This window comes from Monodon monoceros, unplaced genomic scaffold, assembly GCF_005190385.1.
Source record: "Monodon monoceros isolate NGI ecotype Baffin Bay Population unplaced genomic scaffold, NGI_Narwhal_1 Super_Scaffold_21, whole genome shotgun sequence".
Lineage (NCBI taxonomy): Eukaryota > Metazoa > Chordata > Mammalia > Artiodactyla > Monodontidae > Monodon > Monodon monoceros.
Genome location: NW_021703778.1, coordinates 146,654,960 through 146,763,409, shown reverse-complemented (window position 1 = coordinate 146,763,409; position 108,450 = coordinate 146,654,960). Strand labels below are relative to the sequence as shown.

The 108,450-nt window shown below is 39.9% G+C and overlaps 2 protein-coding genes across 5 annotated transcripts; one reads left to right on the top strand and one right to left on the bottom strand.

Annotated features, from left to right (window-relative positions):
- The first annotated feature begins 10,481 nt into the window (after window positions 1–10,481).
- On the top strand, window positions 10,482–23,618 carry PROX2 (prospero homeobox 2). 2 transcript variants are annotated; one of them, XM_029239545.1, is made up of 4 exons: window positions 10,482–11,799; window positions 15,926–16,035; window positions 17,085–17,279; window positions 18,801–23,618. In XM_029239545.1, the coding sequence occupies exons 1-4, from the start codon at window positions 10,482–10,484 to the stop codon at window positions 18,984–18,986; spliced, it is 1,809 nt and encodes a 602-aa protein (XP_029095378.1). In that variant the 3' UTR covers window positions 18,987–23,618. The 2 variants fall into 2 exon arrangements, with proteins under 2 accessions (XP_029095378.1, XP_029095379.1); XM_029239546.1 differs by lacking the exon at window positions 15,926–16,035 and having other exon boundaries at window positions 10,482–11,231.
- Window positions 23,619–39,147: 15,529 nt separating this feature from the next.
- YLPM1 (YLP motif containing 1) lies at window positions 39,148–105,676 on the bottom strand. Of its 3 annotated transcripts, none has more exons than XM_029237747.1 (21): window positions 104,630–105,676; window positions 95,036–95,272; window positions 93,897–94,076; window positions 91,689–92,683; window positions 72,561–74,672; window positions 69,843–69,963; window positions 64,029–64,449; window positions 63,823–63,915; window positions 62,424–62,619; window positions 61,827–61,945; window positions 60,767–60,921; window positions 57,454–57,516; window positions 57,050–57,169; window positions 56,656–56,832; window positions 56,485–56,568; window positions 56,113–56,196; window positions 53,733–53,813; window positions 50,503–50,554; window positions 45,298–45,428; window positions 39,874–40,056; window positions 39,148–39,540 (listed from the first exon to the last, which is right to left on the bottom strand). In XM_029237747.1, exons 1-20 carry the CDS (start codon window positions 105,500–105,502, stop codon window positions 39,910–39,912), a joined length of 6,441 nt encoding a protein of 2,146 aa, XP_029093580.1. In that variant the 5' UTR covers window positions 105,503–105,676; the 3' UTR covers window positions 39,148–39,540; window positions 39,874–39,909. The 3 variants fall into 3 exon arrangements, 2 of the variants coding, with proteins under 2 accessions (XP_029093580.1, XP_029093581.1); XM_029237748.1 differs by having other exon boundaries at window positions 62,424–62,538; window positions 104,630–105,626; XR_003795890.1 differs by lacking the exons at window positions 39,148–39,540; window positions 50,503–50,554 and having other exon boundaries at window positions 39,890–40,056; window positions 104,630–105,626.
- Between the last annotated feature and the right edge of the window lie 2,774 nt (window positions 105,677–108,450).

Sequence of the window (108,450 nt, the reverse complement as noted above, 5' to 3'; positions counted from 1 at the left end):
TTTCATTTTATTAATGATTGAAATCTAAAAGTCTGGAAACCACCCACTGTACTACCAGGTGATCCCTAAGCCCATTCCAGTGCTAAAGTTCCATGGCTATGGGGCCTTCCAAATCTGCCCTACGGGGAAAGGGACCTGCAATTTAAGGAGCACCTATTATCAGTGCTGGAGAGTGCAAGCACTGGACATGTGTTAACACCTGTGATCCTCACCGAACCCCTAGTAAATGGCATTGTTATCAACCCCATTTTACAGACAAAGAAACTGAGGGAGGGAAGAGGCAAAGTTAACTTGTATGAGATCACCTAAGAGCTGGTGAGTCTGACCCAGATCCAACACCAGTAGATGATTCTATAATTCATGGGCACTAGTCACGCAGACCACCAGGGCTTCCGACTTGGTTGTATCTATGTCTGTCGATGGTCAGGGCTGTGCACATTGGGCCGTCAGTCTGACCTCCCCTCACCATTTCCATCATCAGCCAGTGCAGCGGGGAGAGCTACTCAGGGCTGGACCAGAGATGAATGGGTGCCCCCGCTCCCACCCACAGCCATGCGGGGATGGATGATGCAGGGGACCCTCAGAAAATGAAGCAGAGGTGAGGTCGTATATGAAAACACCTTAGTAAAGCATGGAAATGCTGTATGTCCTTGAGATGTGCCACCTTGAACAAGTCTTAGGTGGCAGCTAAAGTTTGCTGAGCCTGCTAAGTACAAGGATGGGAGGCTGTTCAGAAATACTATGGGTCAGGCAAAAATGTATTCGTATATAAATGTGTGATTAAGTGATCGTTATTATGAATCACCCGTGGTGGACCCTTAGATCCCATGACATCTGTATAGAAGAGGCTGTTTCAGGATAAGGCATTTTCCTCCGTATTTCTCCAACCATATTGGAGTGGTGATCTACTAGGCTGGTCCAATCGGAATCCAACTGAGTCTAGGAAATGAAAGAACAAAATCCTGCAAAGATAAACACTAAAATTTCCCAACAAAAACCTTGCAGGAACATTATCAAGGAAGTAACAATAAACCTCATATAAATCTGGTCTGAGCGTCAGTCATAGGGATGAGGATGACCCAGCATCTCTTGGGCTTCACATGGTGCCTCTTATCTAAGGACTCCTCATAAGCCCACCTTGTTTTATTGATTGGTTCTTAGTGGCCCTGCTGGAGTTTGTCAGAAGTGTTTGCTGTTCCCTAAATGTGGACACACCGCAGAAGGGGAAACACAGCCTGTGAGCTGCTAGTCTCACCCCAGCTGGCCCTGTGGGCAGCTCTTCCCATTTGCCCTCTTGGGCAGAGCTTTTGGGAGATCTCAAGGGAGATCCCATGGAAGGGCACAGACTCGCAGGGAGAAAGGCTCTCATGTCAGGAGGTGATCTGTGCAGTTGAGCTGTCCTTTCAGCTCGTACCCATGGTTTCAAATACTTCAGCTGAAAAGAGATGACACACAGCTTCTTTCTTATGTCTATTATTTACCTGAAATTCAACCTCGCCCTCATTTTACACTTCCTAGCTATAAAATCCTACATACCTTTGGAGTGAACTTATAAGCCCTGTGCTCTGTGCTTGTGTTTGTAGCTGAATTTTCTTCTCCAGTGAGGTTCTTCCTGTCTGGTGCCCAGAAATGTATGTCTGGGAAAGAGTCAATAAGAGAAAAATGCCAGTTTTGTTTGTTTGTTTTAATAGACTTTATTTTTTAGAACAGTTTTAGGTTCATGACAAAATTAAGCAGAAAGTACAGAGATTTCCCATGTATATTCTGACCCCAAACGTGCGTAGGCTACCCTATAAATGCAAGTTTTATTAAATTATCCAAGGCAAGGGATGCCTTTTTTTTTTTTTTAATTACGACAGTGAGAACATACCCACTATGGAAAATACAGAAAAGTAAAAAGAAGAAATAGAGAAAAAAATTACCTATGGTTCTATCACCCATGAAGAACTATTGCTAACATTTTAATGTATTTCTTTCTCATCCTTTTCTTCTTTGTATTTTTAATATGTGATTTTTCTCTCCCCTCTAATTACTATAAAATAATGTTTGACAAACTCTTCTCAAACATGATTTTTTTAAATGGCTGCATAGTATAGCATCACATAGATGATATCATACTTTATAATTTGTTTAACCACTCTCTAGTCTTATAAATAATATTAAGATAATCATTCTTTATATAAATCTGTGGGTATCAGATCATTTTTTAATTTTTTTTTAATTTTTATTTTTAAAAATTTAAAAATTTATTTTTGGCTGCATTGGGTCTTCGTTGCTGTGCGTGGACTCTTTCTAGTTGCAGCTAGCGGGGTCGACTCTTCGCTGCGGTGCACAGGCTTCTCATTGCGGTGGCTTCTCCCGTTGCGAAACATGGGTTCCAGGCGCACGGGCTTCAGTAGCTGTGTCTCGCGGGCTCTAGGTCACAGGCTCAGCAGTTGTGGCGCATGGGCTTAGTTGCTCCGTGGCATATGGGATCTTCCCGGACCAGGGCTCGAAACCGTGTCCCCTGCATTGGCAGGCGGATTCTTAACCACTGCACCACCAGAGAAGCCCTCACTTTCTTTTTTTAATTTTTAAAAATGTATTTTATTTCTTAATAGCATCTTGATTTTACTTCGTAGATGTAGAGTCATTGACTCAAATGATATAAACATGTTTAAGTTTTGTAATATACACAACAGAACTATTTCTCCCAAAATATATGAAAAATGAGCAAGAAATACAAATGATGAGATAACGTTTTCACCCATCATATTGGCAAAGATTTAAAAGACTGACTCTGACGAAAGACTGACATGCTCAGTGTTGCTGAGGATGAGAGGATATGTGTTCTTTTAAAGATATGTTGGTGAGAGAGCAAACTGGCTATTTAAAGTGTATATACAAGTAATGCATGAGTACTTTCTTATGAAAATTCAATTAATGCAGAAATATACAGTCAAAATTGAAAGTTCTCCTTCAGACCCTCATCTTTACTCCCGATCAGCTGGATGTAAACTGGAGGGCAGCTGTGTGACAAGTATGAAAGTTTAACATATGCCTAGTTTTTGACCCAGAATTTCCACTTCTAGAAATGTAACCTAAGAAAATAATAGGATACGTTGCCAAGGATATAGATAGGAGTGTTCAACCCAATACTACTCATAATAACAATAGCTAACACATCAGCAATTTACTGTGTGCCAGGAGCTGCTCTAAAAATGTGACATATGTTAACTCATTGGATCCTCACAACACCCCTATGATAACAGTAGGTACTATGGTTATTCCCATTTTTTTGACGGGAAGGCTCAGTACAGAGAGGTCACAAAGCTAGTAAGTGGCTCTAGGGATCCAAATCTAGGCAGTCAGGGGCTTTCCTCGTGGCACAGTGGTTAAGAATACACCTGCCAATGCAGGGGACCTGGGTTCAAGCCCTAGTTCAGGAAGATCCCACATGCCGCGGAGCAACTAAGCCCGTGCGCCACAACTACTGAGCCTGTGCTCTAGAGCCCACAAGCCACAACTACTGAGCCCACGTGCCTAGAGCCCGTGCTCCACGACAAGAGAAGCCACTGCAATGAGAAGCCCGCACACCGCAACGAAGAGTAGCCCCTGCTCGACAAACTAGAGAAAAGCTCACGGGCAGCAACGAAGACCCAATGCAGCCAAAAATTAATTAATTAATTAAAAAAAAAATCTAGGCAGTCAGACTCCAAGGTCCATGCTACGGCTATAATGGTGAAAACATAAGAATGAACTAACTGTCCCTAGAAAGGGAATTTATTAAATAAGTTCTGGTGCATCCATACAGTGGACTACCTGGCTTTCACAGTGCTGCTGTAGATTAATATTCATTGACACGAAAGAGGCAAAAAAATTGGAAGCTATAGAACTACGCATTTATGATTCCATTGTTGGTTTTTTAATGAAAGTAATTATGGAAATTTATCTGTACACAGAGAAAAACACTGGAAAAAATGATGAACACCAAAATGTTAGCTGTGATTTTTTTTCTAGGAGGAAGCATTATAAGTGTCTTTCTTCTCCTATTAATACGTTTCTATATTTGGGGTAAAATGATTCTGTATTACTTTCATAATCTAAGAAAGGCAGTAAACCTATTTTTAAAGGGTTGTGACAATGGCTACTTCGATCAGTGAATGTGAGAGTGCTGCTAGTTAATTTTCAGACAGAAAGCATTGTTGCTTCAGGCCACACCCAGATCAAGGGCTCTGGGCAGCAGGCTGGCCCCAGCACAGAGGTTTCCTGTTTCTCAGCTGCCCAGACGCAGAGTTTCCATGATTGTCCTACAGAGACGGGCGTAAACGTCTCTGGGCACCCAACCACAGCAGAGTCTGGCTGGACTTCCAGTTTCTGACCTCAAGGCATTCTTGCTGATTTTTGCTTCATTGAACACACTGAGTCCTGTCTTTTACTCTAGCAGTTGTGCCTTCCGGGGCACAAAGACTACATGGAACACTGGCAACAATACCGTCAATAACCCACAAGGGAGATTTGGCAGTTGGTGGTTCTATGCTCATCTATCTGTCCGTCTGTCTCTCGGTCTGTCTGTGTTGATTTTGTTTCATGCACAAGGCTCTGTGCTAGGAGCTAGAGAGATCTGAAATAATGTACCTCTAATGAGGAGACAAAAGTCAGTCTAAAGCGCTGAGAGAATAATTTATTTAACTGAGTCACCACAAATCTGGTGACAATTCATGGTCAGGCACTACTTGGGGACACAAGGCGGGAGCTCAGAGTCTGAAGGGGAGATGCACTGATAGCTTCAGAAAGGAGCTGATATTTCAGTTGGATTTTGAAAGAGGAGTAGAGGTTTCTCAGGTAGAAAAGCAGGAGAAGGGCCTTCCAGGTGGAGGGAACAGTAGGTGCAAAGACCCAGAGGCATGAAGGGGTTTGGTGAGCTCAGGAAACACAGCCCAGGACAGTGCGATGCAGGTAACTGTTTTTTGTTTTCTTTTTTACAAATTATTATTGTTTATTTATTTATTTATTTATGGCTGTGTTGGGTCTTCGTTGCTGCGTGCGGGCTTTCTCTAGTTGTGGCGAGCAGGGGCTACTCTTCGTTGCGGCACGTGGGCTTCTCATTGTGGTGGCTTCTCTTGTTGAGAAGCACGGGCTCTAGGCGCCTGGGCTTCAGTAGTTGTGGCATGCGGGCTCTAGAGCGCAGGCTCAGTAGTTGTGGCACACGGGCTTAGTTGCTCCGCGGCATGTGGGTTCTTCCTGGACCACAGATCAAACCCGCGTCCCCTGCATTGGCAGGCAGATTCTTAACCACTCAGTGCAGGTAACTGTTGAGGGTAGTGGCTCCAGAGGAGTTAGAATAGGACCATGTTATGAGGAGCTGAAATATCTGAACCTTACGGTTGATAGGAAGTTAGCAAAGGCTTTGATTCCATGGATGGGCAATAAGCAGACCTACAGTTCAGAAAATTCATGCCAATGACAATGTTGCTGAGAAAACTGAAACAATCAAAAGGGACTTCCCCCAGCTCCCATCACCGCATCTACCCACATGCCAGCACCTGCCCACGTACCTGCCTTTCTACTGCCACCACCGATAAACTGAGGGTTCTCCTCTCTAAAATCAGCCCTCCTCGTGTGCACCACATCACACCCCCTCCTTCCTACCCAAGGACAAGGCTCCAGAAATTCTCCCCCTCTTGCCTATATTAACAAATACTATCTTTCTACAACATCATTGCTATCAGCCTGCAAATATCCTGTTATTCCTCCTGTCTTGAGAAATCCTCTCTCTCTTTTTTTTTTTTCGCGGTACACAGGCCTCTCACTGTTGTGGCCTCTCCCGTTGCGGAGCACGGGCTCCGGATGTGCAGGCTCAGCGGCCATGGCTCACGGGCCCAGCCGCTCTGCGGCATGTGGGATCTTCCTGGACTGGGGCACGAACCCGTGTCCCCTGCATCGGCAGGCGGGCTCTCAACCACTGCGCCACCAGGGAAGCCCTCTCTTTTTTTAAAATTTATTTTTTATTGAAGTATAGTTGATTTACAATGTTGTATTAGTTTCGGGTGTACAGTTATACATATATACTCTTTTTCAGGTTCTTTTCCATTATAAGATATTGAATATAGTTCCCTGTGCTATACAGTAGGTCCTTTGTTTATCTGTTGTTTATCTGTTTCATATATAGTAGTGTGTATATGTTAATTCCAAACTCCTAATTTATCCCTCCCCCCCATCTCCCCTTTGGTAATCATAAATTTGTTCTCTATGTCTGTGGGTCTACTTCTGTTTTGTAAATAAGTTCATTTGTATCACTTTTTTTAGATTCCGCATATAAGTGATGTCATATGATATTCGTCTTTGTCTGACTTACTTCACTTAGTGTGATAATCTCTAGGTCCATCCATGTTGCTGAAAATGGCATTATTTCATTTTTTTAATGGTTGATTAGTATTCCACTGTCTCTATGTACCACATCTTCTTTATCCATTCATCTGTTGATGGACATTCGGGTTGCTTCCACGTCTTGGCTATTGTTAATAGCACTGCTATGAACACTGGGGTGCACGTATCTATTTTTTTATTCTTTTCCACCCGGCATGCGGGATCTTAGTTCCCTGACCAGGGATCGAACCCATGCCCCCTGCAGTGGAAACACGGAGGCCTAACCACTGGACTGCCAGGGAATTCCCAACATGTATCTTTTTGAATTAGAGTTTTCTCCTGACATATGTGCAGGAGTGGGATTCCTGGATCATACGGTAGCTCTATTTTTAGTTTTTTAGGAACCTCCATTCTGTTCTCCACATTGGCTGCGCTGGTTTGCATTCCCACCAAAAGTGTGGGAGGGTTCCTTTGAGAAACCCTCTCTTGACCCACTTCTCCTTCCAGCTACTGTCCCATTTCTCTCTTCTTTACAAAACACCTTGAAAAAGTTGTCATGGTTAATGTCACCAATTCCTCTTCTTGTCCTCTCCCTAAAATTCAATCCAACCAGGCTTTCCCCCCCTCCACTCCACCAAAACTGCTCTGATCAAGATCCCAAATGACTCTGATTAACATCTGGAATTACTAACTTGAACGGTCAATTCACAATCCTTATGTGACTTGACCTCTCCCCACTCCTAGAAACACTTTCTTCACTTGGCTCCCAGGACCTCACACACTCCTAGACTAGACTAGATTTCTTCCTAGGACTGATTGGTCCTTGTGTTTCCTGTTTGGGTCCCCTCTTGCCCCAGCCTCTTCATGCTGTTAAGTCCTAGGACTCAGACCTCAGCCCCGTCTCTATCTACATTGACTCCTTGATGAGTTCACCCATCTACACACCAGCAACTCTCAATTTTATATTTCTAGCCCAGATCTCCCCACTGAACCTGAGGCTTAGTTATCCGACTGCTTTCTCAACACCCTCATTTAGATGTCTAATAATTACCTCAAATTTATCGTGTCCAAAACTGGGTTCCTGGTATTCCTCCCCAAGCCCGCGCCTTCTGCAGCCCTCCCCAGCTCAGTTCATGCAACTCCATCCTTCCAGGCCAGACACTTCAGAGTCACCATCAGTAATACTTCTTTTTCTCTTGAGCCTCACATCTCATCTGCTAGTAAATCCCATTGGCTCCAACTTCAACATATATCCAAGATCTGACACAAGTTCCCACTTCCATTACTGCCACCCTGGTCCAAGCCATCTCATCTGGATTATTATCATCTAGATTATCACAAGAGCCTCCTAAGTAGTCTCCCTGTTTCAACCCTTGCTCCCCACCCCCTAGTTTATTCCCCACCCAGTAAAGAATGAGCCTTTTAAAACTAAGTCAGGTCACATTGCTCATAACCTTCCAGTGGGTCTTCGTTTGTCTCAGAGTAAAGCCCAACGTTTTTACAAATGACCAACAAGGCCCTATATAATGGCCTTCCATTACTCAGCATGTTATTACATCTGCCTCCCTTTGCATGGATGTTAGGTTCACACGGGCAGAGGATTTTGTCTGTTGTCAGCACTCAATCCATGTTTGTTGAATGAATAAATGAATGAATGTAGAAGAAGGACCAGAGTAAGGAGAGGCTAGAGGATGGGGACCAGTCATGAGGTATTGGAATTGTCCACGTGAAAAGTTATGAGAAAACATAATGGGAAAAGCACAGCAGAACGTAGTTCAGAGACATTTTTGCCCAAAAATTTACCAGCCATGGTGACCAAATCAATGTTGAGGATAAGGAGGTGGGCAGGGGTCAAAGAGACTCTCCAGCTTCTGGCTTGAACAATAAGATAGGTAGCAGAGAGGTAAGGCAGAGGGGCAGCTCTAGAGTTTGGGTTTGAAAATGTTGAGTTTAGGAAATATTCACTAAGTAGTTAGAATAACTATAACCAAACCCCTCTTCTTTTTGGAAGCGACTTAACTGAAAATATACATGGTTTATACTATTGTTGTATAGTTCCTCTTGGTTAAAATATCAATTCTTCCCGTGTAGTGATCATTATTAGTTAGAAAGCAGCTAAGGCATGCTCAATGGCCCAGCTATGCTTATTAGGTGATATGATTTTAAAATAATTTTTTCATATGATACAAATAATATATATTCATTGCCAAATGGTCACAGGAAGTTAAATGTTTCTCTCTCCAAGAGGTGGTAAGCCATCCAAACTGTTGGTAAAACTTGGTGATAACAAATTCTTTAATTTATATTAATTTGGTGAGTCACATTTTTTTTAGTAATTTACAAATGTATGACTTACTCAAAGCCAGAATCTTCTAATTACTCTGACCTGAGAACCTAGCCTTCTTTCAGTGGCACTTCCCCCATGACGGCACGGCAGATGCCACCACCTCCCACCCTCCGCCCTGGCACTTGGTATGACGCTGCTCATAGAAAGCTTGTGTTGTGCGGCTGCCAGTCACCTGCCGGCTCCAGGTGGAGGCTGTGGTCAAGTCTACTGACTAGAACCCACTGGATGCAGAAGAGCTGAGATTTCCTGGAGCAGAGAATTCCAAGTAAGCTTCAGGATGAAAGTGGGAAGAAGAAAACAAGCTCTCTCCCGCCATCATTTGGACTAGAGCAGCAATCGACAGTGAGAATTGTAGAGAAAAAAGAAATTCACTTACCTTTTCTAGGAAAGGATGAAACTTTTTAACAGGCAGAGAAGTTGGTCTCTTATGCAGGTCTTTTCATCTTCAGGGAGGGAGCTGAAGTGTGGCTGCATCAGAAGACTTGGAATCTTGTAACTGAGAGCCACTCAGCCTCACTGAGCCTCAGTTTCCTCATCTATAAAATGGGAGAATCACACTGACTCTCAGGGTTGGTGTGAGATGCAATGACGTTACATGAACGAATGTTTCGTAAACTCAAAGTGCCTTATACCTGCTACCGGAAGCCTCCTGGTTCAAGTGCAGTGTACTTTGATACTCATGGGAATAGAACAGCTTTACTCGGTCTTTTCTAACATAGCTCTCTCCTTCTCCCCACACCTTCATCCCAATTTCCAGTCCCTTATTGTGCTTTTTCTTCATAGCAGTTAGCACGACCTGAAAATGTACTTATTTATTCTCTCTTCCCGTTACACGCCCAGCTCTGTGAGAGCAAGACTCTGCTGTCTTGTTCACCACCGACTCTCCAAGTGCCCAGAAGGCCTGGTGCATAGTAGATGCTTAAAAAGTAGCTGTGAAACGTTGAAAGATAGATGCATACCCTGACACTTCCAGGAGCAAGATAGCATAGCGGTCAAACAGCGGCTTCTCAAAATTTAGTTTGCTTGTTTCAAAGGCAGGTGCCCTGCCCCAGCACCAAGAGACGCTGATTAATTAGGACTGGCAGGCCTGCTGAATGTGCTTGTTCTAACAGGCGCCCAGGGTGATCCTGCTGTAGATAGTCACTCTGAATCAAGACAAATATTGTTCTGACTCCAGCCTGACACTTACTAGCTGTATGACCTTAGGGAGGTAACTTCTTAACTCCTCTGAGCCTGTTTCCTTATCTGTACAACAGGACTGACAACATTCCCACGGAGCTGTTATGAGAAATAAATTAGGTAATGGATGTAAAGTTCTTGGCCCAATGCCAGTTATGCAGTTAGCTGCCATTATCATTATCATTACAGATTATTTTATTGTTATGCCCTGGCAGGAGAAGAACCTTCTTGGAGAATTGCTCTTCAGAATCTCCTCCAAGTGTGGTCTGGACCAACGGCATCACCTGGGAGCTGGTTAGGGATGCAGAATCTCTGCCCCACTCCAGACCTGCAGACTCAGAATCTGCATTTTAACAAGATTCCAAGGTGATTTGTTTGCACGTACAAGTTTGAAAAGCACCGCTCAAAGTCACACGTACTGTTTTCTCCTGTCTCTAATTTCAGAGTCTGACCGGGAGGTGAGTACGCCCCGGCATCGTAGAGTCTGAATCCTTCCTCTTAGTGAAGAGAAGCCCCCAGCTCACTGTAGGTGCACCTCCAGCTGAGGACCTGAGGGGGAGGAATTCTCTCACGGAACCCTGACTAACAGCCTCTGTGGAGCCAAGGGATGAATCCAAACTTCAGCTTGCTTTCTCAACCATCCCGGGCCTGCTCATACCTGGCAGAACCTTGTACCAAAGATGGAAGAAGCCTGTCCCCCAGAGAACAGGGCAGAGACTCCCCGTTTCCCTGGAGCCAGGTCCCCAGCTCCAGCCTCGCTGACCCTGACTGGTTTTGGGATGAGCACATCCAGGCAAAGAGAGCCAGAGTAGAGACCATCGTCCAAGGCATGTGCCTCTCCCCTAACCCTCCGGTGCCAGGCAATGCCCCAGCCAGGGACAGCCTGTGCTGCCCAGAGAAGGCCCGGGAGCGGAAGAGGAAGCAGAATCTTCCCGTGCAGCAAGGCCCCCTGAAGCCAGGCCCTGCCGGGGACCGGGGAAGCAGGAAGGGGGGCCCTCGGGTGAGAGAACAGCTTCACCTGCTGAAGCAACAGCTGAAACACCTGCAGGAGCACATCCTGCAGGCTGCCGAGCCCAAGGCCCCAGCTCAGGGCCCGGGAGGCTCAGAGACAGGGAAGGACCCTCTGAGTGTAAAGCAGAGGGATGGCTCTGGGTCTACGTCCTGGGCTGTGCACAGTGACCACCGCCAGGGTTCCAGCGGGGACCTCTCCAGGGTGGAGAAACACAGAGTGTCTGAGGTCAAACACCAGCCTGAGGAACCCAGGCTCCTTCCTTCTGGAGCGCGAGCTTTGCTGGAGATTCTGAAGAAAGAATTGACGGGGGCCATATCCCAGGCTGTGGACTCAGTATTACAGAAGGTGCTACTGGATCCATCGGGCCACCTGACTCACCTGTGCAGAAGCTTCCCGGGGCTGGTGCCAGATGGTAGAAGCGAGCCCTCGCCTCCTGAGGGAGGTGCCTGTAAAGATCCCCTTCCTCTGGCTGCCTTGCCCTGGAGGGCCCAGCCACAGACAGGGGCTCCACTGGGAAACTTATCTCTGGCCAAGCCTCTAGATTCTCCCAGGTACCCTGTCTCTCCGAGAATGATCCCCAAACCCTGTCAGGGTCCCCCAGCAAACTGTCCCTTGACTGTGCCTGCCCACATCCAGGAAGATCAGATTCTCAGCCAGCTACTGGGCCATAGGCCCAGTGGCCACTGGAGGGGCAATCTTCCGCAGGACTCATCTCCCCAGAGCCACCCCTCCTCAGAGGCGGCCCTGCGACCTTGGCGAGCTGCCAAAGTGCGACCACTGGCTTTGAGCCAGCAACAGTGCCCCTGGCTCTTCAAGTCCACCTGTTTGGAAAGACTGCCCCTCGTTCCCTCAGTGAAAATGGAGCAAGGTGGCCTGCAGGCCGTCACGGACGCACTTCCTTTCTCTTCAGCCCTTTACATATCCTTTTACTAGTAATCGAAGTTCTCGTTGTCACAGCCCAGAGAGACAGGAAGTCTGGACGATGAGGGGAGGGGGGGGGACAAATAAGTACCCAGCGCAGGGAACAGCTCTTCTTTCCCGGTGGTCTTCTTAACGTTGCTTCTGGGCCTCCCTCCCCTGTGGCTCGTATTTGTTAGGCTCCTGAGAAAGTGGTGACCACAGCCTGGGATTTAAGGATGCTTGGAGGGGTCCGTCACCTTCCTCTGTGACACATCAGATTCTACCACTACTGACTGAGTCCTTTGGGTCTGAAAGGGTTTTGTCTGTTTTGAAACCCAAATTGGCTCCCAAAATACCCTGTGGAAGGAAAAACCCCATCATTTAGTTGTCAGCTGCCCGTAGACCTTGGCACAGCGGGTCAAAGGAATGGCCTCACCTGAGGCATGGCTCCTGGAGCCTCTTGGCTCTACAGGCAAAAAGCCTGCTCTGACCAGATAATTCACGGGGAAGAGGCGAGGGACCAGAAACTTCTGGAGCAGATGGGAAAGGGGAAGTTTTCTGCAGGGACTAGACCTGAGGGGTAAGCTGAAAGGGGTAAGAAGATTTCAGTTTAAGGACTAGCTTCTAAGGTGCAGCTGAGGAGAGAGCCTAGGGCTGCACACATGTGGAGGAAGAGGAGGCCCCCATGGGGAAGGCTGCGGGGCCCAGGCTGGTCTGAGAGGGTCCGAATCTTTTTTTTTTTTAATTTTTATTTATCTATGTATTTTTGGCTGCGTTGGGTCTTTGTTGCTGCGCGCGGGCTTTCTCTATTGGCGTTGAGTGAGGGCTACTCTTCGTTGCGGTGCACGAGCTTCTCATTGCGGTGGCTTCTCTTGTTGCGGAGCACGGGCTCTAGGTGCGTGGGCTTCAGTAGTTGTGGCACTCAGGTTCAGTAGTTGTGGCTCACGGGCTTAGTTGCTCCGCGGCATGTGGGATCTTCCCGGACCAGGGCTCGAAGCCGTGTCCCCTGCATTGGCAGGCGGCTTCTCAACCACTGCACCACCAGAGAAATCCCAAGGGTCTGAATCTTATTGCATCATCTTTGCAACCCTTAGGCAGACCCCACTCTTAAACAGTTTTTTCTTCAGAGTAACTCTCCCTCAGGATGTTAACAGTTGTTGAAGTAGGAGAAAAAGTAGCTTGGGTAAATAAACACTGGGTTAGTTCCATTACTGCGGGACTTCTCAGAGCCATGCTTAAGTCCAATGAAAAGCTCTAAGAGGAGAATGTATGCAGCCCCAAACTCATATGACCAAAGGGCCCTTTTCCAACAGGCAACTGCAGGACTCAAGTTCCTGAGAACATATTCTGGATGTTGCTTTTTTAGGGAGCCAAGCTCACGCTGCTGCTTCTCAGGGACAGCCTTAAGTCGGATCTCCTTGTGCCTGTGGAGTCACACAAGCAGATGTGAACAGTCGTGCCCTCTACCTGGCAAGCAGTGGTGAGGACGCAGGATGGGATGGGGCCAGCTCACTACCACGCCAGGCCCGCCCTTGTGTCCTAAATGCTATGAGCACCCCCTGCTGGTCACAGGTGTTAGAAACACTCCCGAAGCTCTGGCACCGCTGGCTGCTTTCCTGGCAGGCAGAGAGCAGCTACAAAACCAACGCTGAGAGCAACTCACCAGCCACCAGTAGGCATAGAGATATCAACATAGGCAGAATTTCTCGTCAGGTGATAGCCCTCTGTGAGGAAAGCTATCTGTCGGGCCTTTGATAAGAGGCTACTGGTTAAGACTCTCTGTCAAAGTCAGGTGGTGGAAGAACCTCAAGGGCTCAGTCCCCAAAGATTCTCTGCTGTCCTTCCCCTGTGAGGGGTGTGCTGTGCTATTTCTAAGGCACCTGGCCCTGAGAAATACACACACAGGGGCATGCCTGGCCCTGCCTTATGACATGAGGATTGGGCTCCAAGAGCTTCAGGAGGTTTCGGGGGGCACCCACGGAGCCTGGCTGCCCGGGTCAGGTACTTGGCTACATTTGGAATGATTGGGGGCCCCCAGGCAGCATCCTGACCCCAATTATTCCCTCATTCCAGCATTAGAGATTTATTCCTCTGGGCCATGAAAGCCACCTAAGAGCAAGTTCTTCACGTGGCACGTGGAATACAAAGTTGAATGGATAAGGTTCTTGCTCTCAAGGACCTTCACATTCACATGATACCCCTGTGAAACAGGTAGAGCAGGCATGATGATGAGACAATGATGATTTACCGCACACCTTCTCTGCGGCGGGCACTGCGACTCGCAGTTTCCCTGCTCACCCCCTTAGCCACAATTCTGAGACACAAAACGCTCTGAAAATCTCTATGATTTCTTTCCCCTAAGGTTGATGGGAACTCACCTGGTTGCAAAACCTGACCTGCACTGATAGGAGGCTATTTATAGACTATCTCACTTAACATAATTAGTCATTGATTTTGCTGTGGGAATATTAAATGGATTAGACTCCTGCCACAGACCCTGCTGGGGGCGTTAACTAACACATCGTACATGCACCGTATTACCTTTATAAAATAACAGGGATTCTGAAGTCTGGCCTCCATTTGGCCCAGCGTTTCAGATAACGGATTGTGGGCCTGTGTTATCTTACCCTCCTCAATCATCCACTCTAGATCAGTATCAGGGAGGCAGGGACAGAGAAGCAAAATAACTTGCCCAAAGTCAAAGACAGACACATGCAGAGACAGGATTCAAACCCAGCATCTGACTGCCAAGCACAAGCTTCAACCACTATACTCCACAGTTTAGAAATGAGGCCCAGAGAACATAAGTAGCTTGCCCAAGGTCACACAGGGTCTTGGTGGCAAAATCTGTATCTGAAACTGGGTCTTTGGACTCAATCCAGGATTCTGTCCACAGCATTTATGAAGGATAAGAAGTAGGGCCAATGAGGCAGGGAGCGGGGGCCTCCTGGACAGCAGCTGGGTGCCTGGCCAGCTACAATTATCATCAGTTGCTTGGTTTCCTTCGGGTAAACTGACATATCCTACTGAGAAGTCTTTATTGTCCTAAGGCTACAGCTCAGGTCTGAGCTCCAGGGTAGCTCTGTATGCTTGTCACTCAGCCCTAGGATTGTTCCTGGGAATGCTAAGTGTTCTTGTGTAAGAATCTTTTATTTCCCTCTCACCCTGGTGCTAGTTTTCACACCACAGCCCCCTACTCTTATTAAAGGGGAAGGACTCTGTTCCCAGAGTGAGGAATGAGTTGGAACAGAATTGCCATATTTGTGTATGGATTAAAGTTGACCATTTAATCACTCCCTCATTCCTTCATCCAACGAACATTTATTGAGCACCTACTATGTTCCTAGCACCGGGCTAGGCACGTGGAATACAAAGATGAAAGGATAAGGTCTCTGCTCTCAAGGAGCTAACAGTCTAAATAGGGAGACAAACATGCAATAAAATTCCAATAATGTCATCGTTACAAAAAAAGGTTTATACAAAGAGTGTTGGTAGCCCAGGGTAAGGAAGGCCTACTTTGGCAAGAAAAGGTTTCACAGCAGAGGGAACATCTGATTTGAGATGGGAAGGATGAGGGAAAATTCTGCCAGGCAAATGGAGAGCAGTTGCAGCCCAGCAATTCAAGCTTCTTGAGCCAAAGTTAACTGTGATCTGGTACTCAGTCTGGTTAGATGCTCGTTGGTGTCAACACTGCAAAGGCAATGATGAGAGCCAGAATGGGGACCATCTAGTCGACTCCTCTCATTTTACAGATGAGGAAACTGAGGCAGAGAGAAGTAAATCTCTACCTGAGGTTTTGAAATGGTTTATCTGGGAGAGAGTTGCCGTCTCTTCCCATCGTATTGTGAAAGCACACACACAGTACACCAAACTGTATTTGATATCACATGTGCCATAGAACTTTTACACATCAAAATGCTTTGTAAATTCTGCGACTTTACTGTACATATATGGTATTCAGCATCTGGAAAGAAAAAGCTTATCTGATCATACTTGCTAGAGGCAGAAAAACAGAGCAAATACATCATTCAACCAGAAAAAAATAAAATAGAAACCATAAGGAACAGGGCAATTTACTATTTGGATAATTTGACAAAATTATTTGATAAACTGGTATTAGTTTTCCTTGACCCTGGGATAAATCCAGGAGGGCCTCAACCCTGGTCACTTGAAGAAGGCCAAACTAATGTTTTTCTTCACACGCTATCCCAGTTCCAACCTCCTGAAGGCTTATTTTCCTGATGTTCAGGTAAACTCCTTCAACTGAGTTTCAGCCTCTGCAAAACTCCCAAGTGGCAGCGGGTTTTTCCCATGTGAGGCAAGTCCTAGGTCATCATACGTGCACTTTAGCTCCCTTTCATGTTGTGGATGGAATTGGTGGCATTTTTGGTCTGGGCTGAGAAACTGCCTGAATCGTCAGGGGTAACTTTGAGGGTAGGAAAGTTGGGTGTCTGAATTTAAGCTTTTGAACTGTAGGTATACCCAGAAACATATGGGGAGAGAGGCAGGGTTAGAAAGAACCACTAGGAAATGGCGTCTTTGGCCTAGTGTTCGGTCTTTGCTGGGGACGCTATGAAAAAAAGAAAGAGCGTATCAAGAGTTGGACACTGTCCCTGTCAACTACATTCAACCTGCTGTGTTTCAAAATCGACTGAAGGTGCATACAGATCAATGTGACAATAAGAAAAATCAAGGTCTGATGGTTGGAACCAGGCCTTGCCTGTTTCCATAAAGTTTCTGAGGGCCTCCTTTACCCTGGGTATTGGGTTAGGGGCTGTTAATACTTTGTATCTATATCATCCCTTTGCTGTTTTTGAGCTCTTTCCCTCATATCCAATTGCTCGGTTGATCCCTGCACCAAGCTCTCATTCTGATTCATTCCGCAACTCCGAGTTGCCAGTAAATGGCTCTCTGATCTACACCTTTACCCCTTTCCTTGGCTCTTTACCTGGCAGAGGGCTCTGGGGCTGCCGTGCAGTCTACCTGGGTGCAGCAGAAGCTGGGACCACACTAGTCTTGACCCTGGACCCTCCCAAAGTCACACTTCAAGAGTGAAAAACCTTTATAAATCTAGGCTATAAAATACATTTTCTAATGGGCATTATGGCCTAATTCAGATTTTTCTGTGTATAACTGTATAGGCTTAGAAAACAGCTGTGGCTTCTTTTTTAAAGAAAGCCCTTTTTAGCGTTGCTTGAAGCCATTCTTGTTAACCCCTGTGTTGAACTGGAAGCTGACAGTTCTGACCGAGCACCTCATGGCAAACGTCTGAGTTCATGGACCCTGTTGTTTGTACAGTTCAACCGCTGCATTACCTCCCAGATGATCAAGTGGTTCAGCAACTTCCGTGAGTTTTATTATATCCAGATGGAGAAATTTGCCCGGCAAGCAATTTCAGATGGTGTCACAAATCCCAAAATGCTGGTGGTTCTCCGCAACTCGGAGCTTTTTCGAGCTCTCAATATGCACTATAACAAGGGAAACGACTTTGAGGTAAGATCATGTGCTTGGGTCCCAGAAGGACTGATGAGTGCCTTCCCTTTGTGATTGGGGTTTTAGAAAAGATCCCCTTCCGTGTCTGTCCTTACATCACTGAGAGCAGGGCAGCCGGGGGCCAATCTCTGTACCATCCACAAAGATTACAGCCTGCACATCTTCTCTTAGGCAACTGACGGATGCTGCAAACTGAATGTACAGCCTGTCTTTATTCATAAACTTGGCCAGAGGTCAGCTGTTATGCCATTTTAGACAATACTCTGTAATGACCGAGTTACACAGCCTGTCGACCTTCTCACCTTAGCGCCAGGAGGCCCAGGACTGAATGCAGGGCTCAGCTGCATGCCTAGTCTTGGCCTAGGGTTTCTTTACAACAGTCTCTGTTCTTTCAATCATTTGATTCTTATCTTCATTCTCCCTTGAACAGTTTTATCTGTGGGTCTCCCATGGCAAGTCACCTCAAATCCTTTCCGGAAATAATAAACAATACTCAAGCTTCTCAGTCCTTTGGGGATCTCTGTGAAGGCACGCTGGTGGCACCGTAGAGGTAAAGCATCAGTAAAGGGTGAGCAGGTGGCCTAAGTGTCGCTGGTGAGAACTCGTAATCTTCCTTGTGTGTGGCTGACAGCTCGGTTAGGCTGACATCTTGTTCTGCAGGCGCTGGGTGTGTCTGGTCACTGACTACACTTCCCTCTTCTCGCATTTCTCACTTGACTGTGATCACAAAGCAGTGTATTGACACCTCCAAAAAAAGAGAAGAACTGCTGGCATCCACTGGTTAGATGATCCATCAGAATATGTTTGGAAACCTAAGCCAACCTGTGGGGAAAATGGACCATGCCTCCTTTGTGAGGCTCGTGGGGGGTCAAGGCATGTGGATGGGAGGCAGCGCTGCCACGTCTTTCCACGTGCGGGTGTCATCTGGCACGCAGTGGTGGCAAGCCCCAGGCCAGGCTGGATCTGGAGGCCCTGTAGGATGTCCCATCATTAACGGTGCCAGTCTGGGTGAGGTCCTGGAACATCTTCTTGAGGCCCCCCACACCCCCGCAAGCCTCCTGGTTGGCTTTGGGAGCAGGAATGATTCCAAGTCCTTCGAACCCTGTCCCAAAAGATGGCAGAATGAGGTACGACAGTCGTAAGCTTGGGGGCAGTTCTTTCCACATGAGGCACTAAGGAAAAGAATACGAAAAACCTCTTCTAAACCACAGATTTAACTTCAATCAGAGTCAGTTTCCCGCTTACTAAAAACGCCACTCATTAGTGGAATCAGCTACTCCTACAAAGGGAGTGTCCCTAATACGCTTTCTCCCAGGGCTGTCTCATCAGTACCATCATTTTAAGGTATGTATTTGATGAGGGAGGAAGAGATTCCACAAAAGTCAGGGGCCAGTAGAGCAGGGAAGCTCTGATCAGCCCACAACCCTAGGAACAGGCAGCATCAGGCAGTGAGGTCTGTATGGTGCCAGTGCTTCACAGCCTCACGTCTTTTCTTCCTTGTGGGTCTCTTTGGGAGTGCAGGTCCCAGACTGCTTCTTGGAAATCGCCAGCTTGACATTACAGGAGTTCTTCAGGGCTGTCTCCGCAGGCAAAGACTCAGATCCTTCCTGGAAGAAACCCATTTACAAAATTATTTCGAAACTGGACAGTGACATCCCAGAGATATTCAAATCTTCCAGCTATCCCCAGGAGCTGTTTCGGAATTAAGGCCCCACAAAGTGAGGGGCGACTGGCCTGGGTTTATCTTAAATGGCAGTCAGTACAGCTGTAGTCATATAAAAAGAGCATAAGGAGAAACCCCTCAAATAGGTACCATTACCATTTTTGATCATTTATTTCCTTTTCCAGAATTACCAGAGGTTTAACATTAACTATAAAATATTGTAAAAGGAACACAACAGTTTGGAACCAGAAGTATCTCCACGCCACTGTTTCCAGGTATCATGACCCTGGGAACTTGCAGGTGTCTCTGCATCTGTAACATGAGGTTGTATGGATAAAAAGACATGTCCTAAAGTGCTCTGTGAAATGTTTCTCACTACACAAATGTTATTTTTTTTTCTCCTTCATCTTTCAGATAAGGCCATCTTATTTGGGGTTTTTATAAATTGCTGTTTCGAGTTACCTATTTATCAAACTCCACTTATTTGCAAGACACTTTCAAATACATTACCTTTAAGCTTTTTACCCTGAAACATTTTTAAAGCAACCAAACAGAAGTTTTAGAACTGTAAGATAAGTCGCCAAAGGCTATGAGGCTAGGGCCTTTGGGTTGGTAGGGGCAGTCAGGAGTGTGGAGGAACCCATGGCCTTCTGATGCCAGGCTGCATGTGGACCACCTCATGCTGCCGCCCAAGCTCTCACACAGGCCACCATCCCCGGTGAGCATCCAGCACTGATGCAGCACCATCTTGTGACAACCCCTGCCTGGCACTTAGGAGTGCTTCCTCACCGGATGTCCACCGATCGTTCCAGCAAAGCTGACACAAACTTTCTGCAGGACCTGAGTGTTGCTGTACATTCACATTTATCTGCTGGAAGAGTTTATCAGCTGAATAACCCAGTCTCTAGGTGACCAATGCAATTAATGCCCCAACTTCCCATGTGCAGAAGAAACTGAACTTCAGACCACGAAAGCTAGAAGGGCCTTAGGGGCTCATCTGGCCTACCCTGCTTAAAAGAGGAAGGAGGAATGAAGCCCAGATGCGAGGCTTTGCACAGACCGTGGACAGCTTAAGTGGGACAAATACAGCATCACACAGCAATGGAAATTCTCTTGCTCCATAAGGACATTACAGCCCATGGTCACTCTTTCACAGATAAAGGAATTCATGAAATCAACATTCCTTTCACCTACTGCTCCAACACAAATTGTGCCTTGCTCTGAGCATACAGGCAAGACATCTGCAAAGCTGAGTAACTGTATCTAGCTTCCCAGCTAGTCAGAGTCAAGTCTTTGAAAGGATGCCAAAGGTGCGCAGGCCAGGATAGGCCTCACAGAGCTTGAGCTCTGTGCTCTGATTAAGGGGTGTCTGTGACTTCGTTAGTTTACTTCTCTTCCCTCTGTGCAAAACAAGTTCCCACATTTAATTACTCCACTTCCTTGACTTTTCAGGTCAACTGGATCAGATAAGATGAAATCCCTAAATTACTGCTAGATGTATCAACATAAAAAGGTAGGAAAGACGACTTTCTTTTGAATTTTCTCTTACTCCAAATAGCTAAGAGGAAAAACAAAACAAACATACTCAGCCCAAACCAGTCTTTTTGGGCTGCTTTAAGGCTATTTGTAAGTGTCCTTCATCACATCCAACTGCACTCAGATGATCTTTGCCCTATTTTCTCCCACAATGTTCTCTTTACAAAAATGAAGGACTCCGCCAAACCTCAGTTTTAAAAGCAAGCAAGCACTGAGTATCCTGAGCAAGGGCAATCAGGCATCTGTGTTTGGGGACAGAAGAACCTGCTGTCCAGAGTGACATTACATAGTTATTTAAGACATTCATGGGAAACAATTCCAAGTTCACATGATTGTCCAATATGAACAGCCACTTTCTGTCCCAAACCCGAAATTCATTAGCTTTAAACACTGAGCCAAGCCACCTCCAGGGCAGTGAACCTTGTCCCAGGGACCAATTAGATGAAATGTACAAGCTCAAATTGAAAACATTTGGGTACTGCAGTCTTTCCAGGAAGTGTTCTCTAACCACTGAGCTAAACACACAAGAATGCATAAATATACATGCTCTGCCAACAGAAGAATTCTAGTTTACTATATTTTTCTGTCTCTACCAGGTATGGTGGGAACACATTCGAGCATAAGCTGAGATGGTTATTGTGTTCTTTTAGCCGTCATAATATTGCCAAAGGTCTGCTTATTCTTTCCATCAAGGTGTTATGTGGATATACCCAAATTAGACATGCTCAGTGTCTGGTCAAATACTGCATAACTGTCCAATCCTTCTTTGTTGGACAGCAGGGGCTGGACTGTGGTTTAAGATGATGGCACTACTGAGGACTTAATGTCCAATGATCAATTGAAAGCAGGCAGTTAACTGGCATTCCATGCAGAAAAATGTTAATTAGGACCATTTATTTCAAACATGGTTGTATATAGTATACACAGCTCCAGACCAGATTCATATGGTGAAGAGGCGAAAGGCATCTCCTAGGTATATAAGGGGGTACCCGAGCCATTTTCTTTCCATCAGAGGAAGGGCATACCTGGCAGCGATAGCACAGCACTCTTTAATAAAGTTCTGCACTCCAGACCCAGGGAGGTACATAGGTCCACTTTTAAAAATTGTCTTTGTTTTCAATGACGTAATATAGAATCCTCAGAAAAAATAGTTTAAAATAAGGCTTCCATAACATAATTTTACATGTGCCTTTAAGAAAATATTTCTTTTAAAATCTTTATAAAATTTGCTGAAATTTTGGTAACCAGTTTCCTGGATGAAGTATATATTCTAAATGTTCATAATCTTTATTTTATTTTTATTTTTTGGTGGTACGCGGGCCTCTCACTGTTGTGGCCTCTCCCGTCGCGGAGCACAGGCTCCGGACGCGCAGGCTCAGCGGCCATGGCTCACAGGCCCAGCCGCTCCGCGGCATGTGGGGTCTTCCCGGACTGGGGCACGAACCCGCGTCCCCTGCATCGGCAGGCGGACTCTCAACCACTGCGCCACCAGGGAAGCCCTTTTTTTTTTTTTTTTTTTTAAGTGAAGTTGATGTGTTAGTTTCTGGTGTACAGCAAAGTGTAAATGTTCATAATCTTTGATTCTATCTTTTTTCTTTTTATAGTTTTGAACCTTTGCTCTGTAAAGCAGATCAAACATAGTTTGATGATGCATGCATTCAAAACAAAACAGAAATTTTAAAAATCCATTGATTTTTTACACAAACTCTATTAGGTAATTTGTTATTTCACATAATACATGTGTATTTGTATTTCATACAATGTAAGATCATTTTCTCAGGACTGAGAAAATCAGAAAAGATAATGAGATAAAGTGATGAGGGGGAGAGCTAAAGTTATAGTTCTGTCAGGCTGATGCTTGTGACAATATGGCAAATACAATACTTCTCATGAAAGTATAAACATATTCTTGGTCAGATTTAAGTATATACAACACACACTGTAAAGACTGAGCTCTGGTTACATATTTGAGAGCATTAATAATGCATGCTGTATCTCTGAGGTAGATCATGGTACCTACACTTAAAACTGTGTACTAAGTGCTCACCCATGGAAAAAGATAATTCTTGAAAAGGGTATTTTTCAGGGGTAGACAATTTCTATAGACCAGAAGAAGCTCTTTCAGACTATATAAACCTAAAGAGTATAACCAAGTGTCCAGGAGTTGAATGCTCAATCATATTCTTTTAGAAAACCAGATGCTAGGCCCCAGAGGAAGAAGGGAATGTCTGATGAAACGTTGAGGGCAGGTACAGACAACGAAAACAGTATAGGAACACCCACTCCAAACCCCACCAGTTTCACATGTCCATCTACTCACACTGAGGAGTCTGCCTTCTCTTTCACCAAGGGTCTCTCGGGGTTATTTGTTTCTAACAATCTTACCCTTCACACTGACAAACTCTTGTTTTGCCATTTCCGAATTCTCCAGCAACACCCCTCAAGCAAACGTCAGGTCCTAGAGGCTTCCCTTAGAAAACCCTTTTTCTCCCCATATTTACTGATTTCTGTGGCTCAGACTCCTTATCTCCTTGACAACTGCTTCTCCTTAACTAAGTCTGAAAAGTAAGCAAGCACTGAGTACCTCAAGCAAGAATGTCGTCTCTCCCCTTCCCTTTCCCCCACTTTATCCTCAGCTATCTGATCTGCTGCCCCCGCTCCACCTTCACTTTCCCCCTCAACCAATACCTTTCCTAAGTAGAGTTCTGTGGTTAGGTGCATGAGTTCTGGAGTGTCTTGTCATTCTGGCTCAAGTACCTACCAGCTCTGATCTCTGCAAGTTACTTATTCCCTTGGCCTCAGCTTTTCCATTTGTAAAACAGAGATAATAAAATAGTACCTACCTCATAGTACTGATCTAAGTTTTAGGTAAAATCATACATGAAATTCTCAGCACACTCCTAGCGTACAGTAGGTGCTCAGTAAATATTATTAGCTACATTATTACTCAGCAGTCATAAACTGTTAGCAAGATCATGAACTTGTACTCCTAACAGTGAAGAATTATTTCTTAAGAACGGCACTGATGTGTGACATTACTGATATAAAACATATTCTGAATTTCATTTTTACTATAACCATGTAGTAACATGTACTAGTATCTGTAAAGATAGCAAAAAACTTAGCTTTAAAGTGGTATGTTAACGTTTTCTGAGAGGTAAACAAAACCCAGCCTAAAAAAAAAGCCATGTGCCATAAACTCTATATGCTTCCCTCACTCTTTGTAACAATCCTATGTTGATGTGCTGTTTACTTGACACATGACATAGCTATTATTGCTATTTGCTAGTTGGTTGCTAAGTCATCAACCTGCTTTTCTGTAGGCCAATACATTGCCTTTCTGACACCCTTTTAATTATAAGCTTTGTGACTGATGTAGTATTTCTAAAATTATTCAACTTGCTGTCTTCAGCAACTGCTTTTTGAGGCTGTATCAGTATCCAATGGATAGACTGTTTTTGGCTTGAGTATTTTCTGAATTAACTTCTGCCATTTATTCAAAACATCTTTGTAGTTGTTCCACTTGTTAAAGAGGCTGTTTCATTGTTTTCTTGATTGAGTGGGTGGGTGGGTAGGGGGAGCATGTACTGACACAACCCTGATTTTCCTCTCTTAACCTTTAAAATCTATTTACATTTCCACACAGATAAGCTTGCTTTCTTATTGAAAATAACCTGACCTCTTTTCTGGTTTTTTCATTTAATAGTCATTAAAGTTGATTATTTTCTTCCTCTGCTCTTTCATGAATATGGGTCGGTGATTACCTTTTCCAGAAAATTTAAGACTCTAAATGTTTTTTTGGCTACTGTTTCTAAATAAACTGACTTTTTCAAATCAAGCTTTATGAGACAATAGGATTATCAGTTTGATGCTTTGCTGAATTCTCACTCTATTGAATCCCTAACAAAAAAAAACACAATTACATTTGGTAGAATACATTCTTTATAAATACCCCAAAGCTGCTTTTATTCAAGATTACTATCTTGGTGTTTAGATCCTTTATTCCTCATCATATATCCCCTTACTTCATCAGGGCTGAGCTTACTGACTCTGGACCAACCAGAACAAACTCCAGAACTCCCCTCCTATGGAACTCTTGCCAAAAATAGTGTCAGAAGTAAGAGTTTCTAGAGAAGAGAATGGGGTGCAGGTATTAGAACAGAACACACATATGAACAGTTTTTGCTAGACTGTAGATTTGTCAGCAAATCCTGGGAACAGAAAGCTTAAAATCACTGGACTTACATTCCTAAACACCTTAGTTTTGCTATACTAGATGCAAAGATAATTAAAATCCTCACACCATGTGAATGGTAGTTATGATAATGTATCCTTTGTCTCTTGAGTGAGGCAGAGTTTAATATGTTGACAATGCTGAGAATATGCTATTAAGTGACAGTTTTCACTTCTTCACTATAGAATCGTGCCTATTCACTTCAAATGTATCAGGGCATTTCTCTGGCAGACGGACAGTCTTCTCACTGTTTCAGGAACTAGAAAAATGCACTATTTATTGAGCAAATCTCAAATGTTCTAAAACTTGGCAGAAAAAGAAGTCCCAAGCATTCGGTCCATTGCTGTTGTACCAGAACTGGTGAATTTGCCCCCAAAATGAAGATCAATAACAGATTTTTTGGCTTTGGGGTATATACTTAACAGTTCACTTCCTTTAAATAAAGTGACCACAATTTACCTTTTCAAAGCATAGTTACTGAGAAACACACTTGTATTGATGATCCCATGAAAAAAAGACCAAAAGCCACTTGAGGTTGCAAAAGCTATGTGGCACCTCCCAGCAATACAAAGTCCTGAACTCAAGTTGGGGATGGGACTACGAGCAAAGTGACTCATTCCATATCTTTTAACAGTTCTTCAAAATCCCATGTGAAGTACTGTATCATGATTATGGTAGTGGTTACACAAAGCCACACGTGATAAAACAGCATAGAATTACACACACATACACACTTGAGTGCTTGTAAAACTGGTGAAATCTGAACAAGCTCTGTGGAGTATACCAATGCTAATTTCTTGGTTCTTATGTAAGATGCTAACATAGGGGAGGCTGGGAGAAGGATGCATGAGGACTTCCCTGTACATTTTTTTTTAAAACTTCCCATGAATCTATAATTATTTCAAAATAAAAAGTTAAAGAAAAAAACATAACCCACATAGAATCAGAATCTTTAAGAAAGGGTTCTATTGAAGGAGAGATGTACTCTAAGGAAGAAGCATATAAAGGCCCACACCAGCACAGACTGGAGTGCTTCTATAAGGACACAATTTTCATTCTGTTAGGGTCTGTTTGGTTTTGTTCTGAGTACAGAGATAATCGAACTATCAGCTAGTTCTGCTCTTTGGGATCAGAAAGAAGTCATGGAAAAACAACCTGTCCTGCGTGCTCACCACACTCCTCATCTACCTACAACCTCCCCACAAATCACATTTCCCCTCTAAACTTCCAAGTTTAAGTAACATTGTACAGCAATTCATTTCTTTGTATTGTTAGGAATCTTCACCACAACTGTGAACGTCTTGGCTTGTTTTCAGGCCCAGGGGCCCATATGTGTTTTAGATTAAAAGACATTTTAAATCTTGGCTTTATTTGCTCCCAATAAGCCAGATTCTTCCTGTGCCTAAGCTGTTCCTTGGCTATCAAGGACCTTTGGAAACTACACTAACTCTTTCAGGCTAGGTGGATTTTATTTTTCACTTTAGGAGTTTCCTATTAACAAATAGCCTTCCTACACCTCCAATTTCTTCCACACTTGCAAAGTTACTGACAGACCAGGGCCTTTGGAAATTGTGATCAATGAACCTACCTTCAGACGGAGATAAAATAAAATTTAAAATCTCCTTTAGCCTACCAGTTCTCAAACTTGGCTACACATTGGAAGTACCCAGTGGACTTTAAAAATTACCAGTGTCTGAGTCCCACCTCTAGATTCTGATTTAATTGCTATGAGGTGTAGCCTGAACTTTGGGAGTTTTAACAGGTCCCTAGATAATTCTTATATGCAAAGTTTGATAACTACTGCTTTAGCACACAACTCTTCACATGGAACACTTTTCACATTTCATCACTCTTCCAAACATGCATAAAGAAAAGAGTAATCATATGCTTTAGTGCTCACGAAATATAAGCAATTATTCAACTTGAAACATATCAATTCTTGGATTAGGGCCTCCACTGTCAATACCCTTCCCTGACCATACAACTTTGGGAATGCCTTGTAGAGGCCCTACTGACACGCTCAGGTTCATATCCAATGAAAGTGGAAGGCTCATATGAAAAACAAGAGATCCTCTCTTTTCCTCTCTCTCCCCCTCCCTCTCTGTCTCTGTCCTTCTATATGTATTTTTTTAAAAACACACTTTATTTTTTAGAGCCATTTTGGGTTCACAGCAAAATGGAGCAGAAGGTACAGAGATTTCCCATATATACTCCCTGCCTCCATTCAAGCACAGCCTTCTCCATTATCAACATCCCCACCAGAGTGGTACATTACAAATGATGAATCTACATTGATATATCGGCATCACGCAAAGTCCATAGTCTTCATTAGAGTTCTCTCGGTGTTGTACATCCTATGGGTTTGAACAAGTGTGTAATGACATGTATCCACCATTACTGTATCATACAAAATAGTTTCACTGCCCTAAAAATCCCTCCTTTTCCATTAACCCCTAGCAATCACACTAATCTTTACTGTCTCCATAGTTTTGCCTTTTCCAGAATGTCATAGAGTTGGACTCATGTAGCATTTTAGACTGGCTTCTTTCATTTAGTAATATGCATTTAAATTTCCTCCATCTCTTTTGATGGCTTGATAGTTCAATTCTTTTTAGCGCTGAATAATATTCTATTGTCTGGATGTACCACAGTTTATTTATCCCCTCACCTACTGGAGGATATCTTGGTTGCTTCCAAATTTTGACAATTATAGAATAGAGCTGCTGTAAACATCCATGTGCAGGTTATTGTGTGCCCATAGTTTTCAGCTCCTTTGGGTAAACACCAAGGAGTGTGACTGCTAGACTGTATGATAAGAACACGTCTACTTTTGTAAGAAACTGCCAAACTGTCTTCCAAAGTGGCTGCACCATTTTGCGTTAATACCAGCAATGAATGAGAGTTCCTGCTGCTCCACATCCTCACCAACATTTGACACTGTCCACGTTCTCGATTTTGGCCATTATATCAGGTGTGTAGTTGTACCTCATTGTTTTAATTTGCATTTCCCTAAAGACATATGACGTGAAGCAACTTTTCATATGCTCATCATCTGTATACCTTCTTTGGTGAGGTGTCAAGGTCTATGGCCCATTTTTAAATTGGGTTGTTCTCTTACTGTTGAGCTTTAAGACTTCTTTTTGATTTTGGATAATAGTCCTTTATCAGATATGTGGTTTGCAAATATTTTCTCCCAGCCTGTGGCCTGTATTTTTATTCTCCTGAATGTGTCTTTAGCAGAGCAGAAATTTGAATTTGAATGAAGTCCAACTTATCAATTCTTGCTTTCCTGGGTTATGCCAAGATCATCCAGATTTTCTCCTATGTTCTCTTCTAGGAGTTTTACAGTTTTGTGTTTTACATTTAGGTCTGTGATCCACTTGGAGTTAATTTTTGTGAAGGGTGTAAGTCTGCATCTAGATTCACTTATTTGCATGTCAATGTCCAGTTGTTCCAGCCCCATCTGTTGAAAATACTATCTTTGCTCCATTATATTGCCTTTGATCCTTTGTCAAAGATCAGTTGATCATATTCGTGTGCATCTATTTTGAGCTCTCAATTCTATTCCATTTAATTATTTTTGTCTGTTCTTTCACAAATACCACACTGTCCTGATTACTATAGTTGTATAGTAAGTCTTGAAGTCCAACTTCAAGTAAGTAGTACCAGTCCTTCAATTCTGTTCTTCAATATTGTGTTAGCTATTCCAGGTCTTTTGCCTCTCCATATAAACTTTAGAATCAGTTTGTTGACACCCACAGAAAATTTTGCTGAATTTTGATTGGGATTACATTGAATCTATAGATCAATTTGGGAAGAACTGACATCTTGATGATATTGAGTCTTCCTATCCATGAACATGGAATATCTGTATTTAATTTCTTGCATCAGAGTTTTGTACTTTTTCCTCATATAGATCTTGTACATGCCTTGTTAGATTTATACCTAAGTACTTGATTTTGGGGGGTGATAATGTAAATGGTATTGTTTTAAATTTCAAATTCCACTTGTTTATTGCTGGTACATAGGAAAGCAACTGACTTTTATCAATTAATCTTGTGTATCCTGCAACCTTGCTATAATTGCTCCTTAGTTCCAGGAGTTTGTTGATTCTTTCAGATTTTCTACATAGACAACCACATCTTCTGTGAACAGCTTTATTTCTTCCTTCCCAATCCATATACATTTTGTTTCCTTTGTCTTACTGCATTAACTAGGACATCTGATACAATGTTGAAAAGCACTGGTCTGAGGGGACATCCTTGCCTTGTTCCTGATCTTAGGGGGAAAGCTTCAAGTCTCTCACCATTAAGTATGATGAAGTATGTTAGCTGTAGGGTTTTCATAGATAGTCTGTATCAAGTTAAGGAAGTTCCCCTATATCCCTAGTTAACTGAGAGTTTTACCAGGAATAGGTTGGATTCTGTTAAACACTTCTTCTACATCTATTGATATGATGTGGTTTTCCTTCTTTGGTCTGCTGATATGATGGATTATATTAACAGATTTTTGAATGTTGAACCAGCCTTGCATACCTGGTATATTTCCCACTTGGTTGTGATATATAATTCTTTTTCTACACAACTGGATTTGATTTTTTTTTTTTTTTTTTTTTTGTGGTACACAGGCCTCTCACTGTTGTGGCCTCTCCTGTTGCGGAGCACAGGCTCCAGACGCGCAGGCTCAGCGGCCATGGCTCACGGGCCCAGCCGCTCCGCAGTATGTGGGATCCTCCCAGACCGGGGCACAAACCCACGTCCCCTGCATCGGCAGGTGGACTCTCAACCACTGCGCCACCAGGGAAGCCCTGATTTGCTAATATTTTGTTGATGATTTCTGCGTTTCATGAGAGAAATCTGTAGTCTGTAGTTTTCTTGTAATGTCGCTGGTTTTGATAATAAGATAATGCTGGCATCATAGTATGTTAGAAAGTATTTCCTCTGTTTCTATCTTCTGGAAGAGATCATAAGGAGTCGGTATAATTTCTTTCTTAAGTGTTTGATAGAATTCCCAGTGAACCCATCTGGGCCTGGTGTTTCCTGCTTTGAAAGGTTAATAATTATTGATTTATTTAATAGAAATAGGCCTATTTAAATTGTCTGTTTCTTCTTGTGTGAGTTTTGGCTGATTGTATCTTTCAAGTAATTGGTCTGTTTCATCTAGGTTATCCAATTTGTGGTCAAAGAGTTGTTCATAGTATTCCTTTGTTATCCTTTTAATTTCCATGGAATCTGTAGTGACATCTTCATTTTCAACATTAGTCATTTGTGTAAGGAATATTCTTTTTTTTTTTTGCGGTACGCGGTCCTCTAACTGTTGTGGCCTCTCCCGTTGCGGAGCACAGGCTCTGGACGCGCAGGCTCAGCGGCCATGGCTCAAGGGCCCAGCTGCTCCGCGGCATGTGGGATCTTCCCGGACCTGGGCACGAACCCGTGTCCCCTGCATCGGCAGGCGGACTCTCAACCACTGCGTCACCAGGGAAGCCCAGGAGTATTCTTTTAATAAAAGTTTTAATACCTAAATAAATGAACTAGATTCTCTTAAGAAAACTGACCTTCACTAAAACAATATATATTTTTTTTTCCTGAAAAGGACACAGTATCAAAACCTACACTTTCCAGGATTATTCAAACTAGTATTTTAAAAAATGTGTGATGTGAGAAAATATTTTCATGGTTCCTGTGGATTCAGCTGTTATAATTCCAAAGGGAGCAGAGAAAGACTTGGAAAAAAGAACTTCATGATTAAGGGAGATTATCTTCTCAATTGGAAATTTAATTTCCCCACCACTGTAACACATCATCCAAAAACTTACTAATTTTGAACCATGGCTAGAACTCAGAACCTATTTTGCTTACCCATATCAATTCCAAATTAACTGAAAAGGCAGAATTCAAATGACAGCAGCACAGAAAACTAGAATTCTATAATACCAGAAAAAAGCATTTCTTTTGAAACCCTGGACATTAAGTTCGGACTCTCTCTAAAACACATGGATAGATAATTATTAGGAGGACATAAAAAATTGTTTCCCTGTGGCCCAGTAATTTAGTTCTGTATTTTCCCTGGAAGATTTGAAGATATACCCCAAAAGGGGCATTTACAAGGATGTTCAAAGCAACATTGTTATGACAGTGAAAAATTATCACAAATAAGGGAATATAATCTATGTTATATACCTATAATAGAATATACACATACACCTATGTATATGTGTACATGTATATGACACAGTGGGTCTGCAAAACAACGTGTAAAGAATATCACTCATGGAAAAAAACAATAAAACTATATCCTTATAGATACATGTATATGTATACAAACGCACAGAAAATGGTTTGGAAAGCCACACTCCAAAATGATAACAGTAACTACCTCTAAGACTTTAAGGTGTCTGTTGCTCAATGGGGGGTTTTAGTATTATATGTCATATGTTTTTTTAAATAATGAGTTCATATTTTATGGCTGAAATGAATTTGAAAAAGATAATGCCTCAAAACATACTTTAAGAAATCAAACATATCAAAAGTATACCCACCTTGACACTGATAGGTGCCAACAAAGAAGCCGAATGACACGCATCCTCTTCCCCCAGAGGAAATAGTAGAAAACAATGGAGAGTTACGAGAACATTCTGGTCAAATTTGCATCCAGGTATGGCTGCTTAGCTGTTCCACTTAACCAAAGGGAATTCTTGCTGTCTTCTTTCTGTGGGGCAGGTGTGTGCCCACTATTTAATTGTGCACACATAAGGTGCTTACCTGCATCTTGATAAATGGAAGCACTGGAAGGATGTTAGCCAAGGAGGGGGGCAATACACATGCTTCCATGTCAAAGCAAGCAATGGACAAAAATCAACCCACTGCAAATTCAGCATCAGTACATTATGTATGTATTACCATCTGGCTCAATGAAAACAGAACTGCTCACTCCAAGACATCAGTTAAAAGGTGCTGGTCAAAATATTTTTATACCATCTATGTGATATAACCTGATGTTTCCTTTCCTATAGAATATCTTCTTTGCAATAACTGTCTTTCAAGATTCACCATCCCTTATGGTATATGTCAGAAGTCCCAAAATGATGGCTGAAATATGTGACTTTCAGATGTGATTTGTTTTCTCTCTACTGTATTGTCCCCATGGTACTTTTGAGAAGACTATTCAAACAAAAATCCAGATTTCTACTTTATCTTCATCTGGTAACACTGGGTCTACCTTGCTTCATGGCAACCACCGGCTGGAGAAGAACTGTCTCACTGAGATAGGGCAAGCACTCTGCAACAGCCCAGTCCCCACCATGCCTTACTGCCTCCCCAGTACTGAGGCTGAGAGTCAGTTGCCAATATCATTCTGTTTCCACTGCTGTTTTTCTCACAGGAGAGTTAGGAATAAAATTAATACTTGTACTTACATTTCTACCGAAAGTGGAAAAGCTAAAGAAACAGGGTGTCAGATGTTTTAAGAAAAATGGAAAAGAGGATATTTTTCTATGAGAATGAAGAATATTTCTACATGTCCAATTGCAAAAAAGTATGTTTCTGCTGAAGTAACGTAACTTAACAAGCCATTGTGAAACTACTGGCCAATTCTCTCACTTATGATATCTTCCTGTCCATATTAGGCATTTGAATTTCTAATGCCTGATTTATATAACATTTATGGATATGCCACCAACCAAAAGATACAGAGGCAGTGAAGAAGCAAACAAAAATGGGAGTTCTGTAAATTACTACATTTTTACCTATATGAATTAACTTCACATTTAAATATACCATGCCATCAATTCTAAATATGCTTGTTGAAAAAAACCAAAAAACAACAAAAAAGGAAAGCATAAATAAATAAATAAATATGCTTGCTGAGCGCCAGCTATACATAACAGGTACTGCATATTCAGTATTACAAGGATGAAGATGAACAAAACAGTTCTTACTCTCTAGGAGCTTGCATTTGGGAGTGGGAAGGGATGGGGAAGAAGGAATAGAGAGGTATGTAAGTTACTCTCCTAGAAAGGCAAATTAAGACAGTTACAATTTCTAAAGGATAAGATAAAAAGGAGACAGTAAACCAAGAAATTTTAGGGAGTGTTGTGGGAACAGTAAGTCACACAGCGTACCTGCAGTATAGTGTACATATGGTAAGAAAGGTAGAAGAGAAAGCTGTAGTAGTTGGGATCATGTTATTGACAGACTTCACTGCTAAGTTGATGCGTTTGTCTTTAACAAAGTGGGTATTAGGGAAGTTCCAAGTGAAGTAGGAATAACACTTGTCATTGGAGCCAAAGCAAATAGGCTGGTTACATTACATAAGAAATAATAAATTACAGAAAACAAAATTACTCCTATAAGCTATCTGAGCTTATAGCTCAGATATAAGCTTCTACATAAGGTAGATAAGCTAGCTGCTTCTATAAGCATAGATACATGAGTGGTTTTCTAGAGAAAACCCCACTGCTCTTGTACAATAATCGATTCAATACTCTTGTCAATTTTTTTTTTTTTTTTTTTGTGGTACGCGGGCCTCTCACTGTTTTGGCCTCTCCCATTGCAGAGCACAGGCTCAGTGGCCATGGCTCACGGGCCTAGCCGCTCCGCGGCATGTGGGATCTTCCCGGACCGGGGCACAAACCCCTGTCCCCTGCATCGGCAGGCGGACTCTCAACCACTGCGCCACCAGGGAAGCCCTCTTGTCAAATTTTTAAGCTTCTGTGATTAAACAGAAATGTCAACCAATCTAATAAGTAATAAATGAGAGCCCATGTGTATAGCTACTCTTTGCTTCTTGAGAGGTCAAGATAGTTTCAGAGGTGATCAAATGAGTCACATTGTTCCAGGACCACAGAATTTAGTAAACACACACCTCTGCACATGCACACACAACATACTCAATAACGGAGGATATGCCATCCTAGAACTTATGAGGGCCTTCATAAAGGGGGTGTTGTAGTTAAGGAAAAAGAAAGTGCCAGGTTACAGACTTGGAAAACCAAGTTTTAGCCTTGTTCTGCCATCAAGTAAGTGAGCAAGTCATTTCTCTTCTTTCAGCCTCAGAAACTTCACCTGTAAAATGAAGGGACTCAACAGGAATGAGCTCTATGGTCTCTTCAACCTCTTGCCTAATATCAAGAATTTCAATTCGCAGCCTTCAAGTGTGAAATGACAGGCAGCCTGTGTGCGCTGAAGCATTTACAAAAAGAACAAACCAAATAAAAAAGTTCCTGGTGCTGAAATATTGAAGATCTCACATAAAAATCCAGTTTTCTCACTTCTCTTGAAACCCCAGAAAATCTGGCAACACAAGATCCAAATCCCCAGATGGCCAGTCTGCTGTGGTTGAGCAGGTGCCGCCTCCCCTTTAACAGGACCTACCTTGTTTTCCAGTTTGCCACAGTCTCCACCCTCTGCCTCACACATGTGTCACCTGTCCGACTCTGAGTGACCACTGCCATACACATAGGAGGCATCCCCTCTATTTATTCACTCTACAGATATATGAGCCATGCACTGAACTAGATGCTGTAAAAGAAAAAAAAAAATTAGACATGCCTAGTCAAGAAATAGGAAGTCACTATCAGAAACAATAGATCTGAGAGTGGGATTTCAAGTCATGGTGGAAGAAATTATTTTAATTCTTCAAATACCAAAGGAAAGGGATCTATAATCTAGATCAATATTGTCAAAAACAAGAATATGAATATTTGGTAAAAAATTCAAGCTTCTTAAGTAGAAGATTCAAAGTCAGGTTTTTCCCTACATAATAAACCATTAAGTCTACAGGTTCTTCGTAGGATCACAAATGCAGATTCCTGCTAGCAGGCTGAGGGCTGTCCATAACTGCAGAAGCTCAGCCTCAGTCACGAGGATGCTCCTTGACTACAGTCTGATGTGAAAGCAATAGAGCCTGAGATCAGATCGGTCACTGAGGTGCAAAAGCATAAATACCTAGGTACAGAGGAGGACAGTGGACTAAGGTCTTAACTCTTAGTCATGTGTGGACCATGAACCATCAGTCTGGCCACTCTAGCTCTCCAAGACACACCACAGTTCTTTACTCTGTCCGAATTCTATCATGCAGGATTTTCCAGGAAACAAGATTTGCCTTTTTCATTTCATTTGTCATCTCCCTTGACAGTTCACCACTGTGATGTGTCGTGTTGGCTCTTAAGCACCTGTCACCCTCTGAGGATGTCTATGTAAAGGATGCCATTAGTAGTGTTCCTTCATTGTTAGAAATTAGGCAAGGATAGAAGTGGCAGAATGATGACAATATATGAAAGTCACAATTTATAACAGCAAAAGACAGCCTAAATACCCATCAACAGAGACCTGGTAAGTTAAATTATGGTAAAGACATAAAATAAAACATTCTACAGCTATAAAAGAGGATGGGATGGAATGCTATTGAGGAATAAAAAGGGAACAAACTATCGATACACATACCAACTTGGATAAATGTCAAGGGAATGACACCAAGTGAAAAAAGCCAAAACACCAGTCCCCAAAGGTTACATACTATATGACTTCATTTATATAGCATTCTTTAAATGATAAAATTACAGAGATGGAGAACAGATTAGTGGTTGCCTAGGGTTAGAGATGGGGCGGTGGGAGGGGGAGGAAGATGGGGGTGGATACGCAAACCTACACACGTGATAAACTGTACAGAAACAGACCCACACAGTATATATTCCATGCCATCAAAAGAACAGAAATACAGATAAATTTCTAAAAATTATCAGTAAAGCTTCTTACAATAAGAAGGTACCTTTGGAAAACTAAAGAGGAGGAAAGAGAAGAGGGGGAGAAGAGGGAGAGGGGAGTAGGGGTGGGGGGATGAGAATGGGAATGTTCTATGTGACCAGAATGACCTCTAAGACATACTACAAAGCAAAAAACAAAAAACACCATAGTAGTGTGTGTAGCACTCTACCATTTGGGTAAACTGAAACAAAAATGTTAATGCTTATCCACAGAATTTTTCTGAAAGGACACAAAAGAAACAGTCAACACTGGTTGCCTCTACAGATGGGATAGTAGGAGGCTGAGGACTTGGATGGAAGGGAGGAGATGTTACTATACATACTCTTGAACCTTCTGAATTTCATACCATATGAATGTATTACTTGTTCATAAAAATTACTATTTTCTTTTTGAATATATGACAAGGCAAATCAATGCTTCAGTGCCTTTGTTCATACATGTGGTCTGGCAACAGCTTTCCATTACTACTCATCCCCTCCTGGGTACTTATTAATGAGCCTTTCTACCTAAGTGATTCTCTTAAGCCTCCATACTAGTTCTGAAGATCAGTTTCACTGGTTACCTGAAAATGCTTCTAAATTATTACTCTTCCAACCTACACTCACTGCACTATTTCATATGGTCTAGCTCAGTTATAGTAGCTGACTATAAAAGGTGACAATTATCTTCAAGCCAAGTGAAAATTTTTAATTTTAAAAGCTTATATGAGAACAAGTGACAGCTACCAATTTTTGAGCTTGATACTGTGCCAAGCAGCTTTACAAGCATTATCTCAATTTACTCCTCACAGAAATCTTTAATAGGTGAGTTTTGTTATTTTTATTTTATAGATGAGGAAACTGGAGCTCAGATAGGGTAAATAATTTGATTAACGTCACATAGGTTCTAAGAAAGGAACCTGAACCTGTATTAGGGTCTGTCAATACTAGAAATGAGGAATCATTCTTCTATAGCCTAGTAAAATGCATCTCAGTTTTGGTAACTCTAAACTCCATCTGAAACAGCTGTATGGTCTCTTTGTAGCTGACAACCTGCTGCTTTTACAGTGCTAGCAGTAAGCTGGCTCTAGACGTCTATTATTACCAAAATACCTGCACCTTGTGTAGTTAGGAAGATAAAACACTAAACAAAAAGCTGAGGTGCCTCCAAAGTAATAAATTTTTAGACAATTCAATTCAGAATTTAATACGTGGTCTCCAGATGAGATGGCACTTACTCTGATCTGTACAATCAACAATCAAATTATTTCACAAGACATGAATCCAACCAGAAAATTTAAGGTTTTATCTTTATCCAAAAAAACTTCTGAATTAACTATTGATATCTTAATCAAATTTGAACTTCTGGAAAATTATGTGAATCAAGTAAGTGTCAACAAGCAGACTACCGTGTATTATTAATGGCTTTTGATCTCTGTTTCAGTCACAACACATTTTGAATACGCCAGCTTAACCCTAAATAAAAGATTCCCAAATAGAAAAATTTCTGCATCTCATCTACCACATTACTTGCACGGGAGTTTATAAGTAGAGTTGAATTGCTGAAGTGAGAGGTTTTACATTTAGTTTAAAAGATCTGAAACATTAAAGATAACTGGAACTTTCCCCAACATCGGACTATTTTGTATTAAGACACAGATACCACAAAAGATTTTAAACTTAATATGTTTAAAATAAAAATTAAAAAACACGTACCAAGCAGCTTTCTGAGATAAGGAAAACAATGTTAATAAATAACAGTAAAATGCTACCAAATAAATGCAACCCAAGTTTGGTCCTCTGTATTCCAAGGACATCTCTTAATAAACTTAAAGTATTTGTGTTATCAAGGCAATTTCTAACCACACCAAATTTCTCCAAGATATTCCTGATCTTTTTCTTCTATTCTGCTTCTAGCAATAATGTAAATTTAAGAATTTCTTAACAGCAAAGTCAAATATCAACTGACTATTACTTTCTTTTTGGTGCCTGATCTTTTTTTCATTAATCTCCTTTCATCGAGGTTATGTGTTATACCAAGTAGGCAACATTCTATGTTCATCGCCTAAGGTCATGTTAATCTGTATCTTCTAAAAATCAGCAGAGGCTATTTCTGACCCTGTTCATTTTCCCTCCCCCCTCTTGGCATAAGATCGCAGACACAAAGCCATGGCTGCAAGGCAAAGCATGACAGATTTAAAGGGATTCCTGGGTGATTAACACTTCTCATTTCGTTGGCATTCTGAATACTGTCAGTCAGAACATAAAAAGGTTAAGAAAACTGAAGTAAAACACTCTCTCTAAGAACATATATACCTCCTGAACTAAAGAACACATTCTGGAAATTTTGTTTTTTGATGAGAATGGACATTTGGTAGATTCAGTAATTAGTAAGTTGGTCTTTGTATAAATGATAATTCTATTGACCATCCTGTGATGTACCTTAATTCAACATAGGAGAGGCGGCTGAGAAAGGTCACTATATAGAAATGTCTTGTCGGCCAATAAGTGATCAAAGTAGCTTGTTAAACACTACAATCACCAGAAGTTACTTAATGTAGCAAATTATACATTCAGTATTGACTTGTTAATAACATAAAGCCTCTTACATGTAAACATTCAGAATTGCAGCAAAGATAAAAAAAAGTACAGAGTCATCAGAATTTCCCATTAGTCTTCAGCACTATAATTTCAAGCTCTTGAACCCAAAACTGATACTATTTGAATGGTAATAAATATAATAAACAATAAATATTATCTCTATTCACACAGTATTTCATGTAGGTCATAAAACTAAAAGGTTTTTATTTGTAGCCCAAAAGTAAACGTTTCAAAATATTCAAGCCTTTTGTAAACAAATTTACAGCTTACTGAGTTAAATTACATAGTGGGAATGATGTTTGAGAAAGAAGTCTCTTCTCTGTCTTCTCTCATGCTGGAAATAACTTTTTTTTTCTTTGCAGAATGAAAAAGGGAAAAGAGCTCCTTTTCTGTTTTTAAACAGGAACGATATTTGGGTTTTAGCTCTGCATATTTCTAGGCTCCACCTGGTACCATTCACAAGAGAGGAAATTCTATGCAGAAGGCCATGCTTCTGGCAAGAACCTGAAAACTTGACAGGCTTAAAGGCTGCCTACCAGAGCACTCTGCATCGCCATACTCCTGCCCTGCAATCTTGACTTAAAAAATCAACAATTCAAGGTTAGCAGTGAGGCAACAAGCTCCCAAGCTTCATGGAGTACATCAGTTTTGTCTACCAGGAGTCAAAGCCAGATCAGGGAAAAATCAAAACATAACAGAACGTGAAGGGAGAAAGTAAGAAGAGGAAGGAAAGAAAAGAGGGAGGAGCAGAGAAAGGATCCAAAAAATAAAGAAAACAAATAAAACATCATGATACAGAACAGATGTGCTCCAGGGAACTGAGGAATATTTGAAATTGTCTCTACTAGTCTTCAAGACACCAAGATAGAGAAAGAAATCAGCTATAAAACAAAGGTAAGTGTTGTGAACATCACTGAGCCTTGTGTTTACAACATGAATTATGGAATCATTGAGCTACATAATATTGAATGGAAAAGAGGTTTTGGGATGTTCAATTAGCATGTAATTAGAACACACCATATTAAAAAAGCAATAAAAATAAAATTAAGAAAACAAGAGAAAGGGGCTCATGCTGTACAGCCCATGAATCTCATTGGCTTTATCATGAAAGTTTATTTTTTTTAATCCTAGTACAATCAACTACCAGTTACATACAGTAAAAAAACAAAAACAGCCACAAAGCAATGATGATAGAGATAGTCTGCGACACTGTACAGTGGAGGAAACGTTGTCTGTTGGAGTCCTCCGGCAGATCTCCACCTGGCTTCGGCAGTTAAGCTATCAATCCCTCCCTCCCCAAAGTAGTTAAAAAGAAAAATTAATGTCTTGCTTGGGTAGAGCAAGATCCTAATACCTCTTGGGGACACTGGAGAACTTTAAAAAACTAAAGCAGTAGAAACAAAACAAAAACTGAAATGTGGAAGCAAGGTGACACACAACGAAGCTCCATGAGGCGTTGGCTTCAGACCACCTCAAAGCGAACCACCTGGAAAGAAAAGAAAAGGCTGTCACAGCAAGAAGGAACAGACAGAAAATTCAGCAGACCTTAGTCTCTCTCATCACTCCACTCCTTACCAAATCTATAGAATCCAAGCTTTTCTTAAGTCTTATATTTTTATAAGTAAGCCAGGTTGCAGAAAATTGCTTCCTTTTCTAATACCCTGTATTGCAAATGCTGGCAACTAGCACATACTTACTCTTTTAGAACCAGAAAACAATACAAGAAGAGAAGCATTTTTAGCAAAGCATGCTGTCTTCTTTATCTCAAACTCTTCAAAACAACAAACAGTAGGCTATTTATATGACTGTGTACCCTTACCTTAGAGGAGTAATGACTCCATTCAAAAACTAAGTCTCATATATATTTGGTTCGATTGAGGGCTTTTTCAGCCAGGTGACCACTTTCATCTGTGATCTTCTCCCAATCAGTCTGTCCGACCACAAAACCTATGGCCCTTTTCCTATCTGCATCCTTCTTTTCTTCCAGGTCTGCCCATCTCACCTAAAAAGAACACAGCATTAGGCTGGGCTTTAGAAAAAATAAGTACGCAAAGAGCCTCTTAGCTTTCTGAATAGTCTAATGGGTAGGATAACTAATTTAAAGCCAGGAGGTTAAAAAATTAGAAGTTAACTGTGGAGAATTGAAGAAAGCCATATACCATAAGTTACAGAAAGAAAACTCTCTAGTCAATCACCAAGTCCTAACCACTCCAGCTCCTGAACAGTTCAGCCCTCAGTTCAGTCCTATCCCCTTCCCCCTCCTGTCACTCCTTTTCAGTTCACTGGCCTCATTTTTTTTACCTAAGGAAAAGCACTAACCTCTACCTAGTCTTCCTATCTTCATTCACACTCCCTCCGATCCACTCTGCCAGAGGAATAGTCCTAAAATACACACAGCTTTAAATCTGTGCCCTACCTACAGAATAAAATCCAAGCACACAGGTCCCTCTGGATCTGGCCCTGTCTATTCTCCTGCAGCATCTCTGGGCAGTACCTACGGCACTTTATACAGCAACACAAAATTACTTCCAGCTCTCAGAGCACACTGGGCCATTTCTCATCTCCGTAAGGCTGCACAAACTAGTCTCTCTTCCTGAAACGTCTTTGTTCTAACCTGGTCCACCTGGCATGAGTCTAGTCATCAACCCTTGCTTTATCCCTCTTGTCCTTTGCCAATCAAATAATTAATCATTGCTTCCCTGGAGTTACTTCTGGATTTTGACATGTCTAGTTTTGAACTTCCATACTATATTGCAATTATCCACTTACAGATCTCTCTTCCCTAACAGACTATATACACCCTAGATCAAAGACTAAGTTGTTGTTTTTTTCTTTTTTTAAAAACTTATTTATTTTTGGCTGCATTGGGTCTTCGTTGCTACGCGCGGGCTTTCTCTAGTTGCGGCGAGCAGGGGCTACTCTTCATTGCAGCGCGTGGGCTTCTCACTACAGTGGCTTCTCTTGTTGCAGAGCACGGGCTCTAGGCACCCGGGCTTCAGTCGTCTCAGCACCTGGGCTCAGTTGTTGTGGCTCACAGGCTTAGTTGCTCCGGCATGTGGGATCTTCCCAGACCAGGGATCGAAACCATGTCCCCTGCATTGGCAGGCGGATTCTTAACCACTGCGCCACCAGGGAAGTCCCGAAAGACTAAGTTTTATTTGTCTCCACATAATAAATTTTTTTGAAATTTATCCTTAGATTACTTTCATTTATGAGATGAACAGACCAAGAGACAGGCTCAGTTGATAGCATTTATGGCAAGATTATAACTACAAATATATAGATCAGGGATATTTTCTATTGGTATTCTGATAATTTTAAAATATGGATTCTTACATGTTATAGTAGTAATTTAAAAAATATAAGCAGATATACCCTCTAAAACATGAAATACTTAAAAGAGACTATGAAACTGTGGTTTGCAATACCTAGTACCAAAGTCTGCAGAGATTGTATTTTAAATATGGCTTGTGATTTATTGTGATTGTGATCTGTGACAAGGAAAGGGAACCAGAGCATGCTCAACCATGCTGCACCTGGAAATGTGTAATTGCTCTTAGAGGTACACTGACCCTCCCTATTATCATTTAGAGGAATGGTAATCAAATGACTAGGCTTCTTCTCCCCCCCACCCCCCACTGTTTTTAGCAACCAGTTAGCCAAAGATAAGATACACAGTAACAGCTGTGGGGGAAAACTGATAACACCTGACTCTTTTTAAAGTAGATTTTTTTTGTGGGTAGAAAACCTATGACTCAATTTCTTTCATGGGCCTCAGTAAAAAGTTATTTTAATAAACAATGTGGGCTTCTGTGTACCAAGATCTCTGGGCCTTCTGCCCATTAATGCTGATGTATTTATTTTGACAGATTCATGCACCCCTCTCTCAGCTCTCCCTGGGATCAAGGGTATACATTTTAGCAAAAGATGACTGTGGTTAAGGGGAATGAAGAACGGATGGATGGATGGACAGATGGATTGTGGCCACTGAACAAAAAAAAGGTAACCAGTCCACAGTACTTCCTTAGCACAGAGTTAAACACACTAATCAATCTTGCCCTGAGTAAACTAACAGCTAATTTTTAAATCTGTAGTTTAAATTCTAAGTCTTTAAAACCGATGCTATATCAACATTATTTATTTACATGTCAGGCTCCTCCAGTGGAGGTCCACTCCTTAAGTGGGCCTCCAATTGCACAGACCTGACACACAGACATACAACGCTGCAGAAGGAATGAATAATTACCCAAAACACTAAAAATATATGGAGCAAAATAATGACTTTCAACTAGAAATAGCTTCTTAAATGTCAGTGTCCCTCCTAATCTTCCTAGAGATACTTTTACTGAGATTTACAATCTCAATTTTTTGCCATTTATCTTAACTGTAAAAAGAAAAAAAAGTTATAATAAAGAAAACTCTTGACCAATACGCAAAAGTTTCAGATACATGTATTTTATCCGTTGTCACCAAAAATATTTCTGAAATGTACGAGTTCAGCAAACAAGAGAAATGTTCACTTTTCCACAGTTATCAAAGAAACACAAATTAAAGTCCATTTTATACCCAACTAAGCAAGTGGAAATTTAAAAAAATAAATTATATTTTAAAACCTAGACATTTTGGTAAAATTCTAATATCAACTCTACAGAACTACCTTTGTGTTACAGTGTAAATTAATCCCAGAAGCCTGCCCAATATTTATAAAAAGCTGAATTATAGAAATCAAGAGATCCCAGGAGGGCTTCCCTGGTGGTGCAGTGGTTGAGAGTCCACCTGCTGATGCAGGGGACACTGGTTCGTGCCCCGGTCCAGGAGGATCCCACATGCCGCGGAGCGGCTGGGCCCGTGAGCCATGGCCGCTGAGCCTGCGCGTCCGGAGCCTGTGCTCCGCAACGGGAGAGGCCACAACAGTGAGAGGCCCACGTAACGCAAAAAAAAAAAAAAAAAAGAGAGAGACCCCCCCAGGAAAGGAATGAGTAATGAGTCCTGCATTCCTGGCTACCTGTAGGATTTCCTTGTGCTCTGATGTTGATTTTGGTAAATGGTTTGAGTGTTAAAAACTATTTGAAGCTGATTCACTTTGATATAAAGTAGAAACTAACACACCATTGTAAAGCAATTATACTCCAATAAAAATGTTAAAAAAAATTACTATCTCCTCAAGAAAAAAAAAGCTATTTGAAATGAGGGTGGGAGGCAGGGAGGAGAGTGAAAAGAGGAGCCACAAGAATTAGGATGTGAACCGCTCATGCTCTTTGTCCACCCAGCTTACAAAGTAAATTACATGGGATCACATACTCCTGATTGAAGAGAGTAACAGTTACCTGACTAAAAATGAACTAGAGAAAAATATTTCTCATTTGGAATTATTCACTGTTACACCAAATTATTATGCCCAAGGAAGAGCTGTTTCTACTTTTCTGTTGCCCCAACCTTAAAACTGGAATAAGAGGTATCAAGACAAGTAGTCCCTGCGTGGAGCTGGGCACACACAGAAGGCCACTAACTAGGTCTCAAGACACAGACATGGGCAGGTCTAGGGACTGTCTGCAGTATTTGAAAGAGCTTTGAAACCTGGAGTCCTTTGTAATGGTATCCACTGTAATGAAGTTTTACTGGCATTTTTATTCTCTTAATAAATATCCTTTTAATACTGAATTACTAAGAGAATTCATAAAAAAGAAATGATGTGTAATGATGATGAAATTATTATTAACTTCATTCTTACTTAGAGAAATGAAAAATGAGATACCATTTTTTTTTCACCGATTAGATTGTCAAAAGTTAAAAAGTTCAATAACAGCACTGCTGGTGCAAGTGTGGAAAAACAGGCATTTCCTTACATGTGGGTGTATAAATAGATGCAACCTTTTTGGAAAACAATCTCACAATATCTGTCAGAATGATAAATCATATTCTATGAGCTTGCAGCTTTAAGACTAAAAATATTCCCTAGAGAGATACTGTCAAAAAGATGCCAAGATGTATGCATATGACTTTCACCAGAGTATTATATTAGCAATAAAATGAAAACAGCATAAGCATCCACTGATAAGGGACTGGATAAATAACTGATTATTCAGCCAAACAATGGCACACTAGGCAGGCATTTAAAAAGAACGGTAGGGAATTCCCTGGCAGTCCAGTAGTTAGGACTCTGCTTTCACTGCCAAGGACCGGGGTTCAATCCCTGGTCAGGAAACTAAGATCTTGTAAGCTGCGTGGCACAGACAAAAAAATAAATAAATAAAAAGAACTGTAGGTTTGTATATACTTAAATAGAAAGATCAAGACAGACTAGCTGGAAAAGGTTTATGTAAATCATATGTAATATGATCCCTCTTACTTTATTTTGTTTTAAAGGATATATACAATTATCACTTTTATTGAATTTGACATCTACGTGGAAGACTTATCCAACATCCTGGCTTCATTACTCTGCTCCCTATCACAGCAAAGCTTCTTCAAAAAGTTATCTACATTTGCTGTTCTGCACTTCCTCATTTCCTATTCTTCTACCATCTGCTCCAAATTGGCTTCTGTCCTTCAACTCTCTAAGAAAGCTTGACTTTCTTTGATCAAACATCAACAATCTCCATGTTGCCAAATCCAATGGCTATTTCTCTTTTCTCAATTTACTTGTCTTCCCTGTATCATTTAACAATGGAGTATTCTTTACTTCTTAAAACATTTACCTCTATCTGAACTTCTAAATTTTGGAGACCTGAGTCCTATTATCACTTCTAACTTAACTGGTACCTCCCTGAACTTCTGATTTTTCACTCCCAAGCTTACATCTCCCCTACTTTTCACTAACTCAGTAAATGGCACCACATATATGGAATGCTTATGGCCAGAACCCTGAAGAGTCACCTTTGATTTCATCCATCCTGGACCCTCTACATCTAATCCATTAAGAAGTCCCATAGATTCTCTTTAATACTCTACTTTGCACCTGGCTCTTTTGCCCCATGACAAAATGGCACAAGCAGCCATTCCAAACTCCTTTAAGGTGGACAACATGCTAGCCACGTGAGGTTCTGTTCTCCATTTTTTAAGTTACTTGTACATTTTGATCTGATCATTTGTAAGGACTCTTTTTCTTAATGTGTAATATGATACAGTATAAACCAAACCACTCTAAAAAAACAGCATTCATATGATTATCTGACTATAACTTTCTAAAACCAGATGCCTAAACGGGCCCTTTATCTGTTGGTAGTTATTGACAGTCTCTTACCCTCTTCTTCCCAGGCTCAGAAGCACGAGTGTCATAATCATCAGGGAGCTGAAGATAATCCTCCATTCTGCTGGCAATAGCCTCCCAGTCACGTTTCCTTTTAGTACCAGTTCTCAAGCCATCCAACTTGTCTGAGGGACAAACACAGAGCCGCAGCATTAAGGAAGAGTGTGAGCTGGCACACGACACAAAAACAAGGGAAAAGAAGGCTGGAACACTGTCAGAGGGCACATCCGCATTTGTGAGAGCAGCATCACTTGTAGATCCAAACTATCTTCTTGGCTGAGATAATATCGAGTTCTGTGCAATTTCCATTGTTTATCTGGTGTTCATACTGGCAGCCTTTATATTACTATGTTGGTTTAAGTAACAAATATGGGCAGAACAAGAGAAGGCACTTGTTTCCTGGCCTCCTTATCCTCCCACCCCACCTAAAATCACAACACTTCAGCTCTCATGTTCTGATGAAAATGCAACATTGGGTTTTTCTAAGAGCAATTTCTTCCATTCTTTTTTTTCTTTAACACAATATTAACACCACCCATTAGATGTGCAGTCATGTGTGTATCGTATTATATGAAAAGCAGGTAGTACAAGAACTTAATGAGCCAAGCTAACGTTCAGAAAGGTTTTAGATTAACAGTTTCTTGGGATTTTGACCACTGTGAGACGATTCGTCATGAGAATGTTTATGAGTAAGTTGATTATACAAATCACCACTTTCTTTGGTTATACTGTGAAGTGCTGTTGACCATCCTGAGGCTAAGGGCTAGTCAGCCAAAGTGGCTGGACCTGAATTTCCTTTCTGAATCCTCAATCTGAGAGGCTTTCCAAAAGCCCCAAACTGTAATCAATTAAATGAACAGGGATTGCTGATTCAGAAATTATTAGATATGAGTTTAGGTGTCTTCAAGAACACACGATGAAAATGTGTGGGTTTTTTTATTGGTTAATTCTGATTTTGAATTCTACATGTGAAATATTATGAGTTATACATATACATATATATAATATATATATATTATATATACATATATATGCACTACATTGAAGCACTAAATTTTTGGATCATCTGCAGTTATAAACACACTATTATTACGTAGACCAATAAAGGAAAACCTAAACACTTCAGAAACACACAATAACCACACTTCATTTAAGTCCATAAAGGGTGCAGAGTGTATATATAATAGAAACCTTTTAGGCATCAAGGTGGAGAGAACTTGACATGAAAAGAAAAGTACAATGGAAGCAGGAGGGAAGGTGAGTTTATGCTTCAAATGTAAAAGTTATACACACAACTAACTGTGCATACCATACAGGCCTCAAAAACCAGGAAGATATTGCATACTTGGCAAAGCTTTTATTTCCTACGTTCCTCCCCCCATAAAAGCAATATTATTGAAATATCAGCAAGGCAAACTACAACACTTTACAAAACCCAAGAAATTTTTATCATATCACTTTGGAAAATTTTTAACACGGATTGAGTTCAACAGAAACAGTCTTCTAATCTCCTCTGTAAATCACATGCTTACCAAATGGCTCTAACCTACATGTATATGACAGGCCATACTATACAAGATCTTAAAGAAGTGACACCTTGATTGCACAGGGACATAAAATATGGTATTAGAAAACCAACAAAGTCCCACAAACAGTAAAACTGTTCTCAGTTCAACAGTGTACAGTATTAGCAGAAGAGTAAGCAGCTCCAATACACTTATTGAATAAACCTCAAAGGATTTCCAAACTTAATAAGATCAACTTCCACATTAACATACTTCAAAGGAAAATTTCGTATTTCAACTCTAAGAATAGAACATGGCCAGGCAGCAATACAGAAGGGCAGTGAGAAAACTGCAAGAACTTTTCCTCATACACTGGGTGTATGACAGGAGTTACACACCAGGAGTCCCATATTTGCAACATGGAAGTTCAGAAGAGCAAGTATTTCTAGTCTGAACACCCTTGTTTGTAATGTTTAATTTGAAATTTTATTGTGCACATGTTTAAAGTTTCCTTCTTGGGGCTGAAGAAAGGTTCATACCTCTTCCACATGGCATCCTGGAAACCCAAACACACAGATGTATGGCATAAGGTGAAGGAAGAGGAATCTGGGGTATTTGTTAGTTACAGAAGACGACTGGTGTCCAACACACTCATACTAATGATTTTCAGAGGTTTGAATTTCAAAAGGTGAAGTTTTAAGATGAAGATGAAAGTATAAATATCCAACTTGGCAGGTCACAGAATTTTACCACGTCTTCAAAACAGTATATATTATTATTACAGCACAACAGAAAAAAAATTTTAGATATATCTATGTATTTTCTAAACATAAATGATAGTTCTGAAAATTTGATCACAGTGAACACACAAGGGTTACGTGCCTATACAAATAATAATTGCATTCCAACTGTGAAGAGATGAAACCGCCTGACATGTAGAAGGCCAGTACACAATAACTCATGAGCAGAGACAAATGACACTGAGATGAGAAAAGCAAAAGTACTCGATATGAAGAAGCCTAAATTAGGATGACAACAGTCTCAAATATTCTTTTGGTTTTTCAGTTTGAGAAACCAAAATCATGTCAGTGGAATTTAAGTAGCTTGAATGCTGAATCCCAGCATTTGATGTGGCATGTAACACCCACCCTTGCATTAGGGTGCCTGTGTCCCAGCTGGAAAGGAGCCATTCAGGTGCTACTGAAGGTGGGCCACAGGCAGTCTTCAACAACTCCATGACACCCATGCCAGATGAAGCTCAGGCCAGTTCTGAATTTTTCTAAAATTACACCACTTCCAATTTAACACTCACACATAGGCTGAACTGTATACTGTACTTAATGAACACAGATCGAGACTCTACAATGAGATTTAACAGCTCTTTGAAAGATTATAGGTAAGTATTTTCTCACTGGCAGACTCATTTGTAAATCAAAATTCCTCAGTTACAGATTCAGCTTGTCTAGCTCAACGTATGACACTGCTAAAGCTTAGTATGTTTCCACCCAGCATAATCATGTTACCAAGAGTAATTTAAGAAATGTTGGTAAAATACTCAGAAAAATAAATTGTACCTGCTAATCAAATCTACTGAATTTGCTATGACAGGAAGGCAACATAAATAGGCTAATTCTCAAATGAAGAGCCTCATGTTTCAGGCTCTTCTTCTTTTTCTCAATTGGCTCCATGGGCCAATCTCAAAGAAGCAAGCACTTTCAGGAATGCTCACACTCCACCTGCCTTTCTCTAAAGATGATATAGCTCTCAAGATAACACAGTGGTGCAAGAGGCAAGTCATTATAGGAAACATCACTGTCACAAACAAAAACCCAACTGCAAACATTTAAGAATTTATTTCCTAGATTCATTACTAGATCTTCAGTGCCTTTAATTGAAATGGTTTATTTAACAGTTCTATTTCTGGATCACCGTCTAACATTCTGCCTTTAAAATGGACTGAATTTATATAAAATGTATTTTCTGAGAAGCAAATAGTAGATAGGCCAGAATTTTTTCCAGAAATTGATACCAAGATTAATGTCATATTATCTTGAATAATCATCATAACTAAATTCCATTTTCCTTTCTCTTTAGAAATTAGAAAGGAAAATAGAAAGTGGACTAGCTCAAGTTAAAAAAAAAAGCATTATCCTAGATAATATATTACATAAGGCCTCTAAAGATTATATGCTTAGCTAAAATATTTTACAATCCCCTTGTCTCTTTAATTACCATTTCTCTTTGCCTCAAAAGATAATCACTACTTAGAGAACCAGAAAATAGGGAAATGATCTTATAGTCTTATAGGTTATTCTATAAGTACAGAACTTCAGGTTTAATCTAATCTTAAAATAAACATATCTAAAGCATTATTATTAAAAAAGTAACTTGTGATTGTTATTTTCCTACATATTTAATGGCATTTAAACACTTATGAATACTTTAAAAGTTTAGGGAAGGAGATGGTTTATTATTAAGATTTCCCACAGAGGGAGGACGAATGCAAGAATATGTCAGAAACCACATATCATTTTCACATGCCATACACTAGAAAAAAATCCTAGACTTTGCAACAAAGCACCTATCGCAACAATATGGTAATACTACAGTTTACGGAATTATCTTTTCACATAGGACCTGGTCGTCATCAATGGCTCACACGATCAGCTGGGCAAAATAAAAAGCATAGCCTATGCAATTGTGTGTAAAGTGCATCCATCTGATGTCAGAAACACAGATAATATGCCCCAAACAGTGAAGTAGCTAAATGACTCAAATCTGTTCTATAAATTTAAGATATATTTCTATGGTTACTTCAGCTTTGGAGTTCCAGCATAATTCCAGGAGGAGAAATGCAGAGACCAATAGTCATACTTCATATATTAGTAAGGTCCATCTTTTCAAAAAATCTTATACCATTATCTTAAATTATTTACTAATACATCTTAATCAACATGTTAAATGGTTCTCTTTAGGTGAGGTAAAAAAAAAATTGTTCTGCAATATTACCGTGAAATATTGGGGTAAAATCCATTGGATATGTATGATTTTCTGCTTGACAAAGAACCCCATGTTAAGCAACTCCAATTTTTGATTTAGACAATTTTCACCAGTCTACCTTGTAATCTGGCACTAAAGACAAGCTGGAGGAAAATTTAAACGGAATCTTACAAAGCGGGCTCCTCAAAGACCTGAATTATATATCTACCTCCCCAACTCAGAAACTCTAATTTATTATACAAGGAAAATAACTGCCTTTTAATTAATTTTTAAACTTCAATATTTATTATTATTACTACCACTATTACCCAAAGTATTCATAATCAGGTTAAACTTTGGACTGCAGTTAAATATTTTTTTTAAAAAAGTAGAAACCTCACCTACACCAACATTTCTGATTAATATAAATGAATGGATTTTAGAAGTGACAGTGTTTTATTACTAAATTTATCACATATTTCCATTTACTTTAAAAACTTTAAGTGGTACCGAAGGCAGTTCTTTTAAAATACTCTTCTTTCACTCTGTCACAAGACATAAATGAAAGCCAACAAAACAGACTGAGGATGTAAGGTAGGCCAAAAATCTTCATTTAAGCAGAAACTTTGGGAAATTTGTTCTTCTTATAGCAGAAAGATCTATGACCATTACCATCAGGTATCACATATAAAAACAGGAAAAAGGAAATACCCACCTAGCTTTGCCTCAGATGTGTCCATCTCCCATTTGCTTTTCGGAATGTAACCCTAAATCGTACACAGAGAGAAGCTCGAAGGGTTAGAAAGAGACACATACATGCACATCACTTTTGAATTGGAAAAGCATTAAAACTGGGAATGGATTCAGTTTCCACTCACTATTTATAAATATATCCTGAGGGAAAACACAGTCTCATTATCTTTGAAGAAACTGAATTACCAAATTCACCAAACTTCACTGCCCAGATTTCAGAATAGTCACTTTAGAGTGGTATCATGAAGGCGCTTGGCGGCAACTACAGTTCAGGACACACAACTGTAGTCTGAACAACAGCTATATAGCCAATATGGTAAGAATGTATGGTAGTTACTGTGCTCAATTAATATTATTCAGAGTAGCAGAGAATTTATAATACTAGCTAGGTTATTTTCTAAATACAACTGCTATCATCAAGTGATAGTAGCCATGAGGTCCAAAGAGTGTTCTTCAAGACAGTTACTTTATATTCCAGTGTACTTTTAGATACTCAAAAGAAGGGAGAAAACTTGGTATCACTGAACACAATTATGAAGTTCAACTTCATTTTAAAATGACTCAATCCATTTACCAGTTAGATCTTACAAAGACTAATTTTACTGAATCAATTTCAGAGCATTACTTTTTCATCAGTTGGAAACTAGATTATTATTTCTGATGTCTTTTAAAAAATTACATCTTTCTATTATATGAAAACCCAGAAATCTCCACAGGCAATTTATATCTTATTTAATAAAATAACTGGGTGGTTTATTTCAAACGAAGCCCTACATAAGATTTTCAAATTTCACAATGTACCTATTTAGCTATGTAGTAAGCCTTTCAGTTTATTCACCTAGCAAGTGTATGCTTTTTCCACATAATTCACTGATTCCCCCTTTCCTTCATTTGGACTCTGTTCTCTATTAGGTCTTAACATACAGAACTTTAATATTAGGTTAGGACTTATTATATAGGACAGATTCATCAAAGGTGTCAGCATCTTCTTTTAAGAATCCATATATCTTTCTACTATTGGGAATGTTCGAGTTCATAGAATAGACTGACACACAGGTAAAGCTGGAAAGTATGTTGAACATTTCATGACAATAGCTTCTGTGTTAAGAGTGTACTAGAGCATCATCATTCTTCCAGGAAATCTACACGTTTTATACATTTCTAGTCTTTAAGCCAGACTAATAATTCAATTTCAACTAATTAGGTAGTATTTCAGATTATAAATTATACCATCCTTTCCAAATACATGTTTAGAACAAACCAAGACAAAGGCTGAAATGATGGTGCTAAAAGTTTAGTACTGATGGAATTTGTACAGTTGTATCTCAAAAACTCATCTGAAAACCTTAAACATCACTAGAATAATATATTTATAAATTCTGAGTCAGATCTATGAGGTTCACTGAAGCACTAAAGAAGACAAAATATCATACCAATGATCCCCCCAAAGGAGTCTCTTAACCAAGAAAAGTTTGGATTTCACCCAGCTATAGTAATCAGTACAGAGTAGAAAATGTAAAGTTCAGTGAAAATTCCATTAAAATGGTCTGAATGACACAAGACTTGCTCTTAACCCTTTCCAAGGGTCAATTCTCCAAGAATCTTTTACTCTTGGAATAGAACCCAACAGTAGAAGATCTCGATTCTGCATTTTGAAAAAAGGTTAAGAGAAGGTTTATAACATAAAGATAAGCAAAATGAGTACATTAATTTCCCCCTGCTGGAACCACCTTTTTCTTCCTTAAAACTTAAAATTATTTTCTCACTGTTTGAAATATTAGGCTACTTGGAAATAAAAGAGATAGTTCAGCAGGGTAGAATTCTAAGGCTTCATTGCCATGTTTCTGATGAAAAAATATAGTATTACAATGTGTTTCACTTTTAAAAATAATAGTACATTCAATTAAAAGTTCCAAGTTTTGACCTACACCTAAGCAAGTCAGATGTTATGAACCATATGCTGAACGGAAATCTCCACAAAAGGAAGACAGAGCTTCAGAAAGCTAACATTAGAGACTTCTCACATGATCGATTGCTAGTACACACGCTGCAAGTAGCTAAACTGGTCATTAGCCATATTCCAGGACAGCGTGGACCTTTAAGTGAATTTCCTGCCTACATCTTAGATCATGTATGTCAAAATACAACCTAATTAATAAAAATACTTTGTTTAAAGAAAAAAAACATAGGAGACTCAAATGCCATTAACTTTAAAGCTTATTTTTTAATCCACATATGAAATCTAGGAATGTAGAGATTGACACCATCTCTATGCAAACACACAGTTTCTATTCAGAGTCCTCTGTAACACACATGGGTTGATGGGACCACTCCTTAGAGAGAATATATTCTCTAGGGGTTAGGAATCAGGGTTCTCGCTTTGCACATTTTCAGAAGAATATGAAAAGCAGCTTTAGCAAGGGCTGAAGTATTAAATAAAACAAATAATATTTTGAATTTAAAAAGCAACACTATTCCAAGGCACTGCTAATCTCTGTACCCCATTAGCAAACACTGAAAATAACGTAAGTCTATAGGTCGCATATTCTTGAATGACAGGGTAAAGGCAGACATCACTACAGAGGTGTGATCAAAAGCATTTACAGTAGGTACACGGGATCTTTGAATTCGCACTACGTAAGCCTTTAATCAGCCTAAGCAAAATGCATTGCCTACACAGTCAAATCATTTTCCCCATCACTTAATAGGATAAAATGCGGAAGAACAAATCCAGCAGTCAGTGGCAACCCTCTGCCTCCTCATTCAATAAGTTCTTCTGCCTCAGTTTATAGAAAATCAATTTTGAGCTCTGATAGCGAAGAAGAGACAATTATGCATACATTGGGTAGGCTGTACCACGTATCTGCTGGAATGTAAGAATACCCTTTCAAATGTAATCGATTTTCTTAAAAAGTGTATTCCCCTAGAGCCACCCACAAATAGATGAGTGAGTACAAGGGTAAGTTTCTTAGCATTCTAAAAATTTTCTTGTAACAACACAGTAGAGGGTTCTTTTCCTTTGGTCAGGGGAAAAACAAAAAGTATCCAAAAGTCTCCTTGAAGATGATTATGGAAACTTTTACCATTAAGGTGCAATATCAACAATAGTCATCTGATCACAGAGCTGAATTTAAACCCTTAAGAATTTTAATAAAGAGACACTTTGTTCAAAGTGGTTGTTCTGTCTCCTACCAGTTCGCTTTCCTCTTCCTCTGCATCTTTCTTTTCATCCTTCTGTTCTTCAATATTTGCATCAAAATCTTCCATCTCCACCTACAATACCGCAATAATCACACACAAAAAGACTGAGTTAACATTTAGGAAAATGTTGAGTCCCTCAATGAGATATGAAATGAGCACAGTTACCCAGAGCAAGACACACAGACTTGCTGTTACATGCTAAGTAATTTCTAACACCCTAAACTTTGAAACAGAACTGACAGACAGGATGATATTCCTGCTTTTCATTTTCCTGGGATATCCATCTTTGTAATTCTCTATGAAGTTGTGTATAATGATCTAAATTGATGGTTATCTGTTTTGAATGACAATGGATTACTAGGATTTCTTTTTAAAACCTTTAGCAAGTATTTTTTCAATAAAGTAAAACAGGTATGATTCAAATTTCAAAATGGAAGAAAGGGTATAGTGAAAAGTCAGATGATAATAGCTTGGCCCAGAAGAGCAGCAATACAAATAGAGAGTAGATAAATTAGAGAAGTATTTATAAGGTAAAACTGACAAAACTTGTAGACTGACTACATGGTGGAGGGATAGAATCAAACACTGGTACAAGGGGAAAGTAAAGAGTCAAAGATAATGGAGAGTAGAGAGTCAGGGTTTCAGCAACCAAGTGGACTGATGGATCTAATTACTAAAATAGAGAATGTGAGAAGAGGAACAGGTTTGGATGAATTACATATTGAATAGGTTGAGTCTGAGGTGTACTAAGATAATACATATTTTTTGGTAGAGAATTTGGAAAATAATGGTAGAATTATAAAAATCACCCATAACCCCTCTACACAGATATAATTACTGTTAAGATATTGATGAAATTCATTCCAGCCTTTACAATTTAATATTAAGGGCATAGAAGTGGCAATCCAAGGTACCAAAAAGCCTGATTATCGATACAGAATGTGCAGATTGAATATAGAGCCTAGGATAGAGCCCTAAAGAACTCCAGCATTTAAGGACTGGGTAGCAAGAGAAGCCAGCAAAGGAGACTGAAAAGGGATGGCCAGAGATGCAAGAGGAGAACCAGGAGAAGGTAGACTCACAGAAGCCAAGAGAAAAATGGTTTCAAGAAGGTGGACATGGTCAACCATGTCATATGTGGCTGCAAAATTAAGCAAGAGAAGTGAGAATTGTCCATTGCCATGGAAATCTTTGGTGAGAGAGTCTCTAGAGAATGGCTGGGGCAGAAGCCAGAGGAAATGGGATGAGGAGTGGCATGGGAGGTAAAAACACATAAAAATACAGTGACAACATTGAGTACAGGTAACTCTCATTCACAGGAAGAGGTCAAATGAAACAGAAGTATATAACTGATTAAAAGAGAAAAATCTCTCCTTTTCCATAATAAAGATTTATTTATTTCAAACTAGTAATTGATTTAGACAAGAATTCGCAATCTGTGAAAATCTGTTGGGGAACAGGATATTAACAGTTTCAAAGTATCTTCCTACAGATTGCTTATTTGGAAGAGAAAAACACAGAAAAATTTGATGAATATCACCTGAACCAAGTGATCAACACTTAAATCACCAATAATGAAGTAAGACGACATCATATGACCCCTGATATGATGCAGTGAGAACACAATGTCACTTATGTAGCATTCCTGCTAATGTTTAACCTAAAGCTAATCATGACAAACCCAAATTGAGGGGCATTCTACAAAACAGCTAAGTGGCCTATACTCTTCAAAAATTTTTTGTCTTTCATGACAATGACATAGCTGAGAAACCATTTTTTGTATTAAAGGACTGGATCCTGGATTTTAAGAAATTCTTATAAAGCACAGTATGGGAACAACTGGTGAAATATGAATATGGACTGTATATGAAAGAATTCAGGAAATTTATATTACCTAATATATTGTACCTTATCAATGTTAAATTTCTTAAATTTGATAATTGAGTCTTCCAGTTTTGTAAGAGAATGCCCTTGTTCTTGGGAGATATCTATGGAAATATTTAGGGCTAAAGGGTTTATGAGGTCTGCATTTTAACTCTCAAATGGTTCCACAGTAAGAGGAATAGTAGTAGTACTAGTAGAAGTAGCAGTAGTAGTAGTAACAAGAAGAAGAGGAAGAAGAAATCTAAGTAAAGAAAAATGAGACAAAATATTAACAATTGGTGAATCTCAACGAAAGTCATGCAGGTGTTCTTATATTGGGTTGCCCAAATCGTTTGTTAGGGTTTTCCATTATGGAAAAACCCAAACGAACTTTCTGGCCAATGCAATACTATACGTGCAATTTTCTGTAATTTAAATTTTTTTCAAAATAAAAAAAGGCGGAAAAAGAGGTCGCTTTTGCACTGCTTTCGAGCCAAAGGACGCTCACCTCTTCAATAGCAGCATCCTGCAGCAAAGAACGAATGTCCAGACGCATCATATGACGAGGTGCCGTTTCCCAGTGATCGGCCATCTAATTGAGAGATTCAGGAGGTCGCGTTATCCCTGGAAACTACTCAAAGAAAGACCAAGAGAATATCCAAGACAAATTTAACTAATACTATGAAGTCTAACAGGCTAGTTCCAGGAAGAGCTAGGACACCTCATACCCTTAGATACAAAGGGTAAGAAACATTTACTAAAGCAGGTAGAAAATATATTTTGAAAGTAAAGGGGATAAATAAGAATTTCCAGACAACAGTGATGAAACAGGCAAAATGAAGTTTAGAATATTACACCCTCTGTGCTTCAAAAAAATCACCTTATTTATTTCTTTAAGCTTTCTTCCATGAATATTCCTCTTGCTACAAGTCTGGTTATCTGCACTCATTTCAGCCAAATATACCTAAGAAAGAATGAATAATGATTAGGCAAACAAATGCAGCACTTACATGATAACATAAAGTACTCTAAAGTTCTTTTAAATCTATACCTCAAATCCTTTGGTTTTTGCTGCACTCCAAAACTGGTCAAAATGTCTAACTCTGTCATTGATGGCATCCAGGATGATGAAAGGGAAAAAGCCATCATCCAGAGTCTTTTTGAAAGTTTTGAACATGCTGGTGCGGTAGGTTTCCTCCATCTCAGCTTCATATTCATATTCCATTACCTAAGATCCCCCCAAAGAGATATGGAGTTAGCAAAAGCAAAGAATCATCTTAAATCTCTTCCCTCGTTAGCATTTGGAGACATGACAACTTTCTAGTCTTTCCTTCACACCTGAGTACTAAAGTTTGTGTTCAAAAAAGCCACATTTCTCTCTGAACATGTTTTCCTTTCAATGCTATTTATGAATCAGGATGTAATCTGAAAGGAATATACCATACCTTTTTTTTCACTTTCTTTCCAGAATCTGGATCTTTTTCTTCTTTTTCCACTTCAGCGATGAAGTAATCATCCAGGCTTAGAACTCTGGGTGCAGGTCCTCCAAATTCTACCTCCTTATCCTGAGAATCATATATTCAAGAAAGTTAAAGAGAATTTATGGAATAAGTTAATAAATGTGCACAAAGTTTTTCCTGTGGCTAAATACCACGCAATCTTCTTGTAGTTTCAAATCAAGCAGGGGCAAAGCATCTGCCTAAGCAGATCAAAATTTACGATATAGCATCTACCAGATGGGCCAACTAGAATGGATCAAATGGCAAATATCTGTATCAATATCATATTACTTGCTAAGAAGGCAAGTGGCTAACAAAAGCAACTGATTCTTTCACTTTCCCATACTCACTCGAATAAGTTTCGCAACATGTGTCTTTCCACTGCCAGGCAATCCTCTCATTATAACAACAATCTGAAACACAACGAAAAAAAAAGTCACCCAGAGAAGATTTTATTTCACAGTGAGATCTTAGAGTTAACAATGACCTATCATTCTCCAGGACAGACCATATGATAGGCCATGAAACAAACCTTAATACATTTGAGAGCATAGGAATAATACAAAGCATGTCTCTGACCACAGTGGAGTAAAATTAAAAATTTGGGAAATTCACAAGTATGTAGAAAGTAAACATCATACTCCTAAATAACCAGTGGGTCAAAGAAGAAGTCAAAAGAAAAATCAAAAACAAAAAAAACAAAAAAAAATCAAAAAAAGAAAAATCAGAAAATACTTTGAGATAAACAATAATGAAGACACAACATAAGACAGTGGAAGAACAATCTAAACCGAAAGCAAGCAGAAGGAAGGAAATAGTAATATTAGACCAGAAGTTAGTAAAATAGAGAACCGAAAGACAAAGAAAAATCAATGGAACCAAAAGCTAGCTCTTTGAAAAGAGCAACAAAATTGACAAACCTTTAGCTAGACTAAGAAAAAAGAGAGAAAATTCAAATTACTAGAATCAGAAAAAAAGAGGGGACATGACTGCCAACGTTACAGAAATTTTAAAAGGGTTATAAAGGAATACTATGAACAACTGTATACCAACGAATTAGATAAATGAAATGGACAAATTCCTAGAAAGACACAGCCTACTGAAACTGACTCAGGAAGAAATAGATAACCTGAATAGACCTATGACAAGTGAAGAGATTTAATTAGTAGTCAAAAAACTGCCAAAAAAGAAAAGCCCAGGCCCAGATGGCTTCTTCACTGAATCCTAACAAACCTTTAAAGAAGAATACCAACTCCTCACAAACTCTTCCAAACAATAGAAGAGGAAGGAACAATTCCCAACTTATTTTATGAGGCCAGCATTTCAAATCAAGCATATAATCTGATACCAAAACCAGACAAAGACATCACAAGAAAATTACAGATATCTCTTAGGATTATGGATACAAAAATTTTCAACAAAATACTACCATATTGAATCTAGCAACATATAAAAAGAAGTACACAACATGACCAAGTAGGGTTTATCCCAGAGATTCAAATTAATATCTGAAAATCAGTTAATGTAATACATTATATCAATACAATAAAAAACAAAAAAATCTCAACGCAGAAAAAGCATTTAACAAAATCCAACATCCTTTCATGATAAAAACATTCAACAGGGGCTTCCCTGGTGGCGCAGTGGTTGAGAGTCCGCCTGCGGATGCAGGGGACGCGGGTTCATGCCCCGGTCCGGGAGGATCCCACATGCCGCGGAGCGGCTGGGCCCGTGAGCCACGGCCGCTGAGCCTGCACGTCCGGAGCCTGTGCTCCGCAACGGGAGAGGCCACAACGATGAGAGGCCCGCGTACCGCAAAAAAAAAACCAAAAAAACCATTCAACAAACTAGGAATGGAAGGGAACCTCCTGAACTTGATAAAGGACATCTAATGAAAACCCACAACTAACATAGTACTTAATGGTGAAAGACTGAAAGTTTTCTTTCTAAGAACAGGAATAAAACAAGGATGTCCACTCTCACCATATCTGTTCAACACTGTACTGGAGGTCTAGCCAGAGCAATGAGGCAAGAAAAAGAGAAAAGGCATACACATTGTAAAGTAAGAAGTAAAACCATCTCCATCTGCAGATTACATGATCTTATAGATAGGAAAAATCCTAAGGAATCCACTAAAAATCTATTAGAACTAATACATGAGTTCAGCAATGTTGAAGGATATACAATCAGTACGAAAAAATCAATTGTATTTCAATACAACTGAACAATCCAAGAATGGAATTAAGCCATCTATATCTTCCTTTTTTTTTTTTTTTTTTGGCAGCACTGTGTGGCTTCCGGGATCTCAGTTCCCTGACCAGGGATTGAACTTGGGCCACAGCAGTCAAAGCGCAGAATCCCAACCACTAGACCACCAGGGAACTTAAGCCATCTATCTCAATAATAACATTACACGTGAATGGATTTAAACAATCCAATTAAAAAGCAAAAATTATCAGATTGCATAAAAAAACATGATCCAACTATATGCTGTCTATAGGAAACATACTTTATTTGTGTCACTGAAAGACACAAATAGATTGAAATTAAAAGGATGGAAAATGATATATCAACAGCCACAGGAAAGCTGGAGTAACTATACTAATAATAGACGAAATAGACTTTAAAACAGTGACATACATACATATACAGAGTCAAACTGCTGATGGAAATCTCCCGTTTTATTTAAACAGAACCATTTTATTTAAATGGAATCTAATTATTTTGCAATATAAGATAAATTTAAGAATGTATACATACGGAGGAAAATAGGTCTAAACTAATCAAGTCTCCTAATTCTCCCTCTTTTAGTTCCACATACCATAAAACCAAATCCTCTTTTCCCTTCTTCAAATTGCAATTAATTGAGTTCTTATGAATTATTTTCTGAAATTGTCAACATTTATTTCTGCCAAGCAATTAAGCTCTAATTTCTTAGATTCTATAGGGTAGGCAGTTTATGAGATTTTATGATGATCTGAAGATGCCTTTAATCTGATATTAATACTATGTCACACGTGGAAACAACCTAAATGTCCATCAACAGATGAATGGATAAAGAAGATGTGGTACATATACACAATGGAATACTACTCAGCCATAAAAAGAATGAAATAATGCCATTTGCAGCAACATGGATGGACCTAGAGATTATCACACTAAGTGAAGTAGGTCAGAAAGAGAAAGACAAATACCATGATATCACTTATATGTGGAATCTAAAGTACGGCACAAATGAACTTAACTACGACACAGAAACAGACTCACAGACACAGAGAACAGATTTGTGGTTGCCAAGGGGGAGGGTGGGGGAGGATGGACTGGGAGTTTGGGATTAGCACATGCAAATTATTATATACAGAATGGATAAACAACAAGGTCCTACTGTATAGCACAGGGAACTATATATATTCAATATCCTGTGATGAAACCAAAATGAAAAAGAATGTATACATCTGTGTAGCTGAATCACTTTGCTATATAGTAGAAACTAACACAACATTGCAAATCAACCATACTTTAATAAAATAAAATAAAATTTTCTTAAAAATTAAAAAAAAATACTACGCCACTGAAAAGTACAGAAATTCTGTTCAGGATATTAAAAAGATTCCTTATCAGCTTCTAATTTGCAAGAAAACTAGTCATTTACATAGGACTTACTCTCTCAGGTCTGCTCTCTCGGCCAGGTGGTTTCAAAATATCATCCACATTCTTAGATTCAGGTTTCTTCTCAACCCGCGGAGCTGGAGGTGGCTGGTGGCTTAGTGAAGGAGCTGGCAGGGGCATTCGCTCCTCTGGGTAAGTTCTTCGTTCTCCTAGGATTCCAGCAGTTGAACAAATTAATATTTATACAGTAATTATTTAAAATTTTAACTCTCTCCACTCCTCCTAAGGTAATATAACTTATGGTGATTTGGGGGCTACTTTTATCCTTAATTAGAGATAGTTTAAGATAATGTAAATCTATTGAAATCAAGAAAATGAAAAGATTTAGGTATGATTTCAGGCAAAAAGAATGTTCTGAAAAATACTGAATTCATCCTTGTTTGTATTAAACTTAGGAAAAAAGTTAACAGAACACAGAAGAATAACATGTACTCCTGAATAGTCCTGAGTGTGATTTATAGTCCGTCTGTATGTAACTTCTGCTTTACAATATTGAGAACAAGTCATCAGCTTAGGAAAGCTTGTTTGTGTAAGTAGGTGTGAATTTCTAGTTTAAGTGTAATTTGTAACAGTGAAAAACTAAAAGCAACCTAAATGTCCAAAAATAAGAGTCATATATCTCATCCACTTGATGGACTATCATAGAGCCATTAATATAATAGGTTTATGTATGGAAAAATGTATATAGTACACAATATCAATGGGAACAAGCACAACAAAGAAACTGTATTTATACTTTGATTACAACTTCATTAATATGTGTGTGAAGAGAGAATGACAGGAAATATACAAAATTACAATAGTTGTAGTATGGTAGGTGGTGGGATTATAAGCGATTCTGTTTCTAGCTTCCAAAATTTCTTTAAAAATGTAAAAATAGCAATTTACATTTTATTTCATCAATTACATGGCTATTTTTGGTGATAACGTTGTCACCTCTGAGAAATCTGTGAGTGCATTTTACTCTGAAAGTTTAAATCCATAACTACAATGGAAAGCATCTCATGTTTTTTCAGTTCTCAGCATCTTTATAGTTAACAAGGCACTAATCTACCTCCAAACATGGACGGTCCTTCATAGGCTGGTCGGTCAGACTTCCGATCATAGGATGGCCTATCAAATCCCCCTCTTCTGGATGAGGAATGGTCTTTTTTGTCTCGATATGACTGAGTCCTAGAAGGTTTAACAGGAAGTGCTTTGGTAAATGAAAAACATACGGAGGTCTCTTATAATGCAACACCATTATCTGCCCAATTTTTTCTATGGGTACTTATTATACATAGTCAATACTTATATTTTCATTTTGCTTTCCCATTTAGATCTGCCTTGCATACACACATCCACAGAACTCACAAATTGCAAAAACAAATTGTCTGCCTATTAATTAAGCAATGACTACAACTTTGTCAACAATACTCTTTCTTTTCCTTTCTGGCTATCTCCAGCTCCCATTTAACTCTCTGGAATTCAAGCTCACAAAACTCAACCACCTAGTTTCCTGAAAACTGGTACTCTTCCCTCTCCAGATTACACACACACATGCATGAGAAAAATACATCATTTACTAAAGTTCCTTTAACTACACTGACATTTGCTGAACTTAAGTATATGGTAATTTGCACGCCCGGCAAAGATATTTCTCATAGCATACCTATCATCTCGAGGTCGGCGTTCTCTGTCAAATCGATCCCGGTCATAGTCAATAACACCACGATCCCGGTCTCGATCTCTATGTGTCTCCCGATCCCTTTTGAAATCTCGATGATCTGCCATGACATTACTTTGACGATCAAAATAAGGCTCACGATCTCTGTCTCTATCATAACGATCTCGTTGGCCTACATGCTCTATAAAAACAATATAAAATAAGAACTATATCCCTTTTTTTCTGAAATAAAAGCAGAAATGTACAAATCTAAATTTAGAACTAACATAAATTGTTGCCCTAAATTCAACTTATAAATAAATCTTTTAACTATATTAAAGGGAGGCCCACATTCTAAGAGGCCTTCTGTGAGCTGGCCCCTGCCTAACCCTAGTTCCCTCTCTGATCTCACCTCCTACCACCTTCCCCATCTTTTTGTGATGCAACCACACTTTCCCGGTCCTGAGACCTACCACCTGCTGTTCCCTCTGACTGGGACCGTCAGTTTGCAGATGCTTCATGGTTGACTCCTTGTCATTCAGCTCTCAGCTTCACTGTCATAGGGGCCTCCTCTGACCACTCTGTCTAAATTAACCACCTTCACTATCCATCACATCAAATGTTTCACTGTCTTTACAATACATTCAAAGGTCTGAAACGATCTTGTTCATTTATTCTTTTTGTTTGTTTTCCCATTAGAATGTAATTTCACAAGCACAGAAACTTTTATTTTTCTCTTGTTGAATTCCCAGTGTCTAGAACAGGGATTAGCAAACTTTTTCTGTAAAGGGACAGACGGTAAATGTTTTATAGGACATACAGTCTTTGTCGCAACTACCCCAGCTCTGGTTTGTTAGCATAAAAGCAGCTGTAAACAATAGCTAATGGGAGTGTGTCTGTGTTCCATTAAAACTTTCTTTCTGGGAATTCCCTGGTGGCACAGTGGTTAAGAATCTCCCCACCAATGCAGGGGACACAGGTTCGAGCCCTGGTCCGGGAAGATCCCACATGCCGCACAGCAACTAAGCCTGTGCACCACAACTACTGAGCCTGTGCTCTAGAGCTCATGAGCTACAACTACTGAGCCTGCGTGCCACAGCTACTGAAGCCCGTGTGACTAGAGCCCGTGCTCCGCAACAAGAGAAGCCAATGCAATAAGAAGCCCGCGCACCACAACGAAGAGTAGCCCCTGCTCGCCACAACTAGAGAAAGCCCACACACAGCAATGAAGACCCAATGCAACCAAAAATAAATTAATTAATTAAAAAAAAAACACAAAACTTTATTTCTGAACACTGAAAGAAAAAAAAAAAAAGCGAGGCCCAGATAACCTTACCAAAAGGGAAATCATATGATAATTGGGTCCTAAAAGGTTTAAAAATACTGATCTCTCTGGGACTCCTACCTGTTTCAAAAGTTGATCTTTCAGGTAGTGGATCTGGACGCAGAGTTATTCTTTCTCCATAGGGTATCTGCTCAACTTTATTAGTGGATATGTCTGGTAAACAAAATCAGGGATAAAAACACTGTAAGAGTGAAGCTTAAGGAAGCCAAAGCTGAAGCTAACAATTCCTTTAGAATCCCAAATACAAATTTGCCACTTTCACTCACCTCGGCCATGGCCATAATCGACAGTCTGCTGCACTGGTGGTGGTTTGGACATTGGTGGCATACCCATAGGCACCGGGCCAGGAGGAGGGATGGAAGGGTGAACAGGTGGGGGTGGTAACACTGGAGCAGATGGAATCGTTGCAGCTTCAGGTTTAAATTCCGAATTCAGTCCTTGTTCATCATTTGTATCCCAGAGGCCATAGAAAGAATCTTCATCCCAGCGTTCTTGTTCCATAGCTGAAGTCTGTGGCTTTATCACTGGAGGAGGAGGTGGCGGCGGAGGAGGAGGGGGTGGCGGTGGCGGTATTGGGATAGGCGGCCTGGTCACAGGAACAGATGATCTTGCTGGTGGAGCAGAGGGTCTTACAATTGAACCTGGTGGTTTACCCATAGGAGGGGGTGGTCTATAGGACCCTGGAGGCTGGAGAACAGAGTAAATGGCTTAACGAATGAGCATACCATCATGTTTTCACATATCAGTAGAAATTAAAATCTGGTTCTCAATCCATAGAAGAAAAATTTGATATATTGAACTTACTCAAAATTCAAAATTTTTTGTACTTTAAAATACACCATTAGGGAGAAAATATGTGCATATCACCTATCTGATAATGGACTTGTGTTCAGAATATAAAAATCTCTTATAAGACAAATAGTCAAAAAAAATATAGGCAAAAGATTTGTATATATTTTTCCAAAGAAGATATATGAATGGCCAATAAGCCCATGAAAATATACTCGACATCATTAGCCATGAGGGAAATGAAAATTAAAACCACAATGAGGTACCATTTCATACCCAGGAGAATGACTATAATTGATAAAATAGACAATAACAAATGATGGCAAGGATGTAGAGAAACACAAAGACTCTTAGACTGCTAGTAAGAATGTAAAATTTCCACTTTGGAAAATGGTCTAACAATTTGTCAAAAAGTTAAACTTCAATTTACCAAATAATTCAGCAGTTCCATTCCTAGGTCTCTAACCAAGAAAAACATGCCCCTCCAAAGACCTGCACACAAATATTCGCAACAGCATTATTCGATAACTCAAGTGTCCATCAACTGGTGAATGGACAAACAAAATATAGTATAGCCATACAATAGATTGTTACTTGGCAATAAAAAGAAATGAAGTACTGATTCATGCTATAACATGGATGAACCTTGAAAACATTATGCTAAGTGAAAGAAGCCAGACACAAAAGACCACATATTGTATGATTCCACTTAAATTAAATGCCCAAAAAGGCAAATCTATAGGGACAGAAAGTAGATTAGCTGTTGCCTGGGACTTGGGTAGGAATGAGGATTAACTGCAAATTGGCACAAGGGATCTTACTGGGGTGATGAAAATGTTCTACAACTGGATTATGGTGATGGTTGGACAACTCAGTAAATTTACTAAAAATCACTGAATTACAAACTGAAAATGAGCAAATTAGATTATGTAAATTATACCTCAATTAGGCTGGTTTAAAAAAGGAAAAAAAAAAATGCCCTCAACACTATCACCTCCTCCCTTCCCTGCAATGAACCACCCTCTTTTTCTTCTCCTTCCAGAAAAATTAGGGTGCTAGCCAATTTGATACAAGTATCCTAGGCCCACCTCAAACCTACTGAATTTCTGTGAGTGAGGTCCTGGCATTAGTTTAAAATAAACAAAACTTCTGTAATTCTGATGTTCACCACCTGGTTAAGAATCTCTGCTATAAACTATCTCCCCACTATGGTAACCTATCTCTTCCACAAAAATAGTGAATTTCCAGTGAGAGAAACAAACTCTAGCTAGCTCCCTCACTTCTACCTAATTGTCTAACTGACAATAGTAGTTTGTGGCAAGGCTGGTACCAACACACAACATCAGAACCGGGAAACAACAAAACAAAGAAACCAAATGGGACATTTGGTAATCTCTCTGACAACCACCAAATGGCAACAGAAAATGTATATTAAGGAAACAGTAGAATATCTTGGCAGATAGGTTCTATTTACTTAATACTGAAACCCAATCGTTAAATTTTATTTTAATCTTTGCAATCAGAGATAATTTTAATCTCTGATTCGAACACTCTTTACCCATTTCTCTTAGTTCTATGTTTCTGGTTTGTTCTATTGACAAATTGACAGCTGCTTTAGACCTTGGAAAGCCAACAATACACATTACTTATATGTTTATTCATACACAGGCTGTGTTTTAAACTTTTTGAGTAACAAAATTACATTGTGGCTAATACGTAAGAAATATTATTTAACAAGAGGCCACTATAGGCTGGAGTTAAAGACAAATGACTATTAGGTAAATGATGTAAGGTAAACTTTAGGCTATGGCACTTTAAACTTTATTAAGGGAATGCCTATACATGACAAAGCTACTGCATCTGGAGCACAGCTATCCAGACATGCTTTAAATATCATAAGAATTCTGGACTATGTCTACAAATAAAAAGTGTTTTCTTCATATTACATAGTGAAAGCAATATATACATTTGTGAAAAACAGAACACTCCTACAGTATTTACATGAGAAAGGATTAATATCTGTACCATACTAAGGATAACATAAATTAGTAAGAAAAACCTTAAGAGTCAAATAGATAAAATAGAATTTTTATAAGAAATGTAATTAACAATTATCAGAAAATATTCATGTTCACTAATTATCAAAACTACCAAGCATTTTATTATTTTTTAAAATATTTATTTGGCTGCACCGGGTCTTAGTTGCGGCACGCAGGATCTTCGTTGCCCCACTCGGGATCTTCATTGCTGTGCACGGGATCTTTAGTTGCAGCATGAGGGATCTAGTTCCCTAACCAAGGATCAAACCTGGGCCCCCTGCATTGGGAGTGCAGAGTCTTAACCACTGGACCACCAGGGAAGCCCCACTACCAAACATTTTAAAACATTTTATTAAAATATTATATCTTCCAAAAATATTAAGTAGCTGATGCTTGCAAGGCTATAGTATAGTTGTTATATAACTGTTTTAGAGAGCTGTTGGCTATATTATAGGAATCATTAAAAATGTCCTCGTTCTTTAACTAAAGTATACCACTATAGAACTTTAAAAGTACTTTTAAGAAGTTATCTAAAACAAGAATTTGAAGCATAATGGGTAGTGGTTTGTAGAAAATAAAGAACGCAGATGTAAGCTTTTATCTATAGAATGGGTAAACAACAAGGTCCTACTGTACAGCACAAAGAACTGTATTCAATATCCTGGGATAAACCACAATGGAAAAGAATATTAAAAATGTGTATATATGTATAACTGAATCACTTTGCTGTACAGCAGAAATTAACACAACATTGTAAATCAACTATACTTCAATAAAAAATATTAAAACTAAAAAAAAATAAGAATTTGATACAAAGACATTTATTAACATTGTATTAATAAAAGATTAGAAACAAAGGTTTAACTTTGTTAAATGGAATAGTTTTAATAAATTGTGCATCAAAAATATAAAGCTTGCAGCAATATGTTAAAATGTTTATGATTGATTTATCAAGTGAATAAAGCAGAAATGTGGATCTATAATCTACAGCTTCTACTATTTGCTAAGAGAGTCAAAGATAAAAGATGTAGTTCCTATCCTTATGAAGGACAGGCAAGATAAGAGAGAAGGCAAGACAAGACAGAAGGCAAGACAGACAAGAAGACAGACAATCCAAATACAGTATGATAAGCGTTCTGACAGAGGCCCATAAGATGTTACAGGCGTACATGCAAGGGCAATTGTCTTACACAAGTGGAAGAGAAGATACAGAGATGAGTTCTAAAAAATAAACAATTAACTAGTTGGAGAAGAGCATAGGAAGAGAAAAAAAAAGAAACTCTAGGTTTAGAGAACAACATGCATATGCAAAGGCATGAAGTAAGAGCCAGTCACACTCATAGAATTGTCAGAAGCTCCATGTGGAGGGAAAGTAAAGAGAGGGAGTAGCAAGTAATGGTAAGCAGAGCTTGGGCCAGCTCAGGAAGAACATAAAAGGCCATGCAAAAGAATCTAGATTTTATCCTGAAAGGAACACAAGAATACTGAAGCGTTCTAAAGCCAAGGTACAACATGGTGAGATTTATGTTTTAAAATGTCCATTTTGGAGACTTCCCTGGTGGTGCAGTGGTTAAAAATCCACCTGCCAATGCAGGGGACGTGGGTTCAACCCCTGGTCTGGGAAGATCCCACATGCCACAGAGCAACTAAGTCCATGAGCCACAACTACTGAGCCTGTGCCCTAGGGCCCATGTGCCCTAGGACCCGACGCCACAGCTACTGAGCCCACATGCCACAACTACTGAAGCCCAGGTACCGCAACTACTGAGCCCACGTGCTGCAACTACTGAAGCCTGCATGACTACAGCCTGTGTTCCGCAACAGGAGAAGCCACCGCAGTGAGAAGCCCGTGCGCCGCAACGAAGAGTAGCCCCCACTCGCCACAACTAGAAAAAGCCCCGTGCACAGCAATGAAGACCCAATGCAGGCAAAAAAAAAAAAAAAGAAAAAGACATAAAATGTCTATTTTGGCCAGCAGTCACATCAGTGCTGCCTAAAGTAGAGTGTAGGGTAGTCCTAACTACAAAGTGGCATGAGAGAACTTTTGGGGGCAATGGAAATTTTTTTAATCTTTTGGTATACATTTGTCGAAACTCAAACTGTGGGCTTAAAACATATGTAAATTATAACTCAAAGTTTGATTCAAAAAATATTTTAAAAATAATCTCTGGAAGCAGAATGAAGAATGGATCAGAGGGGAATGAGATGGAGAGAGATGAATTAGGGTGTTTCTGAAATAATCTAGGCAAGAGCTGACAAAGGCTAGAACTGAGGTTGTAGGGAAGTGGAGGATAGAATACTTGAACAATATTAAAAAGATAGCAAAATTAATCAACAGAATGACTGAACACAGAAGGTTAGAACAGAGAAAAGAGTTAGGGCTGGCTTCAGGTTTCAAGTTCGGGTGACTAGGTGATAATGAGGAGAAAGAACAAGTTTTCATGGAGGATGGTAATGAGCTCCATTTTAAATATGTTGAGTTTGGCAGGAGACACACCCAGAGAGAAACCCTGTAGGCAGATGGATGCATACACAGGCCAAGAGATATGATTTGGGGAGTCAACATCATGGTGGTCGCTGACATCAACAATTACATCCAAGTGTTGTGTGTTAGATTAGGATGGAAGGGAACATTGAGAAATGAAGAGTTAATCTGATGAAATGGTTCAGCAGTGTTTTTTTCTCTCTCTCACTTATATTTGCATGATAACGTTTTTAAAGCCCATCACTGGCTTAAAGGTAAAACGACAACAGCAACAACAAAATGAAAACAAAACAAGGGGAGAGCTTAATCACACAAGTCTTTAACGTAGCTTCACTGCCTGAACTGGGGCATGATGTTCAACCCCTTCCCTAGCTAAAGGCTAGTAGCCTGAAGAGGCAGGGAGACTACGAAGCTCACATGAGCAGGGCTCACAGGGAGTCCCTACACTGTCCAAATGGAAAACAGGACTATTTGAACAAAAAGGATTACCAGGAAAATTCTACAATTTTGTGAACACAAAGCCATATATATAGTTCAGGTGTACTTGGTGTACTTATCAAACCCTGGGGGAAAAAGCATTTCTGTCACACTTTCGACCATACTCATAATATTTTCAAAGGTCCATTACCATTAGCTTTTTACTTTTCCAAAATTTACATTTTTTATAGAGGAAATTTATACTTATTGTAATACAAAAAAAAATCAAATGACATACAAACATACAAAGTAAGAACCATTTCATTTTCTGGGCACATATTTTCCCATACCGGATACATTCCAGGTCTTGAAGATGTATTCTGCAATCTCGAATCCTGGGGTGGTAGATGGTCAGGCATCTGTGGCTCAGACCCATAGTCTTTCATCTTTTGAAGCTGTTCTTTCTGTTCTCTGTAAACAAATAAAATTGCCATTGTACATAAGGCATGTGTTCTCCATTCCTAAATAACTATAATTAATATTGAAGAACAAAAAAGGAAACTAAAACCTTTTTTCAAACCCTCTACAGTGCCCATAAAACATCTCCAGGATAATACTCTCTTGCCTTTATGAACCAACTGATCAGTCATCTACGACCTATAAAATAATGATAAATTATTGAAGATCTTCAAGGATCGATTCTAGAACCTGCCTCTTTAGTCTATTTTAATATCTCACCTACTTGTCATGTTTTTCTTTCATCCAACAAAAATCTCTCTTGCTATTTTTTTTTGTTCAACAGTCTTTAGATAAGAGGTTGCACAATGGTGGCACATGGGCCAAATATCAATGTATTTGGATATATATGAATATATAAAAAGGTTTTTTAAAATTTAGCTTCCATATTAGTTTTAAAATCTGAGCTAGCTGCCATTACTTACAAAGCAAAATAATATATTTTTCCATATAAATTCAAATTTTAAAGAGATCTGCAGACACTGGGCCTACATTCCCACATGCCAACAATCAGCTCAGTGGAGTAGTGGCTGCCCGCTTTAGATGAAGCAGTTTGCCACAGTCCTCACCAAACCCAGTAGAGTTACACTGGCCTGCTTTCACTCATTTTAGTTACCTGTCTGGTTCTTGTGGGCATTTTAGTTTACAGCCCCTTCTGTATACAGTGAGAAGAGTTGTCAGTCTAAACCTTTAAAAACAACACTTCATACTCCTAAAGAGTAATTATGTTAACTCTTCCAGTTTTTCTTTAAATCGCTGGTCAAATTCCCTTCACTTTTCCTTACAATGCCCACAGTAAACACATACAACATCTACCACAACCTCTTCAGACCTTTTACAATTTTCTCCCTACCATTTTGTAAAGTGTAATGACCCAAATGGACACAAAGTAAGGGTCAAGTATAAAAAAAGATTATTTTCTGCCTCATGTAAATCATACTATGACTTTCCCAATGCAACGTGACTGACCTGTATTCAACTATGACCACTCTTACCCATCACTTCATCTATTTTGTTTTATTATGTGGCCTAGAAAGAGCTTTAAAAAAAGGATGATGATGCACCTTGTATCCAGCATTTCTATACAAAGCAATAACGGGTGAAAAGGAGATTTCAAAAAGGAAAGGAAAGAAACCTTGGCAGCTTAGTAACACCAATCAGCTTGGTGTTCTCCATAAACAACATAGATTTTAGAGACTGGGTTCAAATTCTAGGTTTACCAATTCCGGTAGCCAAGTGGTACTCTCTGAGCCTTAGTGTCTTTGGTGAAGTGGGAATACTACTGCTTATCTTTGCAGGCCTTTGAGATAGGGATTTGAGATAGGAGGATTGAGATAATACATGCTAAATTATCAGCACAGTGCCAGCACACAGGTGTTAAATTAAAGGTGTCCGTAATTTAAAAGTGAACAGAGAATAGCTAAATGTTCTATAGCATGCTTTCCACATTTACTACTTTCTTCAGGAGTAATCTGGAAAAGTCAAATCTCTTAAGAGTGTATCTTCTATAGACCACAGAAATCTGTTTTTTTCCTGAGGCACCTGATCTCTCATCTTTACTTACAGGTATTTTTCCTCATTATACTTTTTTAGTCATAAAGCTTCAGTTATAATTTCAATCAGCATAATCCACAAATGTAGACCAGAATTGAAAAATGAAAAAAACACAATACATTGGAATATATCAAAAACTAACCATTAATTTATTTTCACAAAACATTGCTAATTCCTAAGAAATTGCAATCTGTCAGTGACTCCTAAATTCTCATCTCAGGATATAGTTGGTATAAGGATTACATGAATTAATACATACAAAGCACTTAGTACAGTTCCTGGTACATAGTAAGCATGCAATAAATGTTAGCTTTTATTATTACTGCTACTAATGGGAAGCATTATGTAGATACCTATAGATAGTTGGGTGATTGTAAATCAAGAAATCCAAATTCTATTCTCCATCTCACAAAGAAAATATCTGATTATGTAGAAACAAGTAACATCCTCAAGTAGAGATACCTGCTTCCAGTTATAATGAAAGATAAAACATCCCAAAAAGAAAGAATCAATAGTTAGATAAATCTGAGGCTGCTTCCAGGTAAACCATTCTTAGCTTCAACAGAGAAAAATATAAATCCTTCCAGCACTTTCCAAAGTTATACCAAAGATTAGTGAATATGAAGTCTATCAGATCTAATACCGAAGAGCAAACTGCCTCAGGGGAAAAAGGGGATTTTACGTATGAGCTCTGTGAAATCCAGAGCACTGGAAAGTTGAAGTTTGAACTTGAAACAATCACAGGCATGGCACGTCGGCAACATAGCTACAAAAGCCAAGAATGGCTATCAAATTTTCATATTTCAGGACATAAGTTTATAATTAATACAGTTCCTAAATATCCATCCTACCCTAAAACAGCACTCAATGACTAGAAAATCATGTGGTAATAAGAACTTGAAAAAAAATGATTCCATTCAAATATAACACATCATTTTAAAAAGAGCAGTCTGAATGCGGTTTTGACTAAAAGAAATGATCTTAAGTAGTTAACTTACCGAAGCATTTTCAGTTCTTGTGCAGCTTTCAAAATGATTTCATGCTGCCTCTGACTGAGAACCATTACCCCTCCAAGGCCTTGGTCAGAGTCTAAGTTTGCATCCGACCCCATCATTTCAGAAGAATGATGTGAGGAGGGCATATGTTCCGCCATGGGGGAATGTCTATCCACATCAGATGGGTACCATCTGTCTGACAATCGTTCTCTTTCCCAGTCCATTCTGTCAGGAATATAATCTCGCTTTTCCCGCCACGTATCTCCTCTTTCTGGGTACTCTCGGATCCTCAACTCACCCCTATCACGGAAATCTCGATCATACCCATGGTCTCGATTTCTTTCTTCTCTCCATCTATCATCCCGATATCTATCCACAGGTGGAAGAGGTGGGAGGGGTGGTAAAGGTGGAAGAGATGGAATATCTCGTTCACGGAACTGTGATTCTTGTTCATCCAGTGGTCTCCCATAATCTCTGTCCCACTCATTATCCAAATTTCTATCATACATATCCATAGGTCTTCCAATCCGATCCACATCCCTGTCCAAGTCCCTGTCCATTTCCCTGTTGTAGTCCTCATCCATATCCTGATCTCTCTCCCAATCATCCCACCAAGGGCCTCGTCTATCTCCATCGTGAGATCGAGATGGTGCCGAAAACCTGTCCTCTCTGTTATAGGAATCTAGTGTATCATCTTGATAGTCATGTTCACATTCTCTCCAGTATCTCTCTCTATCCCAATCATCAAGTCTTTCTCGTTCCACTGGAGCATTTCTACCATCTAATGGGAACTCTTCATGCCCTCTCTCTTCTCCATGGTTCCATGTTGCCCTAGGAGGCTCATCTCGGTGATACGAATACATTTTTTCCCCACCATCTCCTGGTTCTGGTCTAAATGGACCTCTGTCACGACCAAACTCTGGTCTTCCCAGACCCCTTTCCCGACTGCCAGGCCCTCGAGGTGGTCCCGTCTCCCTGCTCCCGGCTCTTCGGGGTGGTACTCTCTCTCTACTCCCAGGTCTTCGAGGGGGTCCTCTCTCCTGACTGCCAGCCCTCCGAGGTGGTCCCCTTTCTCGGCTGCCAGCTCTACCCCTCTCCTGGCTGCCTTGCAGACCACCTGGCATTTTCTCCCGACTGCTTCCTGGCCTCACCAACCCTCTGTCCCGGCTGCCTTCTCCTCTACTCATCTTCTCTCGACTGTCTTCTCTTCTACCCATCATTTTATCACGAAAGTCTTCTTGCTTGACCAGCCCTGGGCCACGGCTGATTGCCTGGCCTCGACCTCTATTTACTAGTCCTTTATCCCGTGTGTCTTCCATTCTGCTTTGCCCAGGACCTCTGTAAGATGAGCTGCTGCCTCGATTGCCTTCTAACCTATTATCTCTGTTATCTGGCCGAGGCAGCCCTTTATCTTGGTTGTTTTCTGAATGGGGAAGACCAATACCCAAAGGTTTAAAATCATTATCGGCAGTTAGTGATGATGATGTTGCTACTGCTGTTCCTCCCTCCATCCCCCCTGTTTTTGAGGGAAAAGTAGATTGAGAAGGTACAGGTTTATTTGCAAGGGGTACAGGCTGAGTAACAGCTTGGGCTTTGTCCATTTGAGTCTCCATACTTTGAGAATTCTGGTCCCAATTAGAAGGCTCTATGGGCCCTTCCGAGACTTCGCTTTTAGGTGGCTCTTGTTGAGAGTCGCTTAGATTCTCATTTGACTGAGCCGCCTTGGCATCCTTTACATCTGCAGCAATGGAAAATGCAGCTGATTGCATTTTAAAATTCTTCTGCTGGTTACTACTGGTGTCTGCTAATGGTTCTTTGTTTCCTGGTTCTGCTTGTGACTTAGGTTGCTGCTGATGTTGCTGTCCAAAAGCTGGTTTGGGGCCTTTCCACTGTGGTCCACTCTGTCGAGGACTGAGGGATGTATTGGGGGTAATATAGAACTGAGACGCTGGCCCCCGGGGAATCATTCCCCATTTGCTTTTAGCGCCCTCTGTTGGGTGACCTTCATATCTGGGTCTTGGCCCATCGGGGCGATTTCCTTCAAAACGAGGCCCTTTGGGTCTCGGTCCTTCACACCTTGACCCTAAATCCTCAAATCTTCGAGGACCATCAAATCTACAAGTAAAACAAAAGATATTACTCAAGACAGTAAAGCAGAAAAAAAAAATTCTCCATGTAAAAATATTTAAGGCAATCTTGCCTTAGTATCTGTTTACAAAAATGACTCTTAGTCATTAAACAAACCCTGAGATATCTATCTTAGAACCAGTATGTTAAGGTGGCAGAGCTCAGAAGGTCTCAGGACAAATCTCCTGCAGCAAGTCACTGATATACTGAATTGTTAAAAAGCAATTATAAATATTGTGCCTTAGTAGACAGAAAAGGCCACTCATTTCAAACAGAAAAAAAAGTCCCGTAGCTAATCCTGAAAGTACTTTTAGAGTTAAATTATAACTAAAAACTAAATATGAAACAATTAACAAGATAATATAGGATGATTACAGATATTGTTGGAGCTAACATTATCATCTTGACTAATTGACAAAAAGTTGAAAAAACAGCAGCCAGCTATGTCTTAAGAGCATGCCCTGACATTTAAAAATCTGGACAGAGATATTTTTGCTATGGACCCACTTGCATATTTGGTAAATATTTAGTGTATATCCTCTGTCAGGCACTATGCTACATCCAAGGGATACATGAATAAAATGTCTTCTTTACCCTCAAAGGGTTTACAATGGAAAAGAAAGAATCTAAGTGTAAATAACTGCCAAAAGGTACAATGACTAAAGTCTATCTGCATATAATAAGGGCAACAGAGGAGAGAATGGTTAGTTCTACCAGGGTGAAGGTGGTGCTCTCCAATAAAGGCTTTATATCATAGAAGATGCTTAAGTTAACTCTTGAAAAACAAATTCTCAGAGATCAGGTTAACAGAGAGTATCGGCGATGATGGCAGTGGGTGGCAAGGACATCTCAGGCTAAGGAAGCATTATGAGGAAAGGCAGAGAAACACATACCAGCATAGCATGTTTGGCAAACAGTTTAGCATGGCTGAAAGAAAGAGGAAACAAAGTCTAGGACACCTAGGAAAGGAGAAGGAGTGGAAAAGCAGCACACTAAGAGATAAGGTGAAGAGGCAGGCAAGGGTCAATCTCCAGAAGACCTTGTATACCTCGGTGGCATGGACTACTGGTACACCTCCAATATTCATTCCCCCTTTTTCTACAGTAATTGAGCCTCTCCATTATTAGCTAGACATAAGGATAGCCAGACTAAAAACTCCTTTTCCCAACCTCTCTTGCAGCTGGAACTTTTAGCCATGTTCTGGCCAGTGAGCTGAGAGTGAAAATGATTTACACATCCTTCAAGGTTGTAAACTTAAAGGGAAGAACACATCCTTTTCTTCACCATTTTCTTTTTCATGCTGGCTCTGACATGGTGGTGAGGCATCCTGAACCATGTAGATAAGGGCAACATACTAAGAGATGGTAAAGTAACAAATCAGAAGGAACCTGGATTCTTGACACTGTAGAGCCACCATATAAGTCCCGAGAGAGAATAAACTTCTATTGTTAAAGCCATGTGACTTTGGATCTCTGTTACAACAGATGAATTAATTCAGCTGGGTAAGGAGTTGGAAATTACCTTAAGCACGTAGAGCCACTAAATATGACGTGATTTTTAAAAGATTTCTCTAGCAGAAAAGTAGTAAATGGATAAGTGGGAAAAGCTAATTGTATACTGTCTCTACAATTTGAGTAAGTGAAGCTGAAGTCTGTTCTAAGGCAGTGATTGGTATGAGGATGTAAAGGAGGAGATAAAAGAGAGGTGTGAAGGAAAGTAAAGCTGATAAATTTTCTAACAGGTGGGATTAAAATAATGGAAAAGGAAGAATTTAGGATGGTTCCAAGGTTTTTGGCTTCGGTGATGGTGATGCCTTTCATGCCTCTAATGAGAAATAGAAGGGTTTTCCTTTCATTTGTTAGGGAAATAAATGAGAGTAATAAATTCGGTTTCAGCAAAATATTAACTTCCCATCCCTGTGACATCAGTCTTTGGTGATCTAGAAGTCTTAGTTTCAAAGGGAGAATGCTTCTATCAGGGGACACAACAATGATTCTATTAAACTCCAGTTCAGACTGCCATCTGGCCACTTTGGGTTCTGAATCAACAAGCAAAAAAGGGAGTTACTGTACTGGCTGGGGGGGATTAATCCTGTCATTCAAGGGGAAATTGGGTTATTTCTACACAGTGAGGGTGAGGAGTATGTCTGGAATGGAGGAGATCCTCTAGGACACCCCTTAGTACTTCCATGTCCTGTGATTAAAGTCAACTAGATTAAAGAAAACTACAGTAACTCAATTCAGGCAGGGTTGAGAATAGCTCAGACCTTTCAAAAATGAAGGTTTGGGTCACTCCACCAGACAAGGAACCAAGACCAGCTGCGGTGCTCACTGAGACTAAAGGGAATATGGATTAAGTAGAGGAAGAAGGCAAGTTATAAATACCAACTGTAATTACATGACCAGTTGCTGAAATAAGGGCTGTGATAGTTATGAATATTTCTTCCTTAACGTTTGATATTAAATGTTTAAATATATACTTATTAGTCAAATAGTTTTGATTGCTTTTTCTTCCTTATCATCTAACATAAGATGTATTAGTACTAGCTAGCTTTATATCTCAGAATTTAAGTTACAGAATATCAAAGAGGGGATGTAAACCAGCTAGGGAGAATGATGATTTCCCCAAAGACAAAAAAGGGGCTTTATAATCTTTTCTGGGGAAAGGGTTAGAAAATTTCTGGTTGACCAGGGATAAATGTTTCATGTTAGACACAAAAATCTCCCCTGTGACCCACCCTAATAAGAAACATAGAAGAAAGAAAGAAACACGGCTGGAAAATGTACTTCAGCCCAGCCAAGTTGACACTATATAGTCATCGCAAGAAATTAAAAAATACATAAACTCATGCCGTGGAGCGACTAGGCCCGTGCGCCACAACTACTAAGCCTGCGCTCTAGAGCCCAAGAGCCACAACTACTGAAGCCTGCGTGCCTAGAGCCGGTGCTCCGCAACAAGAGAAGCCACCGCAATAAGAAGCCTGCACACTGCAACGAAGAGTAGCCCCCGCTCGCAACAACTAGAGAAAGCCCGCGCGCAGCAACGAAAACCCAATGCAGAAATAAATAAATAAATAACATTTAAAAAATAAATAAATAAAAATAAAAATACATAAACTCACTACAAACAGAGAGAAGGGGCTACCAGTAGATGAGAATTTTGTTTTTAAATTCTGGAAGACAAAGAACAAACATGAGTGGTAACATACGGAACAGGAAGAAGCCGCAGTGTAGAGTGCTGGTAGCAGAGAAGGTTACAATCAAAATGGGGCTGGCCTGCCCACAGAAACCCAGAGAGGATCAGGATTCTCAGAATCCAGGGATGCTGGGGAAAGACAAGTAAGACTGGGGGCTAAAATTATGTAAATTAAAATCTATATTCAGAACCACTGATCAGCCTTTCCCTGGTCTTGAATGTCTCTAAATGCCTGAATTTGAGGGTCCCGTAGCGTTAGCAGTTTTTTGCCCTATCACCTAAAGCAAAGTCTGACAATTGGTTAGCCCCCCACATACACACAGAGCTCCCAATCAGCTTCAGTGTCTCCCACTCTTAAACATAAATGGACAACCAGAGATCACAATATATTTGAGAAATGTCTCCAAAATGAAAAGAAGAGTGGGAGCCCCATCGGCAATGATTTTTTGATTCTGACATCAAAAGCAAAGCAACAGGGACTTCCCTGGTGTTGTAGTGGTTAAGAATCCGCCTGCCAATGCAGGGAACACGGGTTTGAGCCCTGGTCTGGGAAGATCCCACATGCCGCGGAGCAACTAAGCCCACGCGTCACAACTACTGAGCCTGCAAGCCGTAACTACTGAGCCCGTGTGCCACAACTACTGAAGCCCAGCACCTAGAGCCCGTGCTATGCAACAAGCCACCACAATGAGAAGCCCGTGCAACTCAACAAACAGTAGCCCCCGGTCGCCACAACTAGAGAAAAGCCTGAGTGCAGCAGTGAAGGCCCAATGCAGCCAAAAATAAATAAAGTAAATAAAAGCTTTTTAAAAAGCTTCCTTAAAAAAAAAAAAGCAAAACAACAAAAGCAAAAATAAAGTGGGACTACATCAAACTAAAAAGCTTCTGCACAGCAAAGCAAACCATCAATAAAATGAAAAGGCAGCCTACTGAATGGGAGAAAATATTTGCAAATCATGTATCTGATAAGGGGCTAATTCCAAAATATATAAAGAACTCATACAACTCAACAGCAAAAAAAGAAACAATATGATTTTAAAATGAGCAAAAGATCATAGATACTTTTCCAACAGACAAATGACATTTTTCAAAGAAGATACACAGATGTCTTTCCAAAGAAGACATCATGAAAAGATGCCCTACATCACTAATCATCAGGGAAATGCAAATCAAAACCACAATGAGATAGTACTTTACATTTGTTAGAAAGGCTATTATCAAAAAGACTAGAAATAACAAGTGTTGGCAAGGATAGAGCAAAGGGAACCCTTGTGTACTACTGGTGGGAATGTAAACTGGTGAAGCCCACTATGGAAAACAGTATGAAGGCTCTTCAAAATATTAAACATAGAACTATCATATGACCCAACAATTCCACTTCTGGGTATTTATTGGAAGAAAATGAAAAAACTAACTCAAAAAGATATATGCACCTCCTCCCCACCCCGTGTTCACTGCAGCATTATTTACAATAGCCGAGGTATGGAAACAACCTATGTGTCCATTGATGGATGAATGGATAACGAAGATGTGGTATATACATTCAATGGAATATTATTCAGCCACAAAAAAGAATGAAATCTTTTCGTTTGCAACAATATAAATGGACCTGCAGAGCATTATGCTAAGTGAAATAAGTCAGAGGAAGACATACTATATGATCTCTCTTATATTTGGAATCTTAAAAAATTTTTAATTAATTAAAAAACCAAGCTCATAGATACGGAGAACAGACTGATGGTTGCCAGAGGCAGGGTGTGGAGGTGGGAAAAATGGGTAAACTTTTTGTTTTCTTTTGTTTTTTAGTTTACATAAATTATAATAAAAATATATTCAACCTCAAATTATATATCCAAATTACTAATCAAGTGTGAGGTTAGATTAAAATATTTTCAGGCATGCAAGGGCTCAGGAAACTCCAACCTACAATTTCTTAGTTGAGAATGCACTACAGGAAAAGGAGGCACTAAACCACAAACTGGAAGCCATGAGATTCAGTAAACAGTGAATCCAATCTAGAAGGAGAGTCAAGGGAAATGCTGGAGTAACAGCCATATGACAGATCTTGAAAGCAGCAAACCAGCCAACCAGCCCAGGCAAAAGCAAGAGAATGCATGAATCTGGGGGAGAGATCTCAAGAGAAAAAGAGATGTTGCTTTTGAATCTGGAGTTGGAGGATTATTTTAAAGATGTTGCAAGAAGAGGGACTTACCTGGTGGTCCAGGGGTTAAGCCCGCGTGCCACAACTACGGAGCCCACGCATCACAACTAGAGAGCCCGCATGCCACAGCTAGAGAGGAGTCTGTGTGCCACAACTAGAGAAGCCTGTGTGCCACAACTAAGAGCCCATGCACTGCAACAAAAAGATCCCACGTGCCACAACTAAGACCCAATGCAGCCGAATATTTTTTTTAAAAAGATGTTGCAAGAAAGGCAACTGGAAATTCTAAAAAAGTTATTATGCTAAAGGAAATGTAATCACAGTACACTGCTTACCTCTATGAACATTATTTACTGAATGAAATAAATATATTGGGCAGATGGAGTTAGAGAACAGTGTAAGAACTAAACCTTTATCTATCAGAATAGGAAGTAAACATGTAGTATCTAATGTATAAGTATACATGTGTAAGTCAAGAAAGTAGCAACACATTATTTAGTGATATGAAGGTAACTACCAAAAGAAACAGCTAAAGAATTAAAAGATGTCATTAGGAAATATGTCTAGTGTGGTTTGGGGTAGTGGGTGGTTGTTTCTCTTGATTTTTAAAAAACTATGTGTGTGTATCACTTTGATAAAAATGTAAAATGTATTTCTTTAAAAGACACACAGAGAGTGTTAGCCCTAACCAGGAAAAGGGCTTCTTCTGAGAGTACAAGAAAGATTAGGATGGTAACTTAAGTAATGGTAAGGCCGGGAAGTGAGTTTCATTGGGCCTGAAAGCCTTGATCTCTCTGTGAAGCAGGAAGCTAAATGAAAGATACAAAGAGAAATAATAATGTTTGCTAAGACAGAGAAAGCAGCATTAGCACAGATGGTCTATGCAAAATAGTGAAGGCTTGACACAGCTATTGTTGGACAAAGAGGAAAGGAGCTGACCAGGTGCTTGTCAAAACCATGTCACAGGGAACTCCCAGTTAGGACTCCGAGCTTCCACTTCGATCCCTGTTCAGGGAACTAAGATCCCACAAGCTGCATGATGCAGCCCCCCCCCAAAAAAGGTACGTTGCAGTGCTAAAGATAAAGACCACATATTTATGAAGGAAAAGAAGTATGCCATTTCAGGTTTTGTGATGATTTGGTTCCTTTTCTTGAAGTTACATTTATTAATTCAAAGTGTCTGAAATAACACCTTAGGTCATTAAAGATATGTAAAGTCATCTGTTTTGTATTGAATTCAGCAATTATTAGTTCATATAAGTGATAAGAGAAGGCTATATATAATACACAAGTCAGTATAAGAACATTTTTCAACATGTTAGCTAGTGTTATAATCAAATTCTGAATATGAATGAACTGCTTTTTAACTAAACTGTGAATGCCTTGAGAATTTTACCCATAACTAAGACATTCTGGCATAAGCAACATTTATTGAACACCTACTAATTGTCGTGTACTGTGTTAGTGCTGGAAATAAACTGATACCTAACCTCAAGGAGTTCACAGTCCATAAGAAGAATGAAACAAGTAAATCAACAGTTAGAACAGAATTTGATAAATATGGGGCATGTTGGTCTTCCTCACTTAAGTATCCCCAATGTCTGACTCACTGAAAGATCTCGACACATAATTACAGAAGTGCCATCCCCAGGGCAGGAAAAGTAGGAATTGATAAAGCAAAAAATGACAGAAAGGGGATTCCAAACAAGGAAAAGAGCATAGGCAAAGGCCAGAGGAAAGGATAAAGGAAGCAGAAGGCACTAAAAGGTGTAAAGATATAGAAGAAGTGAACATGGCAGAAAAGTTGTAAAACATAATGAACTCACTTCTGTAAGCCTCATGCCTGCATATATAATATGCAGTGTTTATGAAAAGGTACGGTGCTTTGCTTTTAGATTTAATTGTTGACCAGGAGCCAAGGGTCATCATTTTATTTTTATTTGGAGAGTCAGAATATGTTAAACCAATTGAAATATACTTTCAACACTACATATAAATGGAAATTAGTTATCAATACTGCACTTCAAATTTTTCAAAGTTCAAGGATGTTAAAAATGTCAGACTATCAAAACCTTTTTGATTTACAAAAGTAAAGAGCTTTTAGGCCTTTGGAATAAATATATTAAGAGATACTCATATTAAACATATGTACGAAAATAAGCCATCTTTACATCAACACAATGAACTACTATGACCTTTTTAACATATAAAAACGTACTGGAAATAAAGTACAAACGTAGTATACATCCACTAAATACAATCACACAAAAACACATGCATTGTACATTGGTTAGATGAAAAGAAAAAAGACAAACATCTGGTGTTTAAATATTTTGAAAATTTTCGCTTGTACAGTTAGGTATTTCATAAACTTCTAAAAAATAAAACCCCTAAAACTAGGTATGAAACCATTAGAACTAGGTATAAAAATTTCAAAACTTGATACAAAAAATATACTTCAAATTGGGTACAAAAACTTAAGAGGGATGCAGAAATACAAATACCCTTAAACAAGATAATGTCTGATTATCACAATATATAAACACATTCACATCAGCAGACCACGGTAATTACAAGATTTTAAATTCTGGAATCAAATTCCTGCCCTTTTAGTTTTCATGTGAAATAACGCCATTTTCTAATATGTATAACCAAGATCCTAAAATCAAAATTCCAAAGAGAAATAATCACTATAAACAGGAAAAGCCATGGCAAATGGAAGCATTAAGAAAAATTATGGTGTTCATAGTCCCTTGTTAAACCTAGTAAGACAGCTACAGAATGGAAGAGGTCACAATTCCAATCCTAAAACTAATCAAAAATAGGTATAACTGATCAGAAGCCTTGATATTATTAAAATGTCAGTTCTTCCTCAACATGGTCAATAGAGTCTATGCAATGTTCAGCAAAATTCCAGCGTATTTTTGAAAACTGACAAGCTGCTTCTAAGCATTATATGGGAAACAGAAAGGACCAAGAATGGTCAAGACAATCTAGATCAGGGGTCAGCAAACTACGGCCCAGGGCCAAACCCAGTTAAGACTGATTTTTAAAACATTTTTATAGGTTAAAAAAAGAAAGAAAAAAAGGAAGAAAGAAAAATATTTGACAGAGACCAAACATGGCCCACAAAGCCTAAAAATATTTACAATTCAGCCTTCACAGAAAATCCCTGATCTAGAAACACAGAATTGGAGGACTTACACTAAGAGATATCAAGATTTATTATGAAGCTACAGTAATTAAAACTATTTGACGGGCTTCCCTGGTGGCGCAGTGGTTGAGAATCTGCCTGCTAATGCAGGGGGCACAGGTTCGAGCCCTGGTCTGGGAGGATCCCACATGCTGCGGAGCAACTAGGCCCAGGAGCCACAACTACTGAGCCTGTGCATCTGGAGCCTGTGCTCCGCAACAAGAGAGGCCCGTGCACCAAGATGAAGAGTGGCCCCCACTTGCCACAACTAGAGAAAGCCCTCGCACAGAAACGAAGACCCAACACGGCAAAAATAAATAAAATTAATTAATTAAAAAAAAAAAAAGAAAAAAAAAACTATTTGACACTGGTGCAAGGATAGACAAATAAACCAAAGTAATAGAATCCACAAACAAATCCACATATATAGTCATTTGAGTTATGATGGAGACACTGTAAAGTAGTAAGAAAAGGATGACTTTTTCAATAAATGGTACTGGGGTCAACTTGATAGCCATATGGAAAACAATGAACTTTACCCTACCTCATACTATACATTAACAAAAAAATCAATTCTATATGGATTGTTGATTTTAAAATAGAAAGGTAAAACAATAAAAGAAAACAAATACAATAATGTATTTATGGGCTTGGAGTAAGCAAAGATTTCTTAAACAGGACATGAAAAGGCACTAACCATAAAGAAAAGATCAATAAATTAGACTACTAAATTAAAAAAATCAAGAATTTCTATTAATCAAAAGATACCATTGGGCTTCCCTGGTGGCACAGTGGTTTAGAGTCCGCCTGCCAATGCAGGGGACACGGGTTCATGCCCCGGTCCGGGAAGATCCCACATGCCGTGGAGTGGCTAGGTCCGTGAGCCATGGCTGCTGGGCCTGCGCGTCCGGAGCCTGTGCTCCGCAACGGGAGGCCACAACCGTGAGAGGCCCGCGTACCGCAAAAAAAAAAAAAAAAAAATACCATTAACCCTTGGGGTTCATTTGGGTTCACTGGATTCAATTATAGTTTTTGAGTTTTTTAAAAACAGCTCTATTTGTAAGGATTGATATTTCATGACTTTTTTTTTCCTACAGGCTTTCCTAAGAACAAAGAGAAAATTTACTTTTTGAAAAATAGAATGAAGTTTACATTATCTTGCAATTACCATATAAGTCCACTGAATTCTTTCATAAACCTAAGATACATTATGGGATCTTCTTTCTATATATTGAAACATTTTGTGATCTTCTTATCCTAGAATTCATTATTACTCATCATTCCTTATCAATTATCCCCAACTATGCTAAAGATCAAAATACAAAGACAACAAAAGAATGATGGAATTGTAAAATAAGCTGTCACCCCTCCTTGCATTGCCCAAAATACTGCAGCCTGCTTTTAGGCTTCATTGAGCACAAGTGAGAATTCAGAAATTTTCATTTCCTGACAAAGAAAAGTGACAGAGAAAGTTGTGTCAAAATTACTAGATGGGCCTTCCCTGGTGGCGCAGTGGTTAAGAATCCACCCACCAAGGCAGGGAACACAGGTTCAAGCCCTGGTCCGGGAAGATCCCACATGCCGCGGAGCAACTAAACCCGTGCGCCACAACTACTGAGCCCACACTCTAGAGCCCACGAGCCACAACTACTGAAGCCCGCGTGCCTAAAGCCCATGCTCCATAACAAGAGAAGCCACCACAATAAGCCCGCGCACTGCAATGAAGAGTAGCCCCCACTCGCCACGACTAGAGAAAGCCTGCACACAGCAACGAAGACCCAACACAGCCAAAAATAAAATAAATGAAATAAATTTATTAAAAAAAAATTATTAGGGCTTCCCTGGTGGCGCAGTGGTTGCGAGTCCGCCTGCCAATGCAGGGGACACGGGTTCGTGCCCTGGTCCGGGAAGATCCCACGTGCCGCGGAGCGGCTGGGCCCGTGAGCCATGGCCACTGAGCCTGTGCATCCAGAGCCTGTGCTCCGCAACGGGAGGGGCCACAATAGTGAGAGGCCCGCATACCGCAAAAGAAAAAAAATTATTAGATGAATCAAAAGATAAATGCAGAGACAGCTACACTCTAGGTCCTAATAAAGATGTGAAATTAATCATACAAGCAAAATCTCTGACTATGAGTCCTCGGATGACAATATCCTAGATGAATATTCTCAAACTCAAGATAGGATGAGTGAACTATATATTTCTAAGGACAGAAAGGAAATGTGGTATCGTCATCCAGTTAGTTATTAAACAGGAAAGACTTCATCACATATTTTTGGCAAGAACCTGGACCATTCTGCTTTGCTAAAAGAATATGTGACAGAATTATTTCATCTTCTATAATGTTTGTGTGTCAAAATTTACTTGATGTAAAAAGTTTTACTCTTTTAAAATTTTTTTTTTTTTTTTGCGTTACGCGGGCCTCTCACTGTTGTGGCCTCTCCCACCGCGGAGCACAGGCTCCGGACGCGCAGGCTCAGCGGCCATGGCTCACGGGCCCTGCCACTCCGCGGCATGTGGGATCTTCCCAGACCGGGGCATGAACCTGCGTCCCCTGGATCAGCAGGCGGACTCTCAACCACTGCGCCACCAGGGAAGCCCTCTTTTAAAATTTTTATGGGCTTCCCTGGTGCCGCAGTGGTTAAGAATCCTCCTGCCAATGCAGGGGACATGGGTTTGAGCCCTGGTCCGGGAAGATCCCACATGCCGTGGAGCAACTAAGCCCGTGCATCACAACTACTGAGCCTGCGCTGCCACAACTACAGCCTGCAAGCCACAACTACTGAGCACTTGTGCCACAACTACTGAAGCCCACACACCTAGAGCCCATGCTCCTCAACAAGAGAAGCCACCGCAATGAGAAGCCCGCGCAACTCAACGAAGAGTAGCCCCCGCTCGCCGCAACTAGAGAAAGCCTGCGCACAGCAATGAAGACCCAACGCAGACAAAAATAAATTAATTAATTAAAAAAATTTTAATTAAAATTTCTAGTAAGTTGTTTTCATTATGCCTTTATTCTTAATTCTGTAAATTATTTGTAAAATTACTTTTAAATTAAAAAAATAAAAAGGTTCCAGGGCTTCCCTGGTGGTCCAGTGGGTAAGACTCCACGTTCCCAATGCAGGCGGCCCGGGTTCAATCCTGAGTTGGGAAACTAGATCCCGCATGCATGTCGCAATTAAGAGTTCGCATGCCGTAACTAAGAGTCCACAACTGCAACTAAGAAGGCTGCATGCTGCAACTAACAGTCAGCATGCTGCAACTAAAAATTGTGCATGCTGCAACTAAAATCCGGCACAGCCAAAATATAAATAAATAAATATACAGATTTGTTTTTTTTTGCGGTACACGGGCCTCTCACTGCTGTGGCCTCTCCCGTTGCGGAGCACAGGCTCCGGACGTGCAGCCTCAGCGGCCATGGCCCACAGGCCCAGCCGCTCCGCGGCATGTGGGATCTTCCCAGACCGGGGCACGAACCCATGTCCCCTGCATCAGCAGGCGGACTCTCAACCACTGCGCCATCAGGGAAGCCCCTAAATAAATATTTTTTAAAAAGGTTCCAATGCACCATCTAGATGGTAAAGTGAAGACTACTTTTTTAGTATACTGAAGGATAAGAATGCAAAAAGTGCTGCAGAGTGAGAAATAGTCAAGACAATCTAGACATATGAACTGATATCTAGTATATATAAAGGACTCCTACAAACCAATAAGAAAAAAACATAACCCAACAGTAAAACAGGGAAAAGACTTGAATCAGCATTTCATAAAAGAGGAAATCCAACTGGACGAAAATCAAATGGAATGGAAGTCAATCTCATTCGTCATCAGGGAAATATAAATTAAAGCTATATTACAATACCACTAGACATACACCAAGATTGCTAAAATTTTAAAGTTTAATAACACCAAGTACTAATGAGGATACAAGAAAACTGGAATACAGAAACACTGGTGGTGAGAGTGTAAACTGACACAACCACTTTGGAAAACTGTTTGACAATATCTATCAAAGCAGAACATATTCGTACTCTTATGACCAAGCAATTCCCATCCTTGGCATATATCTAAACAAAATTAAATACAAACACACACACACACACCCCTAAAGGGACATACATAGCACCAAAGACACAAAGCAATGTTTTTCATAATAACCACCAAAAACTTAAATGACCATTAATGTTGAAATGGATAAACAGATTGTGGTATATTCGTACAATAAAATACTGTAAAGAAATGAGAATGAAACAAACTACAGCTACACACATGGATGAATCTCACAATAATATAATGTTAAGTGAAAGAAGCCAGACTCAAGAGTACATACAGCATGAGTCCATTTATATAAAGTTCAAAAATAGGCAAAACTAATCTACTGTGTAAAAAGTTGGAATAGTGGCTATCTTTGGGATGAGGAAAAATGGGAAGGGGCATGAGTGGCACTTCTCAGACACTGTTAATTTCTGTTTCTTAATCTGAGTCGCGATAACACAGGTGTATCTGTGAAAATTTACTAAGCTGTACACTTATGATTGTGCACATCTCTGTATGTTCCTCTTCAATAAGTTTTATTATTGAAAATAAAAGATTCTTGGAAACCAGCATCTACTAACATGACAGTTTATTGGAGCTGTGGTAGTCTTCTACAAGACTTGATGAATCCAATGATACATACACATATAAACAGTTTCAAAAAGCTGCCCCAGATGCTCAACAATGTGGTATGCTACTTACATATGATGCATTTATGTCACTTGACTTTTTGAAAACCTTCAGTTTTTAGAAAGCAGCCTAAATCTGGATTTTTCAAAAAACTCAAAGTAATTTCCAGTACTTTATTTAACAGTGCGTAATTGGTAAGTCAGTTAACTGTATTCTCAGTTCTTGTTTTTCTACCCAGCTTTGTTTAAGAAACAACACACACACACACACACACACACACACACACACAAACTAGAGTGGCTTACCGTATGTTATATATATAGCAAACTCTGAATTCAACTAATAAAGGAAATTCACAAGTTTTCTTAATAGTGTGGATTATTCTTACCTCAGTCTCTTTTACTCACTGACCGGCTTCCCACTGATCTCTTTTTCTCCCACGTAACAAAGGTTAAAAAAAAAAAACAAGAACAACCATGCCTGGGCAACAGTCACAAACTATACTTTACATGGGCTAAGTGAACAAAAGAAGTAGAAGGGTAATAGAAATGGCAATGACACAGCTAGATCAGGGAAAGGTTTTTAAAACAAGGTAGGAAAAAAAAAAAAACCAAGGTAGAAATGTGAGCAGGATACAATTCAAGGACAAAATATGCCATCCTTATCAAAGCTGCAGGTGGAAAAAGCCAGAAAGGGATATCTCATATCTAAAAACAGTGTAATCTCCATTCGTGAAGATTCAGCAGACTAGAATGCAGGCCCAAACCTAACTAGATGAAATGTAAAGTCTTAGAAAAAAAAAAGAACACAAGACAAAAAACTGTACAAGTTCAGGGTGACAGAGAACTGGCTTAATAACAGTAAGGTGAAAAAGACCTGGCTGGCCAAATTGATGTTAAGCTCAACATGAGTCAACACTGTGAGAGTACTGACCCCACCCCCCAAGAAAAAGCAATTTGTTCAGCTATATAAGTACATTTTTATAACAAAGTTAGTAATAGGCCTATGGTCTTTCTCCATCTGAAGTAAGTGTTCATTCTGAAAGAGACTGACAAACCAAAGGCCCTTCAAAGGACAGTGAACAGGGACTTCCCTGGTGGTCCAGCAGTTAAAACTCCACGCTCCCAATGCAGGGGACCCAGGTTCGATCCCTGGTCAGAGAGCTAGATACCACATGCCACAACTAAAAAGATCCCGCACGCCACAACGAAGATCCTGAGTGCTGCAACTAAGACCCAGCGCAGCCAAATAATCAATCAATAAATTTTTTTTAAAAAAAAGGACAGTGAACAATATAGCAGGACAAAGCTAGCACCGACGTTAATATGAAGAGAACTTCAGTTTATGCGATGGCACAGCAGAATGGTTAAGGTGGGTGGAGGGAGACAAGAGGATGGTCTTTAAACAACGGCAGCATACACTGTAGAAGAGGGACAGGGTAAATCATTACGTGTTGCACCACACAGGCAGATCTAGAATCAACAGGCAGAAGTCAAGGCAACACATTTATGTTCAATGTAAGAAATACAATTTCTGTAAAACTGTCAGCACCTCGTGGGGCAGTGCTCCTTATCACAGTGCCAACGCTCAAGCAGAGCTCATCAGCTGGTTGTCACAGGAAGCACAGTGGACTTAAGAGTGGGTCAGAAGGCCCTGGATTCTAACCCCAACTCAACCATTTATTTGCCGTGTCATCCGGGGCAATTTATTTATAACCTCTCCAAATCTCAGCTCCCCTTATCCATTTACTTCATGAGATCACTGAGAGGAATAAATGAGATAATATGTGCAAGACCTAGGATGACAAAATGCAACACAAAGGTGAGTTGCTATATAGAGGGCAAGTTGCACTAGGTAACTGCTAAGATCCTCCTAGCACTGAAATTATTAACTGTACCCTGAGGCAAAAGAAAAAAAGTTAAAGTAGGTCCTAAATTTACAAAGTCAAGATTTGGTAGGCAAAAGAGAGAAAACATTATTATGACAGAAAAAAGGGAGCAGGAAATCTATGTTTTATGAGGTTATAAGAACGTACTTCTCATATAGCAAATCAGTTACCGTATCTAAAAGGTAATGCTCAATCCAGGAGATAAGCAGGAATTCAAATCAAGATGAAACACATGCCAAATAAATCAGGACTACAAATGCACTTGTAATCACTGACAGGATGAACATCACTGAATCATGGCGTTAAACACAGTGTTTAACTAGTGCTCTTGCTCTGGGGACCCTCTGGACTCAGCTCCCACTATGTGGACTTACGCTCTACTCGCCCACCTACATGATCCTGAGCAAGTTATCCAATCCTCTCAGCCCCAGTTTGTAAAGGGTAAATGTAGGGTATGAAACTACCAAGTTCACAGGTTGTCGAGAAGACTCCATGGGATAATGTATGCAAAGCTTCTGACAAGGCTTCTGGTACTCAGCGGAATTCACGTTAATTGCCTTTAATTAGCTTTCATTTTTGGATGGAGTTCTGTTTTCTGAATATAAACTTGGAGAACAAATAAAAAATATATTTTGTTTTCAAATATTGAAATTAGGTTCAAATTTAAAATGATGATGTAGATCCATCAACACTGAGATGGAAAACTAACCAATGCTGACAAGTGGAAAAACCAAGTTACAAAATAATACACTTAGTATGCCTCAATTTTTTTTTTTTTTTTTTTTCTTTTTTTGCGGTACGCAGGCCTCTCAGTGTTGTGGCCTCTCCCGTTGCGGAGCACAGGCTCCGGATGCGCAGACTCAGTGGTCATGGCTCACGGGCGCAGCCGCTCCGCGGCATGTGGGATCCTCCCGGACCGGGGCACGAACCCGTGTGCCCTGCATCGGCAGGCGGACTCTCTCAACCACTGCGCCACCAGGGAAGCCCTGCTTCAATTTTTTATGACATATGTTTTAAAAATTATTACCTCCAGATAGTAGAATTAGGTGACTTTTACATTTTTTCAATACTTTCCCGTCCTGTCTAAATTTTGTATAAGGAGTATTTCCAGTACAATTTCCAATTGGAAAAAAATCTGATTGAAAATATTTTTCTATAAGAAAATTATCATTTAGGCCAACTTGGGGAAAAAATATTTTTACAAACTTGGAAAAACAAATTTAACACCTTTTAAAAGGTAAAAGAAAAAATTTAGAAACTACTAGTAAATGTTTTGTGTGCTTTTCTAAAAAATGTGGTTCAAACAAAAGAAAAACATCTCCTAAACTGAGGAAAATATAAAGGATAAAGTTCCATGGGGGCAGGGATTGTGTCTGTTATGCTACATTCACTGCTGGAGGCACAAATATTAATAAATATTTGCTGAACAAATGGATAAAATAAAAGTCCTATTTACCCTTACACTAAATTCCATTACCTTATTTCACTAGATGCTTATTCATTTTTATCTCCAACAGCTGGCATATTATGTCACAGAAAGCTACCAATCCAGTTATTTGTTACATAAACAAAAAGCAAAAAAGATCAATAAATCTAATAAAAATTGCTTCTGAAGCTAAGGAATTGATAAGCATTACTCTAAACCACTACATTCATCCTGGACTAAAATCACTACATACAGGATAAAAGCAATGACATCAAAGAAAGGGGGGCATGTTGCCATTTCTAGATTTCATTATGTCATGTCTAATAAGTGAACAACACTAACATTATTAACTGTAAACCAGGAATGTATATAAAAGTACAAAGAGAACATAAAAGCCTACTCAGCCTGTATCAGCAAAGCAGCAAAACCACCACACCCCCACTCCCCACCCGCTCCCAAAAAAAAGGCAGACCTACCTTGGGCCTCTTGGACCTTCCAAGTAACTGCTTCTAGGAGGATCTGGAAGCAATCCACCTGACCTCCCTGGCATGTCCTTGACTGCAGTGATTGGCTGAGATGGAGCAGCTGAAGGCTCCCCAAGTCCTTGCTCAGATGAGAATGAACTGTACGGCAGAGCAGACTTGCTCAGTGGAGCTTTAGAATTCACTTGTTCAGATGGGCCAATGGCTGATTGCAATGGAGGATGGTAAGTTGAGGGTGGGGCTGAACCAAAAGACACAGGAGTGGGAAGCAGTGCTGGTCTAGGTTTCTCTGGAACTTGTGAGTTCTGAGAACTGGAGGCTGGTGGAACTGGGGCTGTTGTTAACTGAGGAGGTATCCCTTGTGGAACTCCAGGGGGAGGTATTCCTGGAGGAGGTGTGGCTGAAGATAATGGTGGGAGGGGCATAACAGGTGGAGGCGCTGTTGAAGAGAGAGACGGTGGGGGAAGAACTGGTGGCGGCCCTGCAGAAGAGAGGGAAGGCGGGGGTAGAACTGGTGGTGGCCCTGTAGAAGAGAGAGATGGAGGCATCACAGGTGGGGGCACAGAGGTTGGTAGAGAAGGTGGCATCACAGGTGGGGGCATGCCAGGTGGTGGCACTGAAGCAGGCAGGGCAGGGGGCATCACTGGTGGTGGCAATGATGGAGGCAATACCGGAGGAGGCATTGTTGGTAGAGGTGGAGGCATCTGAGAATATGGGACAAAAGGTGGCGGCATGGACATGTTCCCCATATACTGGTTCTTCATGTTCTGAAATGAAGTGACTTTCTCCTGGAGATAGGTCTGAGTGGCTTTCATATGTCCCTGCCATGTTTTCCATTGCTTCTCATACTCCTGAAGCTGATCTTTATGAGGATAGGAATGAAGCTGTTCCTCCCACAGCTGAAACTCTCGCTCCCATTCTTGGTAGAGATGTTGAAACTGCTGCTGCTGCATCTCATAATGCCGCATCTGCAAATCTACAGACATGGTCTACAAATAAAGGGATAAAAATTATTTCAAGACATTCATATAAGAAAATTAATAAGTTAAAATATTAATGAATCAAGGGCATTTGCAGCCTTAGGAAATTAGAACACAAGACTTTGGGAGGCTAAGGATAAGCTTGTTAAATCCTTTCCATGATGATCATTCGCCTTTCTCCCTTTGACTTATTTATATGTTATCACTGAGTTGGAAAAAATCTACCAAACACTAAAGCAAATAGCTGTCTCAGGGATAAGTATTTTTCAAGTTTTTATTACTACTATGGGTCACTTTAAATATTACTATTGAAAACGATCTGTTATAGACATACAGACATAAGTTTATACCTCACAGATACAAGACAAACAAGTATCTAAGTCACTTCATCTTTTGTGGTGCATTTGCTTAGGTTTTTTGTGGTGGTTGCTTTGATCTTGCTGATGGATTTCTGCTTGTTACTGCAGTGCTTTTCAGGCAAAAACACAGGTTACCTTGAAGCGACATAAGAAGCCCTGGTTCTTCTTCTTTTTTTTTTTTGGCCACTCTGCGCGGCTTACAGGACCTTAGTTCCCCGACCAGGGATTGAACCCCGCGCCCTCAGCAGTGAAAGCACAGAGTCCTAACCACTGGACCACCAGGGAATTCCTTTTTTTTTTTTTTTAAATTGAAGTATAGTTGATTTACAATACTGTGTTAGTTTCAGGTGTACAGCAAAAAAAAAAAAAAAAAAACCATATACACACACACACACACATTCTTTTCCATTATAGGTTATTGTAAGAGAGTGAATATAGCTCCCTGTGCTATACAGTTAAGTCCTTGTTGTTTATCTATTTTATATATAGTAGTGTGTATCTGTTAACTCCAAACTCCTAATTTATCCCTCCCCCTGCTTTCCCCTTTGATAACCATAAGTTTGTTTCTATGTCTGTGAGTCTGTAAGAAGCCCTGGTTCTTAAATCCCTTAGCAACAGTACTCTAACATCTGCCTGGGTTAACATGATCAGAAGATTCCACTATACCTGCCCTTCCCCAAGGCCATTTTCACAATACCACATTTCCAAGCCCCTAGTAATGTGACAAATACCTACTTGGGCACTCCAGGCGAAACATCTGATATCTTTCCTTCTTCATACTTAAATCTCTTTCATGAGAAACAAATCCCTTTAACATCCTGGGGCAATTTCCCATGTGGCTGAGGAACTGAGGAAGCACTCACCTGTATATGTGGTGGATGCTGTATAATCTGCTGGTACTGTTGTAGGATCTGCTGTAACTGAGTGTGCTTCTGCATTATTCCCTGATACTGGAAGCCAACTCGATGCTGCTGGTGCTGCTGCCAGTGTGCTGCTGCAGCCTGCAACTGTTTTAACCTGGCGTCTTCTTCTGGGTCCTCAGACTAAAGATAAAAGAGAGGGTACAGTTTTTTTCCTTTTTCTAAGTCATAAACAGCAACCAAATTTATAAGAAACCTGAATATTTTATAAAGTATTATGTTGTAATAGTATTGTGTTATAAAGTCCAGAATCCCTGCAACTGTGAGAAAAGCTATTCTATCCTTAGATAAAATACTTAGTTCTATCTATACTGTGATCATGGATACTAATACAAAGGAATTTATAAATCCCACGGTCTTTACGAGAATAATCACCTCACTGTTCCTAAATAGGATAACCATTTCCCCAGCAGAAAGTCAATCCACAGTTACTATCCTTTTCACTATATGAGAAATCTCTTTTTTCACCTTAGTCACTTTTCACCAGCTGCCTACCGTGTAATCATCATGTTTCATTAACGTTTCCATATAAGGCTCTTGGGAGAACAATGACCTTTGGACCAATGTGAGAACTTTCCATGTGCCAGTCAGTATGCTAAGCAACAAGGATTATCACATTTAATGCTTTAATAGCTCAATAAGAAAGCTACTATTTGAATATGCCCATTTTGTAGATGAGGAAATTGAAGCATAGAATGGTTAACTAACTTGCTCAGAGTCACCACCAGCAAGTAGCAATGCCTGGACTACAGCCTGGGCAGTTTGACAATAAAAGCTCAATCTCTTAATTATTGCCCTGTGCTGCCAATATGAAAACACCCACCCTTGCATCCCTTTAGTGCTTAGAGACACTCAATTCAGAAGAGTGTCTAATTCTTCACTCTCACTTAAACGATGAAAAAATGCCTTTTCTAAACCCGATATGGCACACATCTGACTATTCCACAAATGAAATTTTACATGCACTTAAAAAAAAAAATGAAAATATATATCCATTTATATATAACAAAGGTACATATATATATGAATCAGAAAAAAACGGAACAACTTAATAAATACCAAGTAATTAACTTCATGGTTACCTGGGGTTCCTCAGGTGGGAGAGGAGGTGGTACGTCCTCATTAGGGGGTGGTAATGGGGGCTCCTCCGATGGAGGGGGTTCTGGTACTTGGCTGGTGGCAGGTACAGTAACTTCTTCCTTTACCGGCTCAGCTGCATCCTTTGCTACAACAGGACCCTTTTTGTGTCCCGGCAAATGCACTTTTGTCCTCTGCTGCAAACTAAGCAGGTGCTGTCGATACCAGTACTGCTGCTGTTCCTACAACAGAAACCATTTTTAAGTCAGAAAGAGAAAAACAAATATCGTATATTAACGCATATATGTGGAACCTAGAAAAATGGTACAGATGAACCGGTGTGCAGGGCAGAAACAGAGACACAGATGTAGAGAACAAACGTATGGACACCAAGGGGGGAAAGTGGCGGGGGTGGTGGTGGTGGTGTGATGAATTGGGAGATTGGGATTGACATGTATACACTGATGTGTATAAAATGGATGACTAATAAGAACCTGCAGTATAAAAAATTAATTAAATTAAATTAAAAAAATTTTTAAAAAGAATTTTAATTGACAATCCTGTATATCTGCAACTTGGTTTTGACAGGGAGCTACACTTGTGTCTGTGTTCATGTATTTATATATACGAAAAGGCAAACCTGAACTGAGAAAGGCAAATAAATAAACATGATCTTTCAATTCCTCCCCTAAATTTATATATTTAAATTAAACCATACATGTTAATTCAACATACTTCTCTATTCTCATTAAAAAAACATGCTTTTGGAGGTGAGAGTAGTCTTTCTGATAAAAGATCAGAGTAAATCTTTTCAGTATTCATAGCTATTGTTTTTAATTTGCCTTTAGGTGGTTCAGTTTTATCCACGGGGGTCTCGTGATTAATGAATATAATAAATAGTCCTACCTCTTCTCTCTGTCTTCTCTTCTGCAGTATCCCTCCCTCTTTTAAACACCTGCTGTATCATTAATCTTGCCATACCCAGGTATATATACATAAATGAAAATACATTGTGTTTTAGAATGCTTTCTATTTATTTTAAAAGTTTCACTTTGTCTTCCAAGTTATACTGTAATTTGATTTTCTGGAAGCTTATTTTGTGCTTCCACTTTCTAAAAATTACCACAATAATAAGTTTAATGTGGAAAAAAATTAGAAGATACAGCCTATCCTGATTATTCATGGATTCTGTATTTGTGAATTTGCCAACTTGCTAAAATTTATTTCTAACTCCAAAATCAACACTCAGGGAACTTTCACAGTGATTTATGGACACGCGTAGATGGGCAAAAAATTAGTTATCTGACTTGCACGTTCCTGTCTGAGGCAGAACACGGCCATGCTCTGCCTTTTTGTTTAGCTCTTATATTGTAAATAAGTGTTCTTTTCAAAGTCTATTTAGGGCCACATTTTTCACATTTCTGTACTTTTTGGTTGAAGACTTTGCTGTTTAAAATGGCCCCAAGCATTGTGCTGAAGTGCTGTCTAGTATTCCTAAGTGCGAGAACGCTATGATGTGCCTTAAGAAGAAAATACTTGTGTTGGATAAGCTTCTTTCAGGCATGTGTTATAGTGCTGTTGGCTGTGAGTTCAATGTTAATGAATCAACAATATACATTAAATAATTTGTTTTTAAACAGAAACGCATATAAAACAAAGTTATGTATTGACTGGTTGAAGAAAATGTGACCAAAGGCACACAGGAACCTAACCCTGCACTTCCCCTAGGAGCAGTCGTTCAGTATTCACTAATTCAGTGTTCTTGACAACTTTATAAAATATAAATACCTCAAATAAAGAGACTCGACTACAAATAAGCAATAATTAAAATCAATTTAAAAAAATCTCACCACTCAGAAGTAACTACAGGATCTTCATTATCCCAGTGTTCACTATATAATTCCCCATGGTTACAAGGTGGCATAAGGAAAAAAAAGTTGTCATAACACTAAAATATTCACTAATGAACTGCCCTATATACTTCTATAATTAACAACAGCATATAAACAAAAACAAAAACAATAGCATACACTTCTATTACAATTATAAAGATGCAGGATCTAGCAGAAGTACTACCAGTTAACAACCAAAAATAATTTTTATAATAGGAACTGCAAAAGAGAATGACATGAATATCAAATGTTGAAAAACAGCCCTTGGAAAAATGTATAAATCCCTAAAATATTTTTTCAACATATTCAAAAATGAAATAAATGATGATAATATAGTGTTGTCACACAATTTTGTCACAAAAATTATAGTACAGAAACCTAATCTACAATTTATTCTTTATAAACTCTAAGACTCAGCCGTTCTTTATGATTTTTGAGCTTTATTTTTCAAGATTGTGTCCCAAATAAAATTTTTTACTTTTTACAATAAACTTTTGGTCCTTGTGTTAAATGGATTCATTTTACTTGCACTCACTGAGATTCATTATCTCTGGATAACCAGGATTTCCTATATTGTTACTATTTTACTGTATATCCTCTCCAATTTTCCACATGCAAATATACATGATACTCTTTTCTCATGAAACATACGGTCTTGTTATCTGTTTTCTCATTTGCAGAAAGTAACTGTCTTGGGAGAGAGGTGTTTCATGCTTTTCTCATATCCTGTCTGGTGCTTAAGCATAGTGCTGGAACACACAGTAGAATGTCAATAAATAGTTGCTGATCAGCTAAAGACTTCCCTTCTAGGCTACTAATTTCTATGACCTGAAACTTGCTACATCCCTTTGGAAGAGTAAATTCCATCTCACTAACTCCATCCTGAAGTTTGGGTCATGACTCGGTTTTTCTGTTTTTAATTATCATACACGTAATCATCAGTTCCTGAAATATAATTACTTTTACTATTCAACATGAAAAAAAAAGAAAAAAACCAACACACTGTTCATGATAGTCAACAATTATGTGGTATTAGAACATTTTCAACTTTCTTCCATTATTGTATGAAAATACTGAAAACAGCAACAGGCTTGTTTTTTAGCTTTAAATAATTAATAAACTCTTTCAAGTAGAAGTTAAAAGTTTCCTTTTTTTTTAAGTTACTTTGAAAGCATCACCAAAACATACAAAGATGCAAACTATCTTTCATAAACTAGAAGCCAGTGACTATAGATAGGAAGATTATTCAGGTCTAGATTCCTTATCAATTTATACCCACCTTATTCCTTATTCTTGCGCTTTCTATCTTTGTCTTAGACCTAGTCTAAGGTTAAGAACCGTGTTAGGAGCTCAAGTACTTGTTGATTTACTAACAGTATGCACTGCAGATCAATTTCTATTTAATATGAACCCAATAAGCAGAAACCAGATCTAATTCAATCCTAGGACGAGGCTTTGGCACATTTTTAAAGCTCTGCAAATGAATAATGATGAAATCATTCAGAAATGTCCTCAGTGACCCCAGAGAAGGTTGCTTTATCTCTATTTTAAAAAGGAATAAAACCTGCCTGGACTTGCTAATGAAGCTGAAATAGTAGCCAGTTCTTCTGAATGTCCCATTATATCAGACAACTCCATCTCATATGGGATGTTAGTTCATAGGTAGAGGAAAATCACAGTAAATGTCACATTCACAAAGAGATTGAATAGGGCTTCCCTGGTGGCACAGATTGAATAGGGCTTCCCTGGTGGCACAGTGGTTGAGAGTCCGCCTGCCAATCCAGGGGACACGGGTTCGTGCCCCGGTCCGGGAGGATCCCACATGCCGCGGAGTGGCTGGGCCCGTGAGCCATGGCCGCTGAGCCTGCACGTCCGGAGCCTGTGCTCCGCAACGGGAGAGGCCACAACGGCGAGAGGCCCGTGTACCACAAAAAAAAAAAAAGAGATTGAATAGAGTTAAAAAGTAAGGATGTATCTGTCATAAATACCAAAAAAGATGCTAATTAATTCAGCAAGTATTTACTGACCACTTGCTACCAGTACAGTAAGGAACTAGGTACTAAAAGATTCTCCAAGTAGGGAAATATAAAGAAGGAGGGACAGGGAGAGAGAGAGAGAGGATGAATGAATGAATGGATGAATGAATGAATGAACACATGTGTCTATGTGTGTGATGTTTTAAAGATTAATTTTGAAAGGTTGCCTTTCCTGTCCAGGTTGATTAGGATAAATGCCTGTAACATTACATGTTCAATGTCATATCCTAAAGCAAGTGGGATGGGGAGGGGGGACTTGGTAAAATAATGAAATGGATTTCCATTTTTTAAATTTATTTAAAATATATTTATTTTCAACATTTTTGAAGTTCACACTCTATTCCAGGAATTAAGGTCCCATCTTAAAAAAAAAAACTCCTTTACTGTGCCTCTTCCTCCAGCTCCTGCCCACATTCTCTCTCTCTCTCTCCTTCAGTCAAACTTCTTAAAAGAGTTGTCTATACTCACCATCCCCATTTCCTCACCTTCCATCACTCCTCAAATCAATGCAATATGGCTTCAGTCACTATGAAACTGCTCCTGCCAAGGTCAACAATAATCTACATGTCAGTAAATGCAAAAGATAACTCACAATCTTCATCTTGCTTGACCTCTCAGCAGTAACACAGCTGACTACACCCTCCTCCTAGAAACAGTCTTCCCTTCACTTCTGTGGCACTGCACTGTCCTGATTTTCCATCTACCTATTTGGCCTTTCTTCCCATTGGTTCCCTTAGGTACTGTGGTTCTGCAGGGCTAGGCTCAATGTCCTTTAAACTTTATTCTTACTCTACACACACTCTTCAGGAGACCTCATCTATTTCTGTGCCTTCAAATACCATTTTTATGCTGATGACTCACAAGTCTATGTCTCCCAGATCTCACTTCTAGACTCCAGATCTGTATCTAACCTCTAACTGGACATCTCCATTTAGAATCTTATGTCTCAAGGATCTTAAACTCAGTAAGTCTAAAACTTAACTCATCATTTTCCCCTTCCTCCCCAGACCTGTTCTTCCCCCTCCTGTAGGTTATTAGTATATGGAACCACCATCCACCCAGTTTCCTATCCCAGAAACCCAGGAATCATCCTTGATGCCTCCCTCTCCACTACTACTCAATCTCCAACTGGATTCTAGCACCAAAATATTTCTCCAGTCTTTCCACTTCTCTCCATCTCCTCCATCACCATCCAAGTCCAAGCCACTACTAACTCTTGCCTGGATCACTCTATTCACTATTCTCTCTAAATCACTCTTGCTCCTTTCGATTCCACTCTCCCCAAAGCAGTGTGAACTTTCAAACAATCCAATCTGTCACATTTGCCTATATAAAATCCTTCAATGACTTCCTACTGCCCTTAGGATAAAGTCTTCATAGGTCCTCCCTGGCCTGGTTTGTACCTTCAGTAAGCCCTACTGAACTTAATTCTTTGAACTCGTATCTGGTTATTTCCTACCCATTCTTCAGGTTTCATTTAAATATTACTTGCAAAGGGAGGTCTCTTCAATTAGGTTAGAGCTCCCAGCTATATTCAATCATTTGAAAAATATTTATTGTTCACCTACTATGTGCTAGACCCTGAGCAAGGCCCTGTGAATACAATGGTGAGCTTAAAAAAGCTCACCTTTTCCTAATCCTTCTGGAATGGTCTAGTGATATTTTCTATTTTATAATTCCACAGCACCTTACACGTCTTCAATTACTTTTTAAATGTCTTTTCCCCGCATTGGAACAAGTGAATGAGGGCAGGTACCTTGTCTATTTTGTTCACCATTTCATCTCCAGTACTAAGCACAGTTCTTGGCACACAGTTGTTACTCAATATATATTTAAGTATTAGATAGTGACTAAAAACTCTAATCAAAGTCAACAGCTTTACCTAAATAAGTTTTAAGAATAAAAGAATAAATCACAGTTCATTAAAAAAAAGACCAGTAGGCATTTTAACTAGCCAGTCCTTTAAAACACACAGAAGAGTTAATTCTTCAAAAAAGACACATTCCATTATATCACCACTTTACTCTGGAAACTAGAAATTAAATGGAAGAATATCAAGCACTTATCCTGTCTTTTCTATGCTAACTGTATGTCCAATCAAACAGCCCTAGTTCATGAGTGAAAGTTTTTCTTTACAGAATTCCTTATGGTAAATATAGAAGAAACAGCAGAAAAAAAAATCACCATATTGCAACCTCTAACAAAGAAATAATTTACTCAAGCAAAGACCATCAACGGATGAACCACTAGATGAAATATTAGATTCAAGATTGATGGGAAGCTTTACAGCGGAGAAACCAGTCACCCCCCCTTGATCAATCTTGGCACCACTAACTATGGGACAACCAGGCATTGAGTGACTCCTGATGGGATGCAAATGAAGTACACAGCACTACCTAGGTTACGAAGTACACTTGCCAAAAGAAAGGTGAACTTAAATCTAAGAAGGTTGCACAGTTAATGCCTAGTTTACAAAAAAAAACATGGGAGAGAGAGGAACAAGTCAAATGACACCAACGAGACAGCAGACAAATCCAGGACGTGGGCCATTCTACAGGATAACTAACACAGATTTTTCAACAAGCTCAATGGCAAGGGTAGAGAAACGAATAGGAGAGACTGACCTAAATCAGGGATTCTCAAGTGAGAGTGATTTTGCCCCCCAGGGGATATTTGGCAATATCTGGAAACATTTTTGGTAGTCACAACTGGGGGCTGCTACTGGCATCTAGCAGGTAGAGGCCAGAGTTGCTGCTAAACATCCTACAATGCACAAGACAGCCGCACAACAGAATTATTCTGCCCCAAAATGTTTATATTGAATCCCAATTTGAACAAACCATCAAAACTTTATTAAGTCCACAGGGGAATTTTAACATGGATAATATCAAGGAATTATTTTTATTAGTATGATGAGACAATAGGGGAAATCTGAACAGATCTGGTATTAGATGATAGAAACTTGTTAATTTTGTTAGGTGTTATAACGTGTTTACCTTAGAAAAAGTCCTTTAAAAAAATGTCTAAGAATGTAGGAAGGAAATGATGTGAGGTCTAAGATTCATTTAAAAATATTTCAGCAAGAACAACGGTAAAGGGGCTTCCCTGGTGGCGCAATGGTTGAGAGTCCGCCTGCCGATGCAGGGGATACGGGTTCATGCCCCGGTCTGGGAAGATCCCACATGCCGTGGAGCAGCTGGGCCCGTGAGCCATGGCCGCTGAGCCTGCGCGTCCGGAGCCTGTGCTGCGCAACGGTAGAGGCCACAACAGTGAGAGGCCCGCGTACCACAAAAAGCAAAACAAAACAGAACAAAACAAACAAACAAAAAGAACAACAGTAAAGGCCTAGGTGAAGCATACATGGCAAAATCTTGATAGCTGTTGAATCTGAGTGATGGGTATATGGGGAGAATCATACCATTTTCTCTACTTTTGTGCATGTTTAAAATTTTTCACCATAAAAAAATTTTTAATGAAATATTCCAAAAATAAAATATGAATCAACAAAGAAGCGTTAATTGTCAGAGATTGGCACTGGCATGAAGAAAGTGTTTACCACCTGATAAACCAAAGTATCCTAAGTATAGAACACGACAACTCTTGTATCTTATTCAACAAAACCTTGTGGAGAGCTGACAAATTGGCAAGACACTGGCCTAGGTGCTACAGGGGATAAAAAGGTAAGTGAGGCAGTCCCTGTCTGCAAGGGACTTAAGATTTGAAGAACAGAACCAAACCACACGGGTAAGCTGAAGCACAGCTTCATAGAGACCCTGATATTTGAGATGTGCCTCGAAATCAATACAACTGTTAAGAGGGGAGAGAGGGTTGAGGAAGTTGGGATGAATTCTAGAGAGAGGTAAAAAAAACCTAAAGAGGCTTAGCAAGGGCCTTCTTGATCTGGCCCATTCCCACCTCTCAAATCTCATCTTCCACCACTTTCTTTACGGCTCTCATCAAAGAATTTGAGGCACTGAATAGTCAAAGCACTAAAAGAAGCTCACTATAGACAAGGGTACAAAGGCAGAAAAACAAAAACAGTGTTCGTGCTAAATATTCATATTAAGGACCAGTCTGATTCCCGCCCCCCATCCCCCACTACCAAAAAACAATTCATTTGTCTAAGAGGCCAGAAAAAGTCCAGTAGAGATGAGGATATAAATGTCATATTTTGGTTTGGACTAACTCTGAGAGTGCTGGACAACAAAAGCACTGGAAATCTCAGAGTGGGGTGGTAAAGGGGGCAAAAATTCCATCTCTATTATAATGGAGGAATCTGGAGAAATAACCTGATGGGATAGTACTAATTTGGTGTAAGCTAACAGAATCTCTCATTCTACTGTTTTACCCCAGCATCTCAAGTGTTTTCTCCTGATGATGTGCCAAGCACCACATCTTGCTTACTTAAAACAACCTGTTTTCAGCTCGGTGCTTTGTGACCACCTAGAGGAGTGGGATAGGGAGGGTGGGAGGGAGGGAGACGCAAGAGGGAAGAGATATGGGAACATATGTATATGTATAACTGATTCACTTTGTTATAAAGCAGAAACTAGCACACCATTGTAAAGCAATTATACTACAATAAAGATGTAAAAAAACAACCTGTTTCTCTTCTTAATTTCTAATGCCAAACCACTGTAAAATTAGAATAATATCTTTTGGAAATCTTTATATGTAAATCTGAGCTTGTAGATTAAACGATTCTCTTTTTTCATGAGGGAATCTATGTAGATTACTAATTGCTAAAAGTGTCTATTTTAAGAAACCAAAACAAATTATTTCTTCCACTTTAATTTTATCTTCTTTCTTAAGAAAGGAATTCATTTATTACTGCTACCCTATCAATCTTTGACAGGGAAGCATCACTTGAAAGAGAAGTTTAGAAGATTGGCTCTCTCATGAATGAAGAGATGTCACCAGCATTTTTTTAAAACTTGGCCGAATTCCAAGGCTGTTAACTGTGGAGTAAATGGTAACAACAATGCAATGCAGCAAACTGGTCATGTCTTAAAACTACCTTTAAGTGATGTGAGAACAGGATGTATGGGTCAGTTCCTTAAATGACCAACAGATTCCCAAAAAGGTCAAATATGTAGACTTCCCTAGGTATTGCATATATATCTACAAACATAATTAGGATGTTCCTGATTAGAACAAGATTTCCACCCTTCATTTGCTGAGACTTCTTAATTCAGGAAGCTGACAGCTATCAGTGGCCCTTAATTTTCTTTTAAAGAAACTAACTGGTCATAAGATTCATATGCACTTCAGGTGTCAGCCCTTTGAGAAGCTTCTTTTTTATGCTGCCTCTAAAATAGAATTTTAGTTTAAGTTACAATCAAACAACAACAACAAAAAAGCCCTTTGCAACAGCAATAAAACCTAGAAGCATGATCAAAGGAAACCAAGGAATATATCTGAGAAGTAACTCTTGAGCCACCCCATCACTCTGGTATCTAGAAATATCTTCAAACACTGTTCATTTAATAATCCACATTTAGCTAATTAAAAAGCTGGGATGTCAGACCTTTGACTTTTATGGAATACTCTGGAGTGTAAATTAGCCAGTTATTGTGTGTTGGAATTAGGCTAAGCACTGGGTAAAGCCCCCAGGCCTGCTCACTTAGGGCCCTCTAGGTGAGAGACGCAGCTTGGGCAGATGTTTTCTTACCTGTGGAGTCATCGTAGAGGGATCTGGCTCAGGGGCAGCTTGCTGCTGTTCAGCACTCTTGTTCTTGGACCCGCTCTCCAAAGGCTCTTGCTGGACAGTTGTCTTATTCCCAGAAGGGGCGGACGGCGGTGGCGGAGCTAGCAGCTGGGATTTAGAATGGCCTTGGGAGGGGCGGGAAGGAGATGCCTGAGAAGAGGGCAAGTAGGACTGGGAATGGCTCAAATAGGACTGCGAGGAGGAGGAAGAGGAAGAATAAGATGGGGTGGGCGCCAGGTAGGACTGGGAAGGTGGGGACTGAGAAGGGGACGGCTGAGCGGGAGGCAGGTAGGGCTGAGACGAGGCCGGGGGGTAGTACGAGGGTGGTGGCTGAGGTGGAGGCATGTAAGATTGAGACGGGGGCATGTAAGACCCTGGCGGTACTGGGGGAGATTCAGGGGGAGAATCCAGCTCCATGGGAACCAAACCAGGAGGCCCGTCTCGTTGGTGGTGGAGCATCTGGTGTTTGTACTGCTGCTGCTTCTGATAGCTGAGAGCCGGCCCAGGTGGCGGGGGCATCGGCGGCGGCGGTGGCTGCCAGTCCCCGTAGCCGCCCCCCGGCATCACCGGCGGGGGCGGCAGGGGGGGCGGAGGAAGGTGATGGGGCTGGAGCACGCACTGCATTTGCTTCTGGTGCATCTGCTGCAGCTGCTGGAGCTGCGCCAGGTGCTGCTCGCGGAAGCTCATGAAGCCAGAAGAGGAGGGGGCCGCGGGAGTCGTCGAGCTCGAGTACCCGGGCCCCGGCGAGGCCTCAGGAAGCGCCACCGGCGGTGGCGGCGGGACCGGCGGCGGCGGATAGTGGCTGCTCCCGCCATACCGGCCCCAATTCGGGTACATATCGGAGAAGAAGGCGCAGCGCTCGTCCCGGCGTCGTTACGCGTCGCAACCGACCTCCAGGAGCTGCGGCGGCGACGGCGACAGCCGGAACTCGCGGCGCCTACAGGCCCCGGAGCGTGTAAACGGAGCGCGCCAGTGCGCCGGCGCTACCGAGCTGCGCCCGCGACCGGGAAGGTGGGGACGGTACCGGGGCGATTACGCCTGCGCAGTAGCCACCGAGAGGCGAACAAAGGCAAGATAGAGCGGCCCTTTGCTTGGCGACTCTCGGTTGCCACCTTCCTTCCGGTTCGGATAATGTAGGGGCGAGCTGAATGTTCCTATATAGCCAAGGAACCATAGAGTCTCACAGCTGAGAGCGGTGGTAGAGATCCTATCGCTCTACGGGTTCGCTTTTGAATGGAAAAAAAAAAAAGGTTCCATTCACAATAGCAACAACAACAAAAAAACATGAAGCAGGTAGGAATAACACTAATAAGAATACGCAGAATCTATATAAAGGAAACTACAGAACTATACAGACTCATATCCGAGTGGAATAAAATTAGACTTGAAATAATGGAGAGGTTTACCATGGTTCTGAATGAAAAGAGGAAAAATTATGAAGATGTCAGTTCTTCTCAAATTAAGTGAATAGACTTAATTCAATTCTAACAGAAAATCCAATTAGGAACAAATCTGTGAAGATGTATTCTGAAGACAGAATGTAAGAGTACATCAATTCCTGCAGGTATTGTAAAAGGGAAGAAAGGGAATTCTTTAGAATAATTCAATGCAGAAGGCTTTATGTTGGAGAATATCAGTCAAAGGAAAGGTAGCAAAAGCCAGATAACAAGATTGTCTAGAGAGGACCAGATTGGATTTAGAAAATAATCCAATCGCATGTAATACTAAACATGAACCCATTTGGCTTGAGAGAATCACTGAAAAACAAAGCTGATACACACTGAATTCTGAAAACAAAACAAAACAAAAACCTACCTAACTCTGAGACTATTAAGTGTGTAAATGTGTCAGTTGTGCACCACTTAAAGGTTTGACCTTGCTTCCATCTTAATAACCCAGATCTTCACCTCTCATAGGAGGTGGATGTGAGCGGAAAGTGGGGCAGCTAAGTTTCCTTTGGAAGAAAAAGCTTTTCATTCTCAAATAGGAATTTAGCTGTGTTTCTTTTAGCTTTTATTGAAATATAAAGTATATACATAAAATTACAAATCATAGTGTACAGCTTAGTGAATTTTCACAAACCAATCACACTTGTGTACAGATCAAGAAACAGAACATTACCCAACTCAGAAATCCCACTTGTAATTTTAATATTTTCAATTGAAATTCTCTTTGAAAACTATAAAAATAAATGTAATTTACTATAGAACAGACAAGGAGAAAATCAGATGATCATCTCATTAGATGCAGAAAAAGAATGTTTTCTTTCATTTCATAAATTTCAATATCCATTTATGATTTTTAAAAAGATTTGCAAGCCAGAAGTAAAAGGAAACTTCCTTAATCTTATACAGAGTATTTACTAAGAAAACTACAGCAAACATCACAGTTAATGCTGAAAAGTTGAAAGTTTTCCCACTGAGATCAAGAACAGATGTCCACTGCTATCATGTCTGTTATGGGTTGAACTGTGTCCCCCCCCACACCCCCCAAAAAAAGATGTTTAAATCCTAACCCCCAGCACCTCAGAATGTGACGTTATTTGGAAATAGGGTTGTCCCAGGTGTAATTAATTAAGATGAAGTCATACTGGAGTAGGATGGGCCCAAGTGGTCTCCTTATAAGATGGCCGTTTGAAGACAGCACACAGAGAGAATGCCATGTGATGGTGAAGGCAGAAATGGAGTTATGCAGCTGCAAGCCAAAGAATGGAATAAATGGAATTCTCATATGCTGCTGGTGTGAGTGTAAATTGGGATGACTACTCTGAAATACTATTTGGCACTATCTAATAAAGCTGAACAGCCCCAGAGCCTATGACCCAGGAATCCCACTCCTAAACATATAACCAACAGAAATGCATATATATGTTCACCAGAAGGCATGTACAAGAATGTTCACAGCAACATTATTTGTAATGGCTGAAAACTGGAAAACAACACAAATGTCTACCTACACTAGAATAGGTAATCAAATTGTGGTATATTTGTACAATGGAATACAAAACACCAAAGAGAATGAATAATCTATAAGTACATGAAACCACTCAGATGAATCTCACAATGTTGAGCAAAAGAAGCTAGACAGAAAAGAATATATACTATATGTTTTCACATATATAAGTTCAAAAATAGACAAAATTTATATATAGTGTTAGAATTCAGGACAGTGGAGGGATAGTGACTGAAAGGGAGCTGCGAATGCTGTTTCTCGATCTGGGTGCTTGTTACATAGGTATGGTCAGTTTATGAAAAGTTCATCAAGCTGAACCACTTTTGATTTGTGCACTTTTCTGTTCGTATAATTCAAAAATAATGTACCACCAAGAAAATTGTGAAAGATGGAAGTTCAAAAGAATAGTTACTGTAAAATTGACTTTACATATAGTTCAAAAATAGACAAAATTAAATCATAATGTTAAAAGTGAAGGTAAGGACTTCCCTGGCGGTCCAGTGGTTAGAGCTCTGCACTCCCATTGCAGGGGGCATGGGTTCAATCCCTGGTTGGGGAACTAAGATCCCGCATGCCACACAGTGAGGCCAAAAAAAAAAAAAAAAGAAAAGAAAAAAGGAAGGTAGTGGCTGCCTTTGGGGAGAAGGAAAAGTGTAGTGACCAAGAGGGGTCACAAGTAGGGTTTTAGGTGTTCTGTTTCTTGAACCAAGTGGTAATTACATAAATATTTGCTTTGTTAAAACTTACTGAGCTGTAAATTTATCCTTTGTGGTTTTCTGTTTGTGTTTTGTACCTCACAATTTTTTTTAAAGTTTTTAAGAGTGGGAAGGAGA

Bases quoted from the DNA above. Each gene is read 5' to 3' on its own strand.
- PROX2 (XM_029239545.1), top strand. From the start codon at position 10,482: ATGAATCCAAACTTCAGCTTGCTTTCTCAACCATCCCGGGCCTGCTCA. The intron at 11,800-15,925 runs TTTACATATCCT...TGACCCTGGGAT, and splicing joins ACTTCCTTTCTCTTCAGCCC to AAATCCAGGAGGGCCTCAAC. The intron at 17,280-18,800 runs GTAAGATCATGT...TTGGGAGTGCAG, and splicing joins ACAAGGGAAACGACTTTGAG to GTCCCAGACTGCTTCTTGGA.
- YLPM1 (XM_029237747.1), bottom strand. From the start codon at position 105,502: ATGTACCCGAATTGGGGCCGGTATGGCGGGAGCAGCCACTATCCGCCG. The intron at 64,450-69,842 runs GTATGGGAAAAT...TCTGTTCTCCAG, and splicing joins CAAGACCTGGAATGTATCCG to CCTCCAGGGTCCTATAGACC. The intron at 40,057-45,297 runs GTAAGAGACTGT...TGTTCTTTTTAG, and splicing joins CTGAGCCTGGGAAGAAGAGG to GTGAGATGGGCAGACCTGGA.